We start from the raw sequence: 144,179 nt of genomic DNA, 5'->3' as shown, positions 1-144,179 counted from the left end.
TCAAATCAAAATTTCAAGTAAACATTTGGCCTAAAGAAAAGTCTGGATGACCCTTAGATCAAAGTTCTATCAAATATATGAATCTAATGGATTTTCTTTGTACATTAAAAGTCCAATGATTGCAACTTTTTTTCGAAGTTCATAAATAAAATTTGACCCTGAACTTTCAAGTCAACTTTGAGCTCGAATTTTTCTGTACAAATTTTTAGCTCGCTTGATGAGACAATCTCTACCTTCTTATATCTAAAAGTTAAAATTCAAAGTTGCAATGACCTTTGAAAAGAGCATCATCATCAAACACACTCACAAGTCTACTCAAGCTAATCTTGCAACATGTTCAACTTTAACATCAAGCATCAATATCCCTGCTCATCCTTATGACACTAGGCAGAAGACAAAAGCTCTTGTAGAGATGTTTGGTTAAACTTCTTTAATATTTAGTGACAATTCGCTCTATAATATTTTTTCACCAACTCATGGTGTAGAAGAAGTTTTTGCTCGTAAATATAGCACAAACTATCTTTAAATTAGATCAAATTGGCCCTAGGCACAAATAATATTGTCCAATCCAAGAAATTTTATACATATGGTAAATGTCACATTTCCTAGATTTATCAGTACAATCTGTTTGCTCACTAAGCCAAACCTTAGCATAACATGTGCTTTGTTGAGATTAAAAGAGACATTTGTGCACAAATAACATGTTTGCATTGAAAAACAATTCATCATTGTAGAGCTTAATGGCTTATTGTAGACCATTTGTGCATTGAATAAAACCAAAGAAAGAAAGGGCAAATGAGCTACCTGGCATGAATTAGATAGCCACCTCATCATTCCATAAAAATACGGCTTCCCTTCCCCCATTTTAGCCTCCGTTAACATCCTACCCCTAACCCCTCAACAAACTACATTGAATATCCTCGAGATCATTCTAACGCCGTTACCAGACTCCGTTATCTGCTTAGCTGGACGCCACTCTTTTGCCCTCTCTCTTAAGATCTTTCCCCTCAATGGGCCAGCTGGCACGCCACTCTCTGCTACACATGGCCAGCTACTTCTGTCACAGTGGACCGGGTTCGTCAACTTCCATATTTAACCCTGATAAAACCCACAATTTCACAATAAGCCACTGCTGGCCTTTTTCGGCTTTTGTGGGGGTCCTTTTTCTTTTATGCGATTGAAGTTGACATTATCTCTCACTCACTTTCTCGAGACAATCGAAGGGAGTGAACAGGTGGGGGTTTTGCATGGCTTCAAGTAATTCTGTAATTAATGGGCACATGAGGGTAATTTGGGTAATTAAGTGTTGGCCTTTATGGATTGCGTAAGCAAGTAAAAAATCTGGTAGGAAGTACAATAATCTAGGGGGTGAAAATTAGCAGTCATGAATTTAAGTCACTACATAAATACCATAAAAAGAAAAATAAAATAAAAAAATTGCCTTTTTTTTCTCACATATACAGTTTAAAAATCATCTAAATATACTGAGCTGATAACGAATTTAGATTCATTATTTGAATGTTTCAATTTATTATCCACTTTAATTAAATAATAAAATATTCGGATTTTAAAGAAAATTTATGGATTTAAATTTTATAAAATTAAAAATATCTGACTAAAAATATCTAAAAATTTAATATTAGATTTATTTATTTTAGTTGTGATATGAAATTTTCACTAAACTGGAGATTATGGTAAGCATAATTTTTGCTAAAATAATTGAAAAGGTCACAGTAAATTTAGTAATTAGTTTAATTATCCTATTTTTTTATAAGTAAAAAAAAAATAATTTTGGATGCTGGTGGTTTGATATTGATGTTTGCTGGTGCTCTAAAGTGGGGCCACAAGCATCAGTATATGTGCCACGTGGTTACGGGACGGCTTTGTTTGGACTTTGTTTGGAAGAAAAAGACTCGAGCTCAGTAAATTTTGAACTAAATTTACCGCGGTTAAAAAGAGTTGGCTGTATATTTTGACTGTGGGCAGTGTTGAAAAAAGAGAGTTAAAAAGAAAATAGAACACTGAACAAGATGATGACCTGCTCACTTACTCACCTCTCCTTTCTTAATTATTTTCATGCAATTTTAGTTTTGCTTTCCCACTCGCCTTCACGCGCTATAATATAAAAATTGTTGTGATGATAATTTTTGTGGAAAAAAGGAATTTCGCATTATCTGATAGAAAAAAAGAAAGCATTAATTTCTCATTTTATGTCTCCTAATTTAATCACACAATAAAAATGGGAAGTAAATTAATTATCAAATGTATATTTATAAATAGTGTGTTTTACTCTCTTTGATATGAGAGTGGGATAAGACATAGCCCCTTAGCAGTTAGCAGAAACAACAAACAAAGCAAAATTAAAGATGAAGTGTTAATTACAAATCAGGCCGATAGAGTTAAAATAAATTTTCACTAGTGTAATATGAGAAAGTATTTATTATATAATATCAAAACTTTTTAAAGTTTGATTTCTAAATAAGTTTTAGTATATACGAATTCATATTGAAATGGTAAGAGAATCAATCATAAATCTTGAAAAACGGATATGAAAAAGAAAATGGATGAAGATGGAGTTGAAGGCTGTGGTTTGTTACATAGTTTCCTTTGTTTAGTTGAAAAGATTTCCTAAAGAATAAATACTTTACATATATGATACTAAGAAATAATTACTGTGGATCCATTGCCTGATCCCTCTGATTTGTAATTAACCCAAGAAATGAAAAAACCCGTCTCGTGAAGAAGCAGGTGAAAGAAATTTGGAAAATTAAAATTAAAAATAATTAATAAATAATTAATAAACAAGAAAAAAGAAGAAGAAGAAGCAAGTAAGTGAATAAATAAAAAGCTCTTTCTCTTCCAAGTTCTTCTTTCTCTTCTGTTTCTTATCTCTCTGTAAAACCCTTTCTCGCTCTCCAATTTTTTTTTTTTTTCACATTCATTCTTTGCTTCTTAGTTTTATATCACGAGATCCCCATCTCTTTCTTTCCTTTCCTTTCATTTTCTCTCTCTCTCTTAGATCTCTTCTTCCAAGTCTTTATTTTTTTTTTGGTTCCCTATTCTTCTCCAAGCTCTATCCTTTCTTGCTACATTCACTTCAAGTTCTTTCTTTTCTTTTTTCACTCACATTATCAATAAAAGACTCGAAGGAAATAGAGAGAGGGGAGGAAGGGGAAGGGAAAGGGGGAGGGGACGGAAATTGGAGCCAACCCAAATTTTTTTTTTTAGTGAGAGGGGAAAGAAAGAGGAAGGCAAAATGTCGCATCTTGGAAAGCCGGAAACGGAGTTGGGTCGGGATTATGATAAACTCGCCGATCAACTTCGTGACTCGTTGAGTTACGATGATAATAAGCCCGATTTCCGTGAACTCGATCTGGGTTCACCCGTGTCTCCGCTCCGAACAGGGCAACAGGGTCTGACGATGACTACGACCACTACTACTACGACTACGACGAGTTCGAGCTCCAGTTCGTCCAGATCCGTTTCGGGTCGGAACTCGTCTAGCGCGACCGCTAGGAGATCTGAATCGGGTCGGAATAACCACTCTGGTGAACTATCCGGTTCAAGCGAAACGAGCCCAACAGCTTCGACGGGGAATATGAAACCGGCTCAGACCAGATCCAAACCCAACACTGCCACGACCCACCCGTTGATCTATTCGGGTCAAAGCACTGCCAACTCGCCGGCAGTCAATGTTCTCCCGACCGGAAACATATGCCCTTCTGGGAGAATCATAAAAACCGGCATGGCAGTGAACCGAAGCTCCAGAACCGACGTTTTAGGCTCTGGGTCGGGTAATTATGGCCACGGCAGCATAATGCGGGCCGGGGGAGTGGGAACTGGACCCGTTACGCCTTCCAGAGGCACCGCCTTTGAACCCAGTCACACCCTGGGAAACCGGGGGAATGCAAGTGATGTAATGAGGAAGGCAATGGGGAACTTGGAACCTGAGGAACTCAAGAAAGTTGGGAATGAGATGTACAAAAAGGGACATTTTGTAGAGGCTTTGAGTTTGTATGATAAGGCTATAGCTTTGTCACCGGCGAACGCAGCTTACCGGAGTAACCGAGCGGCTGCATTGACGGCTTTAGGGAGAGTAGGTGAGGCAGTCAAGGAATGTGAAGAAGCGGTTAGATTGGATCCTAATTATGGGAGGGCTCATCAGAGATTGGCTTCATTATTGTTAAGGTGAAAACAGCTACAATACATAAAAATTCATATATTTGGTGTTATGTTTTCACCTACATTGGTGAAGCAAAGAGTGTCGGTGGGAATTTTTTTCTGGGGATAATTTTGAGTTAGTGATGGTTTTCTAGATGTTTTGTCTTGCTGGTAACAACTGTGGTTCTTGTTCTACATTGATTACAAGGTTTCTGTCTTGATGATTGTTGCTCAAGTTTTTGATCTGGTGAATGGATGTGACTAATGCTAATGCTTTCATCTGCATAGTTGTAGATTGTTAGATCCATTTGTGCTTTTATTTTGTATGTCTAGGCAGAATTCTGATCTGTATTTCTTTATATGTCATGTCTGTTCTGTGAATTTCCTTTTAGTTATATGGTTCTCATTTTAATGTTTGTATTTATAGGATTAGCTTGGCTTGGCTTACGCATCCGGTTGAAATCTTTAGGATTGCATATTCAATAGTTTCCTTCGAATGATGAGTTCGTGTATGTTATTTAGAAGGATCCATTGCCATAGGGTATTAGTAGCTGATGAACTTGTCTGTTATGTGTTTCAGTATTTACTTTGATTTGTGCCCGCCTTTTTTTTTTTTAATGATCGTGGGCATTTTGATATCACTTCTCATTTCGCAACATTAGTCAAATGTGCATATAATATTTATGTTGCTACAATTTTAACACAATTCTATTTCAGGGTAGGGCATGTTGAGAATGCTAGGAAGCACATATTGTTTCCCGGGCAACCACAAGATCAAATGGAGTCGCAGAAGTTGCAGGCAGTGGAAAGGCATCTTAACAAGTGCACAGATGCCCGGAGAATTAGGGACTGGAGAAGTGCATTAAGGGAAGCTGATGCTGGTATTGCCGCCGGTGCTGACTTTTCTCCTCAGGTAAAGAACTTGTCTAAAACTTTCCATCCATAAATTTCTAAGAATTTTGTGCAGTTAACAGACATTGAAAATGGCTGAACTGGTTCACATTGAATTTACAGCTTTTTATGTGTAGAGTGGAAGCCCTTTTGAAACTACATCAACTTGATGATGCTGAATCAAGCCTTTCAGTTGTTCCTAAATTAGAATCATGCAGTAACTCCTTGCAAACTAAATACTTTGGCATGCTTGCTGAAGGTTATATCTTTTTTGTTCAAGCACAAATGGAGATGGCACTTGGAAGGTCAGTTTAAAAAATGCCAACTTTCATCAGATATAAAAGATGGCAAGGTTTTTGGGACCATTGTAGAATTGACGATGGATGTCTTGCAGGTTTGAGAATGCAGTTACAGCTGCTGAGAAGGCTGGGCAGGTTGATCCCCGAAATGTTGAAGTTGCTGTACTGCTTAACAATGTGAGGTTGGTTGCAAGAGCACGAGCACGTGGGAATGATCTCTTCAAATCTGAAAGGTTCACTGAGGCATGCTCAGCATATGGGGACGGCCTCAGGCTTGATCCTTCGAATTCTATCCTTTATTGTAACAGAGCAGCATGTTGGTTTAAGCTTGGGCGGTGGGAGCGTTCTATTGAAGATTGTGACCAAGCTTTAAGTATCCAACCAAACTACATAAAAGCCCTTCTTAGAAGGGCAGCATGTAATAGCAAGGTAAACAATTCTTTAAAGCTTTCCTTCATCATAATGATCAACATCTTTGTGTATGGGTGTACCCGAATTTGTTTGCTTCATACTGATCATCAGTCATTGTGAAGTACAGCTAGAGCGATGGGCTGAAGCTGTCCGAGATTATGAAGTTTTGAGAAGGGAACTTCCTAATGACAATGAAGTTGCTGAATCGCTTTTTCATGCACAAGTTGCATTGAAGAAATCTCGCGGTGAAGAGGTTTATAATATGAAGTTCGGTGGCGAAGTAGAAGAAGTATGCAGTCTTGAGCAGTTCAGAGCTGCAATATCTCTGCCAGGTAATGTTGACCTTGCATTTTAAACTATCTTCATTACTTCAATCGCTCTCTCTCTGGTTTTTTCCATCTTGCAATCCTCTTGAGAGTTAATTTTGATCCACAGGCATCTCTGTAGTCCATTTCAAGATGGCTTCCAACCTGCAATGCAAACAGATATCTCCATTTGTGGATGCTCTATGTGGTCGTTATCCCTCCATAAATTTTCTTAAGGTAAGTGTCCCATTTTTCTTTCTCCATCCATGGTTTATTGCAGTGCAGCGAGAATAACGATTTCTTCTCTACTTTTTTGTTGCTTCTTTGGAATAAAGGTGGACATCAATGAGAGTCCAGTGATTGCGAACACCGAGAATGTGAGGATTGTACCAACATTCAAGATATACAAAAACGGTAGCCGGGTGAAGGAAATGGTGTGCCCGAGTCGGGAAATGCTGGAACACTCGGTGAGGCATTACAGCTTTTAGAACTAATGACTGTACTCCTTGGTCCACCCTCCTTTTTTTTTGTGTTTCACTTCTTGCTACTGCCCAAATGTCTATTTTGTTGGGAACTCTTTCCACTACCCTTCCAATCTTTCCCTCCCACCACATAAGGATTACCAGGTACCTGTGACATAAAACCAGAGCTACATAATAATCCCATTAGCAGCCAATGCCAGAGGAACCCACAGATAAAATTAGCTTTTAGTTCCCCCCCCTTTTGCAGTTTTCATTTATTCATTCATTCCTCATTGCTCTAGGGTTCCCTGTTCTTCTTCCTCCCTTTCACCTTTTCCTTAATTTCTCTCCCCCTCTCTTTTCCATTTTCAAAAGTAGGCCAGCCTGGTTCTTGTATCACTACTTTCATTCAGTGGGAAACTTGAAAAGAAAAAGAAAAAAAGGGAGAAACAATTGAGAAATATGTGTACAATTTAATTGAAAAAGTGGATACTTAGTTTTACATTTTAGAGATACAGTGAGAGGACTGGCAGGCAGGCAGGCTGGTAGCAGAGGATCTGTACATGTATATATGTGATGATATATACACATCATCTGAAGAAGCCATGAGGGAGATGATTGGATGTCTGGTGGGTACTTAGTTACTGGGTTAGTGAAAGAAGGATGAATATGTTGTCATTAATATTGTTGTTTCTTTTTTCTTTTTTTTTTCTCAACCATTTCATCAATAAAAAAATTCCCATTTTTTTCCTCTTTTCTCCCTGCAACCCCATTATTAAATTGATTTCAATCACTTGGGACTGGGGATAGGGTATAAGAAAAAGCAAGACATATGTTGATAAATGAAGGCTGGTTTTTTCTTATTAAAGAGTTGGGTGGGTAGTTGACACCATTTAATGCTTATATGTGTGCGTGTTTAAATATAAAACTAGTGCCCTATAGGATAGGGGATAGGAGGGCTAGATTAGTCTAAACAACTAAAACATCCATTCCCCTAAGTCCACATTATCTGTTTCTTAAGTCATTAATGCATGTTAGCTATTCCATTATAGGAGATTTGATTTGATATTGTATATATTTTGTTTGCAAGTGAAGTTGTTTGCTGCCTTTGTCATGTGAGGGGGCATTCACATGTGGGCATTTAAGGGTTGTTAAGTTGAAGTATTTGCCCTCTTAAACCCACCTAAACCAAAAAAAGGGACCAAAAGTACAAATGGTGGGTGCCGAAATGAGCCGGGTTTGTGTTGCACCTTTGTCAATGACCATGACAAAGCATAGCAACACAGGCACACAGCCCTTTCTTACTTTGGAGGGCTGTGTTGGACCCTTTGGGCCACGTGATGTGCTGTGCCAATGAATGCTGTCTCTGGGACAAACTTAGATTGGGAAAAGTAAGAGCAAAAAAAACAATGGTTTGATTGGCTACAAGACAAATTGATTTAATTAAATCTTTTTTGGGTATATATTAAATTAGAGTGAGGAAAAAGGAGCTATCAGAAAAGCTAAGGCTAGTAGCTTAGTTCCAAAAGTTTACAGGTTGTTCAAAGATTCCCCCCATTCCATTCATAAAACCTTTGCAATATCTGATGGGGGGGGGGGGGATGTTTGGGTTTCTAGACTTTTACCTTTGTATTGTCTTTTCCCTATTTTACATGAACCATTATTGAAGCCATCCTATCATCATCACATCCTCATCATCTATTTTTCTTTTAAAATAAAAATGATCTAAGTTAAAATTATTGAAGCCATCGTCATCATCATATATATATAAATATAAAAAGAATAATAATAAATGCATAAACTGTTGAAATTTTATATGATTAAGATATGAAATAGTAATAAAGCTGTCAACATTAATGGATTTTTGTGGTGTAAAGGGCATTGGTTTTGCTTGGATGGAACGGAAAAGGGAGAATAATTTGACAATGTCAATTGGGCAAACCTATCAATCTTAATTTGATGTGAACTACGGACATAAATAAATAAAGTAATTTAGTTGTAGAAAAAAATAAACCATGATGATGAATTCGGCACGTGTGGGTGGGTTGCACTTGTTGAAATGGGCCTACGTTGTAAAAGCCTGTCATTTTTTTCATCATTCGGGTCCAAAATAGTACTGTAGAATTACCGTTTGTACGGAGTACGGTGAATTTTTGTATATTTTTATTACGATTAAAGTATTTGTTTTTAACTTTTTATGGCAGGGAATATAGCCGTTGTGGGGTAATTTCAGTTTTATTTATCTGACCACGAAAACGCTGCCGTTTTGAGGTGGTTGACCATTCATTATTTATTTTTGTCATAATTAACTTGATTGAAATTTTTTTTACCCTTTTTCCTCCCAAAATCAATTCTTTATTGGTAATCATATGAGATATTTAAAATTTTAATAATTTATTTTTTAAAAATATTTTATTATACACTCATCAACCCTTTGACCCTATTTACGAGTCTAAAATTTCACACTATACATAATTAATTTGCTTTAAATTAAAATACATCCATAAGCTTACTTAGCGAAATTTTTAACCTTCAGAAGTAAAAGGTAAAAACCAGTGCATGTGATAGTATTTAGCTTTTTCCTTTTAATATAATATAAAGACAAATTTTAAACTTGCTTTTAAAAGTTAAAATTAAACTAGAATGCTAATGCAATATAAAATAAAGGGTTAATATATACTTCCCTTTAATTGACTTTTTTGTCATTATCTTTATGAATTAAAGATAAATTTATCACTATATTTTAACTCTATACTGAATTTTATTGCTTTACTTTTATTTAATTTTGATTTTGCCACTAAAGTTATTATTGAATTTTTCAATGCAATTTTAATTTAAAACAATTTAAAGAATAAATTTTATGAAAATTATTTCTATATTTTAATTAATATAAATTAAGATTAAATAAAACGGTTATTTTATAAGAAAAACTTAAAAATTTTCTTTTATGATATATGTATTTTGATTTTTAAGTTTTTATTTTTTTAAATAGAAAATGTAACTTAATTAGTTGTTTTAAATATTTATAAAGTTAAATTTTGTTAATCAAAGTAAAAACCTTTCCTTATTAAATTATGCTATCAAATTATCAAAATTAATCTTGATGGGTAAATTTTAATTTTTTATTAAAATTGACGGTAAAATTTAATAAAATTAAAAATTTTGATGTAAAATTTAATCGAAATAAGATTTGAAATATTTACTCATATTTTATAATATAGTTGCAAATATTAATAAAAAAGTAAAATAACAAATTTCAATATTAATTTATAATGTGATGATAAATTTACACTTTTAACTCTAAAATAAAAATAAACAGTTAGAAGCCAAAAATTTAAAGTCAGACAATTTTTAATTAGGTTATATTCTAATTTTTGTTTTTTAATGTGATTAGCAGCTCCTTATACTGTGATATTAAAAACAAAATGAGAAAATTAACGCAAATGTCAGGATGGCCGAGTGGTCTAAGGCGCCAGACTCAAGTTCTGGTTCTCGTGAGAGAGCGTGGGTTCAAATCCCACTTCTGACATTTTACTACATTTAACCTTCAAAATATAGTGTCCAAGTTAAAATTTAGTCTTTATGTTTAAAAGCTATTTATTATTTTAGTTTATAGGTTTATGATTTGTAATTTAAACATTAATGTCGTAAAAACTAATATTATTTTAATTTTTCCGATTTAAAAACCGCAACCTAATCGTTGATGTTGTAATGTTTCCTCCCAAATTTTATATGGCATCAATGTTAAAATCTAGTTTTAAATAATATTTAAAAGTTAAAAATATTATTTTCTTGATTTAAACATCATAATTTAATAATTGATGTCATAAAAATTAAAATTATTTTATTTCTCAATATAAAAACTGTAATCTAATAGTCGATGTTGTAATGTTTTCGGTCATATGTCAAAATATAACAATTAGAGCACTTCAATACACTCCAATTCTTAAGAGATGGTGAGAAATGAGATAATTATATTAATAATTACAAACAATTACATTAAAATCTAATTATCATGTGACTATCCAAACACACCAATACGTGATTTAAATATTAAGAAGCTATTATTCTACACAATAAAAGTATTTTAATTTAATGATACATTACTTAAAAATATGATTACATGTTTTTTACTAATTTCATTTAAGTAATCTGAAAAGATGAAATTTTTCATACATTTTAACCATTAAATATTAACCTGTATTTATTATAAATTATTTGCACTTAACAAAACACTAACCAATGATAACTAGTCTAGGGATATAAGTTTAATGATAGAGATGGAATGAGCTGTTCAATAAAGTTACATAAGACACCTTTTTATTATTATTTTTATTAATAATTGCATTATCAAATACTTTCTTACATTAAATTTGGTTTTAAATTTTATTAGAGAATTTTTTATAAAATAAAAATTATATAATTTTATCATTACATTTTATATTATCAAATAAAATGTAATTACTACCTCTAATTACTCGGCACAACAATATAAGCCAAAATACAATTAAGACTTCTGCATTATATATTAAAGACCACAAGAGTTTTGGTTGAAAGAGGCAGGCACTGGGCAATTGAGAAGACGGGTAAAAAAAATGGTAGAATTTGCCAAAAATGGAATAATTAAATTAAAAATGATCACCTACATTAGTCAACAAAATTTAATCAATTACAATTAGATTTAATTATTTCGTTTAAACATTTTGCTATATTAGAGAATAATCCCTTAGTTTGAGCATTTCAGAGTTTTTGAGAACAATGTATATTATCTTACAAGTTCAGAGATGAGACTGCACTGCTTCCAACTCAGGTTGCAGCTGAAAGCTTTGCGAATATCAGACTCTTTCAAACCTTAACTTTAACATTGAATAGCTTACATTGCATAAAAATGTTATTTTAAGAGCACTAACGGTTCCGCCACTTGTATTACGCACCGGTCGCATATAAACGGGTCCATTCCTTAGCTGCAAATAGTCAAGGAAACTGAGAACAGTCAATCGTAAGAATCACAGCATACCAGCCTTGATTCTAGTAGTGATCTAAGATTGCAACCATGGGATTTTACCTGTCTCCACGGCTTCAGCCTCATTTGTTTTCCAGTGCTTAGCAATGTTCTCCGAGAGTGGATCATCAGGATTAGGAGCACTCAGGAGTGCTTGAATGCTAGCAATAAAGATAATAATTTTAGTATTGACCTAAAACTCGATCAAGATACCGCAATAACTTAAGATAATAATGTCTTGAACCCAGACACAAAAGAATTCCCTTTCTAAGTAATAATACGTACACAACACATACACGCATACACACAAACATATAAATATATTTGCATTTGAAAAAAAGCAGTGAAATCTTTCATGCAAAACAAAAGCTACATAAATGGGCATTGGTGGAAAAGAAATATTCAACTGCCATCTTTACTTGTAATCTCTCATTTTCCAGAAAAAAAATTATAACTATAATGACATGTAATACGTTCTAAGCTTGTTACTCAAACCATCTATTGCGATTTACAGTATTAGGGATACATCTCACAAAAACTTATAATACCTCAAAAGTACAGTTCGAATCTGGAGAGCTGGACTCCATTTGTCTTTGAGAATATCAAGGCATATTCTTCCAAGCTGCAAGAAAGATCAATTCTTAGAACAATAAAATACACCTTTAACACCAAAAAACAAGGACAAAAGGAGGAACAGGTAGAGCTGACCTTATCGATGTTAGGATGGTATATCTTTGTAAGAAATCGAACCTGTTACAGCAAATTTGTTAAGGTGGATAAAAATACAAAATATACCAGAAAGGGCAAAACTAATGGAAGATGGAAAAGTTCTGAGAACCAAACAATGAAGTCCAATCACCAAAAAGAGGACAGAGGTCCTATTTTTCGGAAATCAAACAATTAAGTACCGATCAAAAGAAGATAATGAATCTCAAATGCCACCAATCAGCCATACAGAGTCCAATTAGGAGAGCAAGCACGGATTAGATCATTAGCACCAAAAAAGTTGGTTCTGCGCAACTAATTGAAGGCAAGGTTCTTCCTAGGTGAAAGTAAGAACGGCTTCCGAAAGCCAGTGAATATAACATACTACTAGATGTTCATTTCCAATATGCATTTTCCTCTTAAATGTCATTAAAGCAAAGAATCATATAGAACCAAAACTTCACCATATTGAAAGGAAAATAACACAATTTTGCAAAAAATATTCTGTTGAACCTGAATCTATTAGAACGAAGGTTGAAGATCACAAAGCAATAGCAAATTATAGAAAATCATATGATTTCAGATGAATTTCTCCAACTAGTTAAAGAGATGAAAGAGAGTTTGATATTAGAGAGCTAAGAAGGTCATGGAAATTAGGCTGTTAATAATAGGATGCATTGATAGTATATGTATCTCCATCTGTTCAGTAAACTGAAGGTCATAGAATATAGTACCCATTAGATAGAGAGCAATTCAAAAACACTTTTTAAGCAGATAGACTACAAATATGTAATATGATGCATGTGTGCTTCAACACTGACTAACAAACAACTTAACAAGTGAAGGTCGAGCAAACATTGACAAGCTAAAGGAAATTATATCCTTAATCACCAAGAAGAACAGAAACTGATGGAAACTAGATGCACTAACAGTAAAACGTGACAGATAAAACAGTCACACAAAGCAAAGACAGCATTCTCTACATGTAAACTAGTGCATCCCTAATTCATAATAAAACCCAATGTAAAGTCAATCAATATCATATATCAAAGGAACATCAACCGAGCATACCCCAACAGATGCCAAAACATGAAGATCATGCTAAACATTAAGAATAACTCAATGCTGACTACCTTAGGAGCAGCCATGGGATATTCTTCAGGCAAAAATAGTTCCAACTTGAAAACCCCTCCTAAACAAATAACCAAACAAGAAAATGCATCATATCCTATACATAAATGCAGAATGACAAAAAAGGTGATGAGATATTACCAGAAACAACTTCCAAAAACCAGACTAACCACAGCATAAGACTTAAACCCATGCTAATTGGGCTTATATTTCAACACTCAACATTGAAAACAAGGGCCCCTTCTTTCTCATTAAAAGATAGAAATGAAGTAAAATAAACACAGCATAACCATTTTCTCAAATGAAAAATCATACTCTTAAGGCATATAGAGGTCATTTTAATAACTAAAAATTGGCAATGGTGTCAATCTTTATGTATTCAATCAGTTGAGACCCAACTATTATACAATAACTGCTAAAATTTTACATTTCTAACACAAAGAAAAAGCGCAACCCATCAGATTAAAAAAAATCAACTACCTTCATATGGAGATTGTGTTGGACCAAGGATCATCACATTGAAATATCGCATATTATCCTCTGATGGTGAGGCACTAATTCCAGGCGCTGTATTTATGGGAAAAACAATAAAATTAAACATTTTTCAGCCCATAACATTTAATCCAAAAAAAAAAAACCGATAACAAACAATATTCAACAAGAATTTCAAAAAAAGAAGCAAAGTATTTACCTGGTTCACTGAGGAGACGCTGAGTTTCCTGTTTAGATCAAAGATAAAGAAACAAAAATTAAGCATGAAACATTCACATAATTCACAGAAACAAAGTAAGAAGACTTAAAACAATTTACTGAAGCTTCCGATTCATTAAAACCCCAAAACAATTCAGCTACCAAATCAAACTCTAGAAACACAAAAAAAAGAACACTATTTTTTTTAAAAAAAGGAAGATTTTCTGAGGGTTCCAATGAGGAAACCGAGAAGGATGAGAGTGAGATCGAAAGAGAAACCTTAATGATTCTTCGAGGGAGATTAGTGTTGGCCATTGGCGAGATCGATGGGAAGGAAAAAAAAAAGTATGAGGGTTTTGGGGATCTAGAAATGGAGAGAGATAATAAAATTTAAGATTCTTTGTATATAAATACCAGTGCCATGCCATGCCCACCACACGTGAAAAAAACCTTTATAACATGAAATTACTTAAATCCCTTCTTTGGAAATCATTATTTGGAGAAAATTTTAATTTTCCTAAATCCATAAATAAAAAATATTTTTCAGCGCACTAGAATTCATATTCCTTGTACTGATAATAATTTCAATATTAATTAAGTTAAGACTCAATCGAATATATAAATTCAATACATATTAAAGAAAAACATACTTATTTCCATAAAATAAAAAATTATAAAATTTAAATTTGAAAAAAAAAGATAAGTGATATCTCTCGTAAAAATAATTTTTAAACTTAATTAATATAAGTCAAGGAAGTAGTTAAAATTATTAATTGAAGTGGTTTATTGGTAACTCATACACTAAAACATGCTTAAAAATAATACTTCAACCAAAGGTAACATTAAAGTTTTAGTTATCACCAAAACCATATAGAAATTAATTATCACATAGCAACATAAGATTTTAATTATCATCCAGGCAATGCAAAAAATAAAATTTAAAATAAAATTGAACATTCTCATAAAAGTTATTTAAAAATAAAAAAATTAAACTTTTAAAATATCAACCTAAGATTTTGTAACCTCGCTACAAGAATAAAAATAGCAACCCAAAGTTTTGTAATTTAATCAATATTCAATTAACCTCACTAATATCACTAATAAAACGAGAACTTAAAAATTTAAAATAGTAACATAAGGTTTTGTAACTGAACCAATATATAAAGTTCGGTTAACCTCTAATAGAACTAAATACATCTTCATTATTTCCGTCCAGTTGTTTTAAAATTCTTCCTTCTTGATCGTATTTAATTCCTATGGGATCCGGAACATCATCATCGATCTTTCCAAGCCTTCCTGCGTTTAAAGCTACCCAGAACTCTCCTTTATCATTCATCTTAATATTATCAGGAACTCTAGGTAACTTAGCAAACACTTCGGGCTCTAAATTATTTGCTCCAAGATAGAACTTCAATATTCTTCTTCGTGTTGTTTCCGCCACCAAAAGAAAAGAATGATTTTTGTTCAAAGCTACTCCATTTGGAAACATCAAACCTGTATAGATAACAGATGTATTTTTTGTATGTAGATCATATTTTAATAACCTTCCGCTATTATCAGTTGATTTGGACAAAAAATCCGCATACCTACACATAAATATTAAAAATTTAATTAAAAATTAGATAAATACTCAAAAAGTTGAATTAAAAAAATTCCAATAGTTCAAAAGAAAATCATACCTTCTCTGAAAAGTAGTACTACTATCTGTAAAATAAATAACTCCTGTACTACTATCAATATCTAACCCATTTATAAACTTAAACGGGATTCTTTTAACTGAGCTAACAAGAGTTTGTGCTATGCCACCATTAGGTCCAATCATGAGAAGACCAAAATAAGCATCACCGATATAGAGATCACAAGTTACTGGGTTAAATTTTAAGCCCAGTGGCCTTCCACATATTGGTTCAAGATTAGGATTTGTAGACCCATCGCACAACTCTCTTCTCCTAATCCAACAAAAAATCCATCCGCTGGTTAACTATCTTTACAAAAAGAATATAAGTTAATGAATGCGTAAATAATACAGAATACCTAATTGATGAAGGAATAGCAAACTCTTTCCAGCCAAGTTTTGGTCCATGCCATTTAAGTATCCGACCATCAGATACTCCAACGTATGGCCCTTCGCCTTTACAGTCAAACGCGATACTTTCAGGACCTGTAACTTTAACAAGATTAATTAATTCATAATCTTTTGAGACGATAACATTCTGCTTTTGATGAAGAAATTGTTCATCAATTTTTTTAGCATCATGCTTTTGAGAAAGAATCCGCTGGTGAGATTGATTCACACATAATGCAAGGTAAAGCATTAGGAACAAAAGCTGATATTTCTTCATGACTAAAAAAAGCCAACAGAATTCGAACACGTTAAAAATAGACCGAAAGGAATTAGCTTCTATGAAACTTAAGGAAACGTGTTGGAAAAGGTGAACGTGTGATATATATTTATAGGGATATAATAAAATTTCAATTTAAATTAAATCCCTAAATATGGTTAAAGTTTCGTTTAATACGATAAAAATGTTATTATAAAAATTAAAAACTTGAAGTGTTTAAAGATAAAAGTCTATTTGTACTTTTTAATTAAACTTAAACACTCCTATCTGGAGAGATATCTCCTCCGCAAAGTAATTGCTGGCCTTATTAACAAATAATTAAATAATTTAATCACACAATCTCTAAAACTTAGTACACTTTTATTTAAACTTAATTAAATACTGCTCTTGTCTAGCACTTTATTTTATTGTGGTATACATATTTTTAATATTTTTGGTTATTGTGGTTATACAACCGATTAAAAAGCATACATGAAAAAAGAAAATGCAGGTGGATGATAAACGATAAAGCAGATTTTATTTTAGACATTTTTTTAAAAATTATTTGTCAGAAGTCGATGGATTTTTTAATGGGTTGGTATTGTCTCTAATTGAGGTTTCATTTCTAACTTTTTGAAGAGTTCGAGTGCTTGAAGCAGTAGATTCAACAAAACGAGAGAATTTTGTTGGACCGGACTATACATGGAGCACGACCACCTATCAAGGGGACCTTAGTAAAGATTAAACTCATATCCTTAAATGGCATTAATGGGCAAGTGTACTACCACCTAACATTTGAGAGCAGCGGTTCAAACCTTAACAAATGCAAATAAATATTCTCCACGTCACAACTAAATAAATTTTCGATCATGATAATAGCTCGAATAGGATGGAGCAAGTACCATTTTCGAGTAAGCTGAGCATCTTTTAGTAAATGATCTTATGAAAAGTCCAATTTTATTGAATCAAAATTAAAATCCTACTTTAATAGAAAAAGAAAATTAAGATGGAGGAATTGGAAATGATTTGTTTTAGCATGCATTCAAACAAAATTTTCTAAGCCACCATTTGCGGGTTCTATTATTTCCGAAGAAAAGCGGTAAAGGAGAGGAGAAACAAAATTCATGATTATTAATGATGATGAAGAAGATCAGGTTCCCCTGGACTTCGTCGTTTCGTCTCGTATGGAATTCCTTCATTTCTCTCAATGTTTACTTTAATGGCTTCCCTGCCTTCTTCAATCAATGCACGCTTGGGTTCAACAATGGCTGCTTCAAGGTGTTTTTCATTAAAGTATTTTCGGTTGAATCTTTCGTCGGAAATAATTATGTCACTAATAGTTTTAAATTAGAAAAAAGATTTTCTATTTACTTAAAAGCCTCGGGTGAAATTAATTTCTATCACTGTAATAAAATTATAAATTCTAGCATTTAAATCCACTAAACAAATAATAATGGATAGGGTAGTGTTGGATTGAATTGAATGAATTTGAGTTAATCGAGTTGATGGATCTTATTTTCTCATCTTAATTCGATTTGAAAGTTTATTTATTCGAGTTGAGTAAGATGAAATTAGAATAAAATCGAATCGAATATATTTGTTCGAGTTAAATTTAAAAAATAAATTTGGGTCCTTGTAGCCACTGTCACCCACTGTAATCAAATTTGTTATTAACTTTGATTCCCTCATCATTTATTTATTAATCTTTTACATACAGGTTAGCTTCTTTGCTTGCTTAGTTGCTTCAATTATCCTATGATTCTTGTCACCATGTATTTTGAAATTAAAAAATATATTAAATGTAAAATGTGATTTTTTAATCAAAAATATTTTAAAGATAAAATGTGAAGTTGATACCAATAAAAAATTTAACAAAAATATTTTATGGCACCATCAACAATTCACTTTTAACAAAAATTGATAATGTTTCAACATGATTAAAGCAAGAGCTTTGGCATCGTTGGAATTAAGCTAGATTCGTCTCTCAATCTAGTTTGACAAAGAGATTAAATCAATCTTTGAGCAAACCGCTTAAAACAATAAGAAATTGTAATTCAAAATAATAATAAAAAACAACTGCTGAAATGTTTTACAAGTTTTTTTAATTTTTATTAACTATTTATAGAATTATTATTGTACCGACACTTGAATGGGGAATCGGTGATCTAAATGTTTGATCATCGGTTCAGTTTTCTAAAACATTGCCTTGGTTAAATGGTAGAATTGTTTTTAAGTTCCTTTGAAATTAATAAATTGATTAATTCCCTTTTAACCCTTTAATTAAATGAAGATTTTCAAGTTTGACCCCTACAAGAAATTAAAATTTCAATTCAAATAATTTTAAAACACAATTTTTAACTATGGCCCCTCCCAACTTCTTTTATTTGACCTTGCCCTCCAATGCAAAATTTCTAATTTTGTCCGACAGATGTCAAAAAGGTTGTATGTAGTACACATTTTAGAATCAGATATGAATGCACACTAACTTAACAAAAGATGATTGATGCATTGACAATTTCTCCCAACCTTGTTGCCTTAATTTTTTCGCTTCCAATCGTATAAATGATAGTATGTTGTAGTATAAAATGAACAAAGAGAAATAGGATCTCATTCTCTTCAACTTTTTCAAGATAAATAAATTCTTATAGGCTTCCATCAATCAAATTTCAATAAATAACTCTACGGATACATTAGTTAATAAACTGTAATCAATGTAAACCATAAAATCCATTAATTCAAGTTTCATATTTATAAAATCTCAATTGATCCGATCATAAACTAGCTCTAAGTCCTTTTTAAATCTACTCGGATTAAATCATTATCTACTATTCAAGGAAAAAAAGAAAAGAAGAAGAAAGGATAAAAAAATGGGTTTAAAATATTCTATTATAAACCTTCCTTTTATCATACAAATATTGGTGAATAAAAAAGCTTACGACGGAATTTCAACCATTCGCGTCTTACCATCAACAACGAAGCCCATTTCTTCAAGCACTTTGACACATGCCTTAGTATCAACATCCTCCGGTTTTATCTTGAACCCTAAATTGTTGGTCTGTCGAGTTAGATCGGTCACCCCATCTCTTCTCGTCAGCACCACTCTGGCTTTCCTCCACGATTCCATCATCTCGTTGCAATTGTTCCTCGGGCTCTCTATCAAGCGCACTTCGCACAGTTCGTCCTCGTGATCACCTTCCACCGGGATGCTATACATTCCCAATTTGTCTGAAACCGCGTCTTTGCTATATACTATTCGTTCGTCGGTTCGATTCTTACATTCCAAATGCACTTTTGCTTATGCATATAAACAAGAAGTATACGTATTTATGTCCGAATATATGACGAATATAAAAGTTTAAGTGGAGTTGATATAGTTTGCATATTACCATTAATAGGTTGGCTAAGTTTGGTTTCAAATTCAACTCGGCAAGTGTCACAATAAACTTTGCCTATTACAACTAACAAGCCATGCTTGGCATGGGAAAAGCCAAGGAGGGACGAAATTAGGCATATTACCAATGAAATTACAAGGGCCAGGATTGATGTTTTTTCCATCTTTTTATTTTATTTTTATTTTTATTAGTTTTCTTCTAGTTATGGAAGTTTGTAAAACAAAAAAGGTAAATTTATAGCGAGGGACTGAGCTATTTTTCGGCTATGGAAATTATTCAAATTTTTTGTTTTTAAGGGAATTTTTAATTAATCAAACCAACCTGAAGAAAAGCAACTAAAATTATCTAAAAACAGTGAGTGAGACTCGTTCTTTGTTCTGCTTTTAATTGGTTTTTTAATTTGTTAGTGAAATGATAATTTATTGCTATTATTTACACAATTAAGAGGAAAATAATGATATATAAAATTAAATAACTTTAGGTACATGTTTTATAAGGGAGAAAAGGAGGAAGAAACCAAAAAGGGTTGATTTTAAAATCTAAATTTTAATTTATTTTAAGAAAAAATTGTTAAAAAGTCATTATATAAATATTTATTGTATAATTTAATAAAATTTTAACTAATCTATAAATGAATGTATATTATTTATCTCTTAATACAAAAATCTACATAATAATTAAAGAAGTTCATGAGGGCTGAGTTTATATATAATATTGATATATTTTATGCTCGTTCATATTTGTAAATTTTAATTCAAGTCTGTTTTAGGATATGCATATTTACATTATCTTATATATTGAAATATACACTATATTATTATATATTTAATTTTACTTTATATAAAATATTATAAAGTAGAAAGCAAATCGAGCCAAGCCCAAAATTAATTTATATTTGAAATGATTTTATTTTTTTAAGCCTATTTTTCGGATCCGATTACCCAACTATTTATTAGAAATTTGAACACTCGCCAGAATTTAGTGGAACTGCTGTTGTCAAAAACACAAAAAATTAAGAGAAATTACATTTCTGACCATTAACTATTAGTCTGTTATTGTTTTAATCATATGAAAATCTTGCATTTGATTGAAACAAAAATACATGCATGCATAAAGAAGCTGTAAATTATATAAGCTTAAAAAGACCCAAGATTATACGTAAAAACAAAAACCAGAAGCCTCAAAAGGCATTACTTGTATTTAAAGCATAATGGATCAGTTCCAATGGAGTTCCATTCCAATCCGTTTTTGGGCAATAATAAACACTTGCCGCAATACATATATATATATAAATAAAACGAGTCTTAAAAGCATAACAGCATAATCATACAGCTTTAAAGAGCATTTATATATATATCCGACTCTTTTGTTTACCCATAAGAAAGGTTTTCACCGAAATGACATCTGTCTTTGATGAATAATTCATCTTCTCTGGACTTAAAAAACTTTAAGCACACCTCGTGTAGCATGTCGGTGGTTTAACCGGTGTTTTGCATGCCGGCAGCAATACCCTTCATGGTCAAGATGAGGGTGTCCTCCAAACCAGGGGCATACTCGCTTGTTGGGTTCAGTTTCACAAGTTCATCAGCAGGTTTGCTTGATTCCATGATCTCTTTAGAGATATGTGGCCGCAACTTCACATTGTAATTTGGGTCACGGATACGTTTGAGTGTGTAGGCCTGGCAGACATTTAGAGTGGTGATGTATGAATCACGTAGCCGGAGTCTTTGCTTCAGGTAGGGATCCCCTTCGAGAAGATCCTTGTGCCCAGCAATCTGATAACCGTAAAGAAGAAAAGAGTAAGTTGCTCGATGTTTTTGAAAGATGTAAGTAACCAGAAGCATCTATATGCGATCCAGGCCAAGGGAATTTACCTGGAGGAGAAGGCTTTTAGTTTCTTCAAAGTTGGTTCTCAACCGCTCTCCAAAAGACCAGAGTTCCTCAGAAACAAGAAGCTTATCGTATAAGGCTGCAATCCCAGGATCTCCTTTTGCAAAGACCATTTCAACCAAATCAATTGTCACTCTGAAGAAAGGCCATTCATTGTACATCTCCTGCAGCATAAGGAGATTCTTAATGTCCTTCTGAATGACATGTTTAAATGCAGCTCCAAATCCGAGCCAAACAGGGAGATGGAATCTCGTCTGCGTCCACGCAAAGATCCATGGGATTGCACGAAGAGATTCGATACCCCCACTTGGCTTCCGCTTTGATGGTCGGCTTCCAATATTCATTCTACCATACTCCAACTCTGGTGTAGCCTACAGAAAAAAGAACAGGTATTAGTTAATCCAAAACTGCTTTAATTAACTTGGAACAAATGGCATGGTGTTCAGAACATGATAATGCAAGTTCACTTACAAGGCGGAAATATTCAACAAATCGAGGTTCTTTGAAGACAATGGAACGGTACTCCTCAGTAGCAACGACAGCCATTTCATCCATCAGTGCACGCCATTCTGGTTTTGGTGAAACTGGTGGGTGCATGCCATGCTCAAGTGTGGCAGCAGTAAAACGCTGGAGTGTTCTAAAGCACAAGTGTTCCTCTCCGAACGATTGCTCAATAACTTCACCTTGAACTGTAACCCGAAGTGAGCCGTGAATTGTTTCTGGTGGTTGAGATAATATAGCAAGGTGGGTGGGACCACCACCTCTTCCAACAGTTCCACCACGACCATGGAACATCGTTAGCTTCACACCAAATTGCTTAGCAACATTGATAAGCTCCTCTTGAGCTTTGTATAACTGCCAGGCAGCAGAGAGACGGCCAGCATCTTTACCCGAATCAGAATAACCAATCATGACTTCCTGCTTGCCATTGATCCGATTTCTGTACCAATCTATAGAGAAGAGCCGAGCCAAAGCAGCAGGTGCAGCCTCCAGATCTGCAAGCTTCTCAAACAGTGGAACAACTCTTAATGGTTGCTTCACATGGCATTCACGCTGTAGGAGCTCAACAGCAAGAACATCAGAAGGAGCAGTTGCCATTGAAATGATGTATGCTCCAAAGTTGTCTGCCGGGAGCTCTGCTAGGACACTGAAGGTATCCAAAACATCAGCAATTTCTTCTGTTTTAGGAAGATCAGGACCAAACAATGGACGTCTTCCACTTAGTTCAGACAATAGCCATTCCTGCTTTTGTTCTTCAGACCACTCTCGGTAGGAACCAATTTCCAAGTGCTTGGTGATGGCATCTAAGACATCGGTGTGGCGGTCAGACTCTTGCCGAATGTCAAGTCTGACAAGTGAGAGGCCAAAAGTTGACACTTGCCTCAAGAAATCAAGAAGACTTCCATCAGCAATTGGCCGGTCACCACAAGAGCAAAGTGACCTATAACATAGTTCAAGCGGTTCCAAAAACTGCAAAAAGTTTAAGAGCAAAGAGTTAATTAGGGCAGACGTTACAATGAGGGCAGAGAAAGTGAAATGGAAGTTTTCAAGGCATTATTGTCCCAGCACATAAAACGAAAAAAGGAGAAGAGTTACAAAATCGGGTTTTCCGGGCCGTTTTCCTATTGTTATTAAGGCTAGATGTTAGCCGAGGGGCAATCTAATGTAAATCTGTATTTTACTCATGATGAGTAGGTGGATTCCAAACTCATAATAAGACTGATATATGATAAACCGACAGAGACCTGCTCAATGTTGGTGAAAGTTTCCTCCTCTGGAATGTCAGAGATACCATGAGACAACATTTGGCGAGACCTTTCACGTGTCTGATACAGCTTGTCCCTAACATCACCAAGAATAACACGGTAGGGTTCATTTGGAGGAACTTTTTTCCAGAATTCTGCATTGAAGTAACATCAAATGAGAACTGAACCAGTGACACGAAATCAATTGATCAAGATATTATAGAAACTATCATTTCCAAGTCGCGTAAATCATCACATGGCATTGGAAATCTTGTCAGAGAAGCATATCTAGTTTTAACTTCCCTAAAGTCTAAATATATTCTTTAAGCATTCTATAAAAGATACACTATAGAAGATTCTGTCCGTATGGGGAATTAGAGATAGAAATAGTATTCTCAATACTTCAAAGTATATTCTGAAAACACATGCAAAAATAATAGCTGGACTTACATTTTTGTTCACAAGGTCACATGAAATGCATGTAAAGCCCATTCGGAACAGCTATTTATGTAAAAAGTGCATCATCTAGATTTAGGAAAAAAGGTAAACAAAATGGAAACCGGCATATTTCTAAAAGTATACCTATGTAGTGTTTAGCATCTCTCCTTGAAGATCTATGAAGTTCGTCTGCACGAACACGAAGCTCATCACTGCAACGCCACATTGACAACTGCAAAGATACATCAATAAGGATTGGCCCAAAATGGATCCTTCAAATAAAGCTCATAAGAAAGTGTTACATGATACAAGCTAAATACCTCAAACATCAGATCCTCGATTTGGGAATAGTACAAATTGGCAGCCATCATTCTAGCCAACAAGCAAACATCCCTTGTGACCTCAGGAGTTACCCTTGGATTGCCTGCATTATATATCAAGCAAATATTAACAAGAAAAGCTTTTGTGCTACAGGGTAAAGTCTTTTTTATATTCAGTTATCCAAGTAGGAATGTACCATCACGATCACCACCCATCCATGAAGAAAACTGAATAAGTGGCGCATTATAGGGAACACGTTCATTAATTCCAATATTCTTCAAAGCTGTGTCAACTCTCCGCAAGAATTTGGGGACACCTTTCCATACCGTTTCATGGAAGTAGCTCATTCCCGCCCTCATCTCATCTTGGGGAGTTGGAGGAGTCCTTCGAATCTCATCTGTACGAAATGCGGCTTGAATCTACATGGAAAAGGAATTGAAACAAGATAAGTGAGAAGAAGTTGTGACAAGGATAGCAAGTTTGTTTACAGATAAACAAATATCAAGACACAGTGATATACCTCACGCTGTAGAGCTTCATCAAGCTCCTGCTTATCATCTGGAGTAATATCTTTAGCATACAACTGAGCTAAACAGTTCCTTATCCTGGATGTAATGAAAACAACAAGTTTTAAATTCGAAATTGCTTCTTCGCTGTACTTGTCAAAATGTAATAAAAAAGACATTAAGCTACAAGAATCAAAGAACAAACCTTCCGTGCTTCTGAAGTAAAGATCTACGAACAGATTGGGTAGGATGAGCAGTGAAGACCAGATCCACAGTCTGGTTCTTAAGTGCATCAAAAACTTCCTCAGGAGACTTCTTGAGATCAACCACAAGTCTCTTGAGAGTTTCTTCGATATCCGATTCAGTTGTTGCAGAGTTCTCATCGGCAAAATCACCTTTCTTCAACTTGATCCTTCGCCGGTAAGCAATCTGAACTTCCTCAGCCAAGTTAGCCAAGTTAAGCATGTGGGAGAAAGCCTTAGCTATAACAATGGAGTCCCCTGGATCCAAACTAGTCAAAACATTCCCCAGCTCCTCAAGTTTCTTGGGGGTACTCTTCCCTTCATACTCAGCAGAAAGTTCATAACATTCTTGAACCTAATCAAATCAACCACACAAAAAAATGGTACAATTTTATCACTGTAATTCACAACACAAATTTCAAGATCAAATCAATTTATTTAGCATCTTCCAAAGAACACTATGAACCGTATCTGAAAGTAATACATAAAACCAGGAAATAAGATTCTAAGTGATCCAAATGTGAAACTCTCACAAATCAATATACAAACAATTGATAATAAAGTAGTATAATGTTACCATATGCATTAGTTTTAAACATCAAACTATGTATATGCAATTCTTGGAGAATGACATACCGTTTCCCTAAGATCCTCGCCGTGTAAGTCTTGAAGAATATCGAGGAACCGGTCCAAAAGCAAAGCATCATACTCCACCAGTTTATCATCTTCACTCACTTTAGCAGGAACCAAAGCACGTAGCTGTGCATCAATAGAAGCCAACTTCTCTAACTTGCTATTATTGTTATTAGTAGCCATTGCCACACCCGAATATAGAACTTAGCTTTTTTTTCTTTTTAATCCCTGTGGACCATTAAACAGGCTAATTTACCAAAATAATAAAAACCAAAATTGGGTTTAAAAATAGCAACAAAATCTGACCAAGACCCTGAAGAGTGGAATCATCAAAAATCAAAAGGTTTTTACACAACCCATAGTTTTAGGAGAAAATATAGCTCTTTGTAAAAAAAAAAAAACAAACTTTAAAGTTTTTGGAGAAAACCCAGATTTGGATATAATCAAATAAAGATAAGGATAAAGAAGTGTACCTGAATCAGGGCAACTGTTAACCCAACTTTGGACCAGAAAAAGAGGGAGAGAGAGAGTGTGTGAAGCTAGTTAATGAGCAAGTGAACAAAGGAAGACGATTATTTATAGAGGAAAAATAACAAATATTGAAAAAAATTGGGTTTTTCTTAATTTTTATATTGTAGAAATTAGTGTGGACGACATTGGAGTAGGAAAGAAAAACAAATTAGAAAAGCAACAAGCAAATGCAAAACTTCTTCTTCTTCTTCTTCTTCTTTTTCTTTTTCTAATTTTAATTTCAGAATTTGAGTTTACTTTAGTTTCTTCTCCTTCAATTTTCTAAATTGTAATAAAGGAAATTTAATTGATTTAATGACGTAACTTTTTGAGTAAGTCCATGTAGTTTTGAAAATTAGAAATTTAGTCCTTATATTTTTATTTTTAAGAATCTAGTCTCACTACTTTTGAATTCTAAAATTCAAGTCCAATTGTTATCATTCTTAAATTTTTTTGTTAAATTTGTTAGTGTAACATTTGAAATAAAAAAATACTCACTTAATAATGATGTGATTAAAATGACATTGAAATGAACTTGAATTTAAAAGTACAAAAACTATAACATATTTTAACTTTTTTTTTCTAAAAAAAAATTATTTTGATTTTTATTACCAAATTAAGCTCAAGATATAGGTACTTACTATCCTCCTTAATTTTATAAAAATAACAAAATTTGGAGGAGTGATTCGAAAACATAATCCCTCCGCAATCCATCCATCGCTAGAACTATCCATAATTCCTCCCCAATCCATCAATAGGTGGATAATACGTTTCAGCGTATCCGAACTCACATCTTCTTGCATTGACAATAATACTCATACCAAATAAGTTAAGATTCAATCCGCACTCAAACGTTTTTACCTCGTAATATTTTATATAATAAAATGTAGAAAACAGGTTAAGAATTGATTCTTCATTGTTCCACTAATAGACATTGATGCTTGCATCGTAAACGCATAGTTCATGAAAAATGTATTATAAATTGAAGCATAAAACTTTAACAAAGGATAATCTAGTGGATATGCTGATGAATGGGATACCGATTAATTGATCAATGCTGTACTTTTTGATGGGTTATCTATGTATAAAAAAAGTTGGATCAAAAGCAAAAGCCAAAGCAACCAATTTTCTAATTTGTAAATCCTCGTAAGCACACACTATTAAAAGTTGAAGAATATATGTAAAAGGCAAAATTGCTTCTACTTTTTTAAAATTAAAATTTAGCTTTTGTATTTGTATTTCTAATAATTTAGTCACTCTATTTTTCAGTTTTCAAATTTCAAGTCTAACCGTTAATATTATTAATTTTTTTGTTAAATTTGTTGTTACGACATTTTGAGATAAAAAAAACTTACTTTATAACCATGTAATTAATCCGAATTTAATAAAAAATTAATAGTATTATTAGTTGGACTCGGTAAGTAAGCTAGAAAATTTTTTAGAGGTGGCCGAAATTAAATTATAATTTTACAATAGTAAAATGCAAATTCACCATTTGAATAGCCTATATTTTTATAATTTTTCATAATTTTTAAAGGATTAAATCAAAATTTTATCATTTTTAGGGGCGATCAAAGTGTAGTTTTATCTTTACTAATTTAAAATTTTAAAGGACCTTGCCAGATCCCCTAGATACGCTCCTGGTTGGACTTAAATTTTGAAATTTAAAATTAAAGAAACTAAATTCTAATTTTAGAAATTACTTTAACCTATATAAAATATATAAATTTATTTTGTATTTTGAGGTACTAAATAATAGTAGAAATTTAATAAGACTTGAAAATATAAAGTTTAAAGTTTTACTATTATTTGTTTTTGCACTTTGATTGTTAATGAAATTTCGTTTCTCTCAAAAGTAAATTTAATATTATTTTCAATAATATAGACTTGAAATTTTATATATACACATATTTAAAAAAAATTAATTTAATATTTATCGAAATATTGAATTTTCAATTTAATCCTTGTTAAATTATAATTATGCCTTCACATGAGTGTCGCCTTCGATTAATAAACCATGTTGGTCAATTGTCAGCAGTCACGAGCATCAACATGACAAATGATGGTGTTTGAATAAACTAAATAATTAATGTAGTTTCACTATCATCATCTTCTCTTTTATATGTATTAGGACAAATTGTATGGACTAATCAATATGCATAATTTAGTGAGATATCGTATTTGATCATTATTTTAATTTTTATTTAAAATTATCATATATGTATTTTATCTAAAATAATATAAAATATTATATTAATAAAATTAAAATTTTAAAAATTAACAATAATTTAAAATCAGTATTTACTTTATCAAATAACGTAATTGTATTCATTACTTGTATTTACTAGTTTATCAAACAAATTATACAAATTCACCATTTATAAAAATTAGCATTAAAATTTAATATTTTATTTTTCGACACTTAAATTTTCAATTTATCAAACAGGCCCTTAGTATCAATTCTCAATCCAGTTGAACAATTATTAAATACTATTCTTTTATAAAATAATAAACGTTATTGTGAGGATATTTTATCATTTCAAATAATGTAAAATTAGAAAAAAAAGCTTGATTAGATTTGAACTCAAAACACTATAATTTTTAATGCCTTCACAGCCAAAAATTTATTTAATGGGGCCCAAACAAAATTTTAATTTTTAATAGTCTAATCTTTATAATTTTTAAAGGATTAAATTAAAATTTCATAATTTTAGGGGGCCAAAGTACAATTTTACTTTTGCTAATTTAAAATTTTAAATTTTTTAAATGACCTAAACAACAATTTTCCATTTTATGGGGGGCGGGGCCCCTGCCAGCCCCCTTGGATTCACCTCTGTGTAGGTTTCAAGTTAATTGGCATGAAGTTCATAATTCAATCTTTGTAAACCATTTCTCCTTCCCCATTGTATTGTATTATTCCTTTTATAAAGCAACAAATATTATTTCGAGAGTATTTATATCTTTTATATGTTGATAAATCTAGAAAAATGTATACAAAATTATATGTTTTAAACCCAAGAATTTATATTCTTTATTATCTTAATTTTACCATTTTAATCAAAATCAGATTTAATTTATATATTTTAATAAATTCATTACATAGATATTTTTTTCAATTTTAGTTGAAAATAACTTTGATTTTTTTAAAAAATACACTTAACTATGAGTTATTATGTACTTTATTTATTTACTGGATCTTTTGTAAGTTTGATTAAAATTTACACATATAATTATAATCACAAATTCTTATCTATTTATTTGGATAAATAAATTATTTTCCAAAAATTAGTTATATGATAATCCAATCATGCATCCCTCATATGAAAAAATCCATATTAGTTAATTGTCACATCACATTTATGCCAGGCTTGTTGGTTTTTAAGTGATCATTGAATAAATAGATAAATAAAAAATATATATTAAACTACATATTATTATGTATATGTTAATATTTATGTAATGGTCAACCATAATGACAAATGTGTAGCATTATGTGCTCAAATAAGGGCATGAATGACACAACTCCTCATGCATGTGATGAAAAAAAGACAAAGACATTGACATGAATCTAATGTAATACCATGTGGTTTGGTTGGTAATTTGGTATTAGTACAGACAATTTCCTAAAATATTAGGTTTTTTTCATGTTACCTTTTTCTGGTGTTAGCTCAACAATGTCCCCTTAAATATATTATTGTGTCATTTAATAATAATAAAAACGGAAAGCTTCGAGTACTCTTGAGTAGTTGGTAATCAAATCCTCATTGTTATTTAATTTTCATCATTACTTTTTTTTTTTATAGTTTTGTGGGTTATAATTGAGATATTTTCATACTGTGCCAACACTCCATTGTCACATTAAAATTAGATTTTAATAATAAATTATATTTAATTTATAGATGGGTTTTAGAATTTTTCCTAGTTATTTAAATTTAGCTTTAAAGTTTAAATTGGTATTTAAGGTACCCGAACCTAGTTTTATAGTTCAATTTAATTCAAATAAGTCATTTATCGTAAGTACTAATTTGATCCAAAAACTCAAATTTAGGTACCAATTTGAACCAAGATGTCAAGCTTAGGTATTTAATTGGATCAAAATAAACCAAGTTCAGATGCCTAATTGTACAAAAAAAAATTAGCTCCCAATTTGAATCTTAAAACCAAATATAGGTGTCAAAATATATATTAACCCTTTTTCGTTTTATAGTATTTAACCTATTGTGATTCCCGATACTAGGTAGCATAGATATCATTATGGGAGAAGTGGATAGTTGAAATGATAATTTATATGACAGAAGTAGAAGATATCAATTCCTTTTACACATTGAAATCTTTAAAAGAGGTCTATGGGATCATATGGATGTTGATCCCTATTTTGACTCTTGTATTGGGAATCACAATAGGCGTGCTAGTAATTATATGGTTAGAAAGAGAAATATCTACAGGAATACAACAACGTATTAGGCCTAAATACGTCGGTCCTTTGGGCATTTTTCAAGCGCTAGCAGATGGAACAAAACAACTTTTCAAAAAAATATTCTTCCATCTAGACGTTTATTTAGTATCCTGACATAAGAAGCCCAACGGGAACAATACTTGAAATGACAATCCATAAAGAAAATACTGATATTGAGATCGGCTAAAATAATGCGAGAGCTAAAAGGAATTACTAAAAAACTTAGTAATTTGATATGACTACTATAGTCGGTCCAATACCAAATAAACGAGTATTGCCTCTAGAAGGAAGAATATTTTTTTTTGAAAAGCAATTTTGTTTCATTTGCTAGCGCTTGAAGAATGCCCAAAGGACTGGCGTATTTAAGCCTTATATGTTGTTGTATTCCTACAGATATTTCTCTTTCTAACCGTACAATTACTAGTACGCGAGGGGACTCCGTTAAGCTTTTGGGCCCAGTTCTCGTATACACAAACTATTTTTTGATACAATACCTAGAATTACTCATAATCTCTCCCCAACCCATAAATAGGAGGATAATGTACTTCAGTGCACTCGAACCCACGTTTTCTTACATTGACAACAATGTTTATACCAATCGAATTAAGACTATCGATTTTGTATACACAAACTTAAATCTATTGAATTATTATAACTTATAAGTAAAACTCTAAAGATAAATTAATTCTTTTTCATATAGAGAACTTATTTTTTATCCTCAACTATAATCTCTTTTGTAAAAAATTACTGCTTTGCTTCTCCTAAGTATTAATTAATGATAAAAGAGGAGCCTAATTTTCAAAGTGCAATGAAGTCAAATATTGACTATGAAGGATACGAACAAAGGTAATAACGGGAGGTAAAGTTGCATGACGATAGGGTCGGTTGCTTATTAATTCAACCATTGACAACTTATCAAATTTATATTTATTTCTGAAAAAGATGTGATAAGTGAAGATTGTGTGTGGAAGTCAAAAACAGCATCTTACCGGATATTCTTTTGAGATTCTAGTCTCCATAAACCTTTTGTGACTTGACCAATTGACAAAAGGAAATGTCGGTCCACTATGGAAATAAATTTGTGGACATAATAATTTCCCTTCCAAATATGTACAAATTTATTTAATAATATAATATTATAATCAACATGGTGTGATTAGGAGTTTATTCAAATCATAATATTGTTTTAATTTTTGTTAAATTATCCAGGATTTGGTCCATAAAAAATTTAATTAGCCAAAATTTTTTTATGTGTTTCTTTATTATTGTGTGGCTAAAAAAATACAGATTTAACAGATTTTTTCAACCACATGATAGTTTAAAAATACATATTTTTTTTTTTTTGCAAATTGAGCATTCTAGGCTATTACATAATAATTAATCTAGGAACAGATAAACCAGTAAGGTAATCTGGGGGTTAAGACCAAAGGTGAAAGTCAATATCCATTCCTTCTGTAGCCTTTGCTAAACAATCAGCCAACCAATTGCATTCCAATCACGCCTCAACAAATCTCGAATCGCATTTATGATGTGCGATTTGGACTGATTAATTATCAGATTCCCCTTAATATGGTGCAGCGCTTCCAAACAATCTGATTCTAACAATACATCTCGACAATCAATCTTCCAAGCCTATTCAAGACCATTACAAATCCCAGATACCGCAAACCATTTGCATTTCGGATCAGACCACAATGCATAATTTATTTTGGGGAGATAGTTGATTTTTTAGGGGCAAAATCAAGTAATAATTTTATGACTGATTTTTTTTTTAATAATTAACCATACTAACAATAATAACACATAAAGATCCCCAAAACGCTAGATCCAATACCCTATTATAGAATAGGTTAAAGTTTTGGATCTAGATACATAGTTGACTTGCATAAAAGTTAAATTATGATTATAATGTGAAGACCATTATTTTATTTTTAATTCGTTGGAAGATTCAACAACAACCACTTCTGGGGTGGCTTAACTAGCCTATGCCAAATTGAGCATTAATAAACGTAGTAAATTAAACTTAATCTAAAAAATAAAAATAAAATGCATTTATTTAAATTAATATTGTCTGGTTTAAATAAATGTAAGTTAGTAAGATTAAACCCTATTTCAATTAAATAATAATTTTCAAAATTTGACCTCAAATAGCACATTTATTAATTAAAAGAAAAACGTTTTAGAAACTTCTTTAGGTTTATTGATTATTTGGGAAAGCTTTATGGAGTGAAATATTCCATCTATTATTAAATCTTACCCTTTTTTGTTTATCTTAAATTGTCAATAAGGAAAGTATTATTATTGTGATTGCCTGATTTTTCCTTAACAATGGGAGGCTAAGTATAAATATGAAATTAGTCAATGAATGAGTTATTATTGCCTAAATTTTAGTTAAATACATTGAATCTAGCATGCTTCTTATGGCCCATTGGGGGACCATTTTGAAAATCACAATGCATGGTGGTGGTTGATTGCCCTTGTTCTAATTTCTATTATTTTTTTTAAAAATATTCATCTAAAATTTGTCAATTTAGAGCTACCTTTATTTCTCTCTTTCTTTTGTCCCACTATAATCTTTTAAAATTTTTGGTTGGAAGTTCAACTTAAATACTATTAGTGTCTATTTGATTGCCAGTAAAATATTTTTCGTAAAATGATTTCTGGAAAATATTTTACTTTTTGTAAAATGATTTCTTGGAAAATATTTTCTCTTTGCTTGACAAATTTTTGAAAATATTTTTGAAAATATATTTTAAATTATTTTTACATATATTGCAATGATTTATTTATAATAATACTCAATTATTAAGCTACAATATTAATCATTATAAATTGAAAAAACTAATATCAAATAAATTATTTGTAATTGTGTTAAAAAACAAGTATTGAATAATTAAAAAACAAGTTCTTGGAAAATCGATAAATGTAAGCGCTTTTCACCGAAATGAAGGAAGGAATGAAGGAGGCGATAGAGAGGAAAGCACGGAAAATGTCTTACGGAAATTGAAAGGGTAAGACATTTTCCCTAAAATGTAACCCATTTTCCATTGTTTTGGAGTTCATTTTCCAAATGGAAAATGTTTTCCGCCAATCAAACGCTGGAAAAGTTGGAAATGATTTTCCGGAAAATCAATTCCGTCAATCAAACAGACCCTTAGTGTGTGAATTTGTGTTGATGGCTAACGTGTTCATTATCTTAGGTGCGGCTTGGGTTCAAATTGTGTTAATTGCATTGTTGTTAAGGTTTTATTCTATTCTTGTAATTCACCAAAAAGAAAATCTTTTAGTGCGTTTTTCTTTTATTATGGTACACTTACTAATATTATATGAGTAAAATTATTGACGAAATAAAATTATAAAAAATTGATATATAAACCCAATGTGTTTTTATTTAAAATGGTAAATCTAAGATGACCAAGAGTACATTTTATCATTCTCATAATGTGTAGGTTCTTTTTTGAGTTTTTAACCCAAATAATATAAAAAATAATTGATTACGAAAAAGGTATGGAAAACAGATTAATTACAAAAATATGCATTTGCTACAGTGTTCTGACGGTGCTGCCTAACAAATTGACAGCACTGAAATGTGATGACCTAAAATATTCAAGAATATGCAATTTTTCTGTTTTTGTTGGTAGATGAAAAAAAGGGTTTAAGGGTGCCGCTTGAGAGTGTGACGGCACCGAACTATAAATGAATAAATTGCTTCATAAACCCCCGCCTACCATTTTTCTACCAGATTTTGTTTAAACTAAAATATTTTATTATGAAATTTCAGAAAAAGTCTTTGAAAATTTAGAACCTCACTTGGTACAGCATTCATAGGAAAAATTTCATTGATATGGGATAAAAGGGGCCTGCTAATAATATCTTTTATTCAAGTGAAAATTTGAACTCTTTGTAATGATGGTGAAGCTTCAGTATCTTTTCTTGCCGAATAATCTTGCAGGTAAGACCAAAAGAAGTGGCCATTTCATACGGTCAATCTAGTGAAACAGAAGCATCAATTCATTCGGGTGAAACATCACAGTAGGAAAAGAACAAAAATTGGAAAAGTTGTTCTTCTGCCCATTTAGGAGGTAGCAGTTAAGAGTCTGAGAAGTTGCAAGTTCCATATTTTTTCTGAAACCTCAAAGCATATTTTGAGCATGCTTATGATGGAAAAAAAAAAAAAAACAAGAACACCTTATGTGTGCTTGTATAAGTATGGTGCTGTTACTCCTTTCTGAAAACTAGAGCAATTTAAATAAAATAAAATAAAATAATAAACAAGAGGCTTATGAAACAATTTATTTGGTGTAGAGTGTCTCTACACTGTCAGGCAGTACCCTTAAACCCTTTCTTTCAGCTGCCAACAGAAAAAAAAAATTTACATATCATGTCTCTGAATATTTTAGGTCATCACATTTCAGTCTAGTGCTGCCAATTTGTCAGGTGACACCGTTAGAACACTTTAGCAAAAGCCTATTTTCGTAATTGATCGATTTTCTATGCTTTTTCATAATTAATTATTTTTTATATTATTTGGATAAAAAACTTTTTTTTTTCTAAATTTATTAAAATATAAAACCTTTAAAAAATTATAGTTGAGTGTGCCAAGGACTTCAATAAATTTTTTTATATATTGAACTTTCACAATATTAATTAATTTATATTTTTAGTAGTAGTAGCCCTTCAATTAGGCCTCATAAATATATTTTTCAATTATGCATATTTATGATAAGTTACCTGAATAAGCTATCTCATTCTCAATTATTATGTGGGCGGTTGATTAGATAATCAAAATTAACTTATCACATCCTAAGTATATATATATATATATACACAGTAAGAGAGGTTGTCATCCACATAATTAAAAATTCAACTACAACAAAATTGTCCAATTAAAATGAAAACTCTCATGCTCATATCATATGACATGCTTAATTTGGCGGTCCACATCAGTTCTATATAATTATTCATATTTTCAATTATCTTCGAATAGTACAATGTTCCATTTTAGTCAGATTCATGACAATATGTGTGTGAGGTTATTTATGAATAAAAATAATGGAAGGAGATGAATAATATTCGGACATGATAAATTAAAGTGAATTTGATTGAGACTACTGGGGAATAGAAATGTCAAATTTGGGACTGAAAATGAACAAAAATGAAGGTGAATCAAATGCTTAAAGAGGACAAATTCTATTCGTATCTTTTCCTTTCTTTTTCTTATATTTAAATAAGTATATATGACTATATTTTTTCAAGGAATATAAGAATATATATATATATATATATTCATTTAAATAATTATTTTATGGTTGAGAAAAATCGAAAAAATGAATTATACAATACTCGGTTTAATTATTAATTTTTGAAGTAAGAAGGTAACGTTTTACAAATGGAAATTAAAAAAACAACCAAATAAAATACAAACCCTAGAATTTAAAAAGAAAAACATAGATTTCAACCGCACTTGAGCTTTCCTCGTCTAAAAACTAGAATACCAATAAATTGTAAAGCTCCCAATTCACCTCTGTCCACATCCGTTGCTAGTTGTAGATGGTGGCATAAGCATCTGGTAGTAAACAAGTCGATGGTAAGCACCTTGACCATTGAGATCCATTCCAATCCTCCGCCTCCCGCCACCATCACCCTTAGGCCTGACCCATGCACCACATCACCTCCATGGACACTTTTCGTCGTTTGTATTTTACAAGAAGATAATGACCGGGGTCCCTTTCATTGACTAGCATCCTATCAAAGGGAAGATCCATGCGCATCCAACCGCTGTTTGAGCTGCCCCTCGTACAAACCGATATTTTCACATTGATACGTATAGAGCTCTCTTGATACTACATATCTCCTGTGACAAATGAATGATGAGAGTCCCTGACTCCGACAAGATCCACCACCATCTGTTTACTCCCAATCTTCCCTTGTTCTACTCCAAGACGATAGCATCCAGTTCGTGTCCACTCCTCAATCCAGTGGCAACGTTCTCAACGATTTGAAGTCCACCTGACCCACCACGATACTTAATGGTAAGGCTTCTCCTGTAACCCATCTCCCTGTCGTCCGGCATTGCCTCTCACTTGCTTACCCCTCGCCCGATTTCCTTCTCCTCATTGCTGGAATTGATATGCCACTCGTCAATTTCCCCACCCTCTATGGATAATGTTGCCAAAACTGCCACCATAACCACTCAAAAAATGGTTGAATCGCGACTTTACCCTCTTTCTCCCAAACGCTTGAAAAACTGGAAAAACTGAATAGAAACCCAAACTACCATGCTATAGAAGCAGACATAACCATGCCATAAAAGCAGAAAAAATTGATGTAAGAAAACTTTAATGGAGAAACGTCTCTTCCATAGACAAAAAGTTCACGAACACCTAAAAACAAAAATGAAAGGAACATATCCTTCATTTGAAAACGCGTAAAGAAACTATAAACAAAAGGCGATTAACAACACCGGGAAAAACGCTTACGCTCGCCTCTGCGGCGATCAACTCCCGATTTAATTATTATTTAAATGTATTTGATTTGATTTTCCATTCACTAGTAAAAAGAATTTAAAATACTACAAACAATTTATCCTTTAAAAAAAATTAAAAGTCAATGAACCGAATTGATGGTTGGATTACTTTTTTTTTTATATTTAGATAAGTTTTGATTCATTTTTCTTTAAATCATAATACTGTATAATAACTATATAATTTTTATTTTTCAAAATCTAATTGAATCCCACCGATATTAATGAGTAGTGGGTAATGAATAGTGGATTCCATAAGAGTTTAATATGGCAAAATGAAATATGAATCTTTTTGCATCCTTGCAAATTCTTAATGTAAGATTAGGATTTTACAACGTTGATTTACTCCTGCTAATAATAAATAAGTGCTTAATGGCATAGCCAAATGGTGTTATTTTAATTAATTAGTTAATTGAGTTTTAGTTCGGTTGATATTAGTATTATTGTCAGTGCAGGAGAACATGGATTCAAACATGTTAAAGCGCGTTTATCCTCCTATTTTCAAATGCCTTCAATATTCAAAGAATTTAATCAAAAATGGGAAGGTGGCAAAAAACTTAAAAAATACAAAGAAATCAGTCAAGTTTTTTGCATAAAGAAGATCAAACTTTAAAATTGTTGTTTGGGGGCATGCAAAGAAAGAAAAAATGAATGAAATTACAAATCAGTATATATGATTTGTTGATTTAATTGTCAAGAAGAAGAACCAAAACTCAAGAGTCAGTCAATTGGCATAGACTTCGTAGGTGTTCTTTTATCTTCCTAATATCACGCTTACAATCAATTATACTGAAATGTCAAAATTTATTTGACTTTATATACACTCTAAGAGTAAAAGGTTTTCTTTTTTCTTCCCAATATCACGGTTACAATCATTTCGACAGAAATGTTGAACTTCCAAAAATAGAGCATGTGGAGTACCGTTTGTTTTTAAAAGCGTTTTTGTCAAAACTAGAAGAAATTACTTTTGCTTTTGGTTCAAAAGCACTTATTATTTTAAAAGTTATTTGTTTAGTATTGTTTTTAGTTCCAAAAGCGCTTTTGATCCCTAAAATATTTTTGAGAAACAATACTAAATTAGGCTTAACTCAACCTCCTTGTCCTTACTCGTATCCTTTCCATTTGAATTTAATTTTCTTATTTTTTCATTCCTTTTGAATTTATTTTCCTTTCCATTCTTATTTTTGGATTTTCCCATTTCTCTTTTACTAACAATAAAAAAATTATATTTAAAAATAATAATAATGATAATTACAACTAATTTAATGGGCAAGAATTATACCCACAATGAAGTTTGGACTAGGTCAAAAGGCAAAGAATGACCCAAGAAAAGAACTCCTTTCCCTACTCACCTGCAATTAGGCTCAAATAGTCCGAAGAAGTTAGGAGCCAACAGTTTGGCTTTACTCGTATGATGGTGCCTTGCCACTATTTTTCATTGTTCAGAAAAGAGACCATTGCAAAAGGTTTAAGATCGAAAAAAAGGTTGATTATTTAAGGCAACTTGAACACAAAAATAAGAAATAGGACAATTATCTAAGGCGTATATCAAGCCACTATCTTTAAGGTTATATTCGCCCCCACTTATCTTCGATGTGCAAATGAGTTCCAAGCAAATTAATCTCGAGGATACAATGAAGCCAATGACTATTTGTGTTTTGCACTAACGAGAATAGTCCACTACGCACTGAGCAATGTATAACAAGAAACTCAATTTCTGCAAAGGATTTCTACAGTAATACTTTATAAAATAATATAATAATATTAGAAAAGGAAGAAATGAAAGAAAGAATAGTAGAATTTGTTGGTGTGATTTCCAAACGAAATCTCATTCCTATTTATAAGAATTTTCATATCTCTTCATAGAGACATCTTTCCATAGGTGTTTTTCTAAATAATAACGTCTTTCAAATAAACACATAATTATTCATTTAATATTATAACTATTCAAATAATATTATTTAAATAGTTATAATTCTTTTCAAAAATCAAATAATATAACTTTTGATTAATTACACCCATTCATTTATAGTTATTGGAACACTATAAATATTTGAAAATATTTCAACAATCTTCCTTTATTTTCAAAATATTTTAGATTTTGATATTCTTGGAAATCAATTAGCATAAATGAAGGTATCTTACGATTGAACCTTCACTTAGTAAAAACATGTTAAAGTTAATCGAAATTGCATAATAGACTAAACTTTGAATCAACTATTCCATTTGATTAACCGAACACATCTCACACAATGATTTCAACATCAGTCAATGCATAGTATCTAGGGACACTATTATGACCATGTGTCTATCTCCTCTTTTCATGAGTGCTGTCAGAGCCAAGCCCTTGAGCTCCTAGAAGCGGCCACACTTCCACTCACATAGGTAGATCCCATCAAGAGTGTTCCCGTAATTATAACACTCTAACATGTTTATGTTATGGGTCCATTAAGAGTACATTGCTCATCCTTCCCTTATCATTACGGGTACCTAGCATTTTAATCTTAGGATGAATTTATTTATAGTGCTAACAGTCACATACTAATAATGTACTTTGTCTCATTGAACTCAAGACTTGACGTTATACTAAGCATTGAGTCGAGTTTCCATCATGGGTGACTTTAGTTAATGGGCTTGAGTCCCATCCCTTTTGAGGTCCTTTTTATTGCACATCTAGCAAGACTTTTTGTCAAAGGATCCTCCAAATTTTCAATTAACTCACATAATTAATAATGATCACTCCATCAGATATTAATTGTCGGACATAGCTATGTCTTAATCCAATGTGTCTAGACTTTCCATTATATACTTGGCTAGATACCTTTGCTAGAGTAGCCTCACTATCACAACGGATAGAAATAGGTGAAATTGGCTTAGGCCATAAAGGTACATCATAAAGCAAATTTCTTAACCATTCTGCTTCTTTAGATGCAGCGGCTAATGCAATAAATTATGCTGCCATGATGGAATCAATAATACATGTTTGTTTCTTGGAACCCCAAGAAATGGCTCCTCTACCAAGAATGAAGATCCATCCACTAGTATATGCATGATCTTCCAAACTTGTAATCCAACTAGCATCCGAATACCCTTCTAAAACTGGAGGATATCCATTATAACACAATCCATAGTTAATAGGTTTTTTTAAGTACCTAAGTACTCTATTCAAAGTTTGCCAATGCAAACTACTTGGATTACTTGTGTACCTACTCAATTTCCCAATAGCATATGCAATATTTGGTCTTGTACAAGTCATTATGTACATAAGACAACCGATTAGACTTGCATATTTCAATTGATCAATTTTCCTACCAACGTTAGATACTAATTTTATTTGAGGATCCATGGGTGTAGATGCTGGTATACAGTTGAAAAGATCAAACTTTTTAAACACCTTTTCAATGTAATGTCATTGCGATAAAGCTATAGTGCTTTCATTTTCGGTTATTTTAATCCCAAAAATAACATTTGCTACACCCATATCCTTCATAGCAAAGTTGTTAGACAATAATTTCTTCATGTTTTCTATTTGTTCCAAATCTGTGCCAAAAATGAACATATCATCTACATATAAGCAAATTATGACACCTTTTCCATTTTCAAATTTACTATATATGCATTTATTGGATTCATTTATTTTATAGCCATTAGCTAAAACAACCTTGTCAAACTTTTGGTGTCATTGTTATGGTGCTTGTTTAAGTTCATATAAAGATTTAAGAAGCTTACATACCTTATGCTCTTGTCATGGAACAACAAATCTTTCTAGTTGTTCCATGTACACTTCCTCTTCCAATTCACCATTTAAAAATGTAGTTTTAATATCCATTTGGCGAACAACCAAATTATATATAGAGGTAAGTGAAATTAAGAGTCTAATTGTAGCAATTCCTGCTACTGGTGTAACACCCCTTACCCGTTTCGACACCAGAATAGGGTACGAGGCATTACTAGAACATATACATTTGTAAACGTATTTAACCAAGTCTTAATATATCCTCAAAATATTAACATGCTTTTATAATTCTTCATAATATATCCTCAAAATATTATATTCATAATAAATAGGACCTACGAGACCCGATACATATTCATGTAATTCACAAGTCTTAATAATTCAATATTTCATTTCCATTTCAATATTCAATTCGCAAATTTCTCATGTTCACAATTCAAACCATTAAGCTCGATACTAATACATATTTACCATTTAACTCAACGTTTGTAGATTATACCATTCATTAACACATTTATGAAATTCTCAATTTTGCAATGAAAATATCACTTTAGCTTAAATAACAACATCAACTCAACTCATCATCTTGGTATAAATTCACTACCACTTATCCATTTATTATAATTCTTTTGGGCCTATTTGTCACTTACCATCCTTAATCAAATTAGGAAACGGTTATGGAAAATTGAGTACTTCACTTCCATTTTGCCATAGTATAACTATGGTCTTGCATATGATCACTTAGCACTTTTCGAAGCCATAGCCTTGCCATGGTCTTACACGGATCACATTTATCACTTGTCACTTGTCCCTAATAAGATAAGTGTAGCTAAAGCTACCACTTATCACTTGTCACTTGTCACTGATCAGATAAGTGTAGCTAAAGCTATCACTTATCACTTGTCACTGATCAGATAAGTGTAGCTAAAGCTACCACTCATCACTTGTCACTGATCAGGAGTACTCAAATTCGACGTTCCGCTCAATTTGATCATTTATTCGGTTTTTGCATTGTTATTTTATTCTCAAATCATCAACAAATATATCTCATCATACATTATATAATTCATGAAATTAACATTTAATCATTAAATTTCAGTCATATGAACTTACTATTTCATTACCTTTCCACAATTGTTTCCTATGCACATCACACAAGATATAAACATATCATTCAACCATAGTCACAAGCTAGTGTATTTAAACATAACTCTTTTTTAAACTAACCACATGATAAACCATTTCACTAGAGATTACATAATTTAAACCTTACCACCCTTTTCATGATCACAAGCATATTTTCAATTAGGCACTTACCATTTCAATGCATAACTTATAAATTTAACGTGACATAATCCAGCCACTACTTGGCCAAAGCCTAAGCATGTACACCAAATATGTTAGCCAAATACACATATAGCATAAGCATTATAAGCATGGATGAGCACAACATTTATTCATGTATCACGCTTACCAACATGTGTTAATTCATAAACCATTCATGACATTATTTCATGCCAAATCATATACCGAATATACCATACACACATACTATGAAACTTTATTTTCACAAATGAGCTTAAACCATGACCAATAATGCACAAATATAAGCATCATTTCTATTTCATCGTTTAACAATTATAATCAAGCATATGACCAATTATAAACAAATCATTCATATATTTCCCAATTTTCCTCCTCCTCCTTTCCATTCCACATCCTTAATGTGTATAACACACTTAAATAACACTATCCATACTATCACTATTTTCCTGTATGTAAAATCAAGTTGTTTGTCTAAGTCAGAGTCACTAATTTATTTATATCTCGAGCTACAGAGCTCCAAATTAAGATCCGTTAAATTTTCCTGAAACTAGACTCACATATCTTCTTACCATAAAATTTTTAAAATTTTTGGTCCAGCCAATAAGTACAGTTTAATCTTTAAAGTTCCCCCTATTTCACTATTCGATAGTTCCGACCTCTCTTCACTAAAAATTAATTATCTTATTGTACAGAATTTGAATGATGTCCTCGTTTATTTCTATTGAAAATAAACTCATTAAGGATTTTAAACATATAAATTATAACCCATAATTACTTTTTTACAATTTTTAATGATTTTTCCAAGTCAGAATAGGGGATTCTGAAATCATTCTGACACTGTCTCACCCAAGTTCAAATATCTCATAATATAAAATTATTTTGCGTACACCGTTTCTTTTATGTGAAAATAGACTCATTCAGCTTTAATTTCATATATCATTCAGCCTCTAATTCAATTTCCACCATTTTTGGTAATTTTTCAAAGTCACACAACTATTGTTGTTTAAACCGTTTTGTTACTGAATGTACTTTTTCATAATTTTTCACATTTCTTTTTATCGATCAAGGTCAATTTCTCGTCTTTCTTGATTTATAACAACACATTTAACTTATTTAACACTCACATTATTCAATTTAGTTCAAAAATCATTCTTTGGAAAAATTACATTTCGCCCCTAAACTTTTCATTAATTCTTATTTCGTCCCTAGGCTCGAAAAATGAAATTCATGCAATTCAATCCCCTTTTCAAGCCTAAACTAAATTCATACGTATCTATAACAGTCCATAGATTTCACAAAAGTCAAAATTTTTCCTTTGAATTTCTCAAGTTCACCATTTAGTCCCTAAATCTCAATTTCACCCAAAATCACTTTGTAAAAGTTGTTTATTTACTAACAACCTTTCATTTTCTACCATAAATTTTCAATTTTCAGCATGTTCATCCATGACATAGTTTTCATACCTTGATAAATTTTCAAATAAATCCTCAAAATAAAGAGAACATGTTATCTCGATCTCAAAAATATAAAAATTATTAAAAACGAGATATGATTACTTACCGATTTATGCCAAGAAAGTCTATTTTCTCTCTCCTAAGGTTTCCATGTAAATTTTAGGGAAGAAGGTGATAGAAAAAGACGATATGTTCATGTAATTAAATATCATCTTTTAATTTCCCCAAATTCCAATTTAGTCCTTTTCTTTTTCTCAAATTCCATGGATGATTCATCCATAAAAACCTACCATCTTTTGATTGATAGTCTATTTACCACATAAGGACCTCTTGTTTTGAATTTCATAGCTATTTAACCCTTCTAGCTTCTAGAATTCAATTTCTACATTTTATACAAATAGGTCATTTCCTTAATTAATCACTAAATCAATAAAATTTTCATATCAGTATTTTCATGCAACCTTCCTATCATAATGCAACCCATGTCATAATTTTAAAATAAATTTTTTCCTTGTCGGATTTGTGGTCCCGAAACCACTGTTCCGACTAAAACCAAAATCAGACTATTACAACTGGAGCATAAGTCTCAAAGTAATCAATTCTTTGATTTTGTGTAAAACCTTTGGCTACCAACTTTGCTTTAAATTTATCAATGGTTCCATCGACATCTATTTTCTTTTTGAAGATCCATTTACAACCTATTGGTTTGGAACCCAGTGGAAGATCAACTAAGATCCAAATTTGATTTCTCATTATTGGATCCATGTCATCATTTATTACGTCTTTCTAAAAAGGAGAGTCTTAAGATTTCATTGCCTCTTCAAATGTAATAGGATTAGATTCCATATTATAACAATAAGGTATCTTATTGCAAATACTTTCACCTTTTCCTTCTATAAGAAACATAATGAAATTTGGTCCAAAATCTTTGACCTTTTAATCTTCTTACTTCTTAATTCTTAACAAGATTCATCATTATTATCAATTTGTTCCAATGGAATCTCATTCTTATTTGAATAATGAATTAATTGTTGTGACTATAATTGTCTTGATATAGAATTAAATATATTTTCATCAAAAATAACATCTCTTGATTCAATAACAGTATTAATTGAAATTGAATCATTTGGTTCAATTACCATGACCTATATGCCTTGATATTATGTGCATATCCTATAAATATGCATTCAATTCCTCTTTCACCTAACTTTTTACGTTTAGGTGTTGGAACTTTAACAATAGCTTTACAACCTCAAACCTTCAAATAATTAAGGTTTGGTTTCCTTTTCTTCCATTGTTCATAGGGAGTTTTTTTAGTTTCCTTATTAGGAACTCTATTCAATATATGACAAGCTGTTAGAACAGCTTCTCCCCAAAAACCTTATCCAAGACCTGAATATGATAACATTGAATTTACCATTTCAATCAAGACTTTATTTTTCCTTTCAACTACACCATTTTGTTATGGTGTGTAAGGGGCTGAAACTTGATAGACAATTTCAATAGATTCAAAATAACTTGGATTATAGTATTTTCCACCTCTATCCGATTTTAAGCACTTGATAAATGATTCACACTGAAGTTCAACTTCAGATTTATAAACTTTAAATTTATCAAGCGTTTCATCTTTTGAATGCAATAAATATACATAAAATTATTTAGAACAATATCAATAAAAGTAACAAAATATTTCTTCCACCTAATGTAGGAGTATTATGCATGTCACATAAATCACTATATATCAAATCAAGCAATTTTTTCCTTTTAACCTTAGGGAAAATGTTTTGTAATTTTAGTCAACATATATGTATTGCATTTTTCAATATTATTATTAAAACAAGAATTAAATCTAACTTATACATGTTATTCAATTTTCTATAATTCAAATGACCTAATCTATAATGCCATAAACAAAAGATTCAACCATATAAGCGAAATAGTATTTTTATTTTTATTAATAATATTAAGTTTGAACATACTCTCATACATATACCATTTCCCTACAAAAATTCCTTCCTTAGACAAAATAAACTTATCTACCTCAAAAACAAGTTTGAAACCAAACTTATTCAACAGACTTCCAGACACTAAATTCTTCCTAACTTCTGGTACATAAATACATCATTTAACTCGAATAGAAAAAAAAGAAATAGGATAAGGCACTAAGGTGTGTATCAAGCCACTAACAATTTTAAGGTTATAATTCATGATGACTACCACAACACATGAAAGTGGAACACTAAGGGAGTTGGCTTCCAACTTTGTCAAACTTGATCGGTTTGATGGTGACAATTTTTGATGATGGCAGAAAAAGATGCACTTCTTATTATCAACTTTGAAGATTGCTTATGTTTTGCATACTTCAAGACCTGAAGAGAATGAAAACGAATCTGTTGCTACAACTCAAGAAAGGCAATAATGGGACAATGTTGATTACATGTGCATGGGCCACGTATTGAATGGTTTATCTGAATGATTACACCTACCAAAATGAAGTCACCGTTAAAGAATTATGGGACAAATTGGAGACAAGATACATGACCGAAAATGTTACAAGTATGAAATTTCTTGCCAGTCGTTCCAATAATTATCAAATGGTTGATGGTCGTTCTGTTATGGACTAATTCCGTGGTATTGAAAAGATGCTGAATCAATTCAAGCAATATGATATGTAAATGGATGAAATGCTTGTTGTATCCTCCATAATAGACAAACTTCCTCCATCTTGGAAAGACATTAAAAGAATTCTAAAACATAAGAAATAGGAAATATCTCTTGAGGCTTTGGCAAATCATCTTTGTATTGAAGAAGAATATCAAAAGCAAGATCAAAATCTAAATTCTGAAAATGCCAAAGTGCATGTTACGGAGGAAGTATAGACTACTAAACCATTCAAGAGAAAGTTCAAACACACTGATAGAGCACCTAAGTTTAAAAAGAAACAAAAAGGCTCATGCTATCATTGTGGTAAGCCGGGACATTTCAAGAATGAATGTCGATTTTTAAAGAAGAAATCATCTTCTAAGGCTGATAATAACAAAAATTTTGTTGCAAAGATATCTGAAATTAATATGACACAAGATGATAATACATGGTGGATTGATATCGGAGCAACCAAACATGTGTGCAAAGACAAAAGCATGTTCACAAAGTTCACACAATGTGAAAATGACAATGTCTTGTACATGAGAAATTCTTCCACCGTAGCAATCAAAGGCAAAGGGTCTGTTGAACTAGAATTCACTTCTAGAAACGTTTTAACCTTAAAATTATTAGTACAAATCTCCTGTGAGGAAAATCTCGAACACACGAATGGAACTTGAGTAGAAAAAAAAAGAAATAGGACAAGGCTCTAAGGTGTGTATCAAGCCACTATCTTTAAGGTTATATTCGCCCCACCTATCTTCGGTGTGCAAATGAGTTCCAAGAAAATTAACCTTGAGGATACAATGAAGCCAATGACTATTTGCGTTTTGCACTGACGAGAATAGTCCACTACGCACTGAGCAATGTATAACAAGAAACTCAATTTCTACAAAGGATTTCTGTATTAATACTTTATAGAATAATTTAATAATATTAGAAAATGAAGGAATAAAATAAAGAATATTAGAATTTGTTTGTGTGATTTCAAATGAAATCTCATTCCTATTTATAGAAAATTTCATGTCTCTTCATAGAGACATCTTTCAATAGATAATATTATAACTATTCAAATAATATTATTTAAATAGTTATAATTCTTTTCAAAAATCAAATAATATAACTTTTGATTAATTACACCCATTTATTTATAGTTATTGGAACAATATAAATATTTGAAAATGTTCCAACATATTAAACTCAATTTAATGATAAAACTCACGTAAAATCTATTCAAAACATGTAATTTGTATAAGCATATATCATTCAAATAGTCACTTGATAAACAAGATAAAAAAAAAAAGCCCAATAATTAATGGAAAACCAAGTTAAAATAATTTGCCTATATCTTGCCCTCTTTGTGAAAATAATCCAACATCATGTTCTATCTCGCATTCTATCCTTTCTAGAACTGAGAGAAGTCATCAAAACCTCTGTTTTGTCGAAAGGATGGGAAAAGGTCTGGATTTGGATTGATCGTTTCTACTTAGATAACCGATCATGTTTGCGGGAGTTCCACAAAGATTTGTCTCTGGAAGAAGAAAACAGACGAAGAACTAGCTAAATTAACTTCGTTAATGGGATTTTTTTAACTGCCAATAATAATGGTATATTGTCCATTACAAGCTTTTGTCTTCGGCATGTGGAAACAGGGGAATGTGGAAATAATGATATTGTTCCTCTCATTCTTCAAAAGTCACCTCATTTGAAACATCTCAGCTTTAACACTGTAAGTAAAGTTGTGATCACTTGGTTTTTTTTTTTTTTTGAATCCATCCTTTGTAATTAAAAAAAAAGAGTATTTTTATGTGTAGTTTTTCTTCAACCGGGGATTCATGTTGTGCCCACCAGAAAGGGTCCCCAAGTGTTTGACATTACATCTTGAGATTATACAAATTCATATACTCTGTGGGAGGAAAGAAGCCATGAAAATGATTGAATATCTTTTAAATAATGGAAGGGTGTTGAAACAGACAGCTATAACTATTGCAAGGGAGGAAGGTTTCAACAGATTAATTGGATTTTCAAGGGCTTCTGCAGGATGCAAGATTGTGGTAACAGAGATAGACTAGCAGAGGCGGACCCTAAAATGTAAAATTTTTATTTAAGCCCTTAAATTTTTAAAAGAATTTTAAATTAGTAAAGATAAAATTGTATTTTGGCCCCCCCTAAAATTATAAAAATTCGATTTAATCTTTTAAAAATTATAAATATATAGACTATAAAAAATTAAAATTTCATTCGGCCCCTCCTAGAAATTTGTTATGGCTTCGCCCCTGTAGACTAGGCTGATGTGTAAGTATGGATTTAGATATTTATTCCTTGAATGTATAGCTTGGCTTGGCAGTTGGAAGGTAACTTAAATCAATTATCCTAAATCTATTTCTTTCATTCATAATTTGCAAGGGGTTCTTTCACTCAAGTTTGTAAATTGCAATGATTATTTATTACCGATGGCATCATCTTCATTGTTTTTGCGAGCAATTTCCATAATATAATTTATAAATTTACTTGGATTTAAAATAAGTATTCATGTAACAGCCCGGTTTAGACCCTAGTCGACAGTGGTTTCGGGACCACAAGTCCGAGTTAGAAAAATATTTTAATATTATTTTTCGTGCTTATAGTATATGAATTAACATGTGTGAAAATTTCATGATTTAATTTATCCGTTTGTGTGCTTAATTTGTAAAAATGGTTATATCGCTTAAAATGTGAAAGTGGCATTTAAATTGTTAAAGTACTAATTTGCTATGGTTAATTAATTGTTAAGTCCTTAAAGGGAAATTAGGCCATTATTAAAGCTTATGGACGGCAAAGGACAACCATTATGTGTTTTGTAAATTAAATCACTAAGGTTAAAATTGTAAATGATGTAATAATATGACATAAATAAAACAAATTAATAGGTTAGTGGAGTATTTCATCTCTTGCATGGCCGAATGTTGAGAAGAAAAGAAGCCATGGTTGTTGTTTAGGTTCGGCACATTTTGAAGCTTTGATTTAGGTATGTAGTTTGCTCGATTTTTTTTTTTATAATTTCGAAGTTTTTGTGATCGTTGCAATGTGTTCTCTTCAGCCCATGCCTCAATTTCAGAACTTGATGATGATTTTTGAGTTTTGCCATTGATGATTTTGTGGGTTTAATGATGTTAATTGATGAGTTATGAAAGCTTGGTATGAGATTAATATGTTTTGTGTTTGGACTTTTTATGAAATTGAGTATTTTGGGTTAAAATGTGAAAATGAAATAGAGGGATTAAAATGTGAAACAAATGAAACATATGGGCATATATGAAGAGTCTAAATAATCGGCCTAGCATGTGCAAAATGAGATTATGTGTATTTTGTAATTTTGTGAATTAGGGACTCAAATGTCAAAATGTGAAAATGTAAGGGCTAATTTGTAAAATACCCTAAATATGAGTATGTGGATTGCATTGAATGTTTTAGTGAATAAAAGAGTTAAATTTGTATTGATTTAGATAAAGAAAAGAGGAAATCAAATTTGGAACGAGGGAAATCAAAAGTCGTCGAATAGTCTTTCGATCCGTTCGTCTTCGTCTGAGGTAAGTTCTTCGAAGAAAATTTTGTAAAATTTTTATGTTTAAAATATATTTATTACATGCAAATAATGTTTGAATATAAATACTGCTAAGCAGAATTTAGTAGCTCAATACACATGTTATATATATATATTTATCAAAATACAGCAGTTAGAAATGAAAAAGAAAAAAATAAATTTTAATGAATAAATAAACAAGAGCTGTTGAAATCTGTTGCATGAATGATTATTACTTCAGCATGCAATTGTTGTATTGAATGCGCAGCAAATTTTAGTGTAATTGGTCTGCTGCTGTTGTAAATAATATATATATATATATATTAATTGATAAAAGTTAACCCCGTCCAAAAATGAGAATTGTTGTCTGAATGCTATAAATTTCAACATTTAATGCATTTTTTTTAAAGCTGATTGAAACAAGCTATAAATGCAATGTCTGTACATGTTATATACACTAATTAAATGATAGTGAGCTTAAATTAAAGTTGCCTGATTGTGTTAAATTCACTATGCAATGCACTACCATTTATGCCGTTTATTTAATAACAGTAGCTGTCCGAATTTATTGATTTTTCAATCAAATTTAGAAGTGGTTATGTTACCATTTGGTGTTAATTAATCTATCCGTTTTGGGCTAACAACATTGTCCGAATGTGATGCTATTAGGCTGATTTAGGGACTTGCATTGTTTATGATTTCACACTATCTGAAACAATATATATATTGAGTATGAACTTATAAATTAAATGCCCTGTATAATTGATGAGTTGTTGTTGCCGAATTTAACTATGCATGGAATCACCTGTTTCAAGCTTAATTTGATTTAATTGCGACACTCAAAAGCCCTAATGAATCATAGGAATTTTGTTATACAATATTGAGAAAAACCACGTCTGGGACGATGGCATTGATTTGAGATTTACATGTAAGACCATGTCCGGTACATTGGCATCGTATATGATTTACGTGTAAGACCCTGTCCGGGACAGTGGCATCGATATTTGATTACATGCAAGACCTCGTCTAGGACGTAGGCATTGTACGATCTTTACGAGTTATCCGAGTATCTATATTAATTTTGAATAGTTCAACGGGCAATGTGATATAAAGACAGAATCTGAAATCGAATTAAATGTTTTAGGTATGTATTCATACTATGTTATGAAATTAAGGTAAGTTGTATACTTGAATTGATGAATTAAAGCTATGTGAGAAATAAATTATGTGTTATCACAATTGAACATAAGTGTTTCGGCCTATTGATATAGTTGTAATATTTAAAAATGATAATTATATATGTTTATGCGTAATTGTGCATTTAGCTATACATTTTGGTAACATATAAACTTGTGAGTGTGATATATGTATATTTAATTAAGGTTTGGGTTGACTTGGCTATTTGATTTAGTGTGAATGTTCATATAATTAATGTTTGCTTATGACTTACTAAGCTGCGAAAGCTTACTGTGTGTATGATTATTCTTCGTTTTATAGCTTTTGGAAGTTGGTTACGAGCTTGGGGATCGTCAGAGAAGGCTATCACACTATTGACTCCTTTTGGTATTTTGTTGAAATTGAATTAAATTTTATGGCATGTATAGCATAACTGAAATGCTTGATTTTGGGTTATGTATATAAATGGCCATGCGAGAATGGCCTAATTTCCATGCTTAAATTCGGTTTAGTAAAAAAAAAAATGGCTTGAACATTATGTTTGAGCTTAGTTTTATATGTTCTCGGTTGAATGTTCAATGTGTTTGGTTTCAATGATTCGACCATGGTATAAGTCTATTTGGTATAGATGATAATTAGTATGATTGGTAACTTGATTATATGTCTTGATTGGTTATGTCATGAATAATTTATGAATTAGTTTATATTAGTAAGTTTAAAACATAGTAAATATCTTGTAATTTTTTACTAAAAAATAAAATAATAATAATAATAAAATTCGGCTAATGATGTATATAAGATTATGATCTAATCTTAATTTGAAGTGATGTTTATGCTATAAATTGGTTAGAGGTGTTACAATTCATATGGAGCCTCTCTACCATTATATATATTTGATGATACATGCAGAAGATGAACAATTGCTGTTCGAAACCTTGATTGTTCGAATCAGCTTAGTTGGAGTTTGGAAGATTTTCATCACAAACATTTGCTCAAATTTGGGATAATTGTATACCAATCCGAATTGGTATGAAGTGTGGGAATCAACCTAAGATGCAGAATGAAGTCCATATGGGTTCACAAAGTCTGCAAACTTGTCTATAGTTGACACATTTCTGTGAAGGATTTACTAATAATACGATACATTACTTGCTACTTTCTCATACAAATTTTGTACTTGTTTTGCCTTCATGGCCATGTATTCTTGGAATTGGAATCCCTCAAATAGATTGTTTTGTAAAATGTGCTTCCACAGGTTGTTCTAATGATTAGTTAAACCATAGTAACACATTCATCTTATCAGACCAATGAAGATTAATAATCAAATCCTTTTTAATAGAAGAAATATTTTATTTTAGTATCAAATTCGAGACTGCTTCTCAGAATTTCAAGATCTGTTTTATTTAAGCGACCATTGAATTAATTTTCCTTTTTCTGGTATAAATTTAATCAAACCCAGGAGTTTGATACTTTGAAACCATAAAAGAGTAACAACGCTCACTTCTTCACTCATCCTCTCTTTTCTCTCCTCCTCAAGGTCTTTCCTTTCCTTCAAAAACCAAAACATACCTCTTTTCACTTTAGTTGCTAACAAAAAATTTAACTTTTTTTTGTTTTAGGAGTGAAGCTATCATATGGGACATCAGGGTTCGGGGCAGATGCATCCATCCTTAAATCAACAGTTCAAAGAGTTGGGATATTGGCTGCTTCAAGATTGGTGCTACATTTTAGTGTTCAATGATGGGGTTGGTGCCGATTACGTACAGAAAGAGAAGGTTGTTCCACGTGGAATTGGTTCCAATGATGTTGGATTAAGGTGCGCTATCTCTTCATATTTGGGAGTGAATTACTGTTATCAACTGTTTACAAGCTGATTAGTCTTGCATCTACTAAATTGTTGATCAAAGGTTGAAGGCTCATTTTAATTTCAACTCTTTCTGACAAGTGCATATGTTAAATAAGATGACAACTAAACATGAAACAAACTTGTAATGTTCTTTTCTTTTTATAACTGGTGTTTGATATTTCATGTCGTTGTCATTTACAAATTTTCGAGGATCACTCATTGACTAGTACGACAGCTATTTTGGATGGTTGATTCATGATGATATTTGACTGTATTTTTCGTATGATAGTTGCCATGGTATTTCTGGTGTATGTTATGAAATCTGGTCATGCTCCGAATTTTTCTTTATCAGGTGCGCACGTTTGGATGGCGATGCTGATCGCCTAGTATATTTTTCGGTCTCAACTAACAGTAGCAGAAAATTTGATCTAGTTGACGGGGACAAAATATTATCCTTATTTGCTTTATTCATCAAAGACCAACCAAGCATTCTAGCCAAGGATGGCAATGAAAAACCAAATAATAATTCTCAAGCTCGACTTGGTGTTGTACAGACAGCTTATGCTAATGGAGCATCCGCCGATTATCTCAAACAGTTGGGTTTGGAAGTCATTTTTACTCCTACAGGGGTAAAACACTTGCATTAGAAAGCTGCTCAGTTTGATATTGGAATCCTGGTTGTCTTGGTTAGAGGCCAGGAACAATGAACTCGGTTTGGCGTCTGAAGGTAATTTATGAATGAAGTCCTTTTCTTTTAAGAATTATCTATGATAGTTTATTGAGTATTATTTTCATTTTTTTTTTGAGGATCTGAACAACAGAAAGCTGCTCTAAGACTACTTTCAGTCAGAAAATTGATCAACCAAGCTGTTGGAGATGCTTTGAGTTGCTTGCTCTTGGTTGAGGCTATTTTGCAACAAAAAGGTTGGTCAATACATTAATGGAATTAACTTTACCAGGATTTACCTAGTCGACAACTTAAGGTGAGTTTTCTTTATCACTCTCTCATCTATAGCAGAGATCATATCTACCTTTTCTCGCTAGTTTTCCATATTTTGACTAAGACCTTTTCTTTTGCACCTAACAAGGGAGAAAGTATGATATAAGTGCGCAAAATTAGCTTAAAAATATTTTGCTTGTATGTTTCCATTGCTTTTGTTAGGTCAAAGTTGTAGACAGAACAGCTGTTGCAACAACAAATGCCGAAACCGTAGCTCCTGGCATTCAAGAAGCCATTGATGCTGAAATTGGTAAAATCTTGCCATTGATCTTATCTCAATGCATGTTTTGGTGCTTATACTCGGCTTATTATATGGTTCAATTAATATAATTTTTGGGGCATATTTTTGAAAATTTTTATACAAAATGCAGTGAAGTAACCTAAAGGCCGGTGTTTCATACGACCATTAGGTACAGAGGATGTCATTCGTGTTTATGCAGAAGCCTCCACCCAGAAAGCTGCAGACAGCTTGGCCAGTTCTGTTGCCAAAATTGTTGACCGTTTTCTAGGTTTTGGAACCTCTCAGCAGTAGCTTCCCTAATCTTTTCACATTTTAACAGAGGTCACAAAATGTTAAACAGCTGGTTCTAGTTTTAACCAACTTACATTGTCGAGTTCATGATTTTTTTTATTTTGTTCACGGGTTCAGGATTAGTAGATTCAGAAATGGAGATATAGATTACTGTGGGTGCTTTATAGTTTAAACTTTTATAACATTAAACTTTATCACCTTACTTCTGGCATTGATTTCAAATTGAGTTTACACTCTACTTTGAACATTACAGAGTTCCTTTTCTGTTCAGTCTGGATTCGTTCATACACTAAAAAGAACCCGAATCCGAAAAGCCATGAAAATTTGAACTTAATCCAGGAAATACATTTTAAATTCAGTTTATTGACTACATATACATTAGATACATAATTGTAAACATTTAATTACTTTTAATATGTAATTCAAACTCACAAATACATACTAGCAGACAAAAAAGAAACTGGAAAATACAGAAGAAAAAGTACAAATACTTAATAGGATTCCCATCACTTGTTGGGTGCCTTTATGTAACCAACATGGGAAGAGTTCGAGGTTTTAGCAAGGGTTTTCAACTCGTTAGCGATCCAACATTTGGATGTTTCCCTGTGGTAAAAGTACCCCAAACAATTGCAATCGGAGGTGCATTTCCTCCCACAATCACTCTCCTTTATCCCTTCTCCTTCATTGTACTGGCTCATGAAATGGTTCACTCCTTCTAGCTTGTAGTAGCCGAAATCGTTCGGCCTACAGTTCACCTTCTTCTGCTGACAATTCCGGCTCCAACCGAGTAATCCGTTTGGTGACGGGCAAGCAACGCATTGGTTCTCCTCACAGAGTCCAAAGTTCCCACACCTCTCCGGTAGTTCACATTCATTGCCCCATACTGAGTCCCTAGAGAAGAGAGTGAAAGTCTCTTCCCATGCCTGTGAATCAACCTTGTCATAGTAGGTAAAAACCCTCAGGTTTCCATCGATCCCGAGTCGAAGAATCGACAATGTGCTGTTATATTTCGGCCTTGTCAAGATGAGATTTCCGGTCCCGATGGACGAGTTAGCCACTGTGTAGTCTAACAAAACGTCATATGCAAAACCATCATTTGTTTCCTCGACATTTAGTGTCACAGTTTGTAAAGTACCATCTTGTGTATTTGGCCAAACGGATGATTTGAAGTAGACAAGTGGTTTAGAAGAGTTCATTCCCTTGTACTGCAAAACCAACTGTTTAGGCTCCATCACCAAGCTATAGGCTCCGTTGACATTGTTTTGAGCAGAAGCCCGGCTCACAAGCTTTGTCGCCCCTCCGGCTCTAAGCGACTGACCCACCAAGAGTGTGTCAGTTGGATGATCAAAACTTTGCCAAATGAACTTGCCATTGGAATCGTGTAACACCATGTTACCATTAGGCAACAATTGGAACCCTACCACAGCTTTGTTGGCAGTGTTACTTTGCCAAGCAATCCGACCATCGGCATCAGCCAAGACAAGGTTCCCGTCAGTCCCGAGAGAGAACGTGGCGTTCTCGCGAACAGGGTTCCCCCTGTTGGCCTCCCAAACCCATCGGAAGAGCGACTCGGAACGTGTTGTAGCCATGCGTAACGCAAGGGTGAAGGCATTAGGCGTGGTGTTATAAAACGCAAGCTGGAAGGGGGCATTAGCTATGCTTATGACACGGTAATCTGCACCATATTCAACAATAAAAGGCCCAAATTCCCCTTCGTTGACAAACCTAAAAGTTTCAGATGGAGGAACAACAGCTTTGGCACTAAAAGCAAACAGCAACAAGAAGGAAAAAGACAGCAATGACATGGTGAGAGAAGGGTAAAGAGACATTTTTGGCTATGAAAGCTTTGATGATATGGAGATGGAGCAACTAAGCATGGTCTATTTATAAGGATTCAATGAAGGCACATTGGATACCATCAAAGGTATAATAAAATAAGTTCATGGGATTAAAAAATTGGGTTTTCAAAAATATTTTGAAAAAAGAAAAAAACAATCTTTGCCTTCTACTAGAAGATATCAATCTGATCCACAATGATTTTGACCTTATATTATCTTAAGGTGCAGTCGATGTTGACATTCGAAAATCTGGTCAGCCAAGTTAAAGCAGAGGCTGCTACAATGGAACCATAATTATTCTTCGAATTGCACCGCCGACTGAACAATTTTCCCTTCAAAGTAAGCCATTTAAATGTTTAATTAGGTTCTCTTAAATTTAGGATTAGGATTGACTTAGGCTAAATATTTAAGTCGATTGAAAAGAGAGTAATTAAAGTTTGGTTTAATTCTCCCCACAGTCTGTGTAATCTTAAGACCTTTAAAATTTAATCCCTATGTCTTTAACTCCAAAAATTAAATCCCTCCGATTGTTTAACTTAAAATTTAAACTTTAATTGATAATAGTATTAATGAAATTTCTTTAAATTTGAATACCCAGGTTTGCGTTCATCATGCATAATTGCGATGAGTCTCCCGCCTCACCATACACATTTGCCATGAGAGGGTTTTGCAGGGTTCTTGTCTAGTTTTTTTATTCACTGTACTTTATATTGATTTAATTCTATATTATAATTGTTCGGACATATATTTGTACTTGTATTGTATTTGTAATAGTACAACTTTAGAAAAAAAATAAAAAGTCTGATTTAAAAATTGAATGAAGTCCAATTGACAACTCAAATTCAATAAAAGTGTCATCAATTGTACTTTAATTTTCAAACAAACAAGTAAAGGGACTAGAATGAAAAGTAGGACTTAAATTTAAAGTTCTCAATATTTCAGGGAGTGGAGGAAGAATAAGACCTCAACTTTAATAGTTTGGCAAAAGTTGGGTGCTAAATTAATAATTAAAAGGGTCTTGCTTGACCAGAATAATTTCAGGATTCCAGGCCCACCTGCTGTCATTTCCTGTCTTGCATTATCAAAGCTAAAGCATCAATCATATATACTATAATAAAACGACGTAATTTAGAAGGTGAGACGCCAAAAAAGGTTTCTTCAATTTGCTACAGACAAGACAGTTCTTATAAACCCTATGGTTACGTGCATGTCTCTGTTAGATTATTTCACAATTTCTTATGTTTTAAGATAAATAAATAGGATTTAATTAGTTAAATTTAGAGGGTCAGCATCATGTAAATTATCTTGAGATTATGGAAAAACTTGGTCATCAAAACATTAATAAATAAATTCATTATCAATTTGTGTAAAAGCAAGCTGGGACACGTAGTGTGTCTAACTGATCTTCCTTTCTATATTTTTAATTGTAAAAGAAATTTTATATCTACAATCCTGGGGATAATCAATCATATCATATCCTACTTGTATTATTATTTTTAACTATATTTACTGGCAAGCAAATAAAATTTTGAAGTTCAACAAGGAAACCAAAGTAGTGTGGTTTAGGTTTCAATATACGTATATTTTAACTAATCTTATAAATATTGATAAGCGACTCTCAACTCAATCGACCAATAAGTAATGGATAATTATTTGGTGTATCAGAAATCTACTAGTACTCTTACCATGATTATGAGTGTCTTTTGAGTAGTTTTAAAATTTTAAAAATTAAATAAATGAGACATTTGTCACCCTCCAATTTGCTTGTGAGAAAAAATTAATTTTCACCTGATAAAAATAATTTCAGTATAGATATAGATGATGATTTGTGTATTTAGTACTACTTCGGTTGGTTCTCGGTTTAATTGATCCAACCAACTAATTCAGTATGTTTATGAAAATAATGCCCTAAACTAGGAGTGAATTCGGAAATTTTTTAGGGGACTAAAGCAGAATTTTCCCTTATATTAATTTATAATTTGATCATTTATGGAGAACTAGAATTACAATTTTCTAATATTTAGGAGACCAAAGCCCCTGCCTACCCCTCTATTCACCCCTGCCTTAAACCTTAACTACACATTTATATTTATTTAGGTAAATAAGTTATTCACTTTTAGTTTAAAATTTTAATGATAAAAGAGATGTTCATAAGTCATTTAACAACTTATTCATACCCGCAATTTGTGTAACAAATATACTTATTAAAACTTGAGGTAGAAATTAAATATGGTTAAAATGCTAAAATTAAATATTTAAAATTTATTATATCATGAATTCAAATTTCATCGTAATTAAATTTATATTAATTTTATATACAAATATAAATTCATAATAATATAATTATTTTATTTATAAAAATATACTTTACTAATATTTCAGTGTTAGGAGATATTGTAATGGATAAACACGAGCAAGCCACCGTTGGTTTGAGTCTTTTGTGATGGCTTTGAAAGTCTTGAAGACGTCAAGCTTAGCTGTGGTGCAATTACATCTAAACGGCGGGCCGGTTGGAAGATAAGGCAACAAAGCATCTCTACGGGACCCTCGCTTGTTGTTTAGGTTGCGCTGTATCTGGTAACAAACTTTTAGCTATTGCTTTCGTATTTCAATTGTATAGGGCTTGATCAGTGGTTAAGAGTTCGATATTTGTCCTGAGTATAAAGCACCTTTAAAACTCGTGATTAATATCTATTCTCTTAATGAATGTATAAAATGTAAAAGATTAATTCACTCCAATAAATTCCTTAAAAAATAAAAAATATATATATATTCAATGTTAGCAATAATGAAAGCTTCTCACAAGCACTTAAATTATATGAATTTAAATTCTGTTATCTTCCATCCCTTTTCTCAATATTATATTGAAATATAGAAATTTTAGATCACGATGTTTCAAGTTAATGGTATCAATTTAATTTAATTTAATTTAATCTAATATTTTAACAAAAATAAGTATTGATTATAATAGTAAGGTATATTGTATATTAGTAAAAAGAATATAAATTAGACCTGTTCATAGTAAAAGTTACTTGTTTAAATCGAACGTCCCTTAAAATTTTAGAGGGTTTGAGCAAAATTATAAAATGAGCTTAAGCTTAAATATTCAAAGCCCAAACTTGATTTGACATTTTTTAAAAGTTTGTAATGTTTTATATTATGCTATTTTTATATATTGTATAATTTATAATACAAAAATTAATTCTATAATACTACTATAATCTAACCATTAAAAAATTTAAGAAGATTATATATAAAATTTTAATAATATAATATTACAAACTTTAAAAAATTATTTGAAATTGAGTTCGAGTTTTGAATGTTCAAATTTAAACTTAACCCATATCTTAAATAGATTTTTATTTTTTGCTTAAATTTATTTTTTGAACTTAATATTTTACCCAAATCTTTTTAAATTTGGAGTGTACACAACTATAAACGAGTATAGTTTTCCTATTCTGTGAACACTACACAGTTCCTTTACTAGTCTGTACCATTCTGTCTTTATTCGTTTATGCGCCCAAAGAGAAGAGCCATGAGAACTTGCACTTGGTCCACTCAATGCATTTCAAATTTAGTTTACTGACTACACATACACTTGATTGATACTTTTAAATAAAACTTTAATTTGTAATTCAAACTTACAAATACTTATTAGCAGACAACAAAGAAACTGGAAAATACAGAGGAAAAAGTACAAATACTTCATAGGATTCCCATCACTTGTTGGGTACCTTTATGTAACCAACATGGGAAGAGTTAGAGGCTTTAGCAAGGGTTTTCAACTCATTAGCGGTCCAACATTTGGATGTTTCCCTGTGGTAAAAGTACCCCAAACACTTGCAATCAGAGGTGCATTTCCTCCCACAATCACTCTCCTTTATCCCTTCTCCTTCATTGTACTGGCTCATGAAATGGTCCACTCCTTCTAGCTTGTAGTAGCTGAAACCATTCGGCCTACAATTCACCTTCTTCGGCTGACAATTCCGGCTCCAACCGAGTAATCCGTTTGGTGACGGGCAAGCAACGCATTGGTTCTCCTCACAGAGTCCAAAGTTCCCACACCTCTCCGGTAGTTCGCATTCAGTGCCCCATATTGAGTCCCTAGAGAAGAGAGTGAAAGTCTCTTCCCATGCCTGTAAATCAACCTTGTCATAGTAGGTAAAAACCCTCAGGTTTCCATCGATCCCGAGTCGAAGAATCGACAATGTGCTGTTGTATTTCGGCCTTGTCAAGATGAGATTTCCGGTCCCGCTGGACGAGTTAGCCACTGTGTAGTCTAACAAAACGTAATAAGCAAAGCCATCACTTGTTTCCTCAACATTTAGTGTCACAGTTTGTAAAGTACCATCTTGTGTACTTGGCCAAACAGATGATTTGAAGTAGACAAGTGGTTTAGGAGAGTTCATTCCCTTGTACTGCAAAACCAACTGTTTAGGCTCCATCACCAAGCTATAGGCTCCGTCAACATTGTTTTGAGCAGAAGCCCGGCTCACAAGCTTTGTCGCCCCTCCGATTCTAAGCGACTGACCCACCAAGAGTGTATCAGTTGGATGGTCAAACTTTGCCAAATGAACTTGCCATTGGAATCGTGTAACACCATGTTACCATCAGGCAACAATTGGAACCCTACTACACCTTTGTTGGCAGTGTTACTTTGCCAAGCAATCCGACCATCGGCATCAGCCAAGACAAGGTTCCCGTCAGTCCCGAGAGAGAACGTGGCATTCTCGCGAACGGGGTTCCCCCTGTTGGCCTCCCAAACCCATCGGAAGAGCGACTCGGAACGCGTTGTAGCCATGCGTAACGCAAGGGTGAAGGCATTAGAGGTGGTGTTATAAAACGCAAGCTGGAAGGGGGCATTAGCTATGCTTATGACACGGTAATTTGCACCATATTCAACAACATACGGCCCAAATTCTCCATCGTTGACAAACCTAAAAGTTTCAGATGGAGGAACAATAGCTTTGGCACTAAAAGTAAACAGCAACAAAAAGGAGAAAGACAGCAATGACATGGTGAGAGAAGAGTGAAGAGACATTTTTGGATATGAAAGCTTTGATAATATGGAGATGGAGCAGCCAAGCATGGTCTATTTATAAGGATTCAAATTTCAATAAAGGCACATTGGATACCATGAAAGTATAATAAAATAAGTTCATGAGAGTAAAAAATTGGGTTTTCAAAAATATTTTGACAAAAAAAATAAATAAATCTTTGCCTTCTACTAGAATATATCAATCTGATCCACAATGATTTTGACCTTATATTATCTTAAGGTGCAGTTGATGTTAACACTGCAAATTCTGGGAATTCTTTCAGCCAGGTTAAAGCAGAGGCTGCTACAATGGAACTAATTAATATTCTTCGAATTGCATCACTGACGAAGAGTTTTCCCTTGTCGTGACATTCGTGACTCATGTATTAAATAATTATTTTAAAATTAATCCACTTAAATGTTTAATTAGCTTTATAATCAGCTTTTAGGATTAGGATTGAATTAGGCTGAAAATTTAAGAAGATTGAGAAAATGGTTTAATTATTTTCACTGTCCCTGTAATCTTAAAACTTTTTGAAATTTAATCCCTGTGCTTGTTTAACTTAACATATTAAATTTAATTGATAAAAGTATTAATATACTTCTGTTAAATTTGAACGTGTGGCATATTAAAAACACATATTAATCTTTAAATCAAATCCGTAGAGAGACTAAATCTATGAAATGAAAAGCAAAGGGACTAATATTTTCAAGAGCATAAGGAGTTAGGGCGGGGACGGTAAAGGATGGCTGCTAAATTAATAATAAAAAGGGTTTTGTTTGACCAAAATAATTTCAGGATTCTGTGCCTCCCTGCTGTCATTTCCTGTCTTGAATTATCAACACTTGGCATTTTAATATTCCTATAAAAGGGAAAAAAATCAATGCTATGTATCAATCATTTATACCGTTATAATAAAAGGACATAATTTAGAAGGTGAGACGCCAAAAAACGTGTCTTAAATTTGCTTAAGACAAGACAGCTTTTTTAACTCTTATGGTTACGTGCATGTCTCTGTTACATTAATAATCTAAAGGACATGCATCATAATGATATAGTTATCTGTAAGAGTCTAGATTATGGATGAAGGACTAAGAAAACTTCGTCATCAAATCATTAAATTCAAAATCTTTTGCGTGAAGCAAGCACGTATGGGCACGTGTCTATGTGTTTCTTTCTATATTATTATATATAGAAATTAACTTTTATTTACTTTTATCATATTCGTGTTAGATTATGACATATTCATGAAGTAGGGAAAAGAATTTATGAAAAAAAATATATTTAAAAGTAAAGATCATGAAAATATCTACTGTAATACCCAATTTTAGCCCGGGCTCACAAAAAAAAATCTAAAGTAATATCATTTGGCCCGATCGAAATTGCCCATTACTTGAAAAGGTTGAAGGTCCATCTACAAGCTTATGGAAACATAATCTTCAGGGATATGCAATCTTATATATGATATGCAATCTTAGATATAATATATAATCTTAGATATGATATGCAATCTTAGATATGATATATAATCTTAGATATGATATGCAATCTTAGAAGATATGATTTTGTAATTTTAGAGATTTAATTTGTAGATACCCTTTAATCTCAGCCGTTGATGTAATTGATCTGTACCGTTAGATTTGGGGAGGCTCAACTATAAATAGAGGCCTCTCCCTTCATTGTAAAAAGAAAATGAGGAATAAAATAAGAAAACGATTGGCAGTTTTTTAAAGGTGGCTTACTATTTTTTTTCTTTTGATTATTTTTTACTTATTTACGATTTTAAAAAAGGGAGAAGGTGATACCACTGCGAATTTTATTTATTTTATTTAGCCCCTCCGCCTTTTAATGTTTTTGTAATTAAATTTTTTTTATTTTTTTTAATTTACCATTTTATTTATTTTTATTTCAATTTGGTCTAATTTGAACGACGTCGTTTAGAGGAGAAGGGAAAATTGCCCTTTCAGCCCCTCTATGTAATTCGAGTGTTCAATTAAGTCCTCCAGCCTTTATTTATTTACGAATTTACCCCGGATCTTTACTAGCGATCCAATTTAGTCCATTTTCATATTTTCTTTAAAAATCAATATTTTTGATAATGCAATTGTATTCTTTTAATTTTTATTTTATAATTCTCATATGCAATTATTATTTTTTTATATGTATATTTAAGCATGTATTTATGTTTTTTTTATACTAAAATTTTCGCATACTTATATTTTATATACACATGTTTAATTTATTTAATTAATTTTAATATTATATTAATTGTTTAAAACTTATGTATTTTTTTATGTGTACAAGTATATTTTTTATTCGCTTATTAATTTATGTTTGCATATTTTTATTATTATCTTGCCTATTTATTTGATATTTTGCACGTCATTATTTTGTTTATTTATTTGTTTATTCATATTATTTCTATGAAATTGTTGTATTTATTATTGATATTTGTTTAAGGGGCATTCATTCTCATATTCAACATAACATTACCCTATCTCTTATTTAATTTTAAAATAAAACGCTTCAAAATAGAGGTAATACTCGTATTTAGGATTTCTCAAGGAAATTGAGCCCTAACGTATTGGGTTCCGATTTTTTTGAAAATCTAACAATCGAGGATTTCTCTTTAATCAAAAAAATAAGAACTCATTCTTAGGAATTCAACATGTTGTGTCCTAACGTATTGGATGTGATGCATTGATTTCTCGAAATGAATATTTTTTTAAAAAATAATAAAGGAAATATTCCGAGTTCGGGATTTTAGAGGAATTGTGCCCTAACGTATTGGGCCGCGATTTATTAAAACTTGAATAAATGGATATTCTTTTACATTTTTTATTGCACTAGTATTTTGCCCTAATTCATTTTTGGGGAAAATTAGAATGTCGTGCCCTAACGTATTGGGTGTGGTATTTTATTTCTCTGAAATGATAAGGGTCTTAATATGTAACGTTTTAAGTTTTTGCTAAGGATTACGATTTTCAAATTTTCGACATTAAGACATTAATTAATTAACTAGGTACCAATTTTTGGGCGTAATGAGGGTGCTAATCCTTCCTCATACGTAACCGACTCCCGGACCTGTTTTTCTAAAATTTGTAGACCAAAGTCATTTTTAGGTGACCCAATCACACCTTAATAAAATATTGGTGGCGACTCCCAATTTTCATTTTTTAAAGTCGACAACCTAAAATTTTTGTTTTTTTCAAAAAAATGGTTTCGACACCTACAAGATAATATTTATTGTTTTATAAAATTATTGAGATTTTGATTACTTTACAATTAAGTCGGGATCCATCAATTAACCTAGTTGATGAGTGGCATATTAACTTGGTCAAATACTTAATGTATAGTATAAATATTTATAAAATTTATTTATGTAACAAATATATAATTTATATACAAATAATGTTGTAGTTGAAATGGTAAAATAACGATATTTAAGATTATTGTGTCCTAAGTTTAAATCTTATTATGTATATTTTATATATTAAAATGTAAAAAATAAAATATATATATATCATCAAAATAATATAATTTATTTTTAAAAAGTAATTATTTATTTATTACTTAACTGAATTAGTGTCTAATTAAATCTTGATGTGAACTGAATGAATTGAGTTATAAATGTGTCTAATAATTAGCAATCAAACAAAATTTTGAAGTTGAACAAAACTTCCATTAATGGATAAAATAAGAAACCCAATATACTTTACTTGCATGATAAATTTTTATTATTATACTAGAAATATCATTATAACCGTATGTATATTTATTAGAAGAAAATAATAAATTCTAATAAATATGGGTAAACTCATAAGATTATAGACCGTCGTCACCGACAGAATTTTGCAACCACAATGGATAAATACGAGCAAAGGCAACAAACTGTGAGTGGAGTCTTTTGTGATGGCTTTGAAAGTCTTAGCTTAGCTGTGGTGCAATTATATTCGAATGGCGGGCCAGTTGAAAGATAAGGCAACTCAAGCATGTTGTTTTGGCTACGCTGTATCTGGTAACAATGTTCCAACTATTGCTTCAAATGTTTGATTGTAGAATCAAGTCGACACGTATTTGTATCATTGCTCTTCACGACATCAATTCAAACAGAGATAAAGGTAAAAAGGTAAGCAATAGTTGGCCCCAAAATGAAAATATTTCAAAATAAATAAAAAAAGTTTAAATCCTTTTAAAAAAATAATAAAATCATAAATTAATACATGATAAAATTATATTTTAACCTCTAAAAATTTATGATTCAATTTATCTTTGAATTCAAAATTTATTTATTTTTCATTAATGTACTAGTCATACTGATCAAAGTCTATGCATCAAAAAGTTTTCCATCATGAGATTTCAGTTCATGAATTATTATGTATCAATTTTATTTAATTTATTTTAATAAAAATTAGATACTCATCCAAATTCAAAAATTAAAAAAGAACTTAATTGAAAATTAAACTTAATTCCTGAAAATATATTTAGGGTTAGGAAATGAACTTTTTTGGAAAACAAGTTCACTAAACATCAAATAATAATCGAGCCTTCAACCTAAATGATGTTGATAAGTAAAGGATGATATAAGTGCTATGAAGATTTTATTATTTTCAAATAATTTTATTGAACTTTTTTTCAAAAAAATTTTGCTACAAATTTTAAAAAATAAATAACCTTTTAACTCATATGAGAATATGTTTCAAGGTTGTAATTTTTTTAGATGATGTGCTTTGATTTTATTGAGAATTTTATGGATTAAAGGTAAAGGGATGCACCAACAATTGTTAGATATTGTTCTTGGTGGAGGGTTTTATCTCTTGATTCTATCAAGAGCTCGAGTGGGTTCACAAAGTGGTCCTGTTGAAAGTCCAAGTGCCATAAAATGTGATAGGGTCATAGTGGGAGTGCCTTGTACGATGCCTGAGAAGATGAATCATGTGCAATTGCACATGGTTAGACCCAAATACAATCCCTATATCATATAGGACATTTTTGGATGAAAATGCTACAACTTGAGCTAGCATTATAGATACAAACAAATGGGTTAAAGGTTGATGATGATTCCTCCGGTGCCCAAGAGTTATACAAGAGTGAAATAGTGATGGAGGGTCTTTAGAAGGTGGTGGTAGAAAGTACGGTCTTTAATAGTGTTTGCATGGTCTTGATGTTGGTTAACCCCAAAGGTCTTTAAGGAGTCCTTCCTGTAAATCTTAAGAAGCTATATACGTCTTGAAGATTGGGAGTCTACCATACGTGTTCTTGAGAGATAAGAAGGTGTTGTCTTTGTAGGCTCCCTTGGCTAGGTTAGGGATGTGACCATGTGAGGGGCCACGTGCAAGACACTTAAGGGATAGCTAATTATAGCCATGTAGGGTAAGGTATTGTCTTTTGGCAAGGTCTTTTCTGGTGAGTTGTAGTTATATAATAATTGTAAATGTCTTTAGACAAATGATGTAAGTGTAGCAAAGTATATCGAGTGCAATGGAACATTTGTGTAACGCCCTAAAATATGTCTCTAATTTTTGCATGTTTTGACACTGATTGCTTGTTTGCTTTAATGGCTAAGTGATTTGAGTGTGTTTGGGAGTGTTTGAGGAGCCTGGGTTCAAGTCTTGGCCTTGGCAAAATTTTTAATTTTTGCCCTTAAGTGAATCTGGACATAGACAGGTAGGCCTTATAAATTTTATTGTTAGTTTTATGTCATAAAAGAGCTTGCGGTCTAGTGGCAAGGTGGTGTGTAGAGTTTCCTTGAGGTTTGAGGTTCAAGTCTTGGGTTGCGCAATGGGGTATTTATTTTCCTGCTCGAGCCATGTAAGTGGCAGAGTTGGAGTGAAATACTACAGAAGGAAGTTTGAACTGATCATAGAGGGAGTTAAGGAGAGATCGGTGGAGTGATAAGGGGAGAGATTTGAGGAGAAAATCAATGAGTTGATAAATGGAAGCGTTGTGCCGAATCTGGACTCTAGCACTCTAGGAAATTCGGCTAGGGGGTTACTAGTGCCGAATTGGTCTTTTGGCTGCTAAAGTTTTCTGTATTGAAGAGAATTCTCTCTTTCGCAATTGAAATTTTGGTCAGTTTCGATTTTTCTTTTCGCGATTGGTACAAGTTTGTCAACAAGCTAAATTTTTGAGAGACACTTCAATGTAACACACCAAATACGACCATAACGTCTAGGCCAGATTTGGGATGTTACAATTTGGTACTAGGAACATTTGACTCATGAATAACATAAGTTACTTCTTCTAAAGGTTTCTTATTTTGGTACTAGTGTCACGGGCTGCAGTTCAAAGCCTGTGACCAGCGCACCAAATGCATCCAATGGAGGTCTGTTGCTCAGATGGGGATCATTTGGCCCACAAGAACTGACCTGATTCAAAGAGATATTGGAGAAGCCTGTCAGATTAAAGCCTAGTTGGCCCGATAGCGAAGAGATGGCAACTTAGGCTATGGTAACTAATCTTAGAAGATAGAGGGAATCATATCTTGTAAAGATTAGATTAGATTTGATAAGGCTTATCTTGTAAATCCCTAAAATTAAGGGATATGGTTAAATCTCATCCGTCGATGTAATTGTATCTTGACCGTCAGTTTTGGGGGAGCTCAACTATAAATAGAGAGCCTCCCCCTCATTTGTACTCACTCCTAAATTGTTTCATTATTCTTTGTGAATAAGAATTGAGAGCATTTACTCAAACACTTTACGAGCGCTCTTTCTGTTGTTCTTTTGTAGCTTCTTTTGGCACAATCGCTTCCGCTATACAAATTGGTGCCTTGGAGGAATTCTAAGGAATCCTCACTTTTGGGCGTAAAGGCTAACTTGGGCGAGTTTGGAGCGAACGGATCACCTAAGGCCGCACGGTTTACGAGACGAAAGGTCTAGCCCCGTGACAAGTGGTATCCGAGCCAAGGTTTGAACCAAGTAATATTCGAGTTATTAGTTCAAAGGCACTGTTGGGATGTCAAAAGAAGAGTTCGAACAAATGTGGGCGAGGAAGTCTTTGAGGGAGACATTATCGGCAGTAGAGGAACGTGTGAGAAAACTCGAGGGATCCATGGAGGATGTAAAGGAGGCACTCGATGGGGTCGAGGATCGCATAGCAAACTGGAAGGAGCAGTCCAGAGGCTATGTAAAGATGTCCCTTGGTTCCACCATGGATAAGGTAAATGAGTTGTTAAATTCACACAGGGATAAGCTGTCGGACAGGAATGATGCTCTCGAGGCCATGATGATGGCTTTGAAGGAGGAAACAATGGCCACGACGAGGGCTTTGAGCACAAGAATAGAAGAGCTCGAGGGAGAGCTGGCCTTGTGTCAAGCAGCCGTGGGGAAAGGAGTGGCAAATGCAGCACTCAGTAATGAGGATGTCCCAAAGCCGAAAGATTTTGTGGGGACAAGGTCTGCATGTGATGTGGATAATTTCTTATGAAGGATGGAAAACTACTTCTGTGCCAAAGGCATCATGGAGGATGCTGTTAAGGTAAACACTGCTTCAATGTTTCTTACTGACATTGCGCTTTTATGGTGGCGAGGTAGGACCACAGATAAAAGGCATGGTGAGATTGGGACGTGGCAAGAGTTCCAATGCGAATTGAAGGGACAGTTTTACCCAGAGTTTACCGAGGAAGAAGCTCGGGCAAAGTTGCAAGGGATAATGCAACGGGGCACAGTGGGGAAGTATGTTCGAGAGTTCAAGGAACTCATACTCCAAATTTTAGATGTGACTGATGAAGAAGCATTGCTTGCTTTTCAAAAGGGATTGAAGCCGTGGGTCAGACAGGAGGTGGAATAAAGAGGTGTCCAAAAGCTGTCGGAAGCCATGACGGTAGTTGAGTCCGTGGTCAAGCTTGGTCTAGGGAAAGACAAGCTTGGCTCTTCCAAGTCCGATGGAAGGGGCGTATGTGAAATGGATCACAAGGAAGATAGTGTTAATGGCAATGGCAACGGCGACAATGGTGGTAATGGGAAACCACGAGTTGGGAAGAAGAAACCCAAGAGGAAAAGAGACAAGCTGAAATGCTTTCTTTGCGACGGTCCACACATGTTAAAGAAATGTCTGAAGAAATCCGCGCTTAAGGAGAAGCCGGTGGGTAAGGCCTTGGTACTTGGTTCGAGTGCAAGGGGTATCAAAGCCAAGGAGGCCGAAAGCGAGAAAAAGCCAGTGGAGTGCTTCTTGTGTCATGGTCCGTATAGGTTGCGGAAGTGTCCAAGAAAGTCTGTCATCGAGGGGAACAATGGAGCAGACAAGGAGCCCAAGAAGCTTGGTTCGAGCAAGGGAAAAGCCGAAGCCAAGAGGGAAAAGAGGAGCAAAAAGAAGCGAGTAAAGTGCTTCTTGTGCCGTGGTCCGCATGAGTTGCGGAACTGTCCAAAGTAAGCCGGAGTCAAAAGAAAGGCAACGTCTGAGCTTGGTGAGTCATCGGAGGGGCTTCCACCCAAGGAAGAAGTGAGTTTGTCATCGAACTTAGTGGAAAAGGTTGCGATGAAAACAGTGAAGCTGGGACCAATGAGGCTCAAGTTGAGTGAAGCGTCAGAGTTGGCCGAGTCACCGACAAGGCTTCCACCTATGGGAGAGGTGGGTGGTGCATCAGACTTCAAGAAAAAGGAAGCGATGCATGTAGGACAGTTGACCAGAGTAAATGCAGCGAGTAGGACGGCTCGAGTTAAGAAGCGACGTAAGTCGAGACAAGAGTCCCGAAAGAAGGGAAAGGCTAAGGCGTCGAGACGAGACCGATGCGAATCAAGTCAGTGCCATTCGGAAGTCGCAACGAGGACGTTGCGAGAATAGGTGGGGGAGAATGTTACGGGCCGCAGTTCAAAGCCCGTGACCAGCGCACCAAATGCATCCAATGGAGGTCTGTTGCTCAGATGGGGATCATTTGGCCCACAAGAACTGGCCCGATTCAAAGAGATATTGGAGAAGCCTGTCAGATTAAAGCCTGGTTGGCCCGATAGCGAAGAGATGGCAACTTAGGCTAATATGGTAACTAATCTTAGAAGATAGAGGGAATCATATCTTGTAAAGATTAGATTAGATTTGATAAGGCTTATCTTGTAAATCCCTAAAATTTAGGGATATGGTTAAATCTCATCCGTCGATGTAATTGTATCTTGACCATCGGTTTTGGGGGAGCTCAACTATAAATAGAGAGCCTCCCCCTCATTTGTACTCACTCCTGAATTGTTTCATTATTCTTTGTAAATAAGAATTGAGAGCATTTACTCAAACACTTTATGGCGCTCTTTACATTGTTCTTTTGTAGCTTCTTTTGGCACAATCGCTTCCGCTATACAAATTGGTGCCTTGGAGGAATTCTAAGGAATCCTCACTTTTGGGCGTAAAGGCTAACTTGGGCGAGTTTGGAGCGAACGGATCGCCTAAGGCCGCACGGTTTGCGAGACGAAAGGTCTAGCCCCGTGACACTAGGACATCTTTCTTTCAAGTGGCCATAGGATCCATATTAATAGCATATTGTTGGAAGAGACTCGTACTTAACTTTGTGGATTCTTTTGGCAATCCAAATTTTTGAAACAAGAGGCTTCGAAAAATCTAGCAAATTGTCCCATTGAATCTTTATTAGTTTGAAGATCGATCTTGATTACAGTTACAATCATCTCTCCAATCTCCTTTAGAATACTTTTCTTATACAACATTCTTCATAGATTGGGAATACGAATCCACGCTACAACTTTGTGGGGGTATGGATGTAATGTGTAAATTGAGGCATCCATGGTTGAACCGTCAAATAGTGTTCGAAGATCACCCATGGTCCTCTAGAGAGGAAATTAGTGTAAGCCTCAAAAGATTCAAACTTTGTGAGATAATAATCAGTCTCAATGTCTATCAATTGAAAGCACATTGTTGGTTTTCATAAGGAGCACACTTTGTTCCACAAAGCATTATAACATATTTTCCTTCCAAACAACTTAACAACAATAGTCTTGGACATGTTTTTCTCAATTAGTGAATGAACTCACTCAGAGAAATCAATGGAAGGGACACCATCAATGATCTCCTTCCTCACATTATCATATCTTAATTTAATATCATCCTCTGCCTAGGAGTCTTCCTTAGAGTTGTCAGCTAACGACGAATTCATCACCATGTCCCTAAATGAAACCATTTTGGGAGTAAAAGGATCCATAGGATCTTCCCTTCCCCCATCATCTAGTGGATCCTCCTCTTGTTGCCTGACCTTCTTAGTTGCCCTTTCAAGGCTTCCCTCATTCAGTCCATTCATTTTCTTTACAATGTAGTAGTATTTACCAAATATTTAACATACGCGTGTTCAAAAAATAAATATCATTCTATTAAATTTTATATTGAAATATTATAATTTTCTTTTTTTTTCTACACTTATCTCTAAAGATAATAACTGTTAGACCTCAAAAATCGGGTTAAAAGAATCAGGTTTGTGAAAATCGAAAGTGGTCATGCCCCGATTTGTAAGGTTATCTTTGAACATTTATAAAATCGAGGGTTTGAAACAGATACCCAAGGGTCATAAATAATTAATTAAAGTATTAAAATAATAATCAGGTATGATTATATTAATTCATTTAAAACAAAACTTGATTACGAGGTTTAATTTGAAAGTAGTGTGTTTTAATTAAGTTAGGACCTAATTGGAAAATGGGTAACATGAATTGAAATATTAATAATGAGACTTAATTATGAGTATTAATTATTGTATATAAACTAAAATAGAAATGTGTTAAAAAATATAAAGTTAAATAAGTTAATAAGAAAAAAAATTGAGTAAATGTGTAAGCTAATGAAGAATATGTAAGTTGAGCTCAAAATAAATATATACAATTGAGTGACTTAAATAAGCAAGAAATAAGACATAGATTGAATGGTTAGGCGCTAATGCATTTATCAGGTGGAGAGAGTTGATCTTTTCTCTCCTGTTCGAGTATTACTGGCCCTTGTTACATTATACAACTTTGATTTGAAGACTAAGAGTCTTTCAGTTTCCAAGATCGAGTACGGTTTAGAATTGATTGACATTATTCAAAATCTGAGTTAGGCCCATAACGGAAACGAAAAAGGAGGCGTGATAAATATGAGTCAAGGTGGAATTTTGTGGGGTGTGCCTTGTATTCTTCTCTCAGCTAAACTCTGCTATTTTTTCCAATTAAACTCTAATTATTCCAAGGATATTTTAGTATAATTACAACTCTAATCTTAGCCTATTTAAAGGGGCCTTGTATCCTTATTTTAAGAGGCCAATAAGAAAATGGGCTTTTCTTTAGGGCAACAAATTGTAACCGCATATGAGTTTTGGTGAGAGTTTCGTGATAATTATGGAGGGTATCTTATAGTGCCCTTTTTTGTGAGTGCCCTATGAGATTTAAGTTTTTGTTTATCGGTTTGCTCTTTGAGACTTTGAGCTTTGTATTCGAGGCTTTAGGTAATGTATGTTTAGTACATTTAGATTAATTTTCTCCATATTGTATTATCGTTTGTTTACTCATTTATTGAAAAGTCGAAACCTCCATTATCTATGGTTTTTCCCTATTTCAGACCATAGGCCACATAAAATATTTGTGTTCATTCTTCTCCAATTTTATTATCTCGTTGTTTATACAGGTTGATCCCCAACAAATGATTAAAAAGAATTATGACAAGATTATAAGTTACAATAAAAATTGGAAAGATTAATATTTTATTAAGTAAATTAAAATAGTGTATATTAAATTTACTTAATAAAATATTAATAGTTTAGAGTTTATGTTAAAATATGTCATAAGTAAATTTATATTTTAATTTAGCAAAAGGAAAGATTAATTAAAATAAAAAGAATTATGAAAATAAGTAAAAATATTAATGTATTTCATCTAATAAAAATGGTTTGGGATTATCATAAAAAATAAACTTTACGGTAAATATCAACACAAACTACAAAGAGAAAGATTAATTACAATAAAAAGTAAAAAGAATATCATTAGTTTATAATATTTTGGAGATATTTTAAAGATTAAATAACATTAATATAATCTAATTTAAATTATTTAAATATTTTTATAATATTTTAATTACAATAATTTATTAATGATTCTCAAAAATATTAAAAATTAAACAAAAACTATGTTATAAAAATATTAAAATTTAATACACACAACTTATCCATACATTGTACAGAAATAGAAATTAATTTTCATATATAATACTTAAGTTTGGAATCAAATAATTTTTTTATATACAAATTAAAAAAGAAAAGAAAAGGAAAATTTAATTTTAGAATATATTATGTAATTTGTCGACAATTTTTATTATAAAAGATTTAGTATTACTAGAGAAAAACACGTGGCCTGCTTTTGATTTGGATAATGTCGGGAGCATAATTGCAAATTGCTGAGGTCGTTTTCTTCTTTCACCTTATGGTTAAGCGAATCTAAGGACATTTTCAAAGTTAATCTATACTTAATATTCTTATTTTAGAAAAAATAAATACGAGGAATAGCAAGGTTTTCAAAATTGAATTAATGATTCATTTGGTGAGGTTATTGATTCTATTAAATAAATTATTAAAAGCGATGAAAATAAAAAGTAAAAATTTAGTTTGACTGTCGGTTTAATTTTTTAGTTTAATTTAATTGATTTGTACTGATTCATAAGTTAATTAATCCGAACTAATCCTCAACTAACTCCTGATCCTACTAATCCGACCAATTTGATTGGCTAATCTTTTCTAATTTTGAAAACCATGAGGAATAAGATATTTAGACTTAAATTTGTTTAAAGATTAGATTTATTTATCAATATGGAATGTTATTGTATTACGCATTTTTAATTGATTTAGTCCCTCTATTACAATTTGAATATTTTTAGTTTATTTATTTATTTTTGAAATGTGCATTTTCAATTTTGATGTCATTTTTTTGTGTGAATCTAATTAAATAATTTGATCAAGTTTATTTTTAACACATGATATAATATATATACCTTGGGTTTTTTGTATAGTTAGATAAATATTATATTTTTTTTTATTTTTTGGTCAAAATTAGTGTATCCATTACCGGTATCAGTGACTAATATGTTCGCTGTGGGTGCTCTCTATAACTGGTTATGATATGTGCTTTATTCTTATAAGTGCGGACTGAACCCCCGACTACATGTTTAGGGGACGAGGTGAGCAGTAGCGAAGCCAGTGGGGTTGGCAGAGGCCTCGACCCCCTAAAGGCCATTTTATAAGTTATAAAATGTTAAATTGGTAATGGTAAAATTACACTTTGACCTCCCAAAATGATAAAAATTTGATTTAATCCTATAAAAAGTATAAAGATATAGGCTATTAAAATAGTAAAATTATATTTTTACTATTGTAAAAATATACAATTTAATTTCGCTCCAAAAAAATTAAATTTTCTGACTTCGTCTTTAGAGGTGAGCAACCACCACGCCATGCCTCATGATTTTCTTTTTCTTTTAATGTGAAAAAAATATTAAACTACAAAATATATCAAAATATATGTCATGTCATTACATATTTTTAAAAATAAGTTATGTCAAAATATTTGATACTAAAAAAGAAATTGGCATGGGGATTGAAAATGCTCAATTTTGAAAAGTAAATATTAGAAATAACAAAATTATAATAGAGAGATTAAATTCATAAAATTGTATAAAACAAGGACTTATATCTAGAATTTTACCAATATTATTATATTTAAAATGTTATAAAAAATAAGTTTCATTTAGGAAAATTAATGTGGATGGTGGTCAGAATTTGAGAAATATGGAATAGGTATGACTGGTGGTGTGATCCGAGATACAGATGGTTTATCGTGTTTGAGATTTGCAAGGAACAAAGGATTGTGTAGCGCATATAACGTAGAACTCTGGGGCATATTTGATCTTGAACAGGCTTGGAAGCTTGGTTGTTGAGATGTGTTGTTAGAATCAGATTGTTTGGAAGCGCTACACCATATTAAGGGGAACATGATAATTAATCACTCAAAATCGCATGTCGTAAATGCGATTCGAGATTTGTTGAGGCATGATTAGAATGCCAGTTTAACTGACACGTAACGTTGGCTGATTGTTTAGCAAAGGCTGCAGAAGGAATGAACATCAGCTTTCACCTTTGGTCTCAAACCCCTGATTTATCTGTTCCTAGATTAATTATTATGTAATAGTTTGAAATGCTCATATCTTTTAAACAAAAAAAAGTTTCATTTAGATTCGAGCCTCAGGTGAATAAATGATAGACTTTTATTTAAGCAACTCTTTTTGAATGTAGCGTGTGTGTATGATATAAATATATATATATATAACACGTGTATGATAAAAAATCAAGGAAACAGTCAAAGCATCATGAAATCCAATTAGATCTTGGACTGGGATGAAAGGGAAAATAGCAGTCAATGAATTTTTTACAGCTAAATCTACAACTTGTTGAGGCAAATGTAGTAAAAAAGTCAGTAGTTTTCTTCGGAACCATTAAATGTTTATCAATTTTGTTTTCTTTATAGTCAATTTTTAAAAAAAAATCTTATTATTTTAAATATATTACTGATAAACATTTGTAAAGAATATATATTTTGATGATATTTAAGGAATTAGAATTTTAATTCTTAACAAAATGTGAGATATTTAAACGAATGATTGGTATTATAAGATTGATTAGATTTATAGATATATTTTTTTCACGTTGTACTTGTATAAAATTAAATGGGGTATAGGAAGGCCAAACGCGTGGTCATCTCTTTGACAGTAATACATAGAATCTGGGGTGTGTATGTCTCCATTGATGGGCACAGGATTAAATTTCTCGGCAGCAACAAAGCTAATTGAAGATAAAATGGGGACATTATCTTCAATTCAGTGGACCATAGATTACTTCAATACAATAGCATATGCTCTGTGATTCCAAAATCTAAAGATAATCATTCCCTCCACCCAACAATAGCTTACATTTTCTTCATTTTAAGATGGACTTCCATGGACGATTAACATTAACTATGTGCTAACTCGTTAGTTGTAATCAACTTTTTTTGTAAGGAATTATGAATTTATTTTGATTTAAATTCGAGATGGAGGGGATTTTCCTTAAACCCGTCCTGTCCTGTTTCACTCCGACTAATATTAGAATAGCACCTACCTTGCCTCAACCCGGAACCCGAACCCGAACCCGAACCCGAACCCGGACGGGTTTTTTCCCTCCCACACTGAAAAGTCTTGTAGCATGATTTGATAACGATGGCTAAGCTCAAGTGGGCACACGTTGAGGAAATTAATCATAAAGCCAAACCTGATTTTTTTGACTTTGAATGCCACATTTAATCCCCCTTTGAAAACCACTACTTATATATACCACTCCTATTATCTCATCCAAACGCAAGTTTACTCACAAGGAAAAAACAATTGAGCTTTAATGGCTTCTCAATTATCTTCCCTTTTCTTTCAATTCATTTTCATTTCTGTCTTTGCTTTTGCTACCACTCTAGCCAAAGTCCCTGCAAACGAAACCTTTGAATTCATCAACGAAGGTGAGTTCGGAGATCGGATTATCGAATACGACGCTAGCTATCGAGTGATCCGAAACGATGTGTACACTTTTTACACCTACCCTTTTCGCCTTTGCTTCTATAATACCACTCCTGATGCTTACATTTTTGCCATGCGAGCTGGCATTCCCAACGACGAAAGCCTAATGAGATGGGTGTGGGACGCTAACCGGAACGATCCGGTTCATGAAAATGCCACCCTCAAATTTGGCGAGGACGGGAATTTCGTGTTGGCGGATGCGGATGGTCGTGTTGTGTGGCAAACCAATACGGCTAACAAAGGTGTCACTGGGATTAGGTTACTACCAAATGGTAACTTGGTACTGTTTGATAAAAATGGGAAATTCATTTGGCAAAGCTTTGATTACCCTACTGATACTTTGTTGGTGGGTCAATCGGTTAAAATCAACGGTCGGAACAAGCTCGTTAGCCGGAAATCTGACATGGACGGCTCTGATGGACCGTATAGTCTGATACTAGACCATAATGGGTTCATTATGTATCTAAATAATTTGGGCCAGCAACTTATTTACGGGGGCTGGCCTACAAAGGATTTTGCTGACATTGTGACATTTGCTGCCGAGCCTGAAGACGTTAATAAAACAAATACCCCTTACGAGTTGGTGTTAAGTTTAACACATCTACAAGCTCAACCGAGCACTTCCCCGGCAGGCAACGGCCGGCGACTCCTCCAAGTTCGTCCGATAGGTGGAGGCAGCACAATAAACCTTAATAAAGTCAACTACAATGGCACATATTCATTCTTAAGACTCGGATCCGATGGAAACCTAAGGGCTTTCACATATTTTCCCCCAGCGAGTTACTTAAAATGGGAAGAGAGCTTTGCTTTCTTCTCAAGTTACTTCGTTAGGGAATGCGCTTTGCCATCCAAGTGCGGCACATACGGGTTATGTGACCAGAGAATGTGCGTGGCTTGCCCAAGTCCGAACGGGCTGTTGGGTTGGAGCGAAAGCTGTAAACCACCGAAGCCGGTACCTTGCCGGGCCGGAGCTAAGTTCGATTACTACAAAATCGTGGGGGTGGAACATTTTTTGAACCCATATTTGGATGATGGAGAAGGTCCAATGAAGGTTGAACAATGCAGGGACAAATGCAGCAAAGATTGCAAATGTAAGGGATACATTTACAAGGAAGATACGTCAAGGTGCTTGACGGCTCCGGTGCTTGGGACTTTGATCAAAGATGTTAATACTACCTCTGTGGGATATATTAAGTACTCAAAGTAGATTTAATTATTTTGTGATTTTGTTTTAAAGTTTAGTGAAAATCAAGGTTATTTATTGAGTATTAGGTCATTAAGAACTCAAATAATTTTCGTGTAATACTTAAATAAATGATGAAATGTCGTATGCGTTTCAGTACAACGTTGTACAATATATATCCTTACAAGTAATTTCATAAACTTATTCCCAAATTACTATGATATGAACTTAGAAACTGAATAAATAAAGGTTTAATGGCAATTTTAGCCATTAATGTTTGCATGTTTTGTCAAAATGATTCTAACTGTATTTTTGAGCCTGTTTTGGCCATCAACTTTTGTTCTTTTTTAAATTGTTTTTCTAATAGATTTAATGAAAATACCGTTTAAAAGGTTAGCGGGGTTATGTGAAATATTTTAATGAGATGTAATTTATTACTTAAAATAACCTTATTAGATAATTACATGTGGAAAATAATAAAATAAATAATACATGAAATTAAAAAATAACTCTTAATTTAAAGAAAATAAACATAATTATCTAAAAAATTAATTCAATAGAAAGATCTCTTAGTAAATAAACGTATGAAAGATTAAAACCTTAAAAAGATTAAAACCTTGAATTTATTTATTAAATTTGCTAGAAAAGTAGTTTGAAAAAAAAATCAAAGGTTGATGGCCAGAAAGGCTCAAAAATACAATTAGGACCGTTTTAAAAATTATGCAAATATTAATGACCAAATTTATCATTAAACCATAAATAAATTAAAATTTAATTATTTAAATGTTATTGGATTCAGTTTGCTTACTCCATATTGGCCCATCTCTAGTGCAATAGCTTGATTCTCAAATGCCTGGGCTTATCAAATTTCTTCTGCTTTTCTCTAATTGGGCAATGGAATATTCATCAGTTGGACCCATATATAATTAGTTGATTTGGGCTAATCATTTGATGGACTAAATTTGAGTTTTTTTAACAATCCAATAAAATTTGTTATGAAGACGTCCAAAAATTTACCAAGGAAGAAAAACAACAAAACAAAAGGTTTTTTTTTAATGCTAATTTGATTAAAATAGTGATCGAATCAATTAAAAGCTTTTCGTCGATCGGATTGAATTATTTAAAATAGAAATTTCAATTTTATTTTATATTATCTAATAACATAATAGTATGCTTCAAAAATATAACTAAGTGATTAAAACTTAAAAAGAGTACAAGTGATAATTTAACGATTTAATCATCATATTTCATATTTCATTAATATAGATTGTGCATGTTAAATTTGACGTCAATTAAATTCAAAATTTTGCATGCATGACAAGTACAATTGTATTGATAAATTCAACATACAAAAATATACAAAGGTATAAATGGATCCCTTCCTATATGTATATGATAAAATGAAAATCTTTGAACATTTTTACCCTCAAGTGAATGACTGCCGCCATGATCCTCGAACAAGTTAAAAACATAAAAAATAAACATTTGAAGGGGATTTATAAGTAGGATCAACAAGTTTAGATAAATTCACAACAACATTTTTCTATTTTTCCTTTAGTGATGCAGCTTTCGATTTGTTGGTTGTTTTAATTCGATATCCCAACTTCTGTTTCAATATAGATTAGAACAAGACAGTTTAACAAATAGATTATAAGAGGAGACTAAGGTAAGGAGAGAAATCAATACGTGATGTTTGTTAACGTATTTCGGATTCACCAATCCTGTTTTGCTGAGCCGCGCTTAGTGAATGATTTATTCAACAATGGATTTGGAAATCTATTGGTTAAAACCCACTCTACCCTTACACTAAGAAGCAATCCAACTGTTACAATGACTCACCCAAAAAAATCCTCACATGTAAATAATAAAACTCTCTTCAACAAATACTTAGAAAGAGTGTCGAAAATACTTAGCTAGAATAACAAAACAATGGCTTAGTAAGATACTCAAAAACTACTCTTTAAGTGATGCCAAACATTTGCCTTTCTATAGGCCTTTAGATAGGCTTGAAATACTCATATAAAATCTGAATTTATCCTTGAAATACTCATATAAAATCTGAATTTATCCTTTAAATTATCTCTATAAATTATCTCATAAATTCTTTAATAAGCAAGTCTCCTACTAACTTCAAATACTCTTAAAAGATAAGAATAATAACAAGGATAAAGTTTACTTTCAATCTAACTTTCTTCTTCCTTCTTTCATTCGAAGCACAAGCTTCTAACAATCGAATACATCGACTACACTTTAACTGTCACAACATGCTGTCTCAAGTGCTATCCTAACTTGTTATCTCAAGTGTTTTCGAACGAAGAATGAAACAATGCACCACAAGCAGTTAAAGTCCCAATAGATGTTTTGTACAGTTCAACTAAATATTTTGGAGTACGACATATTTGAGACCAATAACCTTTAGTTCTGCATTCATAACAAATATTTTCATTGTTTTGCACCATATTATTCGTTTTAGAATTTATCTCATGTTTGATCCATTTCATTGAATTCTTTTTAGTAACTTTATTTCGAAAGTTCAAAAGATCGATACTCACATATCTAATATTTAATTTTTTTAATGCGAACTCTTTTACCACCATGATCTCATCCACGACTTTGAGAAAACGTCACTTTCACTTCAAGGAATGATATTGAACTAATTGGACGAGATTGAAAAATTAACTTCAAATATTTTGTGAATCTACGTTCTCAATATTGCTCCTACAAAAGCACATTCGATGCATGGAAAGTCAAATATATTTTTTCTAACCTATCCTCATAATTAATTTTCTCTTCATATAATTTTAATTTAGAAATAATTTTAAACACCACCAAATTATTTTCACTTACAATTTTAAAATCTTGTAACCATAAGTGTACCCACTCATATTGAGCATTTAGACAAATCACCGTTTTTTGGTCATCGTTTCTTTACATTTCGTTTAAAACATTCCAAAGGGTTAATGGGTCCTTAAGACTAAGGTTTTTAGTTTCTAGATGGTGATGGAAGATAATCAAAGACAAAGCTAGAAATCTTTTTCGAGTGGAAGAGGAGTGAGATTGAATTATAAATTTTTATGAGAGTTAAAATACAATTTTACTATTATATTAACTCATAACTTTATATTTTCTAAAAGGACTTAACATATAAAAACATATAACTTCGAGGGACCAAAAGCAAATTTTTTCAATTTAGGGGGTTGAGGTAAGGGCCCCCTGCCTGACCCACATTGCTCTCAAGCAATCCTGAAAGAATGCTTGGTTTCCTTCTTTAATTGCATCTCCCAGATTCATAGAATTAAGATGAATTCCATAATCTAAGTATTCTAAATTCCTAGATAAAATATGTCAAATGAATTAGGTTTTTACATTGATATAATGAAAAGAAGTTGGAGTGATTTTGCTACAGTACTATTAGAGACTTCATCATGTCGATAAAATATTGTAAAGAAAAACAAAGAAAGATCAAAACAAATAATAGATTTTGATAATTCTAATTCTTCAAGAACTAGTTAAGCTACTAATCTTTCTTATTCCTGTTGTTGGGTGAAACAGGTCCCTTCGTCATAAATACATAAGGGTTGATACATTTCATACTACAATATACCAGAACTTATACATGAATTAGATTAATAGAGAATGCCATGTACTATATGAGTATATGAATTCCATAAAGCATACTGATAACCCTTTATATATCTAGTCATCCATACGTTCTAAATTAAATTGCTTATATCCTAGTGTAAAACAAAAGTTAATCTTCTCTTAAGTTAGGTTATTTGTTCAAGCTCAAGTCCAACTTGATATTTGGAAGGATTTGAGTATAAATTCGAAAAATGAATTTGAACAAAAAGATTAAAATTATTTAAAAATGGGTCGAATTTAGTCTTTAGCATTCAAGATTCAAGCCTAACCATGCTTTATCTGTTTTTAATATTATATTATATTATATAAAAATTAAACCTATAATAATATAAAAATGTTAGGTTATTCATGTTTACAATTCTAATAAAGATATATAAAATACATTAAGACCGTACCATGATTTAATCCAACCAAAAAAAGCAAAAAACTATAATTCACAAAGTTTGCCGCTCTCCTATAATTTGAGCATCAATTTCTACATGAATATTATGAGCAAAAATTATAATTCGCAAAGGTTGCCGCTCTCCAATAATTTGAGCATCAATTTCTACATGAATATGATGAAACTTTTAACCAATCCCAAATCTGTCAAGGATTTGGATATGAGAAAGGTGGGTTACCTTTACCTTTTTTTTTTTCCTAAGAATAATATTTTAAACCCTTCACTACCTGAATGGAATAATTAAATTAACCTCTGATTTATAGGTTTATTGGAAGGTGATGTTGACAATTTTAATGCTTAAAAAAATTCTACCACAAATACCTTTTTAGATTAATTAATTATTACATGGTCAATTAGCCAGCTTTGTGTCATCATTTCTTTGGTATTATTGGCTTAGGTTTCCATCCTAAGAAGACACCTTACCATTTCCCCCACCTTCTAACACATTGAAATATGGGTAGGCAATAGGCATTGATTCTCCTACATTAACCCATAGCAATTCTTTGCCACAACTTTCTTTTGATCTTTTTTTATATTAACATATATATATATTAACTTTTTAAATAGTTTTTAAAGGTTTTTGGTTAATTATTGCTTATAGATATGGTTAACTACTCCTATATTGTAAATTTTTTTTAAAAAGGAAGAAGAAGATTACTTTAACCAATATCAATGGAAGTTAATTAATGTTTCTTTTTTCCCCTAAAAGGATGGTTGTTTTCATTTCTTCGGCCAACATTCCAAAATCCCATTTAATCTTTTTGGTAGTTGTTCTTGTCATATATTCTTGTAGAGCAATTAGTAGCATTCATTGCCTTTTATATGCATGAATCCCAAGGAAAATGAAATCCCAATTAATAAAGCGCATGGGAATGGGGTGAGTATATAAACCTTTTTTCTCCTCTTTTCCTTACATTTGAAGCCCAAATATTGGGTGAGCATCCACCTTTTCTCTTCCAATATAAGAGGCTCAAGATTTGTATTCAAAGATCTTCCTTTCCCAAGCTGTTATTTGCCTTTTCTCCTTAAAAAGGCATCTACCCATTAGAAGTGTTTATAAATTGAGTTGAATCAGATTCAGATTAAATTTATGTATAATATTAATTTAAAGATTACTCGATTAAATTTTATATAAATTTAAAGTTTAAACTTGAAATTTACAATCAATTCCTCTATCGTATGAGACCACCTTTGTGTGCGTATATATACCATCTTAATTTAGGGTCTGAACTCAATGATTGTTGCATCACTTGCAATGCATCAAGATTATAAGTCCAATTATAGTTTCCTCTTAGTTAAACTTGATGGACCCCAGTGAGTCTATAAATAAACAACATGTATGTATGGATGTGTTAATATATGTTTGACAAATAGAATGCTTCTCCATTATTTTCTTGTCTCCAATCAGATTTTCTTTCAAGGTAAGACAAGATGCTCATCATGGTTGCCAAATTTTTATCTTAGGGATTAATTAGTTGGGACAGATTTAACATTTTTAAACGTTTGTTTAAAATTTAGAGTAACTCTTTTATATATTTATATTTAAAATTAATTTAAACAAAATAAAAAATTGCACCATATCAAATCATATTTATAAAATCGTACCTAATATTAAAGTCGAATTATTAACCTAACGAGATGACTTGACCCATAAAGAGTACCTAATACTAAAATTATAATTATAAACTTAACAGATGATCGACTTATGAACAGGATTAATATCATCATTGTTTGTATTTCTTTTTATTTCCTTTGGTTTTTTTTTTTCATTCACTTAATTTTGTCCCTTTGTTATTGTTCAGAAAAAAAAGTTATCCCTTTCCTAGGCTTTCTATTATAGAATTGGAATTTTAATTGACTATTAAATTGTTTTCAAATTTTTACATAGTTTTTAAACATTTGTTGATCTAACATGAGTGCTACCTCAAGCTCTTGTTTTTCTCACATTTGTTGATCTAACATGAGTGCTACCTCAAGCTCTTGTTTTTCTCTAGAAAATTGGCTGTTAAATTGTTTCAATTTTAATTCGTTCTAATTTCTGACTTGAGATAATACTTGATAAATTTAGTTGAACTATTCCAAAATCTAGAATAATGTTATATTTTACAACTACTATCCCTTATATTTCAATTCTGTCATCCCCATTTATGTCATATAAATAGTAGGTTAAGATCGATTGAATCTTAACTCGATTGTAATGGATATTATTACCAATGCAGGGGGACGTGGGTTCAAGTGCTCTAAAGTACATTATCCTCCTATTTATGGGTTGGGTAGGAGCTATGGGTAGTTTTAGGCATTATGTCAAAAAGAACAAATATGATCAGAACTTATAATGAAATTAATAAAAAAAAAGTAGATTAAGACTTAACTTGGTTGACATCACCTTTATTACCAGTGTAGGAGGATGTTTGTTTGAGCATGTTGAACGCGTTTATCTTACTGTTTAAAGATTAGAGAGGAATTATGAAAAGTTTTAAGCATTATAAAAAAATCATCAATAATATCACATTAATTTTGTAACCATAGGTGGGTGGTTTAAGAAAATGCGAGTACAAATGTATACATTTAAAAAAAAATTTATGAGTAGTGTTTTTTTCATATAGAACATAAATATTCTTAATTTATATTTAATATTTTTCTTATGCTTTTGACTAATCTCACTAACTGAGTTTATGTTTAGTTAATGGATTAAATCAAGTTAGTAATAATAGTAATACTTGTAGTATTAAACAAGTAAGAGACTAAGAGTGTATATATATATATATATTTTAATCGAAATAGAATGTAGTAGTTTTACACTAGCTTAGAAATGAAAAACAACATAAAAAGAAAAAATAAAAGGAGAAATGAAATCCTTTTTTATATTATTACCATAGTACGCATTTTGGATGGATCGAGTCGGGTACGATTATATATTATATGAGTGTATTTCATGTTTGTATCAATTTAATTAAATTTAAAATAAGAGCTTTAAAATTTATTTAAATATATCTATATTTGTAAATAATTAGCTCAAACATGTTTTATGTCTGTTTATATTATTTTCAATTTAAAAAACTAATTTTAATTTATTATTCAATAAATTAATATATTTTTATTTAATAAAAATTAAATATAGACAACTTTAACATATTATTAATGTTTACATTAAATTATATATTATTATAAAATTAATTTTAATATGATACAAATTATATAGTATATAACAATAAAATAATATGTATTAGATAATTAAAAATGGGTTGAGTTAAACCAGACTCGAATCTTAAATGTTAAAATTCAAGCTAGACTCATATTTTAAACAAATCTAACATTTCTCTATGCCCAATTTTTAGATTTTATATTTTATTTAAATTCTTATTTGAATAAAATTTTGAGTTTAAATAAAATGAAAAAGCGATAAATCTAGAGAAGTTGTATGTATATATATTGTATTTTGTACCTCTAATAATAATAAGACAATACAGACAAAAACATTATTGAACATAAGCTTGCATTATAGCTAAAATTGGTAAAATTGCTCCGTACGTCACACATATATATATATATATGCACATGTATATATCTATTCATATACTATATTATAAAAAAATATTTATTTAATGTAAATGAAGTTTTGATTTAATAATAAGATTGAGGCTTTTAAGAATTTTGAAATATTATGTTTAAGTTATATGTGATTTTATTTATTTATTTTGATTTAAATTTTATTATGTGTGGGTTTGGTTAATATTAATGTGCATGGTTTAGGTTTTAATTGGCAATTGACCGACAGTTGATAATTGATTGTTGATTGCAGTGACTAGTTTGACCAACCGATTCTACTAACTGTTTATTTAAAAGTGTTTGACAAATAAGGGTATGCCACAAATAAGAACATGTGGCAAAGGGAATAATTTTTTTTGCAAGTATGGTTAGATATGTCATTCCACATATCTCATTCTCAATCAACTGTGAAAAACATTGTCCCTCCCAGCTTTTTTTTTGAGGTTTTAGCTTAACAAGTTCTTGCAAACCTCTATTCACTAAACACTACAATTAGAAGATTTGACTACCCAATCCTCCATTTGCCCAAATCAACTAAAAAAAATCTAAAACTCTGTTTACCAAACACTCTCTTAATCTTTTAAGAGTCTAATAAAAATCAGCTAATTGATTAAAATGTTGCTTGATTATTAATTAAATAAAAGAATTTGAATTCAAAATTTCAAAAAAAATATGAAGTTAATGAGAAAAAAAAAAGTAATTAGTCAAATTAAGATCCAAATTGAAGATTGAACACGCAGCTGTCACAATTGACAAGCTGGGCAGCCTAGGAGACATTTCACGTGCATCTCAATTACCGGCCTTCAGCAGAAAACAATAATGTAAACCTTTGTAGTTGAGGCTTTCACTTCACTTCAATTACGCTAATTTATTTCAAATTGTAATTTAATTCCAAACTTAAATTTAAAATGTAATTAATTAATTAATTATTTTCTTGCTAAATATGAGCGGAGGTCGATTTGAGTAGATTTTTTTTGAATAATCTCATTATAAGTTTTAATCATATCTATTCTGTTTGGCACAATGCCTAAAATTACTTATAATCCCCCAATACATAAATAGGAGGATAATGCGTTTTAACATACTTGAACTCACATTCTTTTTTACGTAAGCAACAATGTTCGTGCTAATCGAGTTAAGACTCAATTGAATAGATTTAAATTTGGGTCATTTATAATTTTTTTATTCAGGGTCTTTTATAATTTAGATATTAACAATAATTTTAACTATGAAAATTTAAATAATTTTGAGTTTAAATTATTTTAAAATAATTCTTTTAAAATTTTCTAAGGAAGCTCGTTTAATGTTAAGATTTAGGATTTAGGTTTAAATATAATTATTATAACTTAATTTAAGTATTTAGAATTCATAAATAAGTTATTAATTCATTAATTTTAAATAAACATTTGTTATAATATGACAATTGCTTGTATTTGTATTTTAAATTCAATATTTGTTGGCGCCGAAAGGTATACAATTAATTTGTATATAAAATCAAATTTTAAAATAATTTATTATAAAACGGTATATCATAAATTAATTGTATTGATATCTGTACAATTATATATAATTCCACAATGGACACCTGTCCATTTTTTTTACATGAAAATATTATAGGTAAATTTTAATTCCAATTTCTCTACTTTTTCGATTATAAGAATGGTTAAATTTCAATTTAATTTTTATATTTTGCTTAAATTTGATATTTAATCTATATACTTCAATTTTGATATAATTTCACACCTCAATTTTTATAATATCATAGTCTAAATACTTTATTTCAATTTAATGATGTGAACTTTTAAGAATTTTTAGCACTATTAAAATTCTTTATTAAATTCAGGTTTGTTACAATATTTTTTTTGTTACGTGAATATTAAGTTTTTTTTTCAAAATGCCACACCAACCCAAAAGAATTCTAACTGTGTTAGCAAATAAATCTAAATTTCAAATACCAAGAGTACAAAAACTTTAAGCAAATTGTAACCTTTAAATTTTCACTCTATAATTTAGTTAAGAAATAAATAATTAACCCAACGTGAAGTGTGAGCGAAAATCTTACTAGTTTAAAATAATGGATTCGATGGAATCGTTTTCTTAACATAGAAATAAGTTATAAAAAAGGGTTTTTAGTTAAATAATATAAAATAAAAGGACTTAAATACTAAAAACCCTTGTAAAATAATTGAAAAATCAATTGAAAAAGTGCAATCAATTGGAGCCCTTAATTGAGAGTTAGCAATCAATTAAGCCCCTAACGAACCATTAATTGCTGACATGGCAATTGACATGGCATCTAACGTGGACACATTGATGACATGAAGGGTTTAATTGGTTTTCTAATTATTTTATGGGGCTTAAATGATTTTTAGGAATTATATAAAAAATCTCAAAATTTTATAAAAATAATAAAATTTATTAAAGTTTATAAAAGGAGTATTTTAAAATTTTTATAAGATTTAATAATTTTTAATAACTTTTATAATTTTTATAATATTTTATAATTTCTGATAAAGTTTAAAACTTTTAACAAAAATTACTACTCTTTTTGTTTCCCTTATACACTATCTTACATCATACTTTAAATCATCCTTATCAAAGTCCATTGCATCATATTTCCTCAACCAAAACCATTACTCATCACTCACTTTAAATCAAACCCCTTACCCATATAAATTTGGTCAATATCATACTTCAAGCTCCCTATTAAAACCAAATGCAAACCTTCAAAATAACAAAATTTCCTACAAGTTTCTTTTATATATATATATATATATATATTATAATTTTGATAACATTTTAAATAATTTTTATCATAATTTTCAATTTATATATTTTTCTATAATATTTGTCGTATTTATATTTTTATTATTTTTATATTTTGTCCAAGCCTATTTCTATTTGTAAATGATAAACTTAAGTTTATTTAAGCTCTCTCATGTTTTAAAAAGTATAATGATTTCCATTTAATATTTACTAATCATATATATATCTTTTACAATCATTATATATATATATATATGTTAATTTTTAAACATAAATGACTTAACATATATATTTTAATATTTATATTAATAATACAGTATATCTAATTTTATATAATAGAAATTACATAATGTATAAAAAAACATTACATAGTCTTGAAAATAAGTCGAGTTGAACTTCAACTTTGAATGTTAGAGTTCATAGTAGCTTTTAATATAAACGAGTCTATTTTTTTCTCTAAACTTATTTTTCGAGTTTAATATTTTATGTAAATCTTTTAATTTAGAGAAATTAAGTTTAAGTTGTGTTTACTATTTAATGAAATTTAATTATTCCACCGAAATTCTAAATTTGGATTTATAGTAATCACATTAAAATATGATAAACGAGTTTCCCATGGAGAGAGAGTACCTTATAATTGGAAGTCGTCATTAAAAGTCTAAAATGGGTGTATTTACATTTGAGGAAGGGAGGATGGATATAATTTTGTTTTATAATGTAGCTAAATTAACAAAGGTTGCATTAAATACAGAAATAGGTAAGATTGATTTCAAGCCCTGGGAAACGTGCTGATGAAGAAAATTCTATTTTCTTTTCACTAATGCAATCTATTAGTGTCATGATTTTATCGATTTAAAACATTCTTGTAACATGCGATATGCTTTTATGTTATCATATCTTCTTTGCATAATTGTTTGGTACATTATGAATAATTGAATCTGGATTACTAATTGACAAAATTTTCTTATTCAGCCCTTTTCCCTCCTCTACAAGTATCCTCCTCTCTCTCTCTCTCTCTCATTTTTCTTTTTTTTTTCTTTTTTGGTTTTATTATTAGCTTTACTGTATATATATGGTAAGAAAAGATTTTAACATCCCATTGGAATTTATGATATATAGGGTAAATTATAAAAATAGTCACTTTTGTTTGCTTCAGATTACATTTTAGTCACTTATGTTATCGTTTTGTTGCGAAGTAGTCACTCTGCCATTAAGCTTCGTTACCTACCTAACAGCAATCCTACATGACAGTCCAAATGGGTTTTAAATGTCAACTTGGATGAAATTAGTTTTTTCAGTCAAAATGAAAAAGAAAACTAAAAGAAAAAAGAGACGAAAAGTTTTTTTTTTTCAATTCAAGGTGTAATTAATTTAAAATTTTGAATTAATTAAATTTATTAAATTAAAAACGTATTATTATCCCAGTTGGATATCCAAGTTGGCATTTAAAATCCATTTGGATTGCCACATAGGATTGTCGTAACAAAGCGATAACGTAAGTGGTTAAAATGTAATATTTCAAACATAAGTAACTAAAATGTAAACTTAGGCAAACAAAAGTGACTATTTTATAGTTTACCCTATATATATTTATAAAATTATACTTGTAAGATAATTTATGTGAAATACCATAATGAGATTTTGAATTAAAATGGATAATACTTTTCAAGTTAAGTGTTGGCATCCATAATTGGTATATAAGTAATCTCTAAACAAAATCTAAGAGCTAAGTGCTATACAATAAGAGTCATCTCTAAAATCAGAGATGAAGCCAAGAGGTGGGCAAGGATTTAACCCTTAGTCAAAAGGAAATTTTAATTAATAGTATTGAATTTTCAATTTAAGCTTTTAATCATTCAAATAATTTGAAAAATTATAATTTAAACATTTTTTAAATTAATAATTTAATTTAATTTTTTAAAATAAAATTTTATTTTGACCCTCTTAAAATTTTATCTTGGTTCCTTTGATAAAATTTTGAATTCATCCTATTTGAGATTAATAGGGTAACAAGTTGTAACGGAAAATTTGAATTTAAAGTTAACAATTGTATTTAAGTAAAAGAAAGCATGTTACTGCATGCAAATTACAGGCATTCTTGGGAAAATATGATATATACAGAGTGTTTGGATGCATGCTTCAAATTTTGAATCCAAATGCCAAATTAGAAAAAGAAATTATTATAATAAAGTAAAAGGAAACAACTAAAACCATCACTTGTAATCAAATATTGTAATATTATTAAAATCATACATAAGTGTGTAATGTGTATATATATAATGTAATATTGGTAACGTGTTAGTGTATATTTTAAAGATAATATTATTAGAAGAGATAATCATATATTGTCAAATATATATATATATATATATATATATATTTAATGTCATGAACAGAAGTGGGAGATGTGTTGATGGTGGTGTCAATGGGGCATAGTGATGGTAGTGACTTCCATATTGAAGAAAAGTTGCTACAGTGACAGGCGAATTCTGAAAACACCCTGAATTCCTCCGTTGGAACTTTGAAACGTGGTGGCGGCTTAACCATTTTCATTGGGCATTCATGGTTTTTGGTATGGGATTTAGATGTTACTCCATCATTGCTCATTATAATATACACGAAAATCCTTTTTGAGGGTCAACCAGCTAATCTAAATTATACTGTATTTTCGTGCCTACCCCATCATCGGAGTCAAAATCAAACTGTTGAAAACAAGGAGAGGTTATTTTTAAGCTGTATGTATCACTGTTTTTTTGTCTTATGTCCAATTCTTAATTTCGTCCCTCTAGTTCATGAAAATTAAGAAGTTAGTCCTAATTTATTTGTTAGAATTTGATTCATGTACTTTACAAGAACTAAAACATTAGTCTCTTTAAATTGTTGATTTTTGCTAAGTAATAATGTAAATTGTTTAAATTGTTGATTTTAGGTCAATGATTTAATGGCAAAGGTTTAACAGTTTTGTCCAATTGGATTAATTTCTATGTTTTAGTAAAGTAAAAATAATTAAATTCAAATAAATTAAAGTAAAAGGACTACGTTGTAGATATTAATAAAATAAAGGCGAGTTGGAAAAGATAAAATAAACAAAATTTTTAATGAAACAGTGGTTGTAAAAGTTCTACTAAATAAAGTTATCTGACTTGACCTAAAGTGTACTAAGTCATGAAATACAAAAAGGGCAGCCAATATTAATTCCACAAATACCAAATGGATTAATTTATTTCTTAATTTATAGATCAAATCTTAAAAAGCAACAATATATACATGTACATGATAATTAATAAGATAACATTATTGACTAAAGAATTTATTTATATAAAAACCCACAAGAATAAAAGTGCAGGTTACAATGCTTAGAACTACTCATAACCCCTCTTAAACCCATAAATAGGATGATAATGTGTTTCAACGTACTCGAACTCACGTTCTCCTACACTAGCAATATTACCCATACCAATCGAATTAAGACTATAGTAAATAAAATTTTCGTTGATCAAAGTAAAGGTTGCAGGGTGATGGGAGAATATAATTAATGCAACCTTTTATCATCTTATGATCCTATATATTCTCTAAGATTATAGATTCTATGGAGTGTAATTTTTGGTAAGGTCCAAAATTGGAAAATTTCTTATTAATCAACTAAATTCTAACTAGGGTTAATTTAATTCAAGGTAAAAAAAAGAAAAGAACAGGTCAGAAATTTTAAAACTTAGTGGTAATTAGACTAATGTAGTCTATAATGATTGCTTGGATGATGGAAGCATAATTATAAATATATAGAAAAAAATTTAAAAAAAAAAGCATAGTTAATGCTAATTGTACGATTAAAGGAAGAAAATATTGTGATAGCTAGAAAAAGAAGAACTAAAGCACTTTCATAGGCCCCATTGCTTGTCCCTTCAATTAGCTCCATTGATGTGATCTTCATTTCCCTATCTTCCCTGCAAATTTTCTTTCCTTTTCTTTTCTTTTTTTCCTTCTTCTTTGTGTAGACAGATACAATGATGTCAATTAACAAAGGGAAAGAAATAGCTGAAGGTTCTTCGGGACCGGCTGCTGTTGCTGTTGGTGCTGTTGTTGGTGGTGTTGGTGGTGTTGGTGGGGGTGATCAGCGGAATCCACCGCCGTTGAGCAGGTACGAGTCGCAGAAGAGACGGGATTGGAACACGTTTGGTCAGTACTTAAGGAACCAAAGGCCACCGGTTGCACTTTCTCAGTGTAACGCTAATCATGTCCTTGAATTCCTTCGTTATCTCGATCAGTTCGGTAAGACTAAGGTGCACTTACAAGGTTGCGTGTTCTTCGGGCAACCGGAGCCGCCGGGGCCATGTACATGTCCTCTTAGACAAGCTTGGGGTAGTCTCGACGCTCTCATCGGTCGACTCCGAGCTGCTTACGAAGAGAATGGCGGTTTGCCGGAGACCAACCCTTTCGCGAGCGGAGCTATTCGGATTTACCTTCGTGAAGTGAGGGACTCACAAGCGAAAGCTCGGGGAATCCCTTATAAGAAGAAGAAGAAGAAGCGGAATCCATTGAAGGCTACTGAAGTTAGCTCAACAAGCTTCCCCATTCAGCAACCTTGATTTCTTCTTGGTATTAAATAGTGGTAATTAAATTAATTTACTCATTTTCCCTTTCATCATAAGTCATATTAGCTTAGTTACAGTACAAGATCTGTTCTACTGTTATCCATAAACATCCAAATACAAGAAAAATAATTGAAGTTTACTGTAATTAATACATTAAATAAGCTTTAATTATCACTTTATAGGAAGAAAAATATTGAAAAGGCTGTATAAAACTTTGACATTCAGTCCAAACATTTTAAAGTTCTTTTTCCATTGATAATATAAAGCTATAAACCCTAGTGCTTCAAAACCCTAATTTGTATAGTAGCTTTGTTTTAAGAAAGACAAAATATAATTAATATGAATAACAGACATTGTTTGCTTTCAACATACAGAAATTTCGCCTTAAAAATCTCTCTTACATGCAAAAATCTGTATAGTTTTAATGGTATTGTAAATTTAATATAATTTCCCATTTTCAAGCTTTTAGGATTCTGCACTAACTTGTGCTCTCCATTAATGGCCATAACACTTTAAATATAATATATGTATATATATTAATGTCCTTTTATAATCTTAACAAAATTTCATGATTGAAGATCTAAGGACAATAGGATAAACCCAAAATGCTTGCTCATTGTCTTTGTTCTTTTGCTGGGGATAAATAAGCTATCACTAAGATATCCTACACTGGATATATAATAAGATTAGAATCTATTAGATTTATAATAATTATATTAATAATAGCACCATTTTTTTATCTTATAATTTAACTTGCCATTATATGAATGTCTTTTTCTTTGATGATAATTCTATATGCAATCGACCAGAATCAGATTTTCTTTTGTCTGTATCATAAAAGTGCTAATTGTTTCTCTATTTTATAACCCATAAATGCTCTGCAGCTAATATTAGTGTCAAGCAATATGACAAAAAAAAACCCTCTGCAAAAGCATCATAATTATGCTTATCTATGATCATGAAATTGCCTCAAATCATTAACAAAATTTCACTATCATATCCTTTCAAATTAGCTCCAAAAACCCCCCAATGTTTTGAATAATTTCATTTTGTTTTTCAGGTCCTAAAATAAAAATTCCAAGAGTATTGAATCAGTTTGCTACTGCTACAAATCATCATGGCCAAAGCTCCTTCATCAAGATATTGGTAGATAGCTAGTTTATCAGCACTGTGTTTATTGTTTTTAAATGAGAATCAAAGCAGGAAATGGGGGCAATATATATATAAATATATATATATAAACTGGAGTTGAAGAGGGTAAGTTGCTTTTTATTTTTATTTTTGTTCTTATTTTTATATTTTATATTTTCTTTTCTATTTCAAGTCAAGTTAATTAGTATTTTGTTAAATGCAGTCAAGTTTGTCACATGAAACTATTCTCCAGGTATATGTATATTTTGATGATGCAAATGACTACAATAATTTTCTTTTATTGATTTTGTATATAAGGGATCTTCTTCAACATCTAGGACTAGGAGGATGGTACATTGCACATTAAATTATTACATGAAAAGTGCTTAGCTCTCTAGGACCTATATATATATATATACAATTATCTTTAGTCTAGATTATCACTGGAAGGTACAAATAATAATATACCAAATATGTATGAATATAAAATTATAGCATGAGCAATTAGGCATGTTAATTCCATGAGTTGTGTTTTAAATATTAGGATTTGAAGGGTCATGGGAGTCAAAATAATATAAGATTATTGGAGACCCTTTTTTTAAAATATTTTCTTTTCCTATTTCATAGTTTCCATTCCCCCACTTAAATATCTTGTCCCACATCTTCATAATGTTCTTTGATTTATACAGTGCATCATTGGATCCCTCTTCAGGGTTAATAAAAAATTACATAAGCTAGTAATTACTGTGTTTAATGTTCCATCCTTCACTCAATGATCAAATTTCTCTTAATTCCCACCATTTTGAACTTTAAAGTGCAAAACCCATCCATTTCAAGCTCCTTAACTGGCTTTAGTTCATCTGCAATGGCCATTTTTTTTTCTGATGTTTTCAAGAAAACAACACTTCATTTGGTTTTTGTAATGCTTATACCTCTCTTTATGAGGTGGGAGTAGTCCTCCCATCTGGAAATTTCCATGTCTATATATATATATATATATATTAAATTTTTGGATTGAATATATAGATATAGATAGAATATTATAATTATTATATATATATATATATATATATATTAAATTATTAGATTGAATATATAGATAGATAGAGAGAGCAATATTGTTTTTTATGGAAGAGTATTAAATTATTTTTCTATCAATGGATAGAGCATTTAAATAGGACATATATTTCCTTTTCTTTTGTCCAGCATATTTCCATATAGATTTTAAAATTCATCATGACTCGAATCAATTTACGTAATATGAATTGAGTTGTGATAATATATGTTAAAATTATTTTCTTTCTTTTAGATATTTATAGGTCTTTCAAAATTTCGTAACTTTTAAATATATCTCTAAAGATTTAAATCCACGTCATCAAGTAGATAAATTGATATACATTCAATAGAGCACACTCATTTACCTATTGTGATGTGGGTTCAAATCTTTTAGAGACACACTAAGCGACAATTTTGAGAGACCTCATAGATTGATCATAACACTTACTATATATATATAAAAGTATCCCTATTAATTATTTTCCTATCTAGAGGAATAAATTAAACTCTGCATACCATTTTCTATGTTTTTGCACTCATGATGAGTATGATCTTTACCTCTCATTTTTGTTCTTTTAAGTATAAGATGATCAACCTTTATGAACATGTTACCATTCCTTTCAATTTTCATTGTATTCATAACATATAGCATCATAAATGAGTTGAGAACTAATCATATATGATAATTTGGGGTGAAAACATTCTAAATTAATCAACCATAAACTTGTAGGTCTATGAACATTAGTGTCAAACTCTAGAAAGTGTAAGAAAATAAAAATGAACCTCTTTATGTACAAACTAAAATTTGAATTGATATGGTGAATACAAGTATGGAAATACTTTAATGATTAAGAGTATTGATTGTTTATTTGTCCTACATACCTAATTAAGAAATAGTTCCAAAATTTATAAATACCTAGTTTAGAATTAATTATTGCAAACACCATGGCCCCATTTTAGAAAGATAAGTAAATGGTAATCATTATAAAATGCTAAGAAAAAAAATAACATCATGGTACATGTATCATATCTGATCAACTTCAGTCAATCATATAAAAAACTATACATGTACTAGGAATTAAATTTCAAGGAAATTTGATATACTAAAGGTGGGACATTGAGAATATAATGTACAATTATCAAAGTTGGAAAATATATGCAAAGTAAAGATTCTTGAAGTGATAGCAAAAAAGGAAAAAAAATCAAGTCAATAAAAAGTTCTGCTGAAAATTATTGACAAAGTTTAGAGACAGAAACTGCAATAACCTAATGCAACTTGAAAAAAAGCAATTTCCTTAGAACCAGGAGAGACTGATATGCCTTGAGGGGCCATGGAAAGAAATTGGTGAACATATATAGCTACATTATAGAGTTGTCTCATTACTTATCATCATAAGACTATGGTATAATTTCTCTTTCATTCTTTTAGAAAGGAGGGTGTGGGAATAGGAAAAAGGGTTGTAGATTCTAAGATTTGAATCTCAAACATGTTTGATATCGTCTCTTAAATGTGATTACATGAATCTGCGGAGTTAAAACTTTGAATTTTCTTTCCCATACAGTTCAAGTAAACCAGTTAAGTTGCTTTCTATCAATCTGATGTGTACCTAACCATTATTCTAGGCTAGTTCAATGGTATTTCACAGCCACAAACATTGGATGTCTCTCAGATTGTACTAGGAAGATGAAGTTATCTTGATTTGTAGACTGCAGTTTGGACTTTCAGATAGATATTTATTTGCAGTCATTATAGCAGCATCTTTTTAGCCAATGCCTATGCATTAAGGATGTTACATTTGCTTCAATTCTCAGCACTAGCAAAAAGTGGGGGGCATCCCTAACACTAATGACACCTTATTCTATACAAATTTCTTCATGAATTTGCTGAAGAAACATGATATGTGTGTGTGTGTGTGTGTATATTAGATGCAAAATCCATAGAACATTGACAGCACACTTGCAACTTGGCTTGCATTTTTTGCTCCATAATGTTCTGTCAAACAGGCCAGCGATTAGACAAGTATCATAAAAATAGGGAATGGGGGGTAGGGGGAGGAAAAGGGATTGGGTATTGGCTTTCATGTTATTTTCAAAAAATCAAATGCTCCATTAGGGTGAAAGTACTTGAAAATGGAATATAGTCATAGCACTAAACCATGGATCAAATCAATGGTACAATGAGAACTATGATATTATCAGAAGGAGCAAATACAAGCGTGAAAAATGCTGCATAAAATATCATACCTTCAATAAATCTAACTCTTTTATCTGTTTGTTCTTTTGTTCAGTGCTAGAATTAAGAAGTGTACATTCATTTGCTTAATCTATTCCCTTGCCTCAAATTTCTCTTTAAATATTGTATGCATTTTTCTTGTATGCATATATGTTCCCATGTTGCAGAAATTGCAACACTTAGGAGGGAAAGAAGAAAGGATGGAGAGTAGTTAATCTTAACTATTTTATTAACAAAGTCTTCATCTTCACTCCTTTCTATCTTTCTTTCTAAGCAAAGTTCGAAAGTAAATGCAAATACTTATATAGACATATAGAATCATTGTAGGCTATGGGAAGTGTAATTAATGTTTACAACTAGTTATGGGTGAACTTCATAAATGTTACTGATCTGCTTCAAAGAAAGAAATCTGTATTGATACTTAAATAAAATTGTTAAAATTCTTACGAACCGAGTATTATTTCAATTGATACCATTGTTGTTGCAATAATCGGAAGGATTTGGATTTCAACACACTTTAAGTACTTATTATCTTTCGTTTTAAGGGTTGGGAGTATAAATAGTAATAGGATTCAGTATTAAAAAAATATTGCTAAAATTCTTGTCTAATTAGTTCATTCAAGACTATTTAAAGTGTCTTACAAGATATGAGAAATCAATGTTCTAAAATTTAATTTAGTTTTGACAGCATTATTTGTAAATAGTTGGATTCAAACTTAAAAATCACATAATAATGCTCTTGAATGATTATTGTCAAGAAATTTGTCTTTTATCTTTATATCGTTTGATTCTCTTTTGATGATTTAGATAAGAAAGATATGATTTGACTAATAAAGATATTATTTTATTTTTATTTTAAAGAGCTACTTTTAAAATATATCATCTATTCATAAGATTTTTTATGATAAAATAATCATTAATAGATTTACTAAAGATATTATCCAATCACTAGAAAATCTGTCTCGCTTAAAGCGTGTCCCCATAATATATTTTAAATACGGAAAGCATATACAAACAAGATCTTCAATAGTATCTGAAAGATGAAAAGATATATTTCAACCTCAAACCTTTCTTCTTCTCCAAGAAAGTTAAAAAAATGCCCTAAAACTCATTTCATAGTATTCTAAAACAAATAGGTAAAAGAATGCAATTCCCTCCCACTCCATTTCTTTTTCAAAGACCCTACCTTTGTCCTAGTCATATGGCAGGTTTTTTGAAGGGCTCTTAAAGTTGCACTGTTGCAGCAGGTTTCAAACCAATAATTTAATCAGACTTTCTATAATGCTGTTGATGGACAAGGGATTAAGATGGCTTGACTCCATGAAAATGAAAGATAATAATGGTAGTGTGTGTATATATATACATATATCAAGGAAGCAAAATACAAGTTTCTATTAATTATTCAATTTTATATTCCAACAAAGCAGCCATATTTTTGGGGGAAAGGAATGACAATTACGAGGATCGAATTCTGATTCTTGGGATGCCAACAAAGAATTATTTAGTAGTTTAAATTCCCATAGTGCAAATACCAACCAAAAACGGGTTCTTTAAGCTCAAATCACCTGAAGAAAATTAAGGTGTTTATTTTAGGATAAACCAACACTTTCCTTGCTGCTTAAACTAATAAGAAATGGCTCAAGAATTTGCATTTATCTCAATTACTTCTCAAAACACATATATTGAAGCTAGGGAGCTGAATCTCTACAATCAACAATCATAGTTGCAGATAGATACAAAAAGTGAGTGGCATTTCTGCTCAGGGGATGGGTTTGTTACATTAGGGAATACTCGCCTGCTGCAGGTTCAATAGAGCAGGTTTTGATGTCAAAAGTGGAGATCATTTCTGGATTCAAAGTCTTGAATCAGCTTCTAGAGGAACCAGGAAACATCGCAAAGCCATTTTGTTAATCAACCAATATTCTACTTTTTCAGCCAAGAGTCAGAAATTAGAGTTCAAATTGAGCAACTATTATGAGAAGACATCAATCTATATTAATAGTCATGAAAATAACTCCAAAGAACTGGCCTGTTGCATCCAATTATATCACAAGAAAAACATGGATCTTTCTTCATTTAGGAACAATTATCATTCAGGCAGTTCTCATAAGACGTTGAACTATTTCATCTCTCAAAACCAGGAAGGAATTGCCCCTTGCACTAAGGAATGACATTGTTCAGGCAGATATTTGAAAGAATACATGATCAAAACGCATTAAATCTCACGTCCCATTCTGTGCTGAGTTGCTTACCTACTCATATTGATTGTTATTCTCCTATAAGTTAGGTGCACTTTAGTTCCACTGACTTCAAGATTTTGGCTCCTGAAATGGGATAGGCTATATGCCAATTTAGGCTCTTTCAAAGCCTGCTCACATAAAGATCAAACCTTTTAAAGTAGTTAAAGAACGACCAAATCTTTTTGGACATACTCAAACAACCATTCTACACATAATGACCAATAAAATATATATTACAATACTATTATGTTCAATAACCATGAAACTACGTAAAGCATATATAGTTTATCTTTTCACACCATATAACTAAAGAAATACAAAATAATTACAACAAACCTTAGGCCCAATTCTTATTTGCAACTCTGACAAAGTTTGATGCCTATATAAGCAGGAAGGCTTAATCTTTACTTGACCACTTTGAAAATTTGATCTTTATGAGAGCAGAGCCTCAAAGGTTTAGGTGGCCCAAATTGAGCATTTATCCAATGGGAACGAGCTTGTAATATGCACTAATTCATTGTGCGCAGAATCTCAACAAGAAACAACTAAATCAACCATGATATTTTCACATTTCAGAACACTTCGATGCAGTCCATATTCTAGCATATTCTTGCAGTCCGCTCCCTTTGTGCTGCAGAAAAGGAGATTTTTTAGAAGCCTCAAGCCTTGCTGTACATAGAAAGACTGTTCTTTCTCAAGTAACCTTGTTATGGATTCATTGAAAAAAAAAAGTTCTTGCCATGGACTCCATACCCCCAATCATCATAGTAACTTCACTTCTCTCTTTCAGCCATTTGCTATTAATCAAGCATGCAAAAGGCAGTAAAACTTACGGAATTCTGAATGACCTTTACTTCAGGTTAACTTCACGGTTTAAAACTAGTAGCTTAGTAGAAATTTATGAGCAAACCTGCAGAAAGAGAGCTTTCACACTCCCAGATAGAAAATTCGAAGTAGGGAAGACAAAACCATTGCTACCTACATTCCTTTTGCAGGAAGGGCCTCAGCTCAAATATTCTCTTGGAGGTGTGTCAATTTTGGAGCAAAATCTGCATGAAAAATCACTTACTAGGAAGTAATAAAATAATTTTCTGCATCTACAGTCAGCTGCTAGTAAAATATTAATCTATTCATATGAAGAGTAACCCGACCAGAAAATGACATGAAACAGTGGTAACTACATTACAAATACAATAAAAACTTCAAAATGGTAATACATTATTGAGGACAACTAGCATATTAAAGCAAGACACAAACAAAAAACATTAGAGAAACCATGATATGAAGATCCACAAGAACTGATAAGCTCGCATATAAAGTGGAAACTTAACCCAGTTGGATTGCATCTTAGCTGCAATAATAAGTAGACAATATGAAGAAAAGAACTTAAAGCAAAATTTAGTATCCTATTGACTTAACATTGCTTATCTATTTTAAATTAAAAATAATTTTAAAAAAACCTCTGGAACAGTGCCTTGAATTTTAGAATCTTGAAGAAATAAGGGGAAAAATAAACTTGATGCTATATTTATCAGATTTCAATAAAATTGTTTCTTCCATTGTTATGGTGATATCTCCACTTAATGCATGTCCATGCATAATGTGATGCATTCCTCTCAAGGGGCCAGACCAGTCAATGCTAATAATTAATTGATCATCTCTAACAAAATCTGAGTTTCACTAGAAACCATCTATAAAAGTAAATTCAAAGAAGCCAGCAGGCTCAAACAAACACAAACACAAAGACATTAACATATACATATGCCATCTTAAAAGTTACAAAAAGAATATCACTCAAACATCTATAGAAAGATATATCTCACTAATAGGCCCATGAATACATAGACGCATACATATTTTCCAAGCTAAAATATATAGAGCTATCGCAAGATTATTTTGTTTACTGAGTTGGTTAAAGCAGTCAACCATATTAGAGAAATGTCCTGTATGGCAGTTTCACAAGTCTTATTTTCAGCTAATCAAAAGAACTCAATCTATCAAATAGCTGGGGTCAGGTAGCATTATGCTGATAAGATCAAAGAATCAATTCATTACGGATATGAATACTTGGTTATGGTCAAAATGTCCTTTTAGGGCATGTTTTTACTAGTCACTACAAAGCTTTTGAACCTCCCTGCAGTTCATATCCTCTACCAACCAGGTAAAAGGGCAAAAAGCTTGAACAAAGCACTAGAACATGCATAGGCTTCAAATGTACAACAAAAAATCAGGATATTTATTCATTCCTAACATTTAACAACTAGCACAATAAATATACCTATCTGACTAAACCACAAGCATGTACAAGAGCCAAACGCCAATCAACCCCTTTTGCAAAATGCAAGTTGATTTGACATCATGAGGTTGTGATTCAAGGATAAGATGTGAATTTAAACCAAAGGGCCAATTTATAGAAAAAACCTCAGGATCTAGACTAACCATAATGGTCTCAAACTAACAATTTAGATTCCTCCATGGCATGATTTTGAGATGAACTCTCGTATTTTAAGCTTTTTGTGACTTCAAAGAAATGTGCAACAGCTTCTTCAGGAGTCCCAACGAGAACGCCATGACCCAAATTAAGAATGTGCCCACATGGTCCTGCACACTTAAGAACCCTGAAAAATAGAATGCAATAGTTTAAACAACTGGACCAATTAGAAGCATATTTAAGTTATATTTAACAAAGAAACAGAAAATCAGGATTTAAATGTGACTGACTTTCTTACATTGTCATTTGAATGCCTTTGAATATACCATCATACATATTCATAAGTATTCCTTAAGTCAATAGTTGGTCAGGCACACAGGATTAGACATTGAGTCCTCAAGTTAGGTACAAAACTTTAGCAAGAATAAATCCAAGTAATTTAAATTGAAAATGGCATTCTTTACGACCCATTTCCCCCCTTTTTTTATTTGGTGGCTGGTGGGGACTACCGGGGGAGACAATTTGAACTACCACTTCTAGGAATAAGGGCGCCCTCCTAGCGACCTGCTCCAACATGATAAATCTACCGAACCATCTTATATTAGTCAAGTGGCCTTTGTGTGTGTGTGTGCCCATAATATTAGCAACAAAAGAAACAAGAATCTACCTTAAAATATAGATAAAAGTTGGCAATATAATAAGGGAATTCAAACACAAAGTTCAATGGATGTGAAAAACCTTTGGATTTCCTCCGTTACAGCTGGAAGTGGAGAAAACAAGTAAGCAGGGTCAACAATGCCCTGGACACAGATATCATTACCCAACCGCTTCCTTCCATCAGCCATATCAACTGTCCAGTCAAGTCCAATCACATCAACCCCAGTGCCTTTCATGCGCTCAAGGAGGCCACCATTTCCATTAATGTAGAGAACAAGAGGTATCTTAGGGCACTTATTCTGTACCATGCTCACAATCTGCAATTTTAGATATCCAACAAATGAGTACAATATAGACATTAAAAGGTATAGAAATATGTTATCTAAGGCAAATTTTCTCAACCCACTCAATAGGAGTCGATTGCTGGTTCGTAATAGAAGAGAGTCTGAGCTAATGTCTCTGTCTCCTCCTTTTTCTATATAATTTATAAAATGCAGAGTTCTTCGTTAAAATAAATTAATTTTCAAAATTCTTAAACCTTGTATGGCTTTGCTAGCTGCTTTTTGCTAGAACCAAAAAGCAAAATAAATTTTTAGGTTCACAGGAAACAATCTTTTGAAGAAAAAAAAAAAATTAACTTTCATGGATGAGAAAATTCATTCTTGCACTTCTATATCAAATGATATACTTGATTGGCTTTACATTTTAGTCGTTCACTCATTTTAGGGAAATATGATTTTGTTTCTTATACAAATTTTTCAGGAAGTAAAAAGTTAGTAGAGAGACAGCAATCCAAACAGAGCCTGAAGTAACATAAATAGTTCAATAATAGCCACATTGGCAAATTAACAACAGAACTAACAGTCAAGGCAAAATATAAGACAACTGTTCTACTCATTTCGTGCACCGTTTCATTAGCTTTATGACAAAAATAATTAGCTCTGCAATTTCTAAGCAACAAGGTGAGAATGATTCAGTAAGGCAATATAATGATGCTTTATCCAACCAAGTTCCAAAGTACCTCTGTTATGTAAGGCTTTGACCACTGCTCCCACATATCAGGTGGTAGTTGCCCACCCCATGAATCAAATATTTGTATGCAATGTGCTCCAGACTCCACTTGGTAAATAATGTATTCAGATATTGCTTTTGTTAAATGAGAAAGAAGGGCCCTCAATAAATTTGGTGCTGTGTGGCACATACTCTTTACGGTTGTGTAAGTGCGGGTTGTACCTCCCTCTACTATATATGTTGCAATTGTCCATGGTGCTCCAACAAAACCCAGCACCGCAGCGTGATCTCCAACCTACGTAAAAAAGAACTTATAAAAAATAAAAAAGGAAAGAAAAAGAAATTTGGCAATTATAAAATTTGTATATTACTAAGACATTGTCTATACAATGCATGCTATTAAAACAGACAAATCACCTCCTGGCGCAAAATCTTAAGGGAATCCCCAACAAAATGTAGTTTCTCCAGGTCAATAGGGTGCAATGCCTTCAAGCAATCCTCAGAGCAAATCGGGGACTGAATGACAGGACCCCTTACTTCTTCAATGTCAAACAGGACACCAAATGCAGGCAGTGGAGTAAGTATATCGGAGAAAATTATCACTCCATCAGGGCGGAAAGCTTCCCAAGGCTGCAAAGAAATTTCCACAATGAGATCAGTTGTCTCAGATCTCTCTCTGAAGGATGGATGTTTCTCTGCAAGCTTTCTGTAAACAGACATATACCTTCCTGCCTGGCGCATCATCCATGCAGGAGGCCGACTTACAGGCTCTCCTCTTGCAGCTTTAACCAATAATGTATATAAAAGAAAAGATGAATGGAGATAAAAAGCATAAGTTGATTGCATCTCTAAAGTCCAAAGACAAGAATGTTCTTGCAGTTCCTGGCGTACAACATAATTGCAAAAATGAATTTTTCACTAGCAAGGAGAAATACTAGTCAAATTTGTACAGGTTACAGAAAGGGATCTCAAATTCATCATCTTGATTAGTTAATACCACGGAAGTTCATGGATTTTATAACTAACACCATTCAGCATATTATCATGATATCATCTATTTAAAAATAAATAAATAAAAGATTGTAAATTTTCATCATTATACAATTGGATACTAAAGCTTGTAGCGAATTTTTACATCCTAAAACCAAGGCATATAAATCCCAATCCATGCTTCAATTATTACACGACTCAAAAACATAACTTTAAACGAATGTAATCAATTTCAACCACGGCCTGGCCTTATCTTCCAACCAAGTTTGCATTTTCAGAACAAACAGTCTTCATGATCCACGTAGAGCGTTTTAATTGACCCCATTTCACTCATAAGGTGCCAATCCTAGCTTCTGACCAAATTCTCCTAAAATTACAACCTTTTTATCACTGAACACCCAAAATTACCCAAAAAAAATCTAATAAATAACCAACCAGAAGCCACTTTAAATCAACCCAAAACAAAAGAAATCCAGAAAACTAAACTAAAAAGAAAACCAAAGAGATGAAATGAACTTTACCAGTAGTAGTAGAAGAGCAAGCTATAGAAAACTTCTTAATTTTCGTTCTTTTAGGAGATGAAACAAAAGCTCCAAGGAAATTATTATTTTCATTAGAGTGGAAACCCAACTGAACTGTCAAGCTTGAGGATTGAACTCCCAAGGAACCGCAAGCACTGCATGAAAAGTAGAAGAAGAAGTAGAACAAAATTAGAAAAAATAAATTCTAAAAGGAAGTTGAAATCCAAATATCCTATTTTCTAACTGAAATGGGATTTTGACCTTCTTAGTGTAAAGAAGCTCATTTTTCTTTTTTTTCCTTTTTGTTTATGAGGAGAATTTGCGACACACAACTTTGGAGTTTGGCGGAAGTTCTGCAATCTGTTTTCTGATCGTTGAAAAGAAATCGATAGTTTGACTTTGTTATATAGTAAGCTAAATTGATGCTTGTGATCTTGCCACCTCAGGATATTGGATAAATCAGATCCCTACAATCTGTTTTGAAGTAAATATGTGTTTTCAGGTTTTGGATCCGACGAGTCACACTATCAATTTCTAAATGCCAGTTTGCTAGGTACGGGCCTACTCGCCTGAAAATAGGCTTAAAATTTTATTTAATTCTAATTTGAATAAAAATGTTAAAATTAAGGTCAAATCTGTTAAAGAATTTATATATTTAACTAATACTAAAATATATGTAATTTAATAAGCAAATACTTCTAAAATAATAACAAAATTAATAAATACCTTTAAAATAATAACAAAATTAACAATAAAATAAAATTTATATAATATCCAAACAATAACAACATAATAGTAAAATGGTAACAAAATAAAGAGAAAACAATAAGAAAATAGCATTAAAAAGCAAAAAATAGTAGATTTTTTTGCCCTTTAGTGAATTCGGGTTGGATTAGGCCCAGGCAACAAAAAATACCTTCCTCGAGGCTGACCTGTTTTTTGTCTAAACCTATTTTTCAAGCATATATTTTTACCCAAATCTTCTCACATTTCGGACAGAAATTCAAGCAGGACCGGGTGACCCAACCTATGAACAGGTCTAATTTATATAAATTCGTAAGATAATCAATGTTTTTTTAAAAGATTAGATCTAATTATACTTTCAATCCTTATACTCTTCCAACTTTTGAAAATTACTTTCTTTTAAATTTTAAGATTTTTTTTTTCTTATACAGAACTACTTGTATAATTTCTTAACCCTTAAGTATAAAGATAAACGCGTTTCAACATACTCAAACTCATGTCTTCCTATATTAATTTAATTAAATCTAAATTTGTGACCATTTTAATAATCAAAGACCTAATTTAAAATTAAAATCTAGCTAATAACACATGAAAAGTGAAGGCATAATCAGTACTTTTAATAAAACTTAAAAGAAAAATCAAAATTCAATAAGTTAGTGAGACTAAATTGAATTAAAAATCAGAAATCTAATTTATATAATTTCCAATTACGGTTTAACAAATTTCACACAATAAGTTTCTCAACAAATGAGAGGAAATTATTAGAAGCATAATATCACCGACGACTTGTGAGAAGAGAATGGAATTGGCTTATTTGCTCTTCCCCATTAATGTTCATCAAACACAAAAAATGTGAGATATTTGTAACAATCCAGTACTCCCACACCAACAATTAAATATCATCTTCAAGTTTTGTCACCCGAAGGTACGTCCCATAGAAACCTTTTCACATAAACGGAAACCATGAACGCTAGCTGCAACAAAAAAGACGGTGAATATTATTAGTAAGAGAGATTCATGTTTTACAATGATGCACATTGGTGTATAAACAAGTATTGTATGAGGAAGAAATGGTAATCCTTGAGGCTGTTAAACTGTAAATAATAGTCTAATAAGAGCCGATGCGATGTCTAGTGGCTTCTCAGCAGCCTCAGCTACTTCTTTTTCTATATCCTATTCTCCAGCCTTGGGATTCTGTCTTTTGGCAAGACATCCAATGGCATACATGCAACAACCATGACAAAAAAACATTGCCCTAATAATATACTGAACAAATGAACTTCGGATGGAAGACCCGACCAAGTGAGGGAAGACCAAGTTTAACAATCTAAATGAAAGATATCCACACATATTTGGCTCTGTTAGAGAAAAAAACATTTCGCACTAGCAAAGACAGTTCCACATGCTCTAATGTAGCATGAACTAGATTATCGGATTGGCAGAGATGAATGGTTGAAAATTCAACTTCATCTAGATTATTCATAGAGAAATTCAAACTATGGTATAAAGTCAAAAGGATAGACGTGTATAGTACACCAAAAGTATCTGAATATACTTGGAATTTAATTCAGGTAGATTATACATGGCATTTGGTTGCAAAATAATACTTCTAGGATCCAACGAAGTTCGTTATAAACTACAAAAGCTTAGTTTTAGATTGAGTTGTCAAGCTAAAGGTCAGATAGAAGAATCACCTAAGTTCATTCAATTGCAAAAAAGTGAAAAAAGAAAAGGATGCAAGAGTAGAAACACTTACCATTTATTTGGAGTATCCATATGCACGAATCTTGATTATCTAATTCGAGAACTCCAAATAAAGCAAGTCAAGAATCAAAGGAGTCAAAATACTAGTTTCCATTCGGATCAACTACATGAGACGTTAGAAAAGCTCTTCTAGCTGGAAATGACCACCTTCTGCTAAGACCGTATCCAAAATGAGATTTTGCTCTTTTATTACATGTGTTTCGCACTTCATCGTGAAGAATGGTGTAGTTTGAGCTGCTTATGTTTCTAGAGTAGCAAAATTTACTACTATCGTAATTGTATGATTGTTGGGTACTTCCCACTCCACTCACAACCAGGTTGTCTTTTATAACTATAACACCCTTTCCTTTCTGCAAATTTCTGAGTGAACTGCTAGGCGACCTGGCATCGGCATCTTTAAACTTCTTCTCATTGAATCCTAATGTGACATTAACTACCATCGATAGAGTTCCATTTCCTTGATCAACATCATCAGTGTATAAGTATAAATGAAACCTCTTGAGTGATTTCTTTGATTCGACATTAGAAGCTGGTAACTTTGCATAAACACTGTCTTCAAAATGGATCGTCTGATTCACAATCTGCAGATTCCCATCCCTGCCCATCAACATGGAGTTGCTATACCTTAAATCTTGAATGGATTCAGTTGTGACCGTCCCATAAGTGGACTTGACCCATCCAGTAGAGGATACGAACCTGGATGTATTAGTAACAAAGGTTCCATTCAATCCCTTAAAATCTAAAACAGAAGAAACAGCAAGAGGAGCCACTTTATGTTGCAAAAGCTTCCCTTCAGTCTTTGCACTATTGCTATCTAACCATAGATGCAAATTGGCATCAATGTACCACACATTCAAGGCATTTGTAACACCAAAACTTAGTTTATGTTTTTTCCCATCCAATAAACTCCCCAAAAAGGGACTAATTTCGATATCATAAGTAGGGAGATCAAATGAACCAATACCACTAATGGGACGCCATAAGAGCGGATTAATTCCTCCTGTGTAAACCACAGTAAAAGGCCAAATGGCACCAACTACTTCATCATCCAAACTAACCACAACCTCTCTAAAAGGTCCATTTCCAGCAAAACCTGTAATATTATTGGCAGCAATATACTCGTTTGGAAGATTCCCATACCAAAACTCATCATTCTCATGAAATGACACATACACCTCCAACACAGCCCTATAAACATTTTGAGGAATTTCAAATTCCTTCACTATAACATCAGTAGAATTCTCGATCTCATACCACAACCCATCATTCAATGGCAAATCACGCGAAAAGGGTATGATCAAATCAGCTTTAGAAGCAAACCCAGACCCTAAATTTCTTGCCTTTTCCTCATAAAGGTTCATTTTTTCCACAGCAGGGTAAAAATAAAGAGTGACATTGACATGGTAAACACCGGTATAAGTTTTGTCAACAAGATTTCCCATATAAATAGCAAAAGTTTGAGTCTTGTTGGATAAAAGCAATGAGGAATACCTTGTAATATCCTTTTTCACACTCCAAATGATCCCAGTAGCTCTAGGTTCAGCTGTGCAGCTTCTCAAAAGCTCCACTCCAGATAACCAAACTCCAAAAATCCTGTCAAATTGCCTTCCTTTGCAGGTAGCATTCCATTCCAGGACAATCTTGGAAAATTCCTGATATGGGCAATCGGATGGGAAGCTGTAGTTTGCCAAAACAGGAGGTTTGCCATAAGTGAAACCAAAGTCATGTTGAAGGACAGAGAGGGTACAGGGCGTGGTAGTTGGGACATTGATGGGTTTGGTGACTTCAAAAAAGAGAGTTGGTAGAATGGTGGCATTGGTTAATGGTTGGGAAATAAGGGATGATCTGAGGAAGGTTTTGGAATGGTGAAGATTGGCTTTGCAGAAGAGAGGGTCAAGAAATAGAAGGGGAAGAAAGAAGAGCAAAGGGGAGAAAGTGGAAGCCATGGATGGTGTGGTTGGTGTTTGGTAAGAAAGGGTTGCTGATTTAAAGGGTACCAAATAAGTTAAACTTATGGAGTTAAAAATAAAGTCTATGATTTTGATTTAAGATTTTCTCTGAGAAAAATACATCATACAAAAAGTTAGAACTGGGAATTATTGGGGGAGAAAAACAAGGGATAGACTTGGCAATGCATTGGAAAAAAAACAAATCTGACAAGAGTAGAAAGTGCACTGATGACATTACATCACAAATGGGCTAAGCTCATCCTGTCTTGTAAGGTCAGAAAGAGAAAAACCATCAAAATTGACAAGAAATGGTATGTATCATGGGAAAATTACTCATGATTGAGGTACTTTAGCCCTTGTTTTACTTCATTTCAGCCACCATCAGTGTTTATCATTATGTATTGGCTTGTTTCAATTGGTACAAGATTCTGATATTTTAAATCAATTTTCAATAATTTTATCTTATTTGTTATTTTTAATAATTATTTTAAAATAAAATATAATTGTTTAAGTGAGGTGTTTAATAAACTCAAAATATTAAGTATCGAGAAATTATTGAAAAATTATTGAAATTTTAAATATTTAATTTAAGTTATGAAATATGTTTTGATATATTACTTGAAATTAAATATGAAATATAAATAAATTGTTTGATAAATATAATTTTAAAATTTAAAGGTAAAGTATTTAAAGACTAATTTTAAAATAAGAAAAATAATTAAAATTCTATATTAAATGATAAGTACATATCTACTTATCATTTTCTACCATTTTAATTGAAAAAGTATATATTTTTATTATTATGAAATATCAAATGTCCTTAAAATTAAATCATTGAAAATATTAATTTTAAGTTAATTTAATCTTTTCAATATACTATCAAACATATTAGATAATAAAACTTCATTTATAATTTTAAGTTTTATATTTACTTTAAAATATATTCATATGTATGTAAGGAAGTTATATTTATATATATATAAATATTATATATGAAAAATATTTAAACAAATCGATAATTTTTTTAGTGAAAAAAAAACATAATTACATCACAATAAATAGGACAAAAAATCATTAACCTTATTTTGTTGAATAAGCTCTAGAACTTCATTTGGGGCGTTATAAAAAACTTGAAAATCTATCTTTTCCACTAAGTTCATTGTTGACACTATTTTTTCGTGAAAACGAGGTCGAGTTGGATTTTGAAAACAAAAACGAACATGGGAGTCGCTACCAATCTTTTTTGATGAGGTGTGATCGGGTCATCTTGAAAAACAATTGTTTTTAATAAACAGTTTAGATTTATTACAACAACACTTTTGGTCTGCAAAATTCAGAAAAATAAGTTCGGGAGTCGGTTACGTACGAGGAAGGATTAACACCCTCGTAACGTCCAAAAATTAGTACCTAGTTGATTAATTAGAGTCTTAGTGTCGAAGATTGAAAATTTTGAAGAGTTTTTAAAAATACGATCCTAAAAATTTCGAATGATATGGGTTGAAATTTAGGATTCTCTTGTTCCGAAAGAATATCACATCCAGCACGTTAGGATACGATACTTTAAACCCTCGAAACCAAGATCACCTTATGGTTTTCAAAACTATTTGGCTAAGCGAGAAATCGAAACCCAGCACATTAGGGCACACTTTCTCAAATTTTCAAATGCAAAATATTGTCTTTATTATTTTTTAGAGGAATCCTCATATCGAGAAAATAACATGTCATATCCAATGCGTTAGGACACAACGTATCGAATTCCCTATACGAGAATACATGCCGAAAAATTTACTTACTTAAGAAAATATTTGGCTATCCCGGATTTTTTTAAAAAAAAAAGGGATCATGCCCAGTAAGTTAGAACACTATCTTTTCTTAATTTTCGAGATCGTTTAAAACTTGAGTTTGAAAAGATTCGTGTATTTATATTTATTGCGAAAATCGAAACCCAGTTAGGAATCGACTTTTTCGAATCTAAACACAAGATTTTGCTTATTTTAAAATCATGATTCATGCATCGAATTAATCTAACTCAAAATGGTAGAAATGAAACTCGATGTTAATATGCGTACAAAACAATATTGGATACGATGGTGTAAAAGTAATACGAGCAATAACAACAAAAATAAAATAAATAAAAGGACAAATCAATTACATATAAAATAACAAGTAAATAAAATTAAAACATTCTCTCAAAATAATAATGAAAATATAAGTAAATAAATGAATAAAGAAAATGAATAAAATATAAAAATATAAAAAGATATATAAGTATGTATATAAATAAGCTATACAAATGTGTACGTGTAGGTGTATATATATATATATATATATATATAATAGGTAAAAATATTATTCGAAATCAATAGTATAATATATATGTATATGTATAAAATAGTACTATACTATATAAAATATCTTCATATAAAAATATAGTGGTATATCAAAAGTGAATAAAAAGTTTATATTATAGAATAAAAAATAAAACAAATCAAGCAAGCATATAAACATACCAAATTTACATAAAGATAAAAATAAAATAAATTCAAATAATATCAAAAATAGTATATTATAAAAAGGTAATAACATATTAAAATTTTAAAAGAAACTTAAAACAATAATACATATAGAATAAAATAATGTATTTATATAATAGGTAAATATAAAAGCGAATAATATTATCAATAATAATAGTAATAGTAAAAATACTAATAATAATGAAAATAGTAGTAGTAATAATAATAATACTAATAATAATAATAATAATAATAATAAGAATAAGAATAATAATAATAATAAGAATAATAATAATAATAATAATAATAATTAATAGCAAAAACATCAAACATGATTAAATTGGAATGTAAACGTAAATTCTGGGGCAAATCTGAAATAAATAAAAATAAAAAAGGACCAAATCGAGCGCGCGAATAACAAGGAGGAACTAAAGTGAAAAATAGCCCCGCCCTCCTAAACGCAGCACCTTACATGGGGCAGAGATGAAATCAAAGCAAAATTTTAGGGCAAAATTAGGAATAAAACAAAACTTAATCTCAAAATCATTAAAAGGATAAAGGACCAGAATTGTAAATAACCCATTTAACGGAAACGCGCGGATCCCCCACGTAACGGGTCGGGTCGCACGTGGGTTGCTGGGTAGTGGCCAATATGACGTCGTTTTGGCTCCTAAGCTTCACTCGCAAAACGACGTCGTTTTGAATATTTATTTAAGCTAAATTTTCTTTTTTGAAAAACATTTGCAGCCCTAATTTAAAGATAAAATAAAATAAAATAAACAAAAAAACTGATGTTTTCCTCTGCTAGGGTTTCGGCCCTAGCTCTTGCCGCCACCAGTCCACCGTCCCTCTGCCGAGGCTCCACCACGGATGTTGGTCGAAGCAGCCGAAGAATGCGCGGGATCCTTCCAGTGAGTACTCTCTTTCCTTTTCTCTCTGAAATGGAAGAAGGTGGTGAAGACCCAGACTGGTCGAAAGGTCAAACGACTTCGATCAGACAATGGTACTGAGTACAAGAATAATCCATTTCTACAAGTATGTCAAGATGAGGGCATTGTGCGACACTTCACTGTTCGAGATACACCACAATAGAATGGGGTGGCAGAATGTATGAATCAGATTATACTAGAGAAAGTTCAATGTATGTTTTCCAATGCTGGATTGGGCAAGGAATTTTGGGCTGAGGCAGTTACATATGCGTGCCATCTAATTAACCGGTTGCCATTAGCTGCAATAAATGGAAAAACTCCTATGGAGAGGTGTACTGGTAAACTTGCTACTTGTAGAGCCCAAATTTCGCCCGGGCCCAGGCAAACAGAAACAAACCCAAACAGCCCAAAGCACACTTAGCAGGCCAAAAAATCAAAAACCCTAGCCCAACAAGCCCATAAACCTTAACAAGTTTTCAGCAAAAAAAAAACCTAGGTGCGCCGTACCTAGGTCTATCATCTGTCACCCCTAGGACGCCACCCTACCGCCGCATGCCTCTGCCAAGGCTCCCTCACGCATGCCACCGCCACCATCGCCAATCGCCAGCCTTCCATGCGCGTCTGACACCACCTACAACACACAAAAGAAGAAAACAACAGAGAAAATCCAAATCGCAAAACAACAAAAAAGTAGACATCAAAGAGTTGTTTGGATTGGCTATAAAGCCAAAAATGAAAAACTTGTAATCTTCTTCTTCTCTTGGACGAATCTGGAGAAATGAAAAACAAGGAAAAAAGTTTTAAGGATTCTCTTTAGTTTCAATCTTTCTATATTCTTTTACCTTTATTTTATATATATATATATATTTTTATTTTGGTAAACGAAAATAAAAGGAGAAAGGAATACCTGGAGTCGCTCGCAAGTCCCCTCGCCGGAGCCCTCTGTGGTCGTCGGAATCGTGCCGAGAGAAGGCGAAGAGAACCCTTCTCTTTCGGTCTTTTGGGAGTATGAAGGCTGGGCCTTCGGGCGAACTCTAGGACGGGTTAAAAACCCGACGTTTCGGTGGTTCTGGCCACCGCTTGCGGAGAGGCCACGACGGCCTCTGGTTGGAAGCCCGACGGTCAGGACTGGGAGCCTGCGAGAGGGAGGGCATGAACCCTCTGTTTTTTTTCTCTGAAAAATGAAGCAAACCTTTTTTTTCTATTTCTTTTTGGTATTTATATTAGTTAAAACAACGCCGTTTAAAGGGGGAGATTTGCGCCTGCTTTGCCCTCATGGGTAATTTACGCATTTAGTCCCCCCATCTTGCGTTGAGGCACAATCCAACTTTCTGTTTCTTTTAGATTTGGGTTGCGAATTTTGTTTCTGTTTCAATCGAGCCCTTTGACCGTGTACAGTCCCTTGCACTGAAACGCTGCGTCTTGGACTGGGGAATATTTCCCTGAAGGTCCTTCAAGCCTTGAGCACGTTTCATTTCAGTCCCGAACCATCATCTTTCATTTATTTGCGATTTAAACCTCGAATTTTGGGCCCGATTTCAATTTCGTCCTATTTTGTTTAATTAATTTATTATTCTTTTTTTAAATTATTATTAATTAATCCATTTGTTATTTTTTTTAAGAACTCTTCTTTATCATTATGCATTTTAAGTTTTACATATATTATTTATTTTAAATGTATCACCTAATATTTATTTAATTTTTTATTTACATTATTTGTTTTAAACTATCATATATATGTATTGTCCTTTAACCTTTTAATTATTTTTATCTTTTATTTTGATAAAGAAAAGGATACTGTTTTGTGTTTTTATTTATTGTATTTTATTTGTTTTAAACTATATTAGTATTTGTCATTTTAAGTTTCATATTTTGTTTGTTTGAGATATTTACCATTCATTTCAATTGATCTCATATGTTATTTGTTTTATAATATTAGCTACGTAAAATCGTTCTCGATTATTTCGCTTACTCGGATTATTAATATTGGCATGTTAAAGTGATGCATGTGGTGTGATTATTATCATTATGCACGCGTAATTTGTTCATTTATTTTCACATTATTGTCATTTATTAACGTGATATTTTATTTGTGAATTATCATTTCATGTCCTCTATTATCGTTTCATTTCATTTCATCGCTTCAAAGTTATGTTTGATTTGTATGTACCCATAATAATAAACCGGTCTATTTTATCACGAACAAAACAAATACACCTTGTTCAAGTGTTGTAATCGTCATTATTCAAAAAAAATTCTAAAATAAGGCAATATTTTGCGTTTTGGGATTCGAGAAATTGTACCCTAACTTACTGAGTCTCGATTTTCTCGTTAAACCTAAATAGCAAAAATATCCTTTTAAATTTCCAAACACATAAAATTTTGAAAATAAAGGCAATATTCAGTATTTAGAAAATTCGAGAAAACCGTGCCCTAACTTACTGAGCTTCGATTTTTCTCGCGTTGATTCTAAATGACTGAATATCCTTTTAAAAATTAAAACGAATGAGGTTTTAATAAAAAATAAAAGGCAAGCTTACTCTCAAAATACGAGATGTTGGGTCCTAACTCACTGGGTGTGACATCTTGTTACTTCGAGATAATGAGGCATTTTTCATTTTGATTTATTCGAGTAATTTTAAAATAATGCAATATAAAGAAGGATCGTATTTTTAAATTCTTTTCGAGTTTTTAATTTTCGACACCAAGACATTAAGAATCAACTAGGTACCAATTTTGGGCGTATCGAGGGTGCTAACCCTTCCTCGTGCGTAACCGACTCCCGAACCCGTTTTTCTGAATTTCGCAGACCAAAATCGTTGTTTTAATAAAAATTAAATCGTTTATTAAAAACAACCACTTTTCGAGGTGACCCAATCACACCTCATCAAAAAAAGGATTGGTGGCGACTCCCGTTTTCATTCTTTTTTCAAAATCCAAGTCGACCCCGTTTTCATCAAAAAAATGGTGTCAACACTACTGATTATGATTCTTTACATGTTTTTGGTTCTACTGCATATTATCATGTAAAAGAATCAAAATTAGACCTAAGAGCAAAGAAAACATTATTCATGGGTATAACTGGTGGAGTAAAAGGATACCGTCTCTGGTGTCCTGATACAAGGAAGATTGTTTTTAGTAGGGATGTGACTTTTGATGAATCAACCATGATGAAGAATAAGGATTCACAAAAGGATAGCAAAACCAGTGGCACTTTGCAGCAGGTGGAGCTTGAAAAGGTTAATGATGATCTAGCTAATATTGAAGGAACATATGATGAAGAAGTTTCGACCTAAGAACTTCTACAGTAACATGATTCAATTGCATATAGAAGACCAATAAGAGTGATTCGTATGCCTGCTTGCTTTGATGATATGGTGGCCTATGCACTTCCAATTGTAGATGATGGTGTTCCCTCTACTTACACAGAAGCAAGAAGTAACCCTGATGGTGTAAAGTGGAAGCAAGCTATGAATGAAGAAATGCAGTCTCTTCATAAAAATAGGACTTGGGAGTTGGTGACACTGCCCAAAGAAAAGAAGACAATTGGATGCAAATGGGTATATACAAAGAAGGAAGGATTTCCTGGTAAAAATGAAGTTCGATACAAGGCTAGATTGGTAGCAAAGGGTTACGCTTAGAAAGAAGGAATATACTACAATGAAGTGTTTTCTCCAGTTGTGAAGCATTCGTCTATTCGAATTTTGCTAGCCTTGGTTGCTCAATATGATCTTGAACTAGTTCAACTCGATGTGAAGACAGCATTTTCACATGGTGATTTGGAAGAGGAAATCTATATGACTCAACCAGATGGATTCAAGGTTACAGATAAAGAAAATTAGGCTTGCAAACTGACAAAGTCACTTTATGGATTGAAACAATCGAAGCAGTGGTACAAGCGATTTGATCAGTTTATGAAAGGCAAGTTTAACAGTTGAAGAAGGCACTATCAAGTGTTGTTGACAAAGGCAGAGAGAATTGTGTGAAGATAAGATTATTTGAATCAAATCTTCAAGGTGGAGATTATTGGAAATCATCCATATTTATAGAAAGTCAAAGATATGGGTATCAGAAAGATATGGGTATCAAAATCTGGGATTTAAGGCACCAAAAGTGGGATTAAGATTTGGCATAAGATAATTGCAATTTTGATCCCTGAACCTCAACTATAAATAGACCTAACCATTTCTCTTCTTCATCATCCCCAATTTGCCATTCTCTACTTAAGGCATTGTTTTCTCTCTCTCTCTTTGTAAATTCTCACTTGTATTTTGGAGTGAAATATATTTGGTAGTGCCCGAGGATGTAGGCAAAATTTGCTGAACCTCGTTAAATTCTTGTGTTCTTTATTGTATTATTCTACATGAATTGTGAGTGTGATTGTAGTGATTTATTGTGCTATTAAATTACGATTGAGGGATATTCTAGCTAGGAAAGACTTGGTACTTTAGCGATCCTTGTGATCCACCTCTCTTTCCTGAGAATTAAACTTAGTGTGATTTTTTAGTATAATAATTTTACTCTTTTACACGCTTCCGCACAACAAGATTATTGTTTGGTATACAAGTACGTCTTATTTATGCATAAAAATTTCCCATTTCAATAGATCAGGTTCAAGTTTACATTTTTAAATATAATCAAATTTGGAACATATGATCAAAGTGAGAGACATAAAAATTAAGTCGAAATAAGGCAAGTGAGAAACGTTGTGGCCAGTTCCATTATCATTCCTAGTAAAATTTTATATACAAACAGCTGCTAAAATAGAGAATTATTTATAGTGGGTGTTGCAATTTATTTCGAAACTTCAAAACAAACTTCTTACCAAGTGTCAAAATCCCAAACCATACAAGCTGATAACCTAAAAGGAAAAGCAGAAAAACTGAAGCAAGTTATCACAAAGAACACTCCCAATCAGAACATTCCACGAAGAGAAGAAGCTATAGATGCAGAACATACATGTCAGCTTGTTCTTATAGCAGCTGAGGAACTTCACCTTTTCTCGGATTCATTTTGGAAGTTACCTGTGGATGAAAATAAAAATGGTCAATTTTGATATTACAAAATCATTGAGATTTATCTACTTATAATTAATTTATCACGGCAAAAGAAGTGCATTTATTTTAATGATATTCAGTACCCCACATGATAAAGATGGATTTGCAGGACTAGTTTCTTTTCTTCTGAAACCAGCTTGAAACTTTGTTTTGTAAATCTTTCTCAATCATTCTCACAAGCCACTGCGGTTTTCCTGTTGTGAATACAATGTATGCCATGCTAATTCCTAATACCATTCCACATCCATACCCCATCACTGCAACTTTCCATATAAAAGCTATTCCATTTCCATTACCTTCTTCATCTTTTGCTAGTCTTTCATCATTGCTACATTGCTTCGACAATGGGAATCCGCACAAACCCCAGTTCCCTCTGTAAGAGTCGTTGTCAAATGTATCAAATTGCTTGCCATGGGGAATCGGCCCTACGAGATTATTGTTTTGAAACTTCAACACTGCCAGAAATGTCAAATTTGTCAATTGAGAAGGGATTTTGCCAGTCAACTTGTTAAACGAGAGATCTAATGATTCAACTGCTACCAAATTCCCGAATGACGGTGGGATAGGACCAATTAGGTTGTTGTGAGAGAGATTGAGTGCTTGAAGCAAACTAAGCTCCCCAACTACCTCAGGAATTTCTCCATGGAATCCATTCATCGACAAATCTATAGTTGTGAATATGGGTTTACGTACAGTTATTGGAAACTCTAGCTCCAAGCCTTTTACTGTTACATTAACATTGTACCAATAACTACCATTTCTGTATTCAACTTTTTTCAGAGCCTTGAGATTTTGGAAGAACTGAGTTGTCAATAGGCCAGTGAAGTGATTATGAGAGAGATCAATGATTTGCAATTTGGAGAAGAAAGATGTTGGTATCGAACTTTGAATCGAACCGTGAAATCTGTTGGATCTCAAAATAAGGACTCGAAGTTTTGGAAGCATGCCTAGCCAATGGGGAAAAGTATCACTTAACTTGTTGTCTACAACATTAAAAACTACCAGTTCACCGCAATTAATCAAAGATCGTGGTAGAATCCCTGCCAGTAGATTGCCACTAAAGGCAAGATATCTCAAATCATTATTCCGATCACAAACTTTGTCCGGAATTGCACCTGAGAAATGATTTCCTGAAAAATCCACATATTCAACAACATTCCAGTTACCAATTTCAATTTGGAGAGGCCCACTTAGAAAGTTGGAAGACAAGTCTAGCCATTGGATATGTTTAAGCCTTGTCAAGGTGGTGGGGATGGATCCGACCAGATTATTGTCACTTAGATCTAAAACTACCAAGTCGGTAAGGTTACCAATTTCCCCAGGAATGTTGCCACTAATGTTGCAACTCCAAGCATAAAAATATTGAAGAGAAACCAAGAGATCATTTCCCATAGAAGACGGAAGGTAACCACTGATCGATGGATTCCTTCCTAATGACAAGAAACTCAAGTCTGTGCAATTTGCTAATGATGATAGAAAGCTGATTTTCGAGGATGAAAGTGTACCGCTTAAATCATTATCAGATATGTCCAGCACTTGTAGATCTCTTAGATTACCCAAGGTAATTGGAATATCTCCTGCAAAATCAATTACTTAAAAGGTAAGTTGAGAGGCATTGGAGTGGGTAGTTATCAATCATTCCATCCAACAAAATTCAACATTTAACCTCAACATTTAATATCATCCAAGATGCCTTTTTACTCTAGTTATAAATGTGGTGTTAGGTTTATTAAATATTGCTGGTGAGCAGAAGGCTTTTCAATATCATCCAAGATGCCAAAAGTTACAGCTAACAAATTTGTGTTTTGCTGATCATTTGTTGGTTTTTACGAAGGGGGCAACTGGCTCTATTGTTTGAATTAGTAATATTCTTGATTTCTTTTATTGCATTTCTATGTTTCAAATGAACAAAGTGAAGAGTGAACTGTATTTCTTTAGCATTGGTCCTTCTGAACAGTTCTGATCTGTTAAATGTCTGGAATTACAATGGGGGCATTACCAGTTAGATATCTTAACGTGACATTGGATGACAAAATCTTTCATGAATTTGCTGGTAAACTTCAGTTGTTAACTTGTTATAGTCGATCATCTTTAGTATCCAAAATTTTTGGTGCAGGGTTTTGTTTCTTCCTTCTGAGGTTATAAAGGAGGTTACACAGTTGTGCCATCCCAAAACTAAAGGTAGGCTTAGAGTAAAAAATTGGTTCTTTGGAATTAAGTTTGTATGATGCAGAATTTGTGGTCGGTATGGTTTAAGGTTGGATCACTTTGGGTAGCTTGGGTTGATCTTTATATCCTTAAAGGTCGTGATGTGCTACAAATGCAAGCAAAGGAAAGTCGTTGGGCATGGAAGAAATTCCTTAGGCTACAAAATCTTATTCCTTTGATTGGGGGATTTCAAGAGTCATATAAGGCTAAGAAGAGCTGGGAGCTCTTAAGGCATAAACATGCAAAGTTCCACGGCTTTAAGTTGTCTGACATTATCTTACTATTCCTAGGCATTCATTTATTGTCTGGTTAGCTATTTTGGACAGGTTAGCAACCAAAAACAAAATGGTTTCTTGGGGATTGCAGGTCAGTTTCTGTTTGTGTGCTATGTTGATATGAAGAAGTTGAATCTAAAGAGTATATCTTTATGTGTTGCTCTTATTCAAGAAAACTTCGGGGAAAAATAATGCAGGCTTGTGAGTTGCATAGGGTGCCTAGTTCTTGGCATGATGAGTTTAAATGGATTCAAAGGATGGGAACACACGAATCACTGCTCTCTCTATTTACTTAATCTGTAGAGAAAGAAATAGTAACCTTCATGGTGGTCCTTTAAGACTAGTGAAGGTATTATTTTCTTTGTTAAGAAATAAAGTTAGGGATATAATTATGGGTAGCAAAATTGCTGTAAATAATTCTGATTTTACATGTAGAAACTGGGGGTAGGTGCATAGGTGATCTATTATAGTTGCAATTTTTTTACCAAGTTTTTTTTTCTTTTTGGATGAATAAAATCATACTTATCGAGGTGAAGTGTTTTTTCTGCAGAAGTTAGAATTAAATTATAAATTTTAAAAATATTAAAATGTAATTTTATGCATATTTTAATTTTATAAAATCAAACTATAAACTTACTATTTTGGGATCGAAGACACTTATCTTAGCACCACCTTTACAACAAAAATAAAGGTGACATGTAACACATTTAGTTCTAACTATTTTTCAAATTTGAGTAATATTAAGAGCATATAACTCTGGATTTAGATAACCTTAATTAAGCTTTATATTCAACATAAGTTAAATTTAAGAAAGAAAAAACAACAATCATATATTTTTTAATATATATATATATGCAGGAATGTTATATGATACCTGTTAGGGAATTATTGAATAATCGGAGAGTTCTCAAACGTGTTAGATTATTGAAGGAAGGAAGATGTCCTTTTAGCATATTGCTATGAATGTTGAAAATTTCCAAATTTACAAGATTTCCAATTTGGTGTGGTATTATACCTGCACAATCAAATTAATTTGTCACATAAATAGGATGGTCAAAATTACCCACTTTATACTAAATCTGACATATACTAAATGAAAGCTGAAATAATATTCATATTATAATTTAAGTCAATTAAATACTTTATGTCAAAAAAAAATCAAAACAAAATTATAAGTTTAGAAGAACTAAAGCAATGATCTTGAGTTAAACATACTAGTTTAACTACTGCTTTTACCTCTAATAAGTAATGGATTTTTATTTTCCAAATTTTATCACTCTAACAATATTTAAAACAAAATAGAAAATTAAAACGATAATTAAATAGTTATATAAAATTAATCAAGGATATCTTAAATTATATCATATTGTTAACATATGAACTCCGCCACTTAACGGCCTCTGATATAATACTGGGATCCATTAGCTCCGCCCACATAGCTCCACATAGCTTCGCCATTGGTACTATTCTGCAAGGTCTTCTAAAATAGGTAAGTTAACTAGCTATGACAATTGTATATTTTGATAATACAACTATTATTTGTCACATATCTTATAACTTAGGTGAGTTCTTATTTTTCCACATAAAAAGGATTTGATAGGGAGGTTAAGCCCATATTTATTCTCCCCTCTTCTGTCAGCTCTTCTACTTCTTCCCTCCTCCAATTTCCTACCTTTGAACCAATCCCTCATCTCTTCTCCACTAAAAACATACCCCTCTCCGCCCAGAAGAGTGAACTATCCACAATCTCCTCCACGCCACTTCTCAGTATCAACAAATATATTATAATTACAGTCTTTTTACTAAACCATGATGCATAGTAACACGCATAAACATTGTCATCTTTGTTTTTTGCCATTAAGGTATTGTGATCTTTAAATATTCTTATTTCCTGTTAAAGCCTTGTGACTAGAAAGTGTGCTTCTTTTAATTGAACTCAAGGATTTTCATAGAAAAAAAACTCAAATTTAATAGGATATAGTATCAAAAAGAGTTTATAGAGTACTTAAACAACCAAAAGAGAAAAAAAATAGCCTTTAGAATAATTATTTGATACATATATAGCTTTTAGACTTCATAAGTAGATTGAGGTGTAACAAATGACACATTTATTTAAATTTTTTTACTATATTATAGACACTTAATATACCCTAAACCCACTTATTAAATCTCAAAACTCCTGAAAATTTTCTATTTTACAATTGTAATAATTAAAATATATAGTAGTTAAATATATCAATTTATCTTCCTAAAAAACATATTAACGTTGAAGTCAATAATCATATAATTTCTTTTAATAAAACTAATTTCGAATATCACGTGTATTGTACGAATATATTAATTTGTGCTAATCAAATGAGGGTTAGTTTAATTTAGGCTAAATGTAGATTAGTCTTGAAAAAGTAATTAAGAGAATAAAATATTATTTTAAAAATAATGAAAAAAACCGATTAGATAATATATATTTAAAAAAATTGGTTTGGCATTAATAACAACACGGATAATATCTGACAACAAAAATAACACTCCATTTTTGAATACTTCAACTTGTTAATGTTAATATATAATATCCATTTAATTTACATTAATATAAGTATTTATTAGTTGAAAGACATAATCGAAATACTATGGTAAAAACATTCATAATTGTGCAAGTGAGCATATTAAAATCAAATAATAATAAAATATCAAATAATAATAATTTACCATAACCAATAATAAAGAAAATCATAAAATTTTCAGCAATGGAACAAAAATCACAAATGAATTTAACACATTTAGACTTATATTCTGTTCAAAAGTTTGTTCATCTTTTGTATATATTATATATATGAAAATGTTTTAAATTTTAAAAATTAATCACAATTATTAAAATTATGAATTTAATACATTGAGGTTATCCTGATTAATGAAAAGCATGATATAATATAATATAAATTATAGAGTAAACTACATTGCGTGTCACTTAAAATACCGTGGTTTCTATTTTGATCACTTTAAATTTATTTTGTCAATTTAATCAATCTAATTAAAATAATTGTTTAAATTGGTCACTACTATTTAAAGTGTCATTAAAATACTAACAAATTGCTAACGTGGTTTTTTTTTTACTTTTACTAAAATTAGAGACCTCTTTATAATTAACCCAAAATATTTTTACTTTATTTTTAACATAATAACTATCTATTTTTATCACCATCCAGCACTAACTTGTATGAATCCCAATAAACTTACACGGCCTTGTAAATTTAACAAATCTCAAACTTGAAACAGGGGAAACTAAAATCATTTAATTGATAGAAAACAACGAGACTCTGAATTTGGACTAAACTAACATTTAGGTTTCATTTCGAAAACTAAAAATTTAGAAAAATGGAAGATTATTTTAATTGATAATAAGATAATATAATATTATGATTTTTTTATAACTATGTTGTATGTTGGTTATACTGTGTGAGACAAATATGATCTTAAAACTGTATTTTTTTTAGTTTTTATTATTTATTTGATACATGTGAAAAAATGTCTTTGCAGTTTGTTTTTAAATAAAGTTAAATTTCATTCATTTTTAACAATTTTTAATCATTATTAATATAATTGAAATTACAGCCTGATATTAGAAGTTAATAAATAAGAATAATAAAATTGGCATGATTTTGACTTTTTTAATTCGAGAAATTTTGGGATCATATAATTTTGGATTTATATCATCTCTAATTACCATTAAGTTAAATGCAGTTATCAAATATTTAACACATTGATAATTGTATATATATAACTTAAAATAAATTAAATTTAATAAAAAATAACAATCACGAAAATCAACAAAATTAATAGTAGTGAAGAAATATTATATAATACCTGTTAAGGAATTATTGTATAACTTGAGAATTCTCAAACATGTTAGATTACCAATTGATGAAGGGAGATGTCCTTTTAGCTGATTACTAGAAAGGCCAAATGTTTCTAAGTTGAGAAGATCTCCAATTTGTTCCGGAATACCTGCACAATCAAATTAATCTTCTTAAAATAAGTGATAATTAAAATAAGTGATGTCCAATCAATTTGTTCCGAAATTATTGTAAAAAATATTGGTTTTTTGTTATTGTAATAATTAAAATAAGTGATAGATTAATCTTCTTAAAAATACATTTTTTAATGAAAATTATCATAATAATATGTGAATTCGGAATCACATTTGCTTGGCTTAATACAATATAAAAATGTTTTAAATTTTAAAATTATTTATGGTAGTTCAAATTAAGAAATTATTTAACTATGATGATGGATGAAAAGAATGAAGATTTTCATGGTTAGGGTTCGTAATTACCATTTTTAATAATATTGTCTCTAAAATTTAAATTTGTGTCAAGAATCTTACCATTATATTTAACATTTATTAATTGTGGAATAATTAAACTATAGAGAGAAATCTAAATTTTTATAATTAAAATATGTAATAGATAATTATATAAATTATTCTTCCCCAAAAAAATGTTTGCTTTGTTGAAATAAATATGAAAGCATTTGACATTCTTTTAAATATTCATAGAGAAAATATTTTGTAAAAACTCCACAAATAAAAATCTAACATTCATTGATGAAAAGCATGGAGATCAAAAGAAAGAACGTTTAAACGATTTTACTTGATAAAAGAAAAAAAATGTTTTCCTACCAAACAAGTACGTTATTACGCTTAGGGCTGAGCAAAATCTGATTCGATTCGAAAAACTCGATAAAAAATTTAAATTTTGAATTAAATAGTTCGAGTTATTTGAGTTAATTAGGTTATTAGGATCAACTCGAATAAAAAATTAAGTTTTTCGGTTTAACTCGAATATGAATTACACAATTCTAGTTACCCGAAAATCCGAATAAGAAAAGACAAAACTACGTCGTTTTAATAAATGTTACTTTTTTAAAAGTTAAAATTCAAAATAATCAAGTTAAAAGGTAAAACTATGTTGTTTTGATAAATGTTTACCCATTAATTTAAAAGGCAAAATCATTATATTCATGTAGTTAAATAATCTTGTACTTCATCTACTAGTTAAATAATTGGTCCATCTAAACGCAATATTAAGTATAAATAATAGGATTCGTTAACTCGACTTGATTTAACTCGAAATTTTTTGACTCGGTTCGATTGAATTCGAAAAAAATTCAAATTGAGTGTTCAGTTGCTAAAATAGGATTTGTCAACTCGACTAATTCAAAATTTTTTGACTCGATTCGACTCGACTCGATCGAATACTCACCCCTAATTACGCTTGGAGAAAGATAACAAAATTTAAAAAAAGAAAGAAAACAGAAGCTAAAATTGCATCAAGTGCTTTTCGTTTTACCTTCGATCATGTTGTTGTGGAGGTGAAGAGTGTTAAGCATTGTCAAGTTTCCTATTTCTTTGGGTAAAATCCCCTCCAAGCTATTATCAGCCAAGTCTATATCTTGTAACTCTTTGCACTCAAATAAACCTATTGGAATTTTGCCAGAGAGTCTATTCACAGCCAAATAAAGCACTTGCAATCTAGGTAGGCCTTGAAACATGTCTAATGGGATCTCACCTATGAAATTGTTATAGCTCAAAGACAAGTATTGAAGTCTAGGGAAAGAACCAAACCATGGTGGGATTTCTCCGAAGAAACTATTGAAAGACAACCTTATGTATTTCAACCGATGCAAATTAACCAACTGGACGGGTAATGAGCCATGAAAATTGTTGTTCCTCATGTTGAGCCAAGTAAGGGAAGATAGATTCCCAATGTGAGGTGGTACAATACCAGAGAGACTCATGTTAGAAAGATCGAGAGCTATGACTCTTCGGTGCCGAGATCCACAAGTGACACCGATCCATTTGCAAATATTAAAAGCCGAGGACCAATTGGTTGTCAAGAGATTTTGACGATCAATGACATGAGCTTTCAATGCGAGAAGAGCCGACTGATCTGTACTGATATTGGTTGTTATTTTGGTAGAGAATGAAACCACAAAATTAAGCAACAGCACTGCGACTGTAAGAGCTGGAATGAAACGAGCGTTCCCCATGAAGTTTTGAGGAAGTGGAATTTTGTGATCAGAGGGAAATCTTTGAATTATAGATGATGGGGAAGAATGGGTGCATTCCAAAGTCTTAATGGTGTTGGCATGTAAAAATATAAATGATTGCAATATATTATAGAAACAGAGTAATATAGGATCGTTATACATAAAGGCATAAAATAATCCTAAAAATCCAGAACCATATATAGAATGAAAAACTCCCGAGTAGTCAAGCCTAGTATTCTTCAACCGTATACCCCATAGCTTTGACAGTCGAGCAATAATAGCATGATTTGGACGCAAGACTTTGTTGCCAACCGTATACCCCATAGCTTTGACAGTTGAGCAATAATAGCATGATTTGGACGCAAGACTTTGTTGCCAACCATATACCCCAATGAAGCAGGGATCACATCTTTATACTTTAATTTTATTCAATTCAACCATATACCCCATGGCTTAATAGAGAAATAATGGCTTGATTTGGAGCCAAAACTTCGTCAACCATATTCCCCAATGAAGCAAACTAGTTATTAATGTGAGTTATAGAGTAGAAATTATAAAAGCTAGAATTAAGAATATAATAAATGCATTTAATATTTAAAAAATATTTTAATTATTTAATTCTATTTTATTATATTTTAATCATGTTAAATTGTAATATAAGTTGGGAATTTTGACTGTTCCATGTCTTGTTCAAATGGGTTTTTATTGGCAACCATCCAATCTTTGACTTTTCAAAGACACGGGTGTCAGGATATTGGCACCGAAAATCACAACATTTAAGGCACCGAATTTTGGGTTGAAATTTTGCATGGGATAATTGCAATTTTAGTCTCTAATTGTATAGGGACTTTTCAAGTTGATCCTTGAACCTCAACTATAAATAAGCTTAACTATTTCTCATTTTCAATATCCCACATATGTCATTCACTACTTAAGGCATTGTTCTCTCTCCTTATTTGTAAATTTTCACTTGTATTTTGGAATGAAATATATTTGGTAGTGCCCGAGGACGTAGGCAAAACTTGCTGAACCTCGTTAAAATTCTAGTGTTCTTTATTGTTTATTTTGCATATTTTGCGAGTGTGATTGTAGTGATTTATTGTGCTATTAAATTACGATAGAGGGATATTCTGGCTAGGAATGACCTGGTACTTAAGTGATCCTCGTGATCCACTTCTCTTTCCTGGGAATTGAACTTAGTGTGATTTTTTAGTACAATAGTTTTACTCTTTTACATGCTTCCGTGCAACAATTGGTATCAGAGCTAGATTTGTACTTGGGGAATATGACCGTTTACGATACTATTTACGTATACAATATTGTTCATCCACGGCACTATTCACGTAGATGGTACTGTTCACGTTTACAGTAGTTGGGATTGAAGAGAAAAATGGCAGAGGCATCGTCATCAACAAAGACTACCGTGACCAATGCAAAATTTGAAGTAGAGAAATTTGATGGTACCAATAATTTTGATATGTAGCAATGTGAGATCCTGGATGTCTTATGTCAGCAAGAGTTGGATATAGCCCTTGAAGAAAAACCTGACAAGATGGATGACAAGGAGTGGGCCAAGATCAATAGACAAGCGTGTGGTACAATCCGCCTATGTTTGGCCAAAGAGCAGAAGTACTCTGTCATGAGGGAGACATTAGCGAAGAAGTTGTGGGATACACTAGAAGAAAAGTTTTTAACGAAAAGTCTTGAAAATAGGCTTTATATGAAAAAGAAACTTTATCGATTCACGTATGCACCCGGTATGTCGATGAATGACCATGTGAACTCATTCAATAAAATTTTAGTAGACTTGCTAAATTTGGATAAGAAATTTGAAGATGAAGACAAGGCATTATTGTTGTTGAATTCTCTTCCTGATGAATATGATCATCTTACCACCACATTGCTTCATGGGAAGGATACGATCACATTTGATGTAGTCTGTAGTGCGTTGTATAGATCTGAGACTCAAAAGAAAGATAAAAGAGATCACAGAGATACAACTACAGAAGTCTTAACAATAAGAGGACGTTCACACAGTAACAAACCTGGTAGAAGAGGTAAGTCCAAAGGGAGATCCGCCAAAGATGAATGTGCTTTTTGTCATGAGAAAGGGCATTGGAAAAAGAATTGTCTTAAGTTACAAAAAGGCAAGGCTATTTTTGATGCATGTGTAGCAGAGCATGATGAGTAGTCAGACTTTAGCTTGATTGGCATGTCAATGACATGTCATACGGATGAGTGGATTTTGGATTCGGGATGTACTTACCATATATGTCCTAATAAGGACTGGTTTTCTAGTCTTAAAGAACTAGAAGATGAAGTTGTTTTTATGAGCAATGACAGTGCTTGTAAGACAATAGGAGTAGGTACAATCAAATTGAAGAATCACAACGGCTCAATCCAAGTCTTGACAGATGTTCGCTATGTACCTAGCTTGAAGAAAAATCTCATCTCATTAAGGGCCCTAGAATCTAAAGGGCTCACAATCACTTTGAAAGATAGATTACTAAAGGTAGTAGCTGGGGTATTAACGGTGATAAAAGGCACTAGAAGAAATAACTTATACTATTTAAATAGAAGTACAGTTATTGGATCAACATCAACAGTTTCTACGAAAGATGCAAATTCAGAGGCTACTAGGTTATGGCATATGCGATTAGGACATGTTGGTGAAAAAGCTTTGCAGACTTTGGTGAAGCAAGGCTTGTTGAAAGGTGTAAATTCTTGCAAATTGGAATTCTGTGAACATTGTGTTTTGGGCAAGCAGACGAGGGTAAAATTTGGTTTAGCAATTCATAATATGAAAGGACTTCTGGACTATGTTCACAGTGACGTGTGGGGACCTACCAAAGTGGCTTATTTGAGAGGTATGCACTATTTTGTTACTTTTGTTTATGATTATTCAAGAAAAGTATGGGTGTATCTAATGAAAATAAAAAGTGAAGTTTTGGATACATTTCTAAAATGGAAGAAGATGGTAGAGATTCAGACTGCTCGAAAGGTTAAACGACTTCGATTAGATAATGGTACTGAATGCAAAAATGATCCATTTCTACAAGTATGTCAAGATGAGGGCATTGTGTGACACTTCACTGTTCAGGATACACCACAATAGAATGGGGTGGCAGAACGTATAAATCAGACTATACTGGAGAAAGTTCGATGTATGTTGTCCAATGTTGGGTTGGGCAAGAAATTTTGGGCTGAGGTAGTTACATATGATTCCATCTAATTAACCGGTTACCATCAGCTGCAATAAATGGAAAAACTCCTATGGAGATGTAGACTGGTAAACCTGCTACTGATTATGATTCTTTACATGTTTTTGGTTCCACTGCATATTATCATGTAAAAGAATCTAAGTTAGACCCAAGAGCAAAGAAAGCATTATTCGTAGGTATAACTGGTGGAGTAAAGAGGATACTGTCTCTAGTGTCCAGATGCAAGGAAGATTGTTTTTAGTAGAGATGTGACTTTTGATGAATCAACCATGATAAAGTACAAGGATTCACAAAAGGATGACAAAACCAGTAGTACTTTGCAGTAGGTGGAGCTTGAAAAGGTTAATGATGATCCAGCTAATATTGAAGGAACAAATGATGAAGAAGTTTCGACCCAAGAACTTCTACAGCAACAAGATTCAATTGCATATAGGAGGCCAAGAAGAGAGATTGGTAAGCTTGCTCACTTTGATGATATAGTGGCCTATGCACTTCCAATTGCAGATGATGATGTTCCTTCTACTTACACAGAAGCAATAAGTAACCCTGATGGTGTAAAGTGGAAGCAAGCTATGAATGAAGAAATGAAGTCTCTTCATACAAATAGGACTTGGGAGTTAGTGACACTGCCCAAGGGAAATAAGGCAATTGGATGCAAATGGGTATATGCAAAGAAGGAAGGATTTCTTGGTAAAAATAAAATTCGATACAAGGCTAGATTGGTAGCAAAGGGTTACGCTTAGAAAAAAGGAATAGACTACAATGAAGTGTTTTCTCCAGTTGTGAAGCATTCGTCTATTCGGATTTTGCTAGCCTTGGTTGCGCAATATGACCTTGAACTAATTCAACTTGATGTGAAGACGACTTTTTTACACGGTGATTTGGAAGAGGAAATCTATATGACTCAACCTGATGGATTCAAGGTTGCTGATAAAGAAAATTGGGTTTGCAAACTGACGAAGTCACTTTATGGATTGAAACAACCTCCGAGGCAGTGGTACAAGTGATTTGATCAGTTCATGAAAGGGCAAAGGTACACAAGAAGTAAATTTGATCATTGTGTGTATTTTCAAAAGCTACAAGAAGGAACTTTCATATACTTGCTCTTATATGTTGATGATATGCTGATAGCATCTAAGAGCAAAGTTGAGATTGAGAAATTGAAGACTCAATTCAATCTCGAGTTTTAGATGAAAGATCTAGGTGAAGCTAAGCAGATTCTTGGCATGGAAATATGTAGAGATAGAGCTCATGGCAGAGTTAGCTTGTCTCAAAAGCAGTATTTGAATAAGGTACTACAGCAGTTTAGCATGAACGAGCAGACAAAACCTGTAAGTACCCCGTTGGCTTCTCATTTCAAGCTTTCTGCACAACTATCTCCTTCAACGAATACGAAACGAGAATACATGTTACAAGTTCCGTATTCTAATGCAGTGGGTAGCTTGATGTATGCAATGGTGTGTACAAGACCCGACATTTCACAGGCAGTTAATATAGTGAGTAGGTATATGCATAGTCCTGGAAAAGGACATTGGCAAGTTGTGAAATGGATTCTACGGTATATTTTGAAGACCGTGGATGTTGGATTACTGTTCAAGCAGGATACTACACTTGGTAAAGGTGTTATTGGGTACACTGATTTTGACTATGCCGGTGATTTGGACAAACAAAGATCAACCACCGGTTATGTGTTTACACTTGCTGGAGGACCAATAAGTTGGAAGTCTATGCTGCAGTCTACAGTTGCATTGTCAACCACAGAAGCCGAATGCATGGTTGTAACAGAGGCTGTAAAGGAAGCTATTTGGTTACAAGGTATGGTTAAAACCTCGGGATTGGTTTAGGAGCATATTAACGTGTATTGTGATAGTCAAAGTGCTATTCATTTAGCAAAGAATCAAGTCTATCATGCACGTACAAAGCATATCGACGTACGATTCCATTTTGTGCAGGAAATTATTGATGAGGGGAAAATTCGTCTTCAGAAGATTAAGACTGCAGATAATCCCACAGATATGATGACCAAGGTGGTAACAATAATCAAGTTCGAACATTGTTTGAACTTGATTAATATTCTGCAAGTTTAACAGTTGAAGAAGGCACTATCAAGTATTGTTGTCCAAGACAGAAAGAATTGTGTGAAGATAAGATTATCCTAATCAAATCTTCAAGGTGGAGATTGTTGGCAGCCATCCAATCTTTGACTTTTCAAAGATATGGGTGTTAGGATATTGGCACCGAAAATCGTAACATTTAAGGCACCAAATTTTGGGTTGAAATTTGGCATGGGATAATTGCAATTTTGGTCCCTAATTGTATAGGGACTTTTCAAGTTGATCCTTGAACCTCAACTATAAATAGGCCTAACTATTTCTCATTTTCAATATCCCACATATGTCATTCTCTACTTAAGGCATTGTTCTCTCTCATTATTTGTAAATTTTCAATTGTATTTTGGAGTGAGATATATTTGGTAGTGCCCGAGGACGTAGGCAAAACTTGTTGAACCTCGTTAAAATTCTAGTGTTCTTTATTGTTTATTTTGCATATTTTGCGAGTGTGATTGTAGTGATTTATTGTGCTATTAAATTACGATAGAGGGATATTCTGGCTAGGAAAGACCTGGTACTTAAGTGATCCTCGTGATCCACCTCTCTTTCCTGGGAATTGAACTTAGTGTGATTTTTTAGTACAATAATTTTACTCTTTTACATGCTTCCGTGCAACAGTTTTGGAATCAGCTATTGTCTTCCTATATTCTATGAGTTGTTTAAACAAGTTATTGCATACGATTTGGCTCTAGTCAAAAGGTTTTTTTTTTTGGCATCTTTGACTAAATGGGTTTTTAGGTTGATTTAATCTACTTAATGGTCATTTTCAATTCTAATTTTATCACCACTATGTTTGAATCCAAACACACATTTCTCAGTTGATTTTTTGAGTTTAAATAGTTTTTGGAGTGTTGTTCAGTTAACATTGATATTGTTTCAAAAATAGGAATACATAGGTTCGAGTGCGTTGAAACGCGCTTATCCTAATATGTAAGAACGGCAAGGAGTTATAAGTAGTTTTAGGCTCATTGTATAAAAGAATAATTTTCGGATTGCTAGTGAAGTTTTAGTTTGAAAATTTGAAATCTCAAGTTTAAATTGCATCATATGTTAATTTGATCTAGACGTCTTTTAATTATTCATTTAGTTTATTTAAATTCAAATATTTTCAAATAAATATTCAGATGAGTTAACTTTTTGCACCTACATTAATCAATAACATTAAAATATTAAGTTGATAAAATATACGCATTGAAATATGAAATCTAGACATATAGTACAACTAGTTAGCGACTAAATGTAGCTCAATTATTGAATTAAAACATGGTTTTGTGGCAATAATTAAGTCATCAGTAAGACCTGAAAATTACATTGGCTAGTAACTTCTCAAACCATACAAATTGACTTATATTACCAAAAAAAAAAAAGAGAGAAAAAGAAAGGCCTTGTCATGCAAAACCATACAAATATATTAACTTCTCCAACCATATACAAATTGACTTGTATTATTCAGAATATGCATTGGTCTACTCAAAGATTCATAATTATTCTAACATCCAACCAAAATGCAAGTTTATTATTGTCGAAACCGTTTTTTTGAAAAACAAAAATTTAGTCGTTGACTTTAAAAACGAAAATGGGAGTCGCCACCGATCCTTTATTAAGGTGTGACCGGCCCACCTTAAAAATTATTTTGGTCTGCGAATTTTGAAAACAGGTTCGGGAGTCAGTTACGCACGAGGAAGGGTTAGCACCCTCGTAACGCCCAAAATCGGTACCAAATTGATTATTTGATATCTTTTGTGTCGAAAGTTAAAAAGATTTTAAAATAAGCTTGAATGATGAAATTTGCAAAAGGATATCCAATTGTTCAAGTCATGTACAGAAATCGAGTCCCAATACGTTAGGGTACAATTCCTCATAATTCCCCAAACTTGAATATCACTTTCATTTTATACGAAAATCTTCATTTCGAGAAAGTAACATGCCACACCCAATACGTTAGGGCACAACAAGTTAAGTTCCCAAAAATGATTTTTATGCATTTTGAATAAAAATGTTCTCAGTCATTTAAGATTGACAAAGAAAATCAGAACCCAATACGTTAGGGCTCAATTTCCCTCGAAAATCCCAAACTTCCAAAAATACTTTTATTCAAAAAAACCTTTAAATCAAGAAAATAATTTTGATGAATGGTAAAAACCAAAACATGTTTTTAAAAGGGTATGTTAAAAAGTTAATATACAATATGATTCAGATCTTTTAATTTAAAGCATATATACATAAATTTACAAAATATATATATAAGTGCAATATACAAGTAAATTCACAAATACGTGCATGCATATATTTGACACACATGTACAAGGATACATAAAAGATAGAATGGAATATATCAAACAAAAACTAAAAAATGCATGTATATGTATTTGAAAATCGTGAATAAGGATAAAATACAAAAATATGTATATGTGTATATATTTACAAAAGTAAAAAGTTTGAAATTTAAATATAACAAGATATGTATATATAGAAGTTTTAAAAAATGAAAAAAGAAAAAAATGTATAAAGTATAGGTAGACGTGTAACCTAAAACATGCATATATATATATATTATATAAGAAAACATTATGTGAATACTATAAATATATGTGTATATATATACATCATATATTAAAAACCATGCAAGTATGCTAAAAACGTATGTATGTATATGTATTATATAAAACAATGCTTGTATGTTATAAAATAATAATAATAATGATAATAATAATAATAATAATAATAATAATAATAATAAACAATTAAAAAAGGGTTAAACTGAATTAAAAAGAAGAAAATGGGTGAATTCGAAGCAAATTAAAAGACAGGACCACATTGAATGGCGCACAACAGTGGAGGACCAAAAGGGAAATTATCCCCTCTTTCCAAAACGTTACGCAACAGGGGACTAAATTGAAACGGACATCAAATATGCGGTCCAATTTTAAAACAAGTAAAAAGGGTTTAACTGGAGCGCGCTACAAAAGGGAGGGACCAAATGCGCAATTTTCCCTTTGAAGCCAAACGCGCGGATCCTCCCCTTCGGGTCGGGTCACCGCGCGGGTCAAGGCTTAGATGAAACGGCGCCGTTTTGCTTCATTACTTAAAACAGATTTTTCTTTTAAAAAACATTTTCATCAGATTGAAAAGAGGAAAGAAAAAAAAATAAAAAAAAGTAAAAAAAAACTCCCTTTGCTCTACTAGGGTTTCGGCCTCCTCGCCAAAGCTCCGAACGCGACGGAGATGGCGACGGCGCGACGCTCTCGAGTAAGTTTCCTTCGTTCTCTTTGTATTATTATTTTACAAAACAAAAAAAAATCAAAAGAATAGATGAAAAAAAGTAAAAAATAAAAAAACGATTCACCTTTAAGAAAAAGGAAATATTCTTTGCAAACTCAGTATTTCTTTCTATTTCTGTTGCTGTTTTTCCAATTCTCCCCCACTTTACAATGAAAATATTCCTTTTATAGCCGAAAATGGAAATAATAAAAAAAATGAAATCTATTCTGCTATCCCTATTATTTTGTTGCGGTTTGTTTTTGTTTGTTGTTGCAAAAGGATCGCAAGGCATGGCGTCGTGAGAGGAGTGGCGACGTGGAGGCACAACTTGCGCAAATGGCGCTCTTGTTGCGGAGGGGGCGCGCAGCTGTCATTGTGGCTGCTACCAAGCAAAGGTCTAGGGTTTCTGCTTAGTTGGTTAAGCTTTGGTCTTGTATTGGGCTGTGACATTGGGTTTTAGGTTTGATTTTTGGGCCACTGTATTGGGTTTTAGCTCTGCATGCAGGCCCGTTTATTTGTTTGAGCCCGGGCATATTTGGGCTTGTACAGCTGCCCCTCTTTGCTCGTTGTCATGTAATGGGAACAGAGCAAAGACTACAAGGCCCAACTATGCCCGGTCTTACTGAGCCTCAACTTCTTCTGTGCTTCTCTTCTAGTAGCCTCATTCCTTCCTACTGCATCTTCAGAGGTACAGGAACTAGCGTTTCAATATACTCCATTGCAATGCCAGGGAAATAGGATTCGTACATTGTAGCTTCTCACAAGAACAAAATTTGCTATCTTTAATCTGCTCCACTGCAACTTCAGTGAGATAAGTCTTATAGCTTCAACTTGTTCTGTTACAATTTAAAGATAAATCTGATGCGATCTGCTCTACTGTAACTTCAGAGAGATAAGATCTGTGGTTTTAATCCGTTCCATTGCAACTTCAAGGAGATTGGATTGGTTACTTCTATCTGCTCCACTGTAACTTCAGGGAGATAAAATATGATATGCTCTCTGCAACTTCAGAGAGATAAGATCTGCTGTATTTGATCTACTTCACGACAATACATGAAGACAAGATCTGTTTTCTCGATCTATTCCAATGCCGACCAGGGAGATAGAATTACTGGCTTCAATATACTCCACTGCAACCTCAGGGAGGTAAAATCTGTCATCTTTGATCTGCTCCACTACTGCTTAGGGAGACAAGATCTGAAATCTTCAATCTATTCCACTGCTGCCCAGGGAAGTAGAATTACTGGCTTCAATGTATTCCACTGTAACCACGGGGAGGTAAAATCCGCCATCTTCGATCTGCTCCACTACTGCTTAGGGAGACAAGATCTAAAATCTTCAATCTATTCCACTGCTGCCTAGGGAAGTAGAATTACCGGCTTCAATGTACTCCACTGTAACCACAGGGAGGTAAAATCTGCCATCTTTGATTTGCTCCACTACTGCTTAGGGAGGCAAGATTTGAAATCTTCAATCTATTCCGCTGCTGCCCAAGGAAGTAGAATTACCGGCTTCAATGTACTCCACTGTAACCACAGGGAGGTAAAATCTACCATCTTTGATCTGCTCCACTACTGCTTAGGGAGGCAAGATCTGAAATCTTTAATCTATTCCACTGCTGCCCAGGGAGATAGAATTACTGGCTTCAATGTACTCCACTGTAACCTCAGGGAGGTAAAATCCGCCATCTTCGATCTGCTCCACTACTGCTTAGGGAGATAAGATCTGTAATCTTCAATTGTTCAACTACAATGTTGGGGAAACCAGATCTGCCGTCGTAGCTTCAATCTGTTCCACCGCACCGTCAGGGAAGTAAGATCCGTCGTTGTGGCTTCAATCTTTTTAATTGCAATATCAGGGAAACCAGATCCGCCGTCGTAGCTTCAATCGTTTCTATCGCACCGCTAAGGAAGTAAGATCCATTGTTGTGGCTTCAATCTTTAATTGCAATATCGGAAACCAGATCCGCCGTCGTAGCTTCAATCTGCTCCATCGCACCGCTAAGGAAGTAAGATCCGCCAGGCTTCAATCTTTAAATGCAATATCGTGGAAACCAGATCCGCCGTCAGAAGCTTCAATCTGCTCCACAAGACCGCTAAGGAAGTAAGATCCGCCGTTGTGGCTTCAATCTTTTAATTGCAATATCAGGGAAACCAGATCCGCCGTCGTAGCTTCAATCTGTTCCACTGCACTGCTAAGGAAGTAAGATCCGCTGTTGTGGCTTCAATCTTTTTAATTGCAATATTAGGGAAACCAGATCCGCCGTCGTAGCTTCAATCTGTTCTACTGCACTACTAAGGAAGTAAGATCCGCCGTTGTGGCTTCAATCTTTTAATTGCAATATCAGGGAAACCAGATCCGCCGTCGTAGCTTCAATCTGTTCCACACTTTAATCTGCTCAACTTCAACTAATCCAAGCCTTATCGCTAGGGAGATAAGATTTGCCGTCGTGGCTTCAATCTGCTCCACTACAACGCTAGGGAGATAGGATAAGGTCTTCAGTCTGCTCCACTGCAACTTCAGGGAGATAAGACTTGATATGATATGCTCTCTGCAACCTCAGAAAGATAAGATTCGTATGTCAATCCGCTCCACTGCAACCTCAGGGAGATAGGATCGATTTCTTCAACTTGTCCTCTGGGGAACATGACATGTATAATTCCATTTATGAACCTAATTATGCCTAGTGATTAGGATGACCTGATCAGAATGAATCAAATGCTCCTAACTAGACGTGTATGAATGATATTTGAATGAATGCAGAATATCATGTTTTGAGAATGATCCTTCTTTATCACTTGGGTTATCATTACTCAAAGTTAAAGTTTCATCGCTAATGTGTTATAGCGTCTTCTTGCTCGGCTGGCGTCTCTAAAGAAACACTTGACCAAATTGCCCCCCACTGTAAACCTCCAAGTTTGATCTATTGGGGCGCAAAATTTGTATCATCTTTCTCCCGTTGTAACCCAAGAGTAAAAAGATTTGGTCTTTTCTCAATCCTCTGTTATCACAATTCAAGGATACAAGATGTGAAACTCTTTGGTCTCTTACACCATTCCCAGGGTGTCCTACCAAATGCTCATGCACAAATGAAGAATTTTCTTCTCCAAGAACAACTTATTCTTATTATTCGGTGATCATTGCTTGCTTGTTCACTCAAGCTTTGTCACCAACACGACATATTGTCATTTTGTTCAATCGATGTTTTAGACAACAAAATTTAAAGGGATAGTATTAATTTAGACTCTTCCTTATTAGATTTCCAACCTTTGAACTTGGTGCGTTCTAAACAATGGTCCTGTTTAAGGTTCCTATATTATTTAGAAACTTCCAGAGTAATATGCAAAACTTCCTTTGTGAAAGTTTTATTAGTCTATTAATCATTACTCTAATGCAACACACTTGCAAAGAGAACAAAATGACGGATAAAATTGAGTTGGTTCTGAGCATAACTCAAAATGAATAAATTATCAGAGATAATAAAGATGGATAACAAAGATATTGATTTAGGAATGCGTATCTTGGAAATGAATAAAGTGTTCCAAGAATAACAAAAATAGTATAAGGATTAGGTGCCCCAGATACCGCAGCTTGAACTTTACTGTACAGACTTTCTGAAGACCATTCTGAGTTTAACATGTGTTTAGGAGTACTTTGTCGATGCCCTAAGATGTCGCCTACCCTTTCCTATTGATTCAGGTATAGCAAGACCATTGCATGCCCCGTTCTGATCAGTATTTGAGCTGCTTCGATAATCTCATGCCCCATTCTGATCAATATTTGAGCCGCCCTTTTTGGGTTTTCAACTCAAATCCCCTTTGGTCTAAGGCGCCATTTGCGGGTTTTCACCTTAGCCTCTCCTCCTTTTTTTTTTTTGGAATCAAAGCGCCCTTTGCGGGTTTTCACATTGGTTCCTTCCCTTCTTCAAGTAAAGTATCTCTTGACCGAATCTGAATTTACTGGATTAGGCAAGTTTCTTCCATTCATTTCAGCTAGGATTAGGGCTTCTCCCGAAAAGGCCTTTTTTACAACGTAAGGACCCTCTCAATTCGGCATCCATTTCCCCCTAAAATCTTTTTGTAGAGGAAGAATTTTTCTCAACACCAGGTCTCACTCGTGAAATTCTCTGGGTCGGACCTTCTTGTTGTAGGCTCGCATCATTCTTTTCTGGTACATCTGACCATGCTGAATAGCCTTTAGCCTTTTCCTTCAATTAGGTTCAACTAATCGTGTCAGGATTGGATCTTCATCTTACTTTAGCTCAGCCAAAACTCGAAAAGAAAGAATTGCAACTTCAATAGAAAAAAACGTGATGAACTAAAGAGAGAGGCACTACTCCGGTAGAGTTTTCACTGCATCATTCATGATATTAATCTTGAAAATACTGCAAATCGTGCTGTTGTTCAGATTGCAATGACAGTGCTTAACCTGGGCAATCCTGGTATCACCATGCGAAGGCATCTTTGAATGCTTGCAGTAACCCAACAACATATTACTTTTTCGGTCATGCATGTTCCCTCAAGGTCAAAGTCTCTATTGTCTCCTCGTGAGGTAAAATTTCCTTCCTGCTCTACCATCTTAATAAGTCCAGAAATAAGCTACAATCCATGTCATCTTCAAAGTTGTGAGATCCCTCTAAACACATGTCTCACTCAAGAGGAGATTCTGAGTCTGTAACAGTGTCACTCATGTCATTGATATTTGGGGACCCATAGTGGGTACTAAAGAATATACAAAAGAATGTACGAATAATATGAATGAACGAATGAATGATTTGGCAGAAAAAATCCAAAAGAAAGAAGAAAACGTAAAGACTGAAAGAACATTTGCTCAAAGATGATTGCAATAATGTATTTATTAAAATAATAATATTCAGACGTGAGCCTATTTCACAAATAAATTCTTATTGCTTCTAGGCTGAAAACAACAAGTGTGTTCTGAACATTACTCTAAGTAAGCCCCAGATGCTACAGAGATTTCTTTTACAATCCTATTATTTAGACGCTCTCAAGTTTATAAGGGTGGATACCTAACAAGGTCCCTTTTCAAGTGTGTCTTCATATACGGCATTGATATGAGCGCTTTCCAACTCTTCTTCATATGTCGTATTCATCCCATTATCAATGTGATTGGGTAGTACATTTTCTGCCCTCGATGAGTCACCAAACTTGACAACACCCATGTTGATGAGTCTCTCAACCAGCTTCTTGAAGGCAGTGCAATTCTCTATTGAATGTCCTGTAATTCCCGCATGGTAGTCACATTATGCGTTCGCATCATACCATACGGGATGCGGAGGTTGTAGAGGCTTCACATGAAAAAGGGAAACAACGTGTTCATCAAATAAGCCTTGATATAACTCTCTATATGACATCGGTATGGGTGTGAACTGAAGCCTTCCTGTATTTGTCCTCATGCAAGGTTCTTGCTTTAAAGGGGCCTGATGGTTGGTGGTCTCTGTCTTTGGCTGCCCCACAATAGTTGGTTTTGAGTAGCCCCTATTATACCTGCTTGCATTATCCACCTTATTCCCCTTATTCCTTGGGGCTTTTACAGTATCTGGGCGCTCTACTCTTGCCTGCTTTGTCACTAAGGGCAACAAGACTGGTTAGATTGCCTCTTAGATTACAACCTGGGCCTGTCGAGTGATTCATCAGTGTCGATGTACCAGTCTGATATTGTTGAGGCCTGATAGTAAAGAGTGCCCCTCGTGGGTGTGCATCTGGCTGAATCTGAACACTTATTGGGATAAATTTTGGTGGATAGGCAGGGTCTTCATTATTATCCCCAAAGTGAACTGCTGGACTTTTCCCTTTTTCTAACCATTTACCCAATAACTGGGTTAATTGGCTCATCATATCTCTTTGGAAGTCTAATAGCTGATCTCTCATATCTTGCTGAAATTTGGTCAATTGTTCTTGTATCCGCACTTGCATTTGCTCTAATTTTTCCAACCTTTGGTCCATTTCTCTAGCCTTTGCTTGGGTGCCGTGAGGGTGTGGTTTTCCAATTTAACTGAAATAATTTTACTCAATTAGGCTCTTTCAATGGATTTTAATGCATATGATGCTATGTAATGCAAATGCATGAGATGAATGCAAAAAGAGACGTTGATTCTGATTCAATTCCATTTAGAAAACTTTTCTAGAAGATAAATTTCTTTACATAAAGCGGATACATATATACGGCTTTGCCCTCATACTCCAAGCGAGGACATCTTCTCCTTCTTCATCTGGATGCTAAGATAAATCTTGCGAATTCTTCAAAAGGGGTATCTCCTCTACTTTTTTACTTGATCCTGGTTATAATCCAACGTCTGTCCATCCCCGTAATGCTCCTCAATTTCTTTAAGGTAGTTGGAATGTTAGAAACTCTTGAATAATCAGCTTGACCTTGAGGCACGACGTAAAGTTATGTATTCCTCCATCACCCTTCTCTTATCACGTTTTCTTGGACCATATTCGGACAACCATATTGTCATCCACTTTATCAAGAAACCCATTTTCTTATGACAAGCTTTCTAATCTAGTAATCGAACTCGAATCAACATCTCTTTTCTAAAATACAAATGCAATGCAATCATGATGTCATGCAATCAAAACAAAATAAACCCAAGTCAGTATCACACAAAAAATATATAATCCAACACAAATATGAAATAGCAAGAACATTTATTCAGGAATCCACTAGGGTTTGGTATAGCTCTACCTAGGGCAAGTTCTTAAAGCTCACTATATGAGGTTTAGTTTCTAGAGTAAGGGTACCCGAACCAGCAGATTCCTCGATCCTCATCCATTATAAGCTCATATGGACCGAGTTCAGTTCAGGGGAATACATTTCCCTATGGTTGCACGGAGATGAAAATCTCACGAAGACATAGGTACGGATGTATCCCGGAAGCGGTCCACTACCCTGCACGGAGGTGAAAACCTCACGAAGGACTAGTTTCTCGCTCCCACTTAAGGGTAAAACTGACCATGTAATGCAAAAATGCAAATGCAAAGTTACCAAAATACCAAGATGAAAAAAAAAACGATAAATGCGAAGGGAACTCATGAATTTTTTAAAACTTTTGATTTTCGACACAGGCAAATATAACCAGTTTATGGCTCGACTCTCAAATCCTCCCCAGCGGAGTCGCCAAGCTGTCGAAACCATTTTTTTGAAAAACAAAAATTTAGTCGTTGACTTTAAAAACGAAAATGGGAGTCGCCACCGATCCTTTATTAAGGTGTGACCGGCCCACCTTAAAAATTATTTTGGTCTGCGAATTTTGAAAACAGTTCGGAGTCGATTCATACGAGGAAGGGTTAGCACCCTCGTAACGCCCAAAATCGGTACCAAATTGATTATTTGATGTCTTTTGTGTCGAAAGTTAAAAAGATTTTAAAATAAGCTTGAATGATGAAATTTGCAAAAGGATATCCAATTGTTCAAGTCATGTACAGAAATCGAGTCCCAATACGTTAGGGTACAATTCCTCATAATTCCCCAAACTTGAATATCACTTTCATTTTATACGAAAATCTTCATTTCGAGAAAGTAACATGCCACACCCAATACGTTAGGGCACAACAAGTTAAGTTCCCAAAAATGATTTTTATGCATTTTGAATAAAAATGTTCTCAGTCATTTAAGATTGACAAAGAAAATCAGAACCCAATACGTTAGGGCTCAATTTCCCTCGAAAATCCCAAACTTCCAAAAATACTTTTATTCAAAAAACCTTTAAATCAAGAAAATAATTTTGATGAATGGTAAAACCAAAACATGTTTTTAAAAGGGTATGTTAAAAGTTAATATACAATATGATTCAGATCCTTTAATTTAAAGCATATATACATAAATTTACAAAATATATATATAAGTGCAATATACAAGTAAATTCACAAATACGTGCATGCATATATTTGACACACATGTACAAGGATACATAAAAAGATAGAATGGAATATATCAAACAAAAACTAAAAAATGCATGTATATGTATTTGAAAATCGTGAATAAGGATAAAATACAAAATATGTATATGTGTATATATTTACAAAAGTAAAAAGTTTGAAATTTAAATATAACAAGATATGTATATATAGAAGTTTTAAAAATGAAAAAAGAAAAAATGTATAAAGTATAGGTAGACGTGTAACCTAAAACATGCATATATATATATATATATTATATAAGAAAACATTATGTGAATACTATAAATATATGTGTATATATATACATCATATATTAAAACCATGCAAGTATGCTAAAAACGTATGTATGTATATGTATTATATAAAACAATGCTTGTATGTTATAAAATAATAATAATAATGATAATAATAATAATAATAATAAACAATTAAAAAATGGTTAAACTGAATTAAAAAGAAGAAAATGGGTGAATTCGAAGCAAATTAAAAGACAGGACCACATTGAATGCGCGCACAACAGTGGAGGACCAAAAGGGAAATTATCCCCTCTTTCCAAAACGTTACGCAACAGGGGACTAAATTGAAACGGACATCAAATATGCGGTCCAATTTTAAAACAAGTAAAAAGGGTTTAACTAGAGCGCGCTACAAAAGGGAGGGACCAAATGCGCGATTTTCCTTTGAAATAACGCGGATCCTCCCTTCGGTCGGTCACCGCATGGTCAAGGCTTAGATGAAACGGCGCCGTTTTGCTTCATTACTTAAAACAGATTTTTCTTTTAAAAAACATTTTCATCAGATTGAAAAGAGGAAAGAAAAAAAAATAAAAAAAAGTAAAAAAAAAACTCCCTTTGCTCTGCTAGGGTTTCGTCCCTAGCATCATTGCACCGCCGTTCGTCGGCCTCCTCGCCAAAGCTCCGAACGCGATGGAGATGGCGACGGCGCGGCGCTCTCGGGTAAGTTTCCTTCGTTCTCTTTGTATTATTATTTTACAAAACAAAA

General features: G+C 32.4%; 12 protein-coding genes, 1 non-coding gene and 1 pseudogene across 25 annotated transcripts; 5 read left to right on the top strand and 9 right to left on the bottom strand.

Moving 5' to 3' along the window:
• The first annotated feature begins 2,918 nt into the window (after window positions 1–2,918).
• Window positions 2,919–7,279, top strand: LOC105778251 (TPR repeat-containing thioredoxin TTL1). Its single transcript, XM_012601920.2, has 7 exons — window positions 2,919–4,188; window positions 4,879–5,074; window positions 5,176–5,357; window positions 5,447–5,780; window positions 5,890–6,094; window positions 6,198–6,304; window positions 6,403–7,279. The coding sequence occupies exons 1-7, from the start codon at window positions 3,257–3,259 to the stop codon at window positions 6,553–6,555; spliced, it is 2,109 nt and encodes a 702-aa protein (XP_012457374.1). The 5' UTR covers window positions 2,919–3,256; the 3' UTR covers window positions 6,556–7,279.
• A 2,694-nt stretch (window positions 7,280–9,973) lies between these two features.
• Window positions 9,974–10,057, top strand: TRNAL-CAA (transfer RNA leucine (anticodon CAA)). The gene has a single exon. It is a non-coding gene; the product is annotated as a tRNA-Leu (tRNA).
• A 1,118-nt stretch (window positions 10,058–11,175) lies between these two features.
• Window positions 11,176–14,483, bottom strand: LOC105778261 (ubiquitin-conjugating enzyme E2 36). 2 transcript variants are annotated; one of them, XM_012601948.2, is made up of 8 exons: window positions 14,336–14,483; window positions 14,058–14,085; window positions 13,847–13,933; window positions 13,369–13,427; window positions 12,239–12,280; window positions 12,079–12,152; window positions 11,594–11,691; window positions 11,176–11,511 (listed from the first exon to the last, which is right to left on the bottom strand). In XM_012601948.2, exons 1-8 carry the CDS (start codon window positions 14,369–14,371, stop codon window positions 11,489–11,491), a joined length of 447 nt encoding a protein of 148 aa, XP_012457402.1. In that variant the 5' UTR covers window positions 14,372–14,483; the 3' UTR covers window positions 11,176–11,488. The 2 variants fall into 2 exon arrangements, with proteins under 2 accessions (XP_012457402.1, XP_012457394.1); XM_012601940.2 differs by having other exon boundaries at window positions 11,176–11,492.
• A 640-nt stretch (window positions 14,484–15,123) lies between these two features.
• LOC105787174 (protein STRICTOSIDINE SYNTHASE-LIKE 10) lies at window positions 15,124–16,371 on the bottom strand. Its single transcript, XM_012613612.2, has 3 exons — window positions 16,091–16,371; window positions 15,736–16,005; window positions 15,124–15,642 (listed from the first exon to the last, which is right to left on the bottom strand). Exons 1-3 carry the CDS (start codon window positions 16,369–16,371, stop codon window positions 15,228–15,230), a joined length of 966 nt encoding a protein of 321 aa, XP_012469066.2. The 3' UTR covers window positions 15,124–15,227.
• Window positions 16,372–19,244: 2,873 nt separating this feature from the next.
• On the bottom strand, window positions 19,245–19,932 carry LOC105778244 (anther-specific protein LAT52). Its single transcript, XM_052627570.1, has 2 exons — window positions 19,764–19,932; window positions 19,245–19,671 (listed from the first exon to the last, which is right to left on the bottom strand). The coding sequence occupies exons 1-2, from the start codon at window positions 19,930–19,932 to the stop codon at window positions 19,310–19,312; spliced, it is 531 nt and encodes a 176-aa protein (XP_052483530.1). The 3' UTR covers window positions 19,245–19,309.
• A 989-nt stretch (window positions 19,933–20,921) lies between these two features.
• LOC105778235 (phosphoenolpyruvate carboxylase, housekeeping isozyme) lies at window positions 20,922–26,288 on the bottom strand. The gene is made up of 11 exons (XM_012601897.2): window positions 26,018–26,288; window positions 25,548–25,772; window positions 24,875–25,266; window positions 24,684–24,768; window positions 24,360–24,582; window positions 24,163–24,266; window positions 23,987–24,074; window positions 23,405–23,559; window positions 22,131–23,129; window positions 21,644–22,030; window positions 20,922–21,544 (listed from the first exon to the last, which is right to left on the bottom strand). The coding sequence occupies exons 2-11, from the start codon at window positions 25,725–25,727 to the stop codon at window positions 21,248–21,250; spliced, it is 2,910 nt and encodes a 969-aa protein (XP_012457351.1). The 5' UTR covers window positions 25,728–25,772; window positions 26,018–26,288; the 3' UTR covers window positions 20,922–21,247.
• Window positions 26,289–52,556: 26,268 nt separating this feature from the next.
• On the top strand, window positions 52,557–53,598 carry LOC105786702 (phosphoacetylglucosamine mutase-like). Its single transcript, XM_052630549.1, has 2 exons — window positions 52,557–52,746; window positions 53,129–53,598. Exons 1-2 carry the CDS (start codon window positions 52,565–52,567, stop codon window positions 53,421–53,423), a joined length of 477 nt encoding a protein of 158 aa, XP_052486509.1. The 5' UTR covers window positions 52,557–52,564; the 3' UTR covers window positions 53,424–53,598.
• A 1,053-nt stretch (window positions 53,599–54,651) lies between these two features.
• Window positions 54,652–56,185, bottom strand: LOC105778227 (epidermis-specific secreted glycoprotein EP1). The gene has a single exon (XM_012601891.2). The coding sequence runs from the start codon at window positions 56,135–56,137 to the stop codon at window positions 54,815–54,817; it is 1,323 nt and encodes a 440-aa protein (XP_012457345.1). The 5' UTR covers window positions 56,138–56,185; the 3' UTR covers window positions 54,652–54,814.
• Window positions 56,186–59,748: 3,563 nt separating this feature from the next.
• Window positions 59,749–61,270, bottom strand: LOC105778220 (epidermis-specific secreted glycoprotein EP1-like; annotated as a pseudogene).
• A 15,247-nt stretch (window positions 61,271–76,517) lies between these two features.
• On the top strand, window positions 76,518–78,079 carry LOC105778211 (EP1-like glycoprotein 2). Its single transcript, XM_012601872.2, has one exon. It carries the CDS (start codon window positions 76,562–76,564, stop codon window positions 77,939–77,941), a length of 1,380 nt encoding a protein of 459 aa, XP_012457326.1. The 5' UTR covers window positions 76,518–76,561; the 3' UTR covers window positions 77,942–78,079.
• Window positions 78,080–92,183: 14,104 nt separating this feature from the next.
• Window positions 92,184–94,340, top strand: LOC105778199 (protein LIGHT-DEPENDENT SHORT HYPOCOTYLS 10). Of its 2 annotated transcripts, none has more exons than XM_012601864.2 (2): window positions 92,184–92,912; window positions 93,969–94,340. In XM_012601864.2, the coding sequence occupies exon 1, from the start codon at window positions 92,321–92,323 to the stop codon at window positions 92,900–92,902; it is 582 nt and encodes a 193-aa protein (XP_012457318.1). In that variant the 5' UTR covers window positions 92,184–92,320; the 3' UTR covers window positions 92,903–92,912; window positions 93,969–94,340. The 2 variants fall into 2 exon arrangements, with proteins under 2 accessions (XP_012457318.1, XP_012457314.1); XM_012601860.2 differs by having other exon boundaries at window positions 92,187–92,925.
• A 4,612-nt stretch (window positions 94,341–98,952) lies between these two features.
• Window positions 98,953–105,576, bottom strand: LOC105778185 (uroporphyrinogen decarboxylase 1, chloroplastic). 4 transcript variants are annotated; one of them, XR_008195833.1, is made up of 8 exons: window positions 105,440–105,576; window positions 105,179–105,333; window positions 104,085–104,449; window positions 103,678–103,962; window positions 102,738–102,973; window positions 102,008–102,186; window positions 100,551–100,617; window positions 98,953–100,478 (listed from the first exon to the last, which is right to left on the bottom strand). XR_008195833.1 is itself a non-coding variant. In XM_052630527.1 (7 exons), exons 1-6 carry the CDS (start codon window positions 105,460–105,462, stop codon window positions 102,018–102,020), a joined length of 1,233 nt encoding a protein of 410 aa, XP_052486487.1. In that variant the 5' UTR covers window positions 105,463–105,576; the 3' UTR covers window positions 98,953–100,617; window positions 102,008–102,017. The 4 variants fall into 4 exon arrangements, 3 of the variants coding, with proteins under 3 accessions (XP_052486487.1, XP_012457299.1, XP_012457302.1); XM_052630527.1 differs by having other exon boundaries at window positions 98,953–100,617; XM_012601845.2 differs by having other exon boundaries at window positions 99,758–102,186.
• A 1,013-nt stretch (window positions 105,577–106,589) lies between these two features.
• On the bottom strand, window positions 106,590–109,868 carry LOC105778177 (peptide-N4-(N-acetyl-beta-glucosaminyl)asparagine amidase A-like). The gene is made up of 2 exons (XM_012601827.2): window positions 107,679–109,868; window positions 106,590–106,896 (listed from the first exon to the last, which is right to left on the bottom strand). The coding sequence occupies exon 1, from the start codon at window positions 109,630–109,632 to the stop codon at window positions 107,770–107,772; it is 1,863 nt and encodes a 620-aa protein (XP_012457281.1). The 5' UTR covers window positions 109,633–109,868; the 3' UTR covers window positions 106,590–106,896; window positions 107,679–107,769.
• Window positions 109,869–117,765: 7,897 nt separating this feature from the next.
• Window positions 117,766–126,834, bottom strand: LOC105778163 (receptor-like protein 19). Of its 8 annotated transcripts, none has more exons than XR_008195831.1 (6): window positions 125,963–126,834; window positions 124,479–124,619; window positions 121,492–121,632; window positions 118,218–119,711; window positions 118,037–118,101; window positions 117,766–117,959 (listed from the first exon to the last, which is right to left on the bottom strand). XR_008195831.1 is itself a non-coding variant. In XM_052630513.1 (6 exons), exons 1-5 carry the CDS (start codon window positions 126,822–126,824, stop codon window positions 118,246–118,248), a joined length of 2,520 nt encoding a protein of 839 aa, XP_052486473.1. In that variant the 5' UTR covers window positions 126,825–126,834; the 3' UTR covers window positions 117,766–118,101; window positions 118,218–118,245. The 8 variants fall into 8 exon arrangements, 4 of the variants coding, with proteins under 4 accessions (XP_052486473.1, XP_012457251.2, XP_012457261.2 ...); XR_008195830.1 differs by having other exon boundaries at window positions 117,766–117,938; XR_008195832.1 differs by having other exon boundaries at window positions 118,223–119,711.
• Between the last annotated feature and the right edge of the window lie 17,345 nt (window positions 126,835–144,179).

This window comes from Gossypium raimondii, chromosome 1, assembly GCF_025698545.1.
Source record: "Gossypium raimondii isolate GPD5lz chromosome 1, ASM2569854v1, whole genome shotgun sequence".
NCBI lineage: Eukaryota > Viridiplantae > Streptophyta > Magnoliopsida > Malvales > Malvaceae > Gossypium > Gossypium raimondii.
This window is presented reverse-complemented; position numbering and strand designations above follow the sequence as displayed.

Bases quoted from the DNA above. Each gene is read 5' to 3' on its own strand.
- LOC105778251 (XM_012601920.2), top strand. From the start codon at position 3,257: ATGTCGCATCTTGGAAAGCCGGAAACGGAGTTGGGTCGGGATTATGAT. The intron at 4,189-4,878 runs GTGAAAACAGCT...ATTCTATTTCAG, and splicing joins TTGGCTTCATTATTGTTAAG to GGTAGGGCATGTTGAGAATG. The intron at 6,305-6,402 runs GTAAGTGTCCCA...TTTGGAATAAAG, and splicing joins CCTCCATAAATTTTCTTAAG to GTGGACATCAATGAGAGTCC.
- LOC105778261 (XM_012601940.2), bottom strand. From the start codon at position 14,371: ATGGCCAACACTAATCTCCCTCGAAGAATCATTAAG. The intron at 12,153-12,238 runs GTCAGCTCTACC...TCTTTCTTGCAG, and splicing joins ACCATCCTAACATCGATAAG to CTTGGAAGAATATGCCTTGA. The intron at 11,692-12,078 runs GTATTATAAGTT...CTTTATTGCTAG, and splicing joins ATTCGAACTGTACTTTTGAG to CATTCAAGCACTCCTGAGTG.
- LOC105787174 (XM_012613612.2), bottom strand. From the start codon at position 16,371: ATGCTTTACCTTGCATTATGTGTGAATCAATCTCACCAGCGGATTCTT. The intron at 16,006-16,090 runs GTATTCTGTATT...TTGTTGGATTAG, and splicing joins GCTATTCCTTCATCAATTAG to GAGAAGAGAGTTGTGCGATG. The intron at 15,643-15,735 runs GTATGATTTTCT...ATTTATGTGTAG, and splicing joins AGTACTACTTTTCAGAGAAG to GTATGCGGATTTTTTGTCCA.
- LOC105778244 (XM_052627570.1), bottom strand. From the start codon at position 19,932: ATGGAAAAAACATCAATCCTGGCCCTTGTAATTTCATTGGTAATATGC. The intron at 19,672-19,763 runs GTAATATGCAAA...TATATGCATAAG, and splicing joins ACTTAGCCAACCTATTAATG to CAAAAGTGCATTTGGAATGT.
- LOC105778235 (XM_012601897.2), bottom strand. From the start codon at position 25,727: ATGGCTACTAATAACAATAATAGCAAGTTAGAGAAGTTGGCTTCTATT. The intron at 24,267-24,359 runs GTACATTCCTAC...TATATAATGCAG, and splicing joins GATGGGTGGTGATCGTGATG to GCAATCCAAGGGTAACTCCT. The intron at 22,031-22,130 runs GTAAGTGAACTT...TTTTTTCTGTAG, and splicing joins TTGTTGAATATTTCCGCCTT to GCTACACCAGAGTTGGAGTA.
- LOC105786702 (XM_052630549.1), top strand. From the start codon at position 52,565: ATGGGACATCAGGGTTCGGGGCAGATGCATCCATCCTTAAATCAACAG. The intron at 52,747-53,128 runs GTGCGCTATCTC...TTTCTTTATCAG, and splicing joins TCCAATGATGTTGGATTAAG to GTGCGCACGTTTGGATGGCG.
- LOC105778227 (XM_012601891.2), bottom strand. From the start codon at position 56,137: ATGTCTCTTTACCCTTCTCTCACCATGTCATTGCTGTCTTTTTCCTTC.
- LOC105778211 (XM_012601872.2), top strand. From the start codon at position 76,562: ATGGCTTCTCAATTATCTTCCCTTTTCTTTCAATTCATTTTCATTTCT.
- LOC105778199 (XM_012601864.2), top strand. From the start codon at position 92,321: ATGATGTCAATTAACAAAGGGAAAGAAATAGCTGAAGGTTCTTCGGGA.
- LOC105778185 (XM_052630527.1), bottom strand. From the start codon at position 105,462: ATGAGCTTCTTTACACTAAGAAG. The intron at 102,974-103,677 runs GTACTTTGGAAC...CTAAAATTGCAG, and splicing joins CAAAGCCTTACATAACAGAG to ATTGTGAGCATGGTACAGAA. The intron at 102,187-102,737 runs GTTTTTCACATC...TCTATTTTTCAG, and splicing joins GTAACGGAGGAAATCCAAAG to GGTTCTTAAGTGTGCAGGAC.
- LOC105778177 (XM_012601827.2), bottom strand. From the start codon at position 109,632: ATGGCTTCCACTTTCTCCCCTTTGCTCTTCTTTCTTCCCCTTCTATTT.
- LOC105778163 (XM_012601797.2), bottom strand. From the start codon at position 126,824: ATGTATAACGATCCTATATTACTCTGTTTCTATAATATATTGCAATCA. The intron at 121,633-124,478 runs GTATTATATAAT...TTGATTGTGCAG, and splicing joins ATACAATAATTCCTTAACAG to GTATAATACCACACCAAATT. The intron at 119,712-121,491 runs GTATCATATAAC...TTGATTTTGCAG, and splicing joins ATTCAATAATTCCCTAACAG to GAGATATTCCAATTACCTTG.